This window comes from Melospiza georgiana, chromosome 3 (genome assembly GCF_028018845.1).
Source record: "Melospiza georgiana isolate bMelGeo1 chromosome 3, bMelGeo1.pri, whole genome shotgun sequence".
Classification (NCBI taxonomy): domain Eukaryota; kingdom Metazoa; phylum Chordata; class Aves; order Passeriformes; family Passerellidae; genus Melospiza; species Melospiza georgiana.
Genome location: NC_080432.1, coordinates 104,956,303 through 105,100,481, shown reverse-complemented (window position 1 = coordinate 105,100,481; position 144,179 = coordinate 104,956,303).

Below are 144,179 nucleotides of genomic sequence, written 5' to 3'. Positions count from 1 at the left end.
AACCTGAGAAAGCTAAATCACTCTCTGTTCAGAGGGCACGTGAATACCACAGGGGACAGCTACCGTATGGCCTGCAAGAACCACACCAGGCTCCAGACACCTGCTTAGTACAGAATTTCTGTCTGGGATGGTAGCAAAGTGCCATTGCTTAAAGCAGGAAAAACCAGCTCGGAGTCATGTCACGAGGCTGGGGTGAGTGGGTGGGCAGAGGGAAGGTATGGGAGGCCTGGAAGCAGCATGGAAATCCAGCACCTGGAGGCTGCGGATGCGTGCCAGGAGGTGGTGGTGGAATCCTTTCTGGGAGCCCCTTGCTTTTCCTACTCCATGAATGGGGTGAAAGACCCAACTGTGCTAGACCAACTGGCTACAGCTGGGCAAATTCAAATTCTAATATCTGGATATGGAATTATCTGATGCAGAGGAGAAACAGCTGCCTCAGAGGTGAGCGGCAACCCACTGGCAATTCAGGTATGTACATGATATATAAAAAACTGAGAGATGAGGAGGTAAACACTTAGACAAAAGCCCTCACGAAAAATGTGCACGATCTCCTGAGATTTTACAGTGTTTGTTGTCACTAGACTCATATAATCCACTTCAGTTTCCCCTGAAATCCATGGAAAACCACCAGCTGAGCACAGAGGGGATTGAAATTTGTGTGCAGTAAGAACATTACTTATGGCTGGTTGAAAAGCTACTATGGAAATCTCCACTTTGACCATCCTTTGATATAAACAGCTTTGCTTTTGAAGAACTTTCATAAAAATATTTGTATGAATGCTTGTGAAGTTAAGCCTGTGAGCAAGCATTGGTTAATCTGGAAATCAAATTTACTTCATGAGAAAAATAAATTAGTTCTGGGCAGAAATGGAAGTAGTTTATTTATTAAAAGAGGGATTTTAGGCCATCTGTCAGGAAACTCAAATTAAACAATCTGCTCAATTCCCAGCAAATGTAAATCTGTGAAGCTCTGTGGATTTTGAGTGACCAACAGCACAGCTCAGGTGAACGTGAAAAAATTACAGATAGTTTACTCACAACTGATAGGCTGAAATTTGATCACAGAAATATTTAAAAAAAAATACTCTAAACCAGTTGAAAAAAATTCAGTTAGAAAGTGAGATTTAATCTGCTACATTTTTCAAGCATGTATTTAATTTATCATTATTATATCTGTCTTGCTACAATAACCCAGGATATTTTCCCTGGAAGCCTTTTTTTTTGGTTTTGCTTCTTGAAGATCTGCGACACACAGCAAAGCAGTCCAATTACATGTATAGTCTTGCTAAATATAAACTACCCTATTATAGGGTGGTGCTATTGAGTTCTCTTAAGAAGTCATACTGGCAGAAATCATATTCTCCTCATGAATGGGTCTAGAGAACACAGTAATGCTGGGTTTACAGAGGACTTTCTGCTTTTGATCAGTGTTTTTTAGCATTCTTTCTTCCTAACAAGGGGCACAGCAAGGAGGAGAATATCCAGATTGAAATATTTGAGGATATCTTGATTTATTTTAGGGAGGATGTGCTTGCTGGGAGATAAGTTGCAGCTTTCAGTGCAGGGATGAACACTGGGTTGAAGTTTCCCACCAGGTCTTAAACAAGCACCACTGACCACTGTCCATAGCACACCATGTCCTGGCATGTTTGAAACACAGCTCTGAGTTTCACTGCAGATCACTATTAACGTTTTGAAAAAAAGAAGGTCAGTTTTTTTAACCAAAAATGGTGCACGATGAATTTTCCAATGCTTTATCTAAATTTTGACAGTCCTATATATTACCAGTATCAGCTCTGGAGTCATAACAGCATCCAAAGTCAGCAAAAATACAGAGCTTTTTCTAACATGATAAAGTCTCTCTGTCCGAGCCCTGAAATTAGGACAGCATGTTTGCAATACATGAATAAAAAAAACTTAAAGGGGTCACAATCTGTGAATTCTCAGTGCATTTGTTGTGTTTTTTTTTTTTAATTAGTCTTATATTTGATGCCGTTTGAAATTTGTACATTCCAGAATCTTAAGGTTTGCTTCAAATTGGACTATAAAATAACTGCAGAAAGAGGCAAACAAGAAATGACTGGAGGTGAGAGAGAGAAAAAGGACATGACCTAAATTTCTAATGCCTCCTAATTACCAAAGTTGGAGTAAAAGTTTATTCTGTTATAATTTTGTCCAGCTGTCTCTTCAGTCTCTGGTTCTGTCCTTACAGTCTGTGGTGCTGCTGTTGTCATAGGGAGGTGGCTGACAAACTCCATCTCCAGTAATTCTCCTTCCAGCCACCGTTTGTTTCTTCTGCCTGGATCCCCTGAGCAGGGTCAGGTCAGGTCATGGGGAGGAGGGAGAATCTGGCTGCATGGCTGAGCTGCCCATGTGCTGCTGCTTTCTTTGGGCCTGAATTTGTAGCCACTCCCTCTCGAGAATTCCTCTTGATGGCTGTGGTAGTTTCAAACTTGTGCAGCTGCAAAACCAAGCCCTAAATCAATTCTATGTCTCTCCTTGTCAATATTGTGCTACTGCTTATAACAGCATTGACAGAGAGGTTTATGTATCCATGGCACTTGTGTTTAGGTCGTGAAAAGAAGGAAGGAAATTATTCTAGTGCAGAGGGAGTAGGTTCTGGGAGCAGGGGCACAGAGGGGAAAAATCCCTGCTGAGTTTTTGGCTTTTTCAAGTTTCCAGAAACTCTCAGTACAAGATTTAATGATGAACTGGAATATATGAATCTTCACAGATGATCAACAGCTACAAGTACTTTGGAAGGGATTTCTGAATTCTTTTCCCCCATCAAGTCTTTCATGTAAAATAAAACAGTGCACTGTGGAAATCAAGAACTGAATCCTAAGAAGGAAGCTGTATAGATCAGAGAGAAGAATCTTGTAGAAGCCTTTGACAAGGCAGCTGGTGCTAGAAACACGTACCTCCTAGCACTAGAAAAGGTGGAAAAAAGTCAGCCTGAGTCATGTATGTCAACTCTCAACCTGGGTCTGCATTTCTGTCCTTTTAAAATGTTCCTGCCATAGCTCTGTCAGCATTAATCTTCTCATTTTGAGGATGTTTAAGACAGTGAGGTGCAAGGAAAAACATTACTGAAATAATGCCTCTTTTCTCTGGCATTGTATTTGTTTCATTTAACAAGCAAACAAAATGTACGTAGCTCAGTCTCCCTGTAGAACAACTAGCACAGCTCTCTGGCTCCCAAGGGGCTTAATTACAATATTAGATTACAAACATACAGGGACTCAGATCCTGTATATATTAAATTCTTCCTTTACTCCAAGGCTTAAAAATATGACTCGGAGATGTTGGTGGCAGGTCTTATCCTTTCGAATCAAGAGGCTATGCTTGTCTTCTGTGGGTGGATAATGTCAAATTTCTTTCAGAAAATCCAAGCAGGTGTTGCTCTTTTGTTTTAAGTGTGGCAGGGGAGAGGGGAATGCCAAGGTCTGGCTTAGCCAGGCAGCAGGATGAGGAGCTGAAGTGTCAGAAGCACGGGTCTCAGCTTTGCACTTCCAGGTGTGTCTCCTCCTCCCCATGAGTGGAGGAGGCAGAGGGGCTGCCGTGTCTGAAAAGTCTGTGGGCAGCCTGGGAGGGGACAGCGGGCATGTATTGAGCCACTGTGACGTCTCAACCAAAATACCTGCAGTTGAAATGGTGTCTCTGGCACCAGTTGTTTCCTTGGATCAAAGGATTCGTGTCCATGTCTCCCAGGAGAGGGATTTCTGTTCTCTGAAAACTTGGATCCAAACTAGATATAAACTCGCTGTCTGTAGTTACATTTAATAGATTTCACTGATATTCATTTGTTTTCTAATGAATTTTAGTTTATCCAAGGGTGTCTTCACTGAAAGCAGATCACGTTCTATCACAAGTGGGAGAGAAAAAAGGAAAAGAAAGAAAAAGTCTAATAAGCCTAAGATCCAGCAGCAGTTTCTGTTCCAACAGTGTTAAGCATTCAGACATGTACATTTTTAATCAGCTGCTGATTCTTATTGAAAAATGTACGAATACAACTTTCAAGAGAGGATTACACAACAAGTTTCAACTTGTTTCATTAATTACCTTTCTTTTTCCAAAGGAACAACAGAAAATTGCTGGCAGGAACCTCAGTGAACCATGTCCGTGGGCCATTAAGAATGGATTAAATTTACTTTTATAACCTCATTGATTTAAGACTTCTTATTTCTTTCTTTTCTAAGGCAAGCTGACTTGCTTGAAAATGTTATTCAGGAATTGGTCTTTTCCTGCAGTGAAAGTGCTAAGAAGAAAGAACACATTATTGGATTTATTGTTCTTTAATACTGAAAATAACAAAGGGAAACAAAACTGAGAAAAGATAAGCCCATGTATAATATACCATCAGGCACAACACCTCTAGTTATGCTTTTGTCTGGTGATGAATAAATTCTACTGTCACTTGCTTTGACCATTATCATGAGAATTTAATTAAGAGACGGTGGTCAAAATGAACTCTGTCATCAGATTATAGCGCCCCACAGCAGGACTTCTGGTGAGGCATTAGAGAAATGTTGACTTCATTATTCTACCTTATTTCAAACATGTGGAAAATATTTTCCACTTGCAGTGTTAGTTGCATTAAGATTTCTGTTACCCTACTCAAGGCAAAGGCACAAGCCAGTGTGTGTCTCCTTGAAGGGGTTAACAGAATAGCAGCTCCACTCACATGTTTAAGAAAGTAATGTACATCTACCACCCCATCATGGTTTTCCATACATTTCCAATGTTTAGTTGGAATGCATGATATAATTTGGAGGCAAAACACTACGGTTAATATTTTTGTCCAACAATTAATTTAATTACTGACTCAAATACAACCCTTTTACCTAAAATCCTAAAACCTAAAATCATACATAGTTGTACTGTTATCTTGGTGATGCTCCAGAGCATCAAAGCATGCAAGCATGAATCTTGTATTACATACGTGCATTGTCTTCTGTAAAAAGTGGATTATTTGCCTTATAGATCTGAGCTCATGCTTACATATTTTTCAGGATGACAGCTAATTCCAGGGACATTTCTGAGTTTCTCTATTTGTTTATCATTGTATCTGAAAGCATATTCCAATGCAAATAGAAAAATTTTCCAAATTTTAATGGTGTTGGTGGGATTCTGCAGCCTAGCACAGGGTGTATGGTTGCATCTACTGGAGCAACTGAATAACCTTTGTTCTTATATATTCAAAGTTCAGAAAAAATCCTTTGAAACACCTTGGTCACACAGATTTAGAACAATCTTTTCAGTTGGAGGCGCGATGATGTCCAAATATGTCTTTTTGGCATGACATTGAAAATGGTGGCTCTTAACATTAGCTCTCCTTAAGGTTTCATCGTCCACTGGTGGTCTTTTTTAGGGGTAGGAGAGTTTTGGCCCATGTTAAAAAAGTGCTTTTGCAGAGTGGTGCAATATAATCACAAAATGTGACAATAATTTACAGTTCGAAAAATGCATGACATTAACTGAAACAACAGAATTTAAGATTGCAATATTAGTAGTGTGGGAATATAAAACATAGTAAATTTATTTTGTGGAAATGATTATGTAGTGGAATGGATATTTCATTTTTAGGACAGAAGACAAACAACAATCCAATTGTAGTTTTCCATTTTGGCATTTTAATAATCTTGACACAATTTTTAAGACAGACGATGAAACACTATTAATCAAATACACAAAAAAAATTCATTAGAAAAATTACATTATAAATGAACTGAGGGTGAAAATTACATTCACACGTACAATATAGGAAAAAGGCAATATGACAAACTGTACTGTTGAATAAATAATTCTGTGACGGGGAAGGGTTTTGTTTAGAAATGAAAACTGCAATAGAATTTAACCTGTTTGCTTCCAGTCTTTTCTGAAAGCAGATTTACCTATTCTTCTTTGTTTCTATATCCAGCTACTTTCTGGAATTGCTGAGGCACATGGAACATAAGGCCATAAGTACTGCCTGCTCAGACAACACTGAAGATCAATCTATCCTTCAACACTGGCTCCATCAAGGAAAGAGAATAAAATCTGGGACAAGACTAAGTAACATCCACCATCTACTCTTTCCATTCCTTTTGTTCCCCCTTTCTCTTACTACACAACAATGTCAGTGAGCAATCAGTGGGCCAGATGTGACCATGAGAAATAATGAATCATGATTCCCCAGTCAAGTGCCTTCCTTCTCTCTGTGACTGCATTACACTCCTCCTCTACCCCAAATTGTTTTTTAATTTTGGACGCACCTTAGTTCTTATCCAGTGGCAGCTGCATATTTTTAATGAAGGTCCTTTTATGTTATCCAAGGGGTTTTATCAACGTTTTTCTCTTGGCTCCTTCAAAGATGTCTGATTCGATATTATTTTCTTCTAGAAGTTGAAGACTGAATAGATCTAACGAGCTGCTATTATTTCTTGATTTGTAATTATTTTTTACTGGTTTACCTAGCTTATCTGGCTGGCTCATATTTTCCAGGATCATGCCTGAAGTTTTTTAAAGAATGTTGTCACTGTTGCTGCTTTTATTCTTCTAGTGATTTAAGCTATAGGTTACACGCTGTGGTTACTAGTTCATCAGTTCCATGTACAAGGTTCTTTTCCTGAATTTTTGGATAAATTCTGCCTGATATCTTGGTTTGATACCATTTACTTCATTACTCTGCTCTGAAGTCTCTTTTTTTAGATCATTGGTTCTTTTCCTTTATCTTTCATAGTGCTACCTGCAAAGCCTTGGCCTAATACAATTTCTTGCTTTATATAGTGTGCCCTATTCCATTTAGCCTTCAGAGAATTGGTCCCTCACAATATGAAATTATTCCATTATTTGCAGTGTGAGTTTTTAACACAGGCTCAGTATGACAGACAAGTTACCCCATGATAATTGACTACTTTATGGAATATCTACAGGTTCTATATTTTCAACAGCTTATGATTACATTTTTGGGTCAAACACATTAAAAAGTAACAAGAAGACAATATAGCTTGGGGAAAATTGACAACTTTATTTTCCATTTAGTAAATAATTTTCCTACTAATATTCAGACATATCCTCCTGGATGGATCCATATTTTGGTACTCAATTTCACAAGTGCATTTTAACCAGCTTTCTCAGTAAAACTCATCTTTTTCAACAGAATATTGCTTTAACTTGAATATCAAAAAGCTTGAAACTAAGGAAAGAGAATATATTAAACCCAAATGGACTAATTATACACAGCTGTAAGTATTTCAAAGCATTAAAATCTTTTATAGTTTTGGATTTGTATTGACAGAAAGAGACACAAGGGGAAAAAAATTCAGAAGTCTTAGTTGTACTTCCCTCAAATTTTGCAGCTGGGGTTTTTGTATCAAAATGTGTTGTGTTCCAGACTGGGACATGTGGGAAGGCCTGTGTTCTCTGCATGCCTGATTCTCCAAAAGAACCTTATTGTCATATTATTGAAAAGTTAAAAAGGAAACAGGAAAAAGAACAAACTCAATAAATGTAACGCCAACTGCAATAATGATGTGTTACTTTTGGCTAGTGTGGTTATGTGGTTACACATATTTCAGTTGTCTCTGATTCATTGTATTGCCTTGCCTTCTTTTTCTTTTAGGAATATGTAACAGATCATGCTCCATTTTAAATCATAGTTATATGGTCTGAAATACCACTGGATTAGAAAATAAGCTTGTGTGAATCAATAGAACATGGACTTTCTCTGATTTATGCACATTGGGGATAACACTCAATGTGTTGAATATGGTGATGAGTTAGTGTAAACAGAAATAATACTGTGATTTTTCTCTATGAGACTTAATTCACAGGACCTAAGCTGGTATTTTCTTGCAGAATGTATTCTTGGAAGGAAAAAAGCTTCTTTATTTTCTTATTTCCATCTACATGCAGCTCCCCTTCTTGCACAAGCGAGGTGGCCCATAATGGGAAAAGACTTTGTAGGCATCTTTCCCCTTCCTAGCACAGCAATTTGTGATGTAATATAATACAATTCCCATCAGTTCCCCATACAGGTCAGATACTTAGGTCTGCTCCTTCCTTTTTCAGTGAGTGAAATGATTGGTTTGTTTTCTTTGTAAAAATGTTCTTTTGGCTTTGACCTAGATGTCAGTTGCTCTTTCAAAGACGTGGCCTTGAAAGTATTTTAATGTAGCCCTTATAGTAGGCACCTCATGACAGGATAATCATAGGAATGATATTGATCTAGTTCCATGAATTAATGTTTCAATATTTATAATTTTTTGTGTAGGAATATCAAAGATTAAGCGTGAGAAACTGAAATGCTTAACTAAGAGATTATATGCTCCTTAGGATGTATGTAATCCTAAATACATTTGCATTGTTTTACAACTGGCTCTGAAGGCTCTAATCTGTCTCGCAGTCAGTCTTCCAAAAAAATTGAGGAAATATAATTAATAAGATAGTAAACATCATATGTGACATTCAGCTCAAAGCTGGATTTTGGTTATTCTTTTTAAATTTTTACATGTCATTTCTAATTTTATCAAGGTAATTCCTTTAGTAAGTTTTAATGGTGAAGATCAGAAGTGGAATGTGGGCCTTGAATTTCTATATCTCTTCGTAATTCTTTGAATGTATCCTGCAGTAGTTTCTGCTAGACTCAGCTGTGGTTAATAAGAAACTGTGCACAAATGAACAATTATGCTTTGTCACTTCAGCTTGACAGTGAAGATCAGCTGGCCATCAGATGATATTGCCAAAAGAAAGATGAATTTCCACCTTTGGGCTGTGTTTAAGAGACTGTACCTTTTGGAATGCTATTTTGTTTTGAAATATATATTTACAGCTATGTGTTACAGTACAATCACCTTAAACTTGGTGTAATGGAATTTATCCCTGACCCTAATGGAATAAACCCATGGTTGCAGAAATGGTATAGCATGCCTTTTTTTTTTTTTTTTTTTTCAGTGCTTACAACAGCCAAATGTTTGCAATGTAAGTTAAAGCCACCTTGCACCTGCTCATAATATGTCAAATGGATAAGCTGCTCATCAGCCACAATGCAACAGGAAAGGCTATTTGTGGACAATAGGGTTTATGACTGCATCCAGTGCCTCAGATGAGTCTTTTTGTGGTGGTTCTGGTTACATGTTTTTGATTTCTGTCCTCTGAGTTCTTTTTCGGGTGAGATAAGACAGACTGAAATCCATCTTCAGTCTTAACACCAGATGAAGTTTTTTCTGGCTCTCTTTCTTTAGTCAATGAGGTAATCCTCTTATTGTGGTTACAAGTATGCTTCAAGCCTCTTAGGAGTAGAAACAAAATATGATATCAATCTAAAAAATCTGTCCCATAAAGTTAAGACTTTTTTGGTTCTCTGCGCAACTCCGGTGAACATACAACAAAAGTTTAAAAGCACAATAATGCCCACTTGGGAAGACTCAGCTCCGGACAGAGTGCTGGAGACATTTAAGACATCATCATCTTGAGCAGAAAGCTTTCTGAAATCATCCAATGGGGAACTCAGGTACTGATGATACAGTCAAATCTGGATCAAGTATCTCAGTGAGGGCTGTGGGGAGGTGCTGGCACCTCCTGGGGACCTGCCAGCCCCAAAACAACAGGCATCCTTTTTCCATTTAGAAACTTGATTCCTGGGCTAGGAGTAGTTGGAAACAGAAATAAAGACGTGGGGAAAGCTTTGGGAGATTCATCAAGAAGAGTGACACTGACCTTTTTCAGATATGTGCATCTGTGACATTCTCCCACAGCCGCTTTGAACTCAACACTCTTGGAAAGCAGAGAGATTTCAGACATCTCAAACATTAGACAACTACATCACTGCTAACAGGGTGTAGAAGAATTCACTCTTTTTATCTCTAGAAATTATGCCTTTTCCTCAAGCTGAATTATTAAGAAGGTGGTTCTGACTACCTTCAAGACTGACTGGGCTAAAAAGACACAATGCAGCAACTTACCTTCCAAGGCTGGAAAGGTAAATTAGATCCTAGTTAAGAATTTAAGGCTTTTAATGTATTTTATTTTAGGCAGTTTTGAAATATAGGACTAAAAGAGTAATGGGAAAAAAGATCAGAAATCCACATGCCTTCTCAAAAGAAATGTCTGCAACCACTGATTTCAACAGTATTTCTCTCTATTTATCAGACATCTGATCTTCAGAGGGCACCAGCTTTTACAGGAACAACCCTGATAGTACTCTGCCTACAAAATAATGACTTGAGACATGGGGAGTCCCACCAGGCAAAGAAATCTGAATCCCACCAGGCAAAGAAAATGTTTTTCCTGTACGGGTATTCTAATTGCCAAGCTAAAATATTAAGTTGTTTCACATCCACCAATCTCCTCCTCCAGAAGTCCTACTGCAAAAACAAAGAAGAGTTCCTCACCGAATTTTAGGGTCTGCCCCTATCGGATGATGTCCCACTCATGCAGAAGGAGGCCTGGTCTTTGAACAGTGACTGGCTAAGGAGGTAAGTTGTAAGTTGCTCACACTTTGGTAGATCTGAGCATGGGCGTGAGCTAAGAACTCGCTCTCAAAGGGAAGGAGTGCTATCAAGTGTATGCATCTAAAGGGCTGGCATAGTTAGTAGAATCACTGCCTAAGAACAACTTTTTATAACAGTGGTTTGAGATTCAGATCACTAAATACTGCCCAAGTCCTGCTTTTGGGTATTTCCTTTATAATCTAGCACTTTGTTGTAAATGTCAGATCCAATAAGTTCCAAATATATATATATATATATATATATATATATATATATATATATATATCAAGAAAGGCATATAGCTAGTGGATAACATAGAGGAGATTCTAGCAGACTGTAGTATTGATAAAAGATCAGGGTCTATAGCACAGTTTCTAATACATGTACAATTACTTAAATCTACACGTAGCTCTGATGATGCAGGACATCACTTATAATTGGAAAGGTGGGATCATTGTTGTATAAAGTGGGATTATTATTGCATTCATTCGAAGGCATGAACACCTGAACAACAGATTAATGTCTGCTCTTTCCAAGAGTCTGCTTTACCCAGCCTAGGCTACAGGAGCTAAAAGACAAACCTGGGGTGTAAGGCACAAAGGTGGATGACATGGTGGCAGATGTATATGTAGGAGCAATTGAAAAGCAAAATTGCATTTGAAAAGAAATAAAAGGAGGACATGATTCAATAAGAAGGAATCCGACCACTTGACAAGTTTAGCTCTGATTTATCCAGGAGAAATTTGTTTTTTTTTTTTTTTTTTTTTTTTTTTGTGATGGATGTAGATATACTTTAGTGTTTAAATCTTTGGTCTGAGGCTATTTATAACCATGCCAGTTTTACATTCCTTGACAGGTGAATCAGGTCTATAGTCTCAGTGAGACTTTAATAGACAGAAATCAAAACAAAGCAACTTTATTTTAATGTGCTTTTGCACCTGCAGTGGAAACACCAGGCAGAGACATGTCGGTAGCTTTTGAAGTTAATGAGTCAGTGTGAACAGCAGCAGCTTGAGAGAGGTTGAAAAGACCATTTCTCATTTGGACACCCTACAGGTCATCATGTGTGATTGATCCAACACCAAAGATTGATGAAAAGTTAGATATGGATATTTGGGCATGATCTCTCTCATATCTGACCTTTAGAAAGTGTCAAGTATTATTTTTATCCATCTGTATTTGGTGATACTCATTTAAGGTACTTTTCAGGTGTTATTAGTACTGGTGATTCTTTGGAGGTCAGTTTTTCAGTTTCAAATATCAAGCAGTTTATTTCTGATTTTCACTAAGTGATAGGCATTAACATTTCTATAGGATTTATTGTTTCTATGGATCAATGGAAATAAGTTTCTGTCCTGGTTCCTGGGAAAGGAGGTGGAGTTTTTAGTGCTGTTTGGGTGTGGCCAAGTTGTTTGTTCCATACCATGTACATCATTGCTGGGGAGTGGGACTCATCTGGAAACAAGGAGTGCCAGAACTGGAAATTCTCAATTTTCAGAATACCAGGTGGCGTAGGTACAGGAATGGCTGCCAGATTGCCTTTGTCTGGAGACCATGGGCTGTCAGCTTCAGGAAATGTTTGTTTTTGTTCCCACTGGTGAATACCCTTCTGTTGGTAAAACACCTTCTCTTTTGTATGCTTTTACTATTAATATTCCTGTCATTATTTTGTGTGTTTCATTCCACTGCTCTGTGCTTTTAGGAAATTGTTTCAATTCATAATCTCTCAGTTATTGTCCCTCCATAACTGAAAGGGACAGGGGAAGGGGAGTGGTTTAATTGGAGCTTAATTTCCCTGCTGGTCTTAAAACCAGAATAGTCCCTTAAGAATCTGACTTCAGAATCTGTTCAAAGCACAGGATTATTCTACTTAACCTTGTAAAATTTATTTTGTGCACTGGTTAGATATAAAGAAGCAGTTATTGTAAACTAATTTATTAATTCATGCATTCATACATTCATTAAAAAAAAAAAAAACCAAACAAATTTTACATTTCTGGACCCTAATTCTGTGGATCATGACATGTTTTAAATATAATTTCACATCCAAATGAATACCTTGAAATCTAGATTTTTTTTAAGTCTGCAAAAAATTAAGTTTAAAAAATGTTGTAGAGAAAAATAAATAACCCACTCATTATTAATAAGCATACCATTACTCATATAGAAAATTAGCAGGCTCATACCATGTCAGTAACTGTATAGGTAGCTCAGCACCTGTCTCTGGCAGTGGACTCCAGCTGTGCAAGTGGAAGGTAAAGAAAACTACTGAATAATTCTCTCCTAAACGTCAGTTATTTTTGATTCTGTGAATTTCCTGAGCTATATGTGGGTTTTGGGGCTTCAGTGACCATCAGTGAATGTCTTTTCCATCTGTTTCTTCAGACTGTCCTTAGCTGTCCATAAACTTTGCACCCACAGCATCCTTTGGCAAAGAGTTCTTATGGCCAGGTGTCTGGTGTCAGACATTCTTTTCTCCTTGAATCTCACTTTTTCTTTTCTTTCCTATCCTGTATTTTTTTTTCTATGGCAAAACAGAAGGAATAATCAAGCCCTATCCACCCTGCCTATGTCATCTTAATTTCTGAGAGTTCTATCCATCGCCCACCTCTCCAGCTCTCTCTTTTCCAGACTAAATCCAGTTTACTTAGTCATTCCTACTCCTAGAAGGTATTCTATTAATTTAGCAGAGCTGAAAGGTATGAGGACCATAATTAGTTGCAAAAAGAGTGCTAACACACTTTGGATTAACAACAGTGATTGGGGTATGGGAAGATAATTGAGTGAAAAACAGTTTAGGAGACAATGACAAGTGTGTCCCTGTTAGCTACATTTTCAACTCAAATTGTGTCAGAATTTGCCTCTGACACTGGTTTAATGAGGGATTCTTCCCAATATTACCCTGTTTGAAAGAGTATTTTCTTTATATTTAAAAGAGAGAAGAGGGATGCTGCTTTATTTGGCTTTTTATCAGCAGTTTTGATATTTTAAAGATATGTTGAGTAATTAGAACAATACTATATCTAAGTAGTAAAAACATATATTTCATTTATTTTTCTTTCAAGTACTGTAAACATTGAACAGTGAAAATGAGAAGAACAGAAATTAAAATAATATTCTTTTTGTGACTAAAAGATGGAAGAGTATTATACTCTTTTTGCTGTTTATCCAGTTCTTTCCTAGGAGAGATCCAATTGCCTGTGGTTTTGCCTATGATTTCAAAAATAGTAGAAACAAGAGCTGGTCTGATGCCAAATAGAAATGACTATGGTACTGAGTTAACATTCGGATTTGCAGAAATCCCCTGCCTAAATCTGGGATGTCAGTCCAGATTTAAGGTTTTGTCTTATTAAAAATAAACTGGTTTAAACAAGAGTTTATATCAAGCTTCTATTTCAGTTTAATGCAAGAGGGATTCATTCCAGCTGACATTTAACTCAATGTTTATAGATATTTATAATGCACGGGGAAGTATAGTTGGATTTGACCATATTCCTTTCTCAGAGGAAGTAAATGAATAATTTTTAAGATTAACTGTTTCTAAAGAATCTAGCTTTGATTTATGTGAACAGATTACTCTCTAAATTGTCTGTAATGATCCCTGCTATGTCACTCTACTGATGGATCATTTCTTTACAAACTGAAATGATGCTGCTTAAATTGCATGGCAGTGCTGATAAGACATAAGGTATTTGTCCCGTTCCCTGATTACACAAATATGCACAGACTTCCAGTCTCAATGCCTTCTAACCTTACATTTAAATGTGGGTTTTGAAATTACTCTGAAATCCATTTTCCATGAGCACGAAATGCAATCACTTGCATATTGTCAAAAATAAATCCAAAGGGAACATGAACATAAATAAAGCTAAATTGATCTTAAAAATGGCACTAGAAAATCTCAGGTATTATTTTCTCAGGTTTTAGTTAAAGATGTTAAGGGATTTTATGTAAATATTATTGGAAGGTGATATCCTCTCTTTTTGCAATGTAGACACACTGCTCATTGTGTCCTAATCCAGCTGCTGAGGTGTTCAGTATTTCTGTGGCAATTTCTTTATGGGAAAATACATATATTTCACTTTTATGTCCCTAAAGATTAACACCTGCTCAAAATTAAGTTACAGGTAGAACTGTCCTATGCTTTCATAAAAAAAATTGTATTTGTATATTGCTCACTTCACACAGAAGTGAAAAAAACCCCTAGATTCAGGCTTCTAGAGATTTGTGAAGTTTTTATCATCTGACAAGAGTGCTTTTTGTGCTTACTGACACATTGTTTTGAAGGTAAAGTTGACACAGAAGCAGTTGACCTCCTCCAACATCTTTCCCTTCTAAATTATAAATTCACCTCTTCCTTCTCAGTTCAGTGTGTTACTTCTAACTTTTTATCTGTGAAAAGCACAAATATTCCTGCACTTTGTGGTGAGTCCTTGGGTGATTGAGAGGGTGCTTCCTGGCACTCTCCTGTTTTCTGACTGTGGGCTGGAGACCACAACCCACTTTTGGAAAGTTATGTTTCCTCCACTGTGTTCTTGAATGGAGACTATTTTTATTCTTTTGCACTGATTAATTCACTCAGGAACCGATGATATTCCAAATATTAGGTTTAGCAGAAGCCATGCACTGGAGCCAGTGATGTGGAAGTGAGACACTCATATATTTTAAAACACAGGCAGAGCTGGCTCCAGCAATCTGTTAAGGAGATGGTGAGGGGCCAGAGGCAACTGTGAGGAGACAGAGATTGCAATTTGTTTGGGAAGGAGCAAAGGGATAGAAGGAAACCCTGCTTGAAAACTGGAAATGAATGTGCTTTGAGTGTCCAGGAGGAGTTCTTTCTGAGGGACTTCCTTGGCCTGGCATTCCATGCAGGATCTGCACTTCCACTAAAACCTCTGTGGCTACAAAGCATTTTTGGGGCAGGGGGGCATGACAGTGACAGCAGAGGGTGTCTGTGCAGAAACAGAGTCATGGAGAAGGGACACTGGGTACCATGCAGTAACTGTGCAGCCCCCAGGTGCAGCCATGGCAAACCCAACCTGCCTTGTTGTCTCGGGGTGTCCAGAGGATGTCTTGTGTATTATTTGTGTCCTATGACTCTGGGTTTCTGTCCAGCGACCCCAGGAAAGAATTGACTGGCTGATCCAGGGCAAATGAATAATGCAGTTTGGGAAAGCCTGTAATTACACCTTGGGTGCTTAATTTAGGGGCAAGCAAGATGGTCTGAGAGACAGCAAGCCCATCTTATCCCTTAGCAGTTTGAATGACTTTACTATGGCTCCCACTTAAAATCAGTGGTGAACCATACATCTGCTCTTTGATAAAAGCTGTTCATTCCCTGAATCTCCAGTAGAACCAGCTTCCTAAATACTTTACATAAACTCTAGTGACTGTCTCACAGCACTGGAATTCTAGGGTTCCTCCATGCTAATGAGTTTCTTAGTCTCATATTGCTTCTCTTGTACCACGATGTATTCAAAAGCTCCCTAATAAATACAGCTGAAATCTGTCAAGCCATAGCTCCTGCATCTTAAAACATAAGAAACTTGACTTAGAAGGCATGGGCATTTGCTAACTTTTAGAGAGAAGGACACAGCTCTGGAGAGATTAAAAAAATGCAAACATGATTCAAAATTGCAAACAGAAAAATGAAATAACATGTTCTTACAATGACCATGATATGTTGCTTCTCTCACTGGTTAATGATTTGATATTTTTATTGGAATTCATCCAATTTTCTAAAGAAGCTGCTGAAAATGTCTTTTTGAAAAGTTTTGCGGTGTGCTTGCTGTTGAGGGGTGTAATGTTTCCAACCACACAAACTCAAGACAAGTGTTGAGAAAAATGAAAAAAAAAATCCCACCAGCATCTATTCAGCTTGAGATTTCTTTGGCAAAATATCCACATAATTCCTTCTGACAGTACTTAAGGCATCTGCAAGAAGCTTAGAAATGCGACTAAAAGGAAATCCTTTTCTGGAGCTGGATCTGGATGTTCAGTGTGATTTCTTATGATATTATTTTCATAAGGCACTTAACACGTTTGTGCAACAGAGCTGAAAAACATAGCAGGGAGATTTTTTTTCCCTGTTGTATTTACAAAACATATCCAATTCATTTGTTCCATTAAGAACTAAAGAGCTCAGGAACTGGTTGCAGTATTTTTTGTTGAGTAAAATGAGTTTTTTTTTATGAAGGTCTGCAGAGATGCTGTATGGAGGTGCTAAAAAACTTCCTTGTATTGATTACAAGCTTAGCATGCTTCTTTATTGTTTCCAAAAAAAGGATTTGGATCATCATGGGGTTTTTTTGGGTTTTTTAGCTCTTGTGGCAGGAATACACTCCATGTCTTCCATATATAGATTTAGAAATGACGTATTGAAAAATCCATTTACAATCATTATGACTACTATTACATTTAATGATAATAATGCAAAGAGAATTAGCCTTCACACATCTCAATGCAGCATTAGGGTAACATAAATGTCCAGACACATTCAATGACAATAAAGTCAAGTGTGAAAATGAATCAGCACCATTCAATGCAGCTTCTGATAAATTTTTTTGTGTCAACAATGTTTCCATAAAAATAATTTTTAGTCTTCAAGCATTTTTCCTGCATAGAAATCACAGAAACTGTGTGCAGTATGCCTTGATGTTTTATATCCATGAGTTTCCACAGGTAATTACCACACCTTTTATATTAGCAATAAGTGAAATGTCCTCTTTCCAAAATTTAAAAACCTGAAATGAGGACAAATAATATGATACAGACTTGAAAACAAGGGGATCAGTCAAAAAAAAAAAAAATAAAAATCCATTAGTCAGCTATTTACAAAAGCTCATTTGTGCCCTTCTCTGTTGTTGCAAGTACATCTTCAGCCTTTTCCAAGCTCTCCCACTTCCCAAGCAGATGTTTTTTAGCAGCCCTGGAAGGTGCCCAGATTCAGGCTATTTTGGAATGAGGGAAGGAGTAAGCTCTCAGTCCTGGAGCGCTCACAGAGAAGGCTCTGCCAGACACAACTTCCTTTGTGCAGAGAGGATCCATCTCCAGCACCCTGCTGACCATTGCTGAGAAATCTGACACGGCAAGAGGATTCCCCCCTGGAGAAAGCCAACACTGGCAATTTAAGGCTTTGTGTGTTTTAATCAACTTCTTTAAACAAACCGCACTAAGTAAATCTGTGTTTCTGAGTACACATGTGGGGTGATTAATAGTAGATTTATTTGCAATATAGGGTATCTCTAACCTATGCTTGACACAAATGTGTTGTAAACACTTATGGGCCAAATAATTTCCAAATTCCTCATTTGTTGTGGAAGAGTTTGGTTATATATATTCCACATGTTTCCTTCTTCTTCTTCTTATTTTTTTTTTAACAGTAGAAAGAAAAATTTCCTTCGAGGAAGATGATTGAACCAACCCCCCTCCCTCCTATTTGATTATTTCTTGGGAAAGGTTCAGCATATTTTTCACTCTTTGATTTTATGAGGTGGATATAGCAGAGAATGGGCTCAGTGAACACAGTTTTTGCTTATGAGCCTTGGTTCCAAATTATTTTGTCATGGTTACAAATATCTCTATAAAAATAATTTTTCTTTGCTGCATTGAAGAAAATAGATAAAAGTTTGGTTAAGTTGATGCATGCTCAAGTAATTTGTTATATTTCCAAACTTGCAAAACAAAAGCAGAAGACAAAGGTGGCCTGAAACACTCTGAAGTATTGCCAGCTTTCTTTCCCTTTTATAGATCACCAAGTATTTGCAAGTAATTTAAGGAAGAAGAATAAATCATATAATTTCTACTTAGCTCTAGGTCACTTATTCTGTTTTACAACAGACTTTGGGAAATTCTTTTGATTGAATGCCATTAAGGTAATTTGGGCAGGAAACCATAGTCTCTGCCAGTGGAACAAATAAAGTATTTTATTAGAAAAACTGAGATCTGTTTAGTGTATTTCTAATTGATATTTCCAGATCTTTCCATATACACTGTGCCTATTTTATTAGAGGTTGCCTGTGGAAAAGAATACTTCACATCCAGAAAGGCGAACGAACTGGGCCATTTCAGGATACCTTATAATCTTTTTTGTCAAACTTTCTTGGCATTATCACCAGAGCAATAAAAATCTGCTAATGCAAAAGGGAAAAGTTGACGTGTGGGATAAGAGCCTTCCAATCCAAACACAAAATTAATTAAAAACATGCAAGATAGTCGAGAACTAGATAGTAAACACTTGGCTTCAGAAGGTAGAAATTATCTATTTTGCTTTTTAATTACCAGCGATAGCAAGAAAAAAATTATGAAACAACTTTTATTTTTCATCTTTTTCTTCTCCCTCCCTCCCTCCCTCCCCACTCACCCCAGTTTATGATATATTTTCAGGATAGCTGGACCATGAGCTCTACTGACTGGAAACCCTAAAGGAAGTTTAAATGTAAGGAATATTTTTTGTTTCTTTAGACTTTGCTTGTTTTTGTTGCAAGGCTCTAAAGCTAAGGCTCTAAAAACACTCTACCAATGTAAAAATTGGCCAGAATAGATACTTTCTATAGGTACTTTCTATATAAAAATCCATTAGGATTTTGAGTTAGCATAGATTGCATTGTGGCACAGAACTGCCATGTTCTTAAATGTCTACAGCAACATTAATTTCTGTCTGAATGTAGTTTTGGCTATTTTTAGGAAATCTTGGAGCTCAGTATTTTAAGGCAACGTTTATACCGGTGATTTCATACAGAAATGCTGGTCAGGAGATCACAGCCACTCAAAACAGTCTCCACAGCATACATTGTGAAATTGTCAAGAAAGTACTTTCCTGTAATTTATATTAAAATCATATCTGAGTGAAACAGAAATGAAGCACAAATACTTGTGTTGGTTTAATTAGCTTTCAGAGTGCTTTAAAGTAAACTTGAAATTACATCAGAGTAAGGTAAACATATTTCTTTTATCATCCTGATAAAATCATACCATGGTCACCTGAAAAAATCCATAAAGTACCTTGTTGTAAAGCCAGAGAGCTCTCTGCTGTAGTATAGTAAATAATATTCTAAAAATCAAAATCACCTGAGATGAAGGTTGCTGTGTCCTGTTCATACAAGTCTGGCTTCTTTTTTATTTTTTTTTCCAAATGGAATTACCTTTTGGCTATTCCTTGTAACATGAGTTTTAAGTTCTGTAAGCCAACGGGAGTAAAAATCAAAATAAAGCAAATTCAGCTCTTTCAGTAGCTGTACTTCTTGAACCTCAGCCTGAAACATTCCTCATTTGTACAAGATTCAGTTAATTCGTGTGCAGGAAGTTTTATACTCTTATCAGAAGTGTGGGAGGAAGTACAAACTGATAAAAAGTGCTTTTTCTGCCCTTGAAAAAACCAGACGTTGCTGATGGATGATTTACTGAGGCAAATAAAAATACTACTTTGTAAGGGATCCCAGCATGCAGTGTAAAGTATCACAGCGAAGAGGGCCCAGCTCTTTTCAAAGCTGCAGGCTGGATGCTAATTCTGGCAGTCCCTCGCTGGTCCTGTGAGAGTGAGTCATGCATTGCCTGCAGATACAGCAGCAGCAGCAGCAGCAGCAGCACGTGGGGCTGGGAGCCCCCCGGCCCCCAGCGCAGCTCCCTGCCCTTGGTGCACCCCAAGAGCAAGGCAGGACCCCGCTCTTCCTCATTTCTTGTTAAAAGGTGCGTTCCCCTTCCTTCTCAGCACTGCTAGAACCAGCTTAGTAATGAAAAGAAGTTGTGCAAATTGAGGCAAATAGGTATTTCTGTACAAAGAAAGTAGCATAAATATTTTGCGCAGGAATCACACACCCACTTAAATCTAGTGAATAAGGTTGCACTGTGTACTGTAGAATTATGGTTTAGTGTTATGACTCATTGCAGGATAGTAGCAGATGTTCATGAAGCTCAGCACAAAAAAAATAGGAAAAAATGTCCCCATACATTCTTAATTTTCTCCCCACATCATTACAGAGATGCAAGACACCTCTCTCTAACACTTTGAATGAGTCACTCCATACAATATGAATAAGTGCAGAAAAATACAAGATTACATGAGAATCAAGTATGCAGGGAGAGTCAAGAGTTTAGAGACTTTCTCCTGGGAACCAAAGATTTATGCTTTAGATAAACAACTTTATCCAATGCTAGGATGGATACAACTGCTCAACTGCTACAATTTTCTGGACATGTGAAAAAGAATATAGAAGTTCATGTTGATGCACCATGTTTGTGCCTGTAAACATAGCATTAGTAAGATGCTGCTAGACTCATCCTGATAAACAGATCTGTTGAAGGATGTGGGATACATCAGAGTTGGGGAAAAGGCTAAAAAGTAGTCAAGAATCTGGAAGAAAACCCCTTTTGCTGTGAAGCTTTAAGTGGTTTAAAGTGGTTCTTCTTGGTATAATCAAAAAAGATACTGAAAGGCAAAGCAATCACTCTACCAAATCACTGACAGGTAGAAAACAAACCTGACATCTGTTCAGTCTTGTTTGCAAAACCTTCCAGGATCTTGTGGCTGAAAGCTGACCTTTGACCAGTTTACCCTAAGAATTTCCTATTCATAAGGGTAGGAAAACCTCAAAACAACTTTCAGGGGTGATGGTGGAAGGACATTGTTTTGATTATTTAAAACTAAATTTGATCTCTCTAAGCATTGGTTTAATACACTGTATTAAATAGTATCTGAATTATATTGTCTGAATAACTTTGATGGATTTTGTGGTTTGGGGTTTTTTTTTTTTTGAGAGACAACTTGTAGCCATTTTCCTTTCCTTTTCTCAGGCTCAGCTTCACTTACCATTCCTGATTCCTATAATGTCTTTTTCCTCAGCAGTGCAGAGGGTTGGGGAATAAGATGTGTTGTCAGTCCATAAGCAGCTCCCCTCTGCTGCTCCTTGCTCCACACACCTCCACACTCCTCCCACCCTTGCTGAACTGTGAGACTCTCACAGGTTCACCATTCTTACCAGAAAACTTCTTCCTGTGTGGGCTCTTTCCACAGGCCACAGCTCCCACCTGAGCCTGATCCTGTGGTGGGTCTCCACAGGTAGCAACTTCCTTCAAGTGTGCAGCCACCTGCTCCTCATGGCATCTGCCATGGGTTGCTTTTTGGATATCTGGTCTGCTGTGGACTTCCATGGGTTTCAGGGGAACAATCTGCATCACTTCATCACAATCTGCCCTTGTTGAGTTGGAGAGCCCTTGTGGTCCAGACCCTGAAGCACCCCCCCTCCCTCCTTTCCCATGGACCTTGCTGTCTTCAGGGCTGTTTCTCCCACATCTTTCCTCACCCTTCTCTGCCAAGCAGTATTTTCCCAGAAAGAACACTTACCCCAGGTCACCACCACGAGGGTTTCTGGGCCCGGCTGTGTCCTGTGGAGGATCTGCTGGAGCTGACTGGAACAGGCTGTGCCCAGCATGGGGCAGACACAGCCTCTCCTGGATCACTGAACTCAGTACAAGGATAACTAACTGCAGTGCAATCACCTGTGACACAGAGGAGGTCAGTGTAAGTCCTTTATTTGTTTCTTCTGGCATTAAACTCCATGAAAAAGTATTTTGAAATGGTTTCATGGTCACCAGGGCACAAGTGCTGAAAGAATGGAATCAAGTAGCATGAAGTTTTCACACCACATCACTAAAAATATGTGACAGCATGCAATTAATTTTATATAAGCTAGTGAGAGATGGCAGCTAGATGCCTACTTTATTTGCTACCAGTTTATGTTGCATTCAAAAAGAGGCCTTGGAGACAAAGGACTCTTTTTCATGTTGCCAGCATGTGAGATCAGGCTGCTAAGGGTGAAATCATATCGTGGTAGCTCAGGTGTGCAAATTTGATAGCACTGTTACTTTCAAGTCACCTGCAATGTACAGGTACAGCTCCACAGTGCCATGCCCTATTGCCTCTGCAACAGGCACATAATGCAGTGTGCATTCAATTATAGATGAATTTTTGTATCCAATAAATAAAACTGCTTACATTATATTGTATATCATTGTAACTCACAAAGAAATCTGATCAAACTCTCCAAAAAGCCCCTTGACATCCTAAACAAGTCCAAAGAAAAAAATGTCTCCAAACTCCAATAAACCAAGATAGAGGAATACTTTGAAAAAAACCACTCTGACAATAAAAATGTATTTGTGTGTATATCAGTCTTCCCTAACATGAATCGAGCAATACAGATTTATGGCTGCAGATAAGCTCATTCCTAAAGCTTAATTCACTAGCAAAATAATTTCACTGAGCTGAAACAGTCATCAACCTCTGCAGGTTTGAGTTTATGATGTGTAACTCAAGGGGGCACACGTGCTCCCTGAGGCAGTGAAGAAGTGAGTTGAAATCCAACACTGAACAGCTACACAGCTCCAAAAATCTCCAGCTTTTACTGTTGCAAGAACTCCAACTTAACTGTCCAGGACAACAAACCTTTGAGCATTCAAAGAATGAAATTAATAATGAGTATATAGCAGTCATATTGTATTGGTTGAATATTGTACTGGAGGTCAAAAGTATATAAAATAAGTGCAACAAAACCAAAAAAGTTGAAAAAATATTGGTGATTGACTCTTTGGTCAACATCTACCTGATCTCCTAGCACAGGTTATCAGCAATGCTTCCTGCCCCGTGGTCCTCTGGACTGGCAGACTCATGCTCACATCTTCATGGCAATGTAGCTACAAAGTAGTTTCTTTCAGTATTGTTTTTATTTTATTTTCTAATTGATTTTATATTTATTTGTGCACCTCAGTTTGCATGTTAATATTTTGTCAGAAATAATTATTTCAGACATGCAGACCACTGCAGAAAAATATGCATTTCAGATGATGGTCTTCAAAGGTAGGTTCACCAAGAAGACATTCCAGCCAAGGAATGACTGTTTCTCTCCCTTGATTTTAGAGGGAGTCTAAATAAAGACCTCTGTCATGAACACTTGAATCCTGGAGATGTCTAATGGCAGGTCAGTATCTGCATCCTAGACAACACATTGGAGAGCCTGGAGTTGAGAGCAGAGAGAATTTAAAGTCTTGGAGTAGGTGATCCTTGAACCAACTTTTTTTGGGCCTGTCTTCCCTCCAGGGCTTTATCCCATGGTACTTGACCAAGCAGATCCTTGAAAAGGCCGAAGTCTGCTCTACTGAAATTCAGGGTAGTGAGCTTGTAGTGTACCCTCCTCACCGCCCTTGATCTTGAGTTCCAACATTCCATAGCTGCTGTCCTAAAACTTCATATTTGCCACCAGCTCCTCCTCATGGGCAAGAACAAGGTCCAGCATAGCACATCTCCTCGTTGGCTCCTCTATCGCTTGGAGAAGAAATTATCTTCAGCATATTCCAGGAACCTCCTGGATTGCTTATGCCTTCATCTTCTTTGTCTTTCTAGTCAGGTAGCTTGTGTCAGACCCCTGCTACAACATCCCCTATCCCTGCCCTCCCTTTCATCCTCACCCATAAGCTCTTTGGCATCTCCTCATCCATCCCACACCAAACATCATGTGCTCTGGCTGGTCACTGACAGAGAGATTGCCAATGCCCTCATCACCTCTGCTTGTCCTTCCTAAAGAGCCTGTGTCCTTCCATCCCAACACTCCAGTCACAGCATTCATCCCACTATGTCTCCATGATGGCACTAAGATCATAGCCCTGCTGGCTTGGTCATACCTTTGACTCCTCTTGCTTATTTCCCATTCTCTGTTTGCATAGAGGCATTTAAATTGGGCCCCCAATGAGGCTGACTTCCTGGCTGGAATGGCAGGAATTCCTTTGGGCTGCTCTGCATGTGCTTCTGCTGACCTGTGATCCCTCTCCAGGCTCTGAGCATTGTCTATTGCTGACACAGGCATCAAACTGGTAGGAGTGGGATGGGCTGAGGTTTCCCTCCCCTGGCAATTTTAAATTAAAGCCCTCTCTACCAGCTTGGCAAACCTATGGCCTATGGGAGTGCCACAGATGCTTCACTCTGGATTCTGAGGCTCTGCAGTGTCCCTTTCCACTGGGACAGATCCACACCAGGGTGCATGTGCACCAAGCCAACAGAGCAGGTGTCTGTTTCGGCACAAGTTGTGAGTTTTGAGGATCTTGGAAAGTTAGGGTCCAGGTCCTATCCTTGAAAAAGGCACTGCAAAATAAGAATGAGATTCTTGTCATCTCAGTGTTATTTTTTACTTTCTGAGAAGCTCTTTTAAAAAGTATATAATAAATCATTGAACAGTTCATTGTCAGCCTCAGTCTGAACAAGTAGCAGAAGTTAATAATAGAAGTGTCTAAAATTAAAGAGAACAAGTTGATTGAAGGCATCAAAAAGCAAAATCAAATATGGATCTCTTTTATTTTGCTTTGTTTATTAATTGCTCCTTCTCCCAAGTACGCAGGGGCAAAAGACTGTTAATTTTTTTTTTTTGTGTCTTTCTTTTTTATCTTCCTCTTTTTTTTTTTTTTTTTAAAGCACAGCCCTGGATTTCAGACTGTTTCACAGGGTGTATAAGCTGGGCAGCAGCTGCAACAGTCAGACTTTTGCTTGAAAAAAGGGACAGAAGCTTGAAAAATTTAACATTTAGCAAATGTCAAAATGTGTTCTAGGCCAGGTTCTCACTTGGTGTGCTGGAGGTTAGAGTCTGACGTCAATGGAATGGTTCTCATTTCCAACAGGTGCACTCCCAGCCCGCTAGAGCTGTGTTTGCACCATATACACCACAGGGGAAACAAAGGAACACTGAGAGAGCTTTATCTATTTGCCTAAAGTAAAAAAGCTGTTTTCTTACGGGTGAGTGCTATAAACTTGCTGGTTGAGTGCATGTGCTCAAATAAAAGGCTACATTGTCTTCCCTGCTCAGTATAGTCTGTTGGATTTTCAGAGCTGGTTTGCTGTTTACCACAAACACAGAGGGCTTTGTGCTCACTCTGACCTTTGGATAAGAATTCATCCTTTGAAGTGTTCATGATTTCTCTAGACTTGACTAAAACACATTTTTAATTTGTGGTCTGGCCAAAATTCTTCCTTCAGGAATTGCTTGATGGTCACAATATGGGCCCTTCACTTCAAGAAAGACATTGAGATGCTGAGGCATGTCCAGAAAAAGACAACAAATCTAGTGAAGGGTCTAGAGACTAAATCCTGTGAGAGGCTGAGGGACATGGGGTTTAGCCTGGAGAAAAGGCAGCTCAGGGGAGGATTTATTACTGTCTAGAACTACCAGTAGGGAGGAGTCAACCGACCTCTTCTCCCAGGCAATCCATAGCAGGACAGGAGGAACTGGCCTCAAGCTGCACCAGAGGAGGTTCAGGTTGGACGTCAGGAAGCATTTGTTTGCTGAAAGGATGGTTAAGCATCGGAATGGGCTGCCCAGGGAGATGGCGTACTCACCACCCCTAGAGGTGTCCAGGGAGTGACTGGATGTGGCACTGGGTGCTGTGGTTCAGCTGACATGATGGTGTTCAGTCAAAGGTTGGACTTGATGATCTTGGAGGTCTCTTTCAACATTAATGACTCTATCATTCTACGTCTCCTTGGGAAATTTTATGTTTTTAAATGAATGAAGAAAACTTACATATCCATATGTTTACTTCTTAAGACACCCCCAAGGTCATCCTACTGCATCCTGCTGTAACTGTGGCAGTGTGAGGCTCAAAGTGGCTGAAGTGATTTCCTTTTCCTCTCAAGAAGACCTATATTGGAGAAGATTAAATTCAATGAAATGGCTCAAGTGATCCAGGAAGCTTTCAGATGACAAATCTATGGAAGTGAAATTGCCTCTCTGTATCTTTCTGTAATGACTTTTGTGTCTCTCTTCACCCTCCTCTGCCTCATAAAATAGTTACTGAAGTACTCCTGCCACTGTCAAAGTCCACTGTGCTTTCACTTATGAAGATCATCTCTGATACCCTCTTATCCTTCAGCTCTTGCTGTAGGATACTTAATTGGGAGGAGCTTTCCACTGCCTTGAGGGCAGAGAGATCCTGCTGAGATACCTCAACAAATTACAGAAATGGGCAATCACGAACCATATGAAGTGATATCATATGAGATGCAGTTTTCTAGAACACTGATCTTCATCAGGATGAGCTTTATAAGTAACTCTTTGAATTTGCTCCTTCATTTTTGAAAGCAGCATCTTGTTACTGTGGTCACGTGTGCCAGAGCAATGAAGAGTTAAATAACAGACATTGTCAGAGCATTACTTTCAACATTATGGCAATGGTTTACATCCTCTAAAATTCCTATAGTTATATGTGAGACAATTCATTATTGCTTTCCAATGCTTGCCTACAGATTTAAGGCCTCTCTCTCATATCTTGGTGCAGTGTGGTGCTTTAGCCTGCCTTGTTCCAACTGCTTATTTGGTATCTTTTACAGAGATAGAAAGCCATCTTTCACCCAAAATCTTTCCAGTAGTAATACATTCCTTGCTCTACTGATTTATACTGTTTGGATCTTCCTAGTACTTAGATAAACAAAACCTTTGATTTCAGATGTCTTAAATGATTGGTTGCTGCTTCTACCATCAGGTGAATGACCAGGAAAGAGAAAGAAACCATCCTTGTTGGTTCAAGGAAGCCTTTAAGAAGACTTAGAACAGCCTAAATCTCTTTGGGGTCAAAGGGCAAGTAGCAGCAACAAGAAAAGTATGCATATGTGTTTCAAACAGTTGTGTTTGTTCTTCAGACTTTTAAACCTCTAAAAATATCCTGTCTGATAAGATTTCTGTATTCACCAAATTTTCAGTTTGCAACTGCTTGCTGCTGGATTAAAAATCTGCGAGAAATTGCAGACTTTCAGTACACTATCTTTGTACATCCTACACTCTATCCTGTCTTTGGCTGGGATAAAGGTAATTTTCTGTGTTTTGGATTTAGGATGAGAATAATTTTGTTTATACACTGATATTTTACTTGTGGCTGAGCAGTATTTACACTAAACCAAGGCCTTTTCATCTTCTCATGCTGCCCTGTAGCAAGGAGGCTGGTGGGCCACAAGAACCTGTGAGGGAACACAGGCAAGACAACTGACTCAAACTGGCTAAAGAGATATCCCATGTCATAAAATGTCATGCTCAACAAAAATGCTGGGGGGAGTTGACTGGGGGATGGTGGATTGCTGGTAGGTCAGTGAGTGATGAGCAACTGCATTGTGCACCTCTTACTTTATATATTCTTTCATCATTATTCCTATTTACCTTTCTTTTCTGTCCTATTAAATCATCTTTATCTCAACCCACAAGTTTTACAATTTTTTTTTCCAATTTTATTTCCTATCTCACAGCAGGGCAGTAAGGTGTTTATCCTGCTACATTAAACCACAAGAATCCTTTACGTGGCCCTGTATGGGGCTTGCAGCATTGAGATAATGACAAATGTGAGCAGAACATGTTGAAACAAATTTGTTACAAGCATTCATTGTATTAATTTAATAGTCATTGGTCACAATGATGATTTATTTACTCTCAGAGTTGGTACATTTGTTCTCAGGGTTTTGTATGCAACACCTTGCTTGCTGTATGTGTTTCCTGTTGTGCTGGAGGTTGGGTTAAGGCTATAATTTTGCTGCAAATTTTGTGTAATACTGGCTTATGATAAGATAAAATTACTCGATGTGAGACTAATCTGGTATTTCTACTGAGTATTGATGTCATCTCCATATTTCAAGAACTATCTATAAGAACTAATAACAATTACACATTTTACCATTTCTCCTCAAAGAAGGACCCTCCAGGCTAGCTCTTGGGAATGTTGAATATCCTTGGGATGTTCAACCAGCATGTTCCTATTACTATGCCTCCTGAATGTGTTGCATATCTTGCTCAAGGTTAAACACCTCTTCAGAACACCACCCAAATATCTGCCCTGAGGCTGGATAGCTATGAATGGCAGGATGTGTGGGATGGAATGGAAAAATACCAAGGACAGTGGGCACCTCTGGTGTTTTGGAACTTTATCCATTAACAAGTCCAGAATCCTGAAAAACTACTAAAATATTTGGAAAAAGTATGCTGTGAGCCTGTGAATTCCAGAGGGACACAAATCACTGGAACACCATGTGCTGGAGCCTGGTCCATGTCTTTTGAGCCATGTGCATTGTCCTCAGAGGGAGGAGAAGGTCTGTGCATCTGAGGACCAAACAACAGACACCACAGCTCATCCAACCCCTGCACTGCAGCCAAACCCAAGAACCAACTCGTGGTGGTATCAGTCACTCCTGAACACAAGAAGAAATATTGGAAGTCAGATCATTTAGAGAGGGAACGAATTCCTGCTAGGAGTAGGAAGGAGGAAGAACTGGACAAAGCAGACTACTCCAAAGCACAGCCATTACCAGAGGAGGACAGGCAGAATTCATAAATGAGGCAGTAACAACTCAATCCCTATTCCTGAGGGAGCTACAGGATATGCAAAAAGCTTCTGGCTATCATCCCAGGTGAACACATTGTCACCTAGTTTCTCTGATGCCAGAATTGGAACAGCTGGGATCACTTCCTTGGAATGGGGGCATTGACAAGAAAATTGGAAAAGGGACACAAGTCCTCAGCCCCTGAAGAAGATTCTTTTCAGGCATGGAGGAAGTGAATCCCTTCATGAAGATGCTATATGTCACGCAGACAACTGGATGAATATGAAGGGAGATTTTCAGTACCTGAAGGAATTAGCAGTGCTAATTTGATTTATAATGACCTGGACTATGAAAAGTTACCCAAAGATCCAGATGAAGGCAAGTCTGCATGATCCATATAGTGAAAGTTTGTATAGAGCACATCACCAGCGTATGCCAACTCCTTCATTTGTGGTAATGACTTGGAAAGATGATGAAGGAAAAATGGTGGCTGAAATGGCTAACCAACTCTGTCAATAGAGAGGAAGTCTCTCTTCACCCTATGGGCCTGGCATCATGGCTGCAGAAAAACTCTAACGGGAAATTCAGCAAATCAAAAAGGATATGTTCTACTCCTCACCTGTAGGCAGCAGTACCTCAGGTATTAGAAATAAGAGTTCCTCTCTTCAAGAGGGAGGATATAAATCATGGGGCAAATGCAGTTTGCCTGGGGTTCCACAAAGGGGGCACTAGGAAATGATATTGAAAATCTACCTCAGCCCTAGAGGTATAGGTGTCTGAACTGAAAGGAAAAAAAAAGGTTACAAAAAGAGAAACCCTTTTGTGCAAAATTTCCAGGAAAATTGCTGCTTCAGTTTCCAGTGGGGAGGTTCCAAAGAGGGTAGAAAGGCTGATCTTAGTTCTGATATTAATAAAGATACTTTTTATTTGTGTTTACAAGAAGGGAATAACAAATACTGTATCAAGGACTAGAGGGGCCCCACCTTCAGCCAGGTGGGACAATATAGTTCATTGGACTGTGTGGATCCCGTTGGCCTGGCACATTAGATCCACAGGCTCTAGCAGACACTGGTGTGGTGCCATCAGGGCCAAAAGAGGCAGAACCCATCTGGGTTCTGTGACAGGAAGGATTTGGCTTTATCATCATCTAGGTTCGTATTCATGAAAATATGAAGTAGTATTGACTCCTGAGGACCAGTCTCACAACGACAAAACTGATCTGTGTGGTGTCAGACCCAGTGTGTGGTTCCATGGCTTTTGCATAGATGTTTTTATCTCCTGAGCTATGTTGTTACAATCATTGGAGGAACTTAATCTGTGATTCCGTACATAAGATCTGAATCCTCTTTTAATTTACAATTACAAAATAGAATATGCTTGGCCGTTCCAAGCTTCCTTGAGCTTGGGGATCTGGTTAAAATTTGGTTAGAATTTATTTTTGTCAGTGAAAATGCAAAGTTTTTAATGCAACCAAATCCAGTATAAGGGAATAATTTTAAAATATCATTTTCCCCATCTAGACCACATATTTCTTCTGACTACTTGGGCACATCCAGAAGTTTTTCCAGAGTCTAGGGCTACTTATTCCAGTAAGCTATTTTTCCACTTTACAATATTAATAAAAAAAGATTTTCTTTTATACAAATCTTCACACATTAGCAAAGTGCATTTTTTAATATATATAAAATCCTTCTGGAATCTCTCAGAAATTATATACACTACAAGTGATGCTAGATATACTTTTGAATCTATAATGGATACATTGCACTTACATATTAGACATCTCTTCCTCTCAACACAAGACTGGTTTCCACATCCTTCAAAGGCACTGAAATGTTGTTTTGGGGCAATTCTATTTTTCCCTGCTGACAAGATCTGTTGACACACTAGTACTCACATTTGAGACTGTTACTTTTTCTTTTTTTTTTCTTTTAAATAAGAAACAGACATTCTGGGAGAATTTTATGGCACATTTTCTGTTTATTTCAACAAATGGAAAATGATTATAAATTTTATTGTTTCTTAATGAGCTTCAGTGGGTATAATAAATGACACGACTAAGAAAATCCATTCCTATACTCTTCAGCTGCCAGCAGCCTAACACATTCATCAATTGACCCCTTTTAATCTACAAGGAACCATTTTCTGCCTTGCTTCAGCCTCTTGCCAGTCTCAGACAACCACAGTAACTTATTTCATCCACATCTTTTAGTTTTAGGACCTTTTCCCAGCCTACTGGGGATGGGAATGGAGGAGAGCAGACTATGTTTTGCTTGTGCCTTTTCACAAAACAGTAAAATCAAAGCTCATTATCCCACCATTTCTCATGTGTGAACAGCTGATTCTTTTTTTGACACAATGTTGTCCAGGCTTATCACTGGATGGATCATGACATTTGTTTACAATCACAACAATATTGCCTTTTTCTAGGTAGGAGTGAGTGTTGCCTGTGGAAAGAGTTTTTATGCTGGAGTATGTGACCCTTTTCCCCCAGTATTTTAATTTCCAGCCAAAAACTCTGTCATGCTCTTTTCCTAATGTGATAATATGCTTCTAGACTGCCAAAAAGATTTTGAATATTTCTAGGTTGATTAATTCCTAATTTTTATTCTTACAAAATTTTATTTTTACATTTTTTGATTTACTGAAATCTGTCACCTTACCCTAGCTATGTGGCAACTTGCCATAGGAATTAACAACTCATTACATTGCTTTCTTTTTTTGACTTCATATTTCCAGTTTTCATATTTTTATATCTATGTGGGAGGTTGATGCAATGGCTGATGTGCTTCTAAATGAGAAATCACCTCTCATCAACTACATCAATAGAGTACATTTTGTTGAATTATGCTAGGAGCTTTATGGTGATGAAGATCAAAATGAAGTGTCTCTTGAGAAAGAGAGAAAAAGCACAAGAAAAAGCACAAATCTTTGAAAAAGTCCTCAGCTTGTTTCTAAGTATTTTTCCGAAATGTTGAATCTGTTTTACCTGCTCCACTCTTCCCCAGCAAATGTAACGCACAATCAGCAAGCTATTCTAGTGTTTGGACTAAACTTATTGTACATCAAGGGACAGACACACTCAGCTGGTCTGAACTCCACTGAAGATGGAGCTAGAGTAAAGGCAATTCCAATTGCATTGCGTTTTATGCAAATGATCTCGGAAGCTTAGCATTCCTGGGCTTGTCCTGTGCTTGGATAAGAGACCATCTGGAAGTCCCAGATAAAGTAGGCACAAGCCAAGACGTCGTGGCTGAACACTAGACCACAGAAAGTGAATGAGTGAGAAGGCAACATTCTCCCCCTCATCACTGGTGGATGAGTCAGAGAGCTAAAGTTACCAGCACTATTTTCATTCCATCAGTGAGAAATGTCTCAGGCTTATACAGTAACTTGAAAACATTAAAATAAGTGAGGTTATATGAAACTTTAGCTTCACAGAGACCTTTAACCAGGGTTAAACAATCCTCCTCTCTATGATGCCTACACTTCTGGAAAATTATACAAATGTATCAAAACTTGTATTTCTATATTGGGAATGAACATAGGGTACAGAAACAGCTGTTGTTGCTGCTCTTACCTATCAGGCAAGTCCTGTGTGGTATGACTGGCATGACAGCTCTTTTTAATGCACCTCTCATTTATTCAGAAGTGAAGAGCTTATTTTGGCCCCCATTTCAGCAGAGAAAGTGAAAACTTTTCTGAAAGAAACCTCCCGCAACCATTCAGTGAACAATATGATGTGGGACATAGCCCTGTGCAGTACAGTAACCAGCATTTTTCAAAAGAGAAGCTTTATGTGAAATATTCAGTATTGTAAGGAGGGTTCCTGCTTCTTTGTTTGAGGTGAACTGGATTGTGTGGATCACTGAGAGGATGTAGCAAGGATGGGGAAAGGGAGCATGTAGAAAAAACACACCTAGAAAAAAAGAGAGGCTAAACTACTAACTTTTCCTTTTAGGCTAAGTTGTCAATTCTCTTTTTTCAATGCAATAGCACTGTAACCTGACAATATGTATACCATTGTTGTGGTTTAAGCCTAGATGGAAGAGATCATCAGTTACAACACAGGAGGACTTAAGTGCATTTAAAATTTGTGAAGCTGAAATTAATATTTGGTCTGATTATAACGAAGATTAAAGATATTCTTATGTCATACTAGAAGATGTGCAACTTTTAAAACAACGGGTTTAATCCCATAAAAGCAGAAGAATGAAGTCAAAATGAAAAACTACGGTAAATATTTTCCTCACTACTTCTCACCATCTAAATTCTGAATATGGACGCTGTTCCAGCTTTGTGTTGCAGAATTTCTCTTCACTGAGTAGCTCTTTTCACTCTTTCATTCTCTCCTCCTTTTCTGGCAGTGAAGCACATTCTTTTCCCCTGTAATGTAATTATACACAAACTCACAAACTTAGCCATATTGCCATGATCTAGCATCACCCACAATCTGGCAGATGCCACTGACTGAAAACACAGCTCTACTTTAAAGTAAGTCATACAGATGCACTGTTTCTATATTTAAAAACACAGTTTCCATGGCATGACAGCACTGTCTGTACATACAGAGGACTGACACTAAAGCTTCTTTGTGTGGTGATTCTTTCTTCATCTCTCAGAAGCAACATTAATTCAGAATTAAAAATGTGCAAGGATTCTTATTTAAAAATTCTGAATTTTTAATAATTTTGAAGTTACAGTAATTTTTACTTTAATATCATTGCCACTTAGGTTGCCTGATTCAGAATTTGTGGTTTTAATTTGAAACAGCTATTGACTCTGTTCACTTGGGAAGCAGGGTCAGTATTATACTTGGAGATCCTCATACTCACTGAATTCATCTTTTCATTCCCATACTTTTTGTACATATAAGCACAGTACACAGACAGAATCCTCTGTCTGATACAGTGGGTTTACTGTAGTCCAGTGACAGCTATTGCAACTCCAATGAAGTTGTTTGGATTATAATGTCTAAGAATAATGTCACAGAGCATGAGCTTGAGACCTTGCAAACATCAAAATGCAACTAGCTTTACCTAATATGAATTACAAACTAGTCACAGGAGAGACAAACAATTATATTTTAATTACTTGAATTCCTTTTTTTTTTCCTTTACCGTAGAAATAATTTAAAACTCTGCCTTACAAATAAGTTTAAAAATGTGTGCTGCAACCTCACTATTTTAAAGTAATTTATCAAAGTTGTAAAAACAGAAAATACAGACCCATCAGTGCCTAACACTTTGCAAAGGCAGAAAGCTGGATGTCAGCATTTGAATCTAAAATTTCATGTAAGTTATAGTTCAGATAGCTGTTGCAAAGAAGAAATTTTCACTGTCACCATTGTTGTCTGAGATACGTAATTTATATCTTTGCCCCATTTGTAGAGAAGCATTAGTTATGGAAAATGGAAGGCTGCATCAGTGTTGTAAATGAGCTATCCAGTCTTTCAGTTACTTAACTCAAAGGTTTAAGCATAAAGTAATCTTAGATTAAAAAGTAAGTATTCATACTCTACAAAAGCAAATCACAGTATTTAAATATTAAAGAAAAAAAATATGAGGAAAAGGAGAGACAGTCTTTTCAAACACATTTTTTCAAATTTGTCTAGGCAGAGTTTCTTGGAAAGAAATTTTTGAAAATTCTTCCTTGAATGGGATTCTAAAAGCACTGTCAATGATGATGATTGTTTATAGGTGAGGGAGTATTTTCATTTAAGGACTGATGACTCTTTCTTGTTTTGAATCACAGCTCATCACACTACTTTGTAAATAAGCAAATGTCATATTAATAACTTATTTTCCTCAAACCAAATACTTCAATCAGGGTTTCACATAAAGTTTTTATTCAAGGGTTTTTTTTTTAAACAACCAGAATAATCAAGTTCAAGAATCTTACATCTGAACCAGATCACCCTTTTTTCCTTTCTGCTTATAAAACTTAGTCTCTCATACAGCCATAAAGGGGATAGATGGTTTTAGAAGAAAAGTTCTTACACTCATTCCAGTAGCTCATCCAATAATTAAATCTAACCTTTCAACATTGTTTTTTTTTTTTTGTTTTGACATCCCACCAATGGCTTTCCAAAAGCTCTGGGACACTGTAATCTCTACTGGAAAGTCACTTCCTCATGGAAATATTCTTTCGTTTCCTTTGTTCTCTTCTCTCCTTGATGAGCTGGTTGCTGCTTGTCCCTAGAAATTAATGGGATGGGCTGTAGTGAGTGTTGTAAAGTCAGGGATGTGAGTCAAGAGAGAGACAGAGATGCTTGTTCAGAGTCATTCATCCAGTTACTTCACTGAAAGAGGGAAACTAATTTCTCATTGAAGAAAAATGTTTGCCTTTTAACTTAATTGCTCTTACACTCACACCGTAAAGTGAATGCTACTGGGAACACAGAGAACTGGGATGAAACACCACAGTTACTGTGAGAGTAATTCTAGAAATTCCTTCTCTATTGCTGTAAGTCATTAAAAGAAAAAACATTTTGTGTTCTTGGCTCTGTCAAAATATTGGGAAGCCATAAGAGCTAAGTTTTGATTCTGCTTGATAACTAGACAGGAGCAGGAGGGAATACTTTCCACCCTCTTGCCATGAATGACAAGCAACATATGTCCTGTAGAAAAGACTCTGCAGTATTGGATCATCTAAAAGTTAGCATATTATATATTGTACTGAATACACAAGAATATATAGTACACTCATAAACTCCAGCTTTTTCAACATGTTGTCGTATTTTTTTTTAACCAACACAAGCAGGTCTGAATTATCTCTATTTACTTTTATTTATATTCTCATCCTGGATGAGGAGATCGAGTATACCCTTAGTAAATGCATGGATGACACCAATTTGGGTGAGACAGTCAATTTCTTGGAGAGCAGGAAGGCTCTGCTGAGGGATCTGCATGGGCTGGAGAGATGGACAGAGACCAGTGGTATGAGGTTCAACAAGGCCAAGTGCTGGGTCCCACACTTTGACTACAGCAGGTCCATGCAGCACTGCTGTAGCAAGAAGTAGGGGGGAAGAGTTCCTGGAGCTCTGCCTGGTGGAAAAGGCCTGGGGGATGCTGGTCAGCAGCTGAATGTGAGCCAGTGTATGCCCAGGTGACCAAGAAAACCAATGTCATCCAGGTTTGTATCAAGAATGGTGTGGCCAGCAGGACCAGGGCAGTGATTTTGCCCCTGCACTCAGCACTGCTGAGGCCACACCTTGGGTGCTGTGTCCATTTCTGGGCCCCTCACTATAAGGACATTGAGGTGCTGGAGTGAGTCCAGAGAAGGGGAAAGGAGATGTTGAAGGGTCTGGAGCACAAGTCCTGTGAGGAGCAGCTGACGAAGCTGAGGATGTTTGGCCTGGAGAAAAGGAGCCTCAAGGGTGACCTTACTGCTCTCCACAATTTACCTGAAAGGAAGTTTTAGCCAGCTGGGGGTCAGTTTCTTCTCCCAGATAAGCTGTGACAGGATGAGAGAACACAGCCTCAAGCTGCATCTCAGGAGGTTCAGGCTTGACATCAGGAGAATTGCTTCACAGAAAGGGTTGTTAAACATTGGAATGGGCTGCCTAGGAAGCTGGTGCAGTCACCATCCCTGGAGGTGACTTTAACAGTTCTTTAACACTATTGGACATGGCCCTCAGTCATGGCCTAGTTACATGGTGGTGGTTGTTCAAGGGTTGGAATGCAATGATCTCAGAGGTCTTTTCCAACCAAACTGATTCTGTGTTTCTCTAGTTTTCCATTTGCTTCTGGATAAAATTCAAGATAATAACACTATCTGAAGTCCCAGACCTACACTGCTTACTTTTGGAGGGTTTTGTTGTGGTGGGGTATTTTTAGGACACTGTGCTATTTCCTGAGGGCATCAAACCACATTCACATACTTCATACAGTGGTGACATCACAAACTGTAATTACAGTCAATTTCCAAACTCTCTACAATTTTATTGTCTCTTCCTTGTTACACACTATTTAGGTCCAAGGTAAGAATTCAAAGACTCATTACCTCTCTGATATGCTGTGAATGTTTTAGCATAATTAGCAACTAAAAAATCAGCTCTCTGCTCGGAGGACTGATACACCAGCAGAGTCAATACATGACGGAATAGATTTGTAATAGTGCTGCAAAACCTTTTCTGTTTCTGTTAAATATTTAAGATGCTTATGCTGTCAAATATATTTAGAAGAAAAGCTGCTAGGGTAGTAAATACAGAGCAAATCCTTCAAGGACAAAGGACCATTGTTGCTGGTAGACTGATGCAAGATGGGATTTTGGCTGTGGAAGCCACTAGATGTGACTGTTTTAAACTAATACTGTAGAGAAAGGGTGTCATTACTGCTACGACACCTGTTGTATCATAACTGTCCTGGGACTGGAAGATATTCTGTGTTTTATTCAATGCCTACGTTTGAATATGTATTTGTAAATATATTTGTATACATGTGATGGCACATTGACACCTACTTACCTATCCATCCATCTGTGGATAAAACTCTTAAAACATAATCATACAAGTCAAGAAAAAGGAAGAAGGAGATAAAAAAGGAAGCTAGATTGATTAATCTAGTGTCAGAGTTTAAGAATTAATTACAAAGTCCTGCCACATTAAAAATGCTTTGGGGAAGATTTATGGCATTTACTTTTAAAGACTGGAGTATTATTAACTGTAAAGGCAAAGGAAAGGTTATCACTGACAGTAATAGTGCTTTTACAGAGTCAGAAGATTAAAGTTCCATTTCTCCTACAAGAAATCCATTCTTCTTTGGGAAATAAAACGAGAACACACAGGGCTATGCTGTTGAGCACAACCAATCATGCTTTATTCAGCCCCTGGATGAAGGAAATTTTGGAAGAGATGAAGCTGGTGTCCAAGAATGCAAAGGTGGCACAGAAATTTGCTGTGAATTGAAATGTGTTCTCTGACACAGGAACCTGATATACTCTGCAGGTCCTTTGCTTGGAAGTGCTGGGAGGAGCTGGGACCCCAATTTTGGGATTTATTTGCTGCCAGAAAATGGGCAAAGCAAGACCTGATTTTCACACATTGGATGAGAATGACAGTCAAGGTGACTGATGCTGAGTGGAAGCTATGTGGGAATGTGGGAGGAGACTGTCGGTATGAGACGTGGCATGGGAACAGATATTATTTCAAAGACTTACTAGAAAATGGCTTGGCAGAGAACATAAAGGCAAGATTGGGAGAAAGGTTTGGTAACATAAAAGGACCCGGTCTGATAGTGTTATGGAAAACAAAGAGAAGGAAGAGATGCAGTGAAAAGCAGGTCTCTGTAGAGGTTGAGGCCTTTGTATTTGAAGCATAGGAAGTAGAAAATAAATGGTTGCAAATTATAGGAATTTGAAAGTAGGCACTTATCTTCAGCAAATAATCTTTAGCGTTTTGGCCTTACTCCTTCTGTTAGGCAAGATTGTCTTGGTGGCACTTACTTGATTAGATAGTCTTATGAGCAGCTGTAAAAACCAAGTGACGTCTGTTTCTGAGAAACCTTTCTTCCCTGATTTGCAGGTCGATATTCCCTAATCTTGTGTGTCCTGTGTGGACAATTTCATCTATTGCAGGTGCACCTGCTCCAGCAGGGATCAAGGCCCTCCAGTCAGTGGCTTGTGTCTGACCTCAGCCATGTGACATTTGGCTTCAGCCTTTTAGTACTGACGGGCCCTGGCTAAAGTGACCACATCTGACCACACATCAGACTCAGTGAGGGATGAATGGAGACTCATCAGAGGGGCTCTGCTGAGTCTGTCCTGCTCAGAGCACAGGATCTGCAGGGGTTCTGCAGCTGGAGCCTCTCCCCTTGGGCGGGATTGCTGCCCAAGGTAACCCCTGGAGCCTGAGATCTCTGTGTGATTGGGTGTATGATTGCACAATCTGGGTTATCCCTCTAAAACAGCAAGAATTCTTAATTCACTCATGTCCTACCAATTCCATTTGACACCACAAATCGACATTCAATTGCACATAGAGTTTTATTTGCTTTAATTGGTTTATGTGGTTTAACTGGTTTAGAAAGAAAGCCTAATTTGAATATATTATATCTCTCAATTTTGTAAGCTTGGCATCAACTTGCACGTCAATGCAGAAAGAACTATATATTTGGAAAGTGTGAAAACGTGCAATAAGCAGTGCAGGAAGTGCGTTCTGCATTCAACATCTGAAAATCAACAAATATCACTGTCATCATCCAAGCTTGGATCCAAAAAAATTAAGGGAAAGACATAAATCTGAAGAAAATAAGGGAAAAGAGACTTCACATTGCATATTTGCTTACCCATTCTTTCAGCCTTAACACTCGTTAATCAGTAAGACAAGATTACCAATATGAGAGCAGATATAAAAACATTTATATACAAACTACCCTCCCTCCTCCACCCTTATAAGTACTGGGGAAAATACAATAATCATATTTCTTTGTCTAATGAGACAGACACATGGCCTATTTTGGTTTTGCTGCAAGTACTCCTGATGTTTTGTTCCTAGCTCTTAGGAACTACAACTAAAATGTTCCAAAACTAATTGGCCTTTGCCTTTAAGTTTGGATGAGCAGTTTTTTGCCCACACAATTTCACTCGGCAAAACCATTACACAGTTGCAAAAACAATAACAGCATTAAAACTGTAACCTCAAATTAGGTCTACTGGGAACTGATCATGTTTAACAGTCAGGTGAAAAATAAAATGCCAAATAAATACAACAAACTATTTAGAAAATCTCTCAGAAAATATCAATAAAAACCTTTCATATCAGACAAAGGAAAATACCACACACTATGTTTGAAGCTGCAGGAAAATTAATATGAATTGTTTCCTTATCATTCTAGAGTAGTCAAATTTTATCCCATTAGTGATCTGAAAAGAAAAGGAATAAGATGCAGGCATATATAAGACACTGCTATGAAAGCATTGAATAAAATTTGTAATGAAACCTTTGCAGGTTTGGGGTTGCAGGCAAAAGGTTTGGCCTTTGAAGGACAAATTCATTAGAGTCAGTGAGTAACCAAGATCAAGAAACAGGTCTGTCTTGATAAGGACAAGATACTGCAAAAGAAGAAATAGTTAATCCCTTCTTGCTTCTCAAGGAGAGTCACAAATTGGACTGCTCTATCTGATAAGGTTTTCTGGACAGAAAAAGACAGTAAAACTGCATACACATGAAGAAAGATGCCCTTTCATACAGTTATGTATCTGGCTACATTGATTTTTCTTGTTTTGAAAGAAAATAGCAGCCCAAAGTAGTTCTTGAATAGTCCCTGGTGATTTGCACTCCCAGTACCTGATTTGGGTGAACTTTGGTTTTGACATCAATTGATTGTAAACAATTCATTGTAGACTTACCTGTTTATGGAGTAGTCTCATCATGAAGGTCTGACATGTCTTCAGCTTTATTCTGCCCATTCAACATTTATGTCTCTGTGTATCAATTCCACTGGACCTTTTTAATCTAAGATAAAATCCAGTTTTGCCATGTACATCCAAACTAGTCCCACTAAGTTCTTCCTTTGATGTGATGCCAAGCAAGGGTTTAAAATGACAATTAAAACTCCCCTAGTATAAAATACTTTGTTGGCCCTGTCTTTCATTTATATTTACAGATGATGTGGATATATTAAAGCCAGTTCATTAACTGGCATTTATTCACTAGAAGTTTAATGCATAAAGGTAGGTGTTTTTAGTATTTGCATGTTGACTGCCTGTGTTATTGAAAGTACTCAGCTTTGGGATTAATAAACTTTTTGGGACATCCCCAAAAGGAGGCCTGAAAATGATTCTATGATACAAAACTGTGATATAAAATGCAAACATGAACACAAACACAGAATTAGTTTATTTAAATGTCTTCTTATTTTAAGATATTTAGAAAACTGAGCAACTATGTAATAAATAAATCTAGATAGGAAATGTGCAGAGCCTTTGCCATGTACCAATTTTATCTATGGCAAATTTTTCTGCTTCTTTCATTTGGGGCTGATTTGCTTCAATGGAAAGATCATCATATACAGCCAGCAGACAGGGAAATGCAGCATTTACATTACAATTAATAAGGTTCTTAGAGAATGCAGGCTTTCTAAATTCAGCTAATATAACTTTATTGTGTCAAATCAACTTCACTATGGAATGGAATGTCATAAAATGCCCTGCCTTAAAGCAATTCCTCAATATATAAATTGTATTGACGTATCAATTAGAGAAGTCAAACCCATACATGTTACTCTTTAATATACTGGCCTCATTTTAATGATTTTAATTTCTTTTTCTTCCCCAGACTTGAGTTGCTGTGACTTGCTTTTTTCTATAACAGTTCACTGCTCATTTGGGGTGCAGTGAATCTGTGTGGATCTGACAGAGCAAGTACAGTCCTCTCAAACAGCAGCTGAATTTTGCATTGTCCTTCTCCCTCAGACAGTGGAGTGGCTGCTGTTCCCCTTGGAAATCCTCTTCCACCATCCTCATGAGGAATGTAAGGATGTCTTTGATCCAGCATTATTAGTGGTGGATGCCCCTTGCCTTTGAGGGAAGTGCCACTCCTCCTGACTGTTCCATGACATACTTGCCCTGGAATCCCAGCCTTCCTCTGCTCATGTATTCTTTTTACTCCACCTCCTTCCATCCCCTTTGATAAAATGATAGTCCCATGTATTGGCAGGCAGCTCTCTGGCTGGCTGGCAGGACCAGTGGCCCCTTCCAGTTAACTCTGAAGTTCAGCAGAACAAATAACTCCTGACTACCACATACACCAAAATCATTATAAGGAAAATGTCATAACCTCACAGGCTTTCATGTGGCAGGTTTGCCATTTTGATCACATTGCCATGTGATCACAAGGCACCCTCTGACTGGCTGCTTGTTTCCTTTGGGCATGAAAGTGCTGTTACATAACATTTACCTTTACATTTTCTCCCTCTGTTTATAGAAATATGAATAAAAATATTATGAGTACAAATATGAATAAATATTGGTTTAAATTTTTTTTTATATTAATATATCAAAATATAAATATAAATATTTAAACATCAAATATATATGCACAAGTGTTTAGGTATATATTGTACCAGACACTCTTTATTTAGAGCAAAGGAAACTGTGCAAGCTTGGGTTCCACCATTTTACAAGACTACTGAATCAGCCCTAGCTTCTTTAGAGTGGACAGAGTCCACAGAGGTGTGGGACCATGAGCAAGTCACAACAGGCATACAGTTAGTCTCTTTCTGACAGATCAGCTGCTGTTCTCGGGAGCCAGGTAGCTGAAGGACAAGCTGACCTGTCTGGCACAACGGGCCTGGCCAGCTCTGACTGCAGGTTTGAGTCTGGAAGGAGAGAAGAGCTCAGTAGTATGGCCCCAGAACCCAGGGAAAACCCATCCCATCTGGCTGTGGTGTTCCTCAAGGCAGAGCAGCATCCATGGGTGTCTTTGGCAGCACAAGAGGATCAGCTGTCATGGCCTAGGAAAGCAAAGAGATTGGTGGCCAATATTGGCAGTGATGCCATGAAGGCATTCAGGACAAAGGGAGCCTTTCCTTGTCCAGGCTGAACAGTGACTATCCTCTTCTCACATCTAAGATGTTTCAGTACATTATCTCTTGGCCCTGTGCTAGACTTGCTCCAGTAAGTCCATATTTTTCTTGCACTGGGGTGCACAAAACTGGATGCAGCAGTCAACATGTGGTCTCACTAGGGATTAGGAGACAGGAGGGATAAACCAGATGGTAATGTTCTTCCTAATGCAGCCCAGGATACCCTTGACTGAAGAAGATATTAATTATATTTACAAGAAATATGACCTAGTGATGAAGTGAAATTGGAACAAGCTGCCAGACTGATGAAGGACATAGTTAGAATTCACAATGATTTTCACCAGTTGGAGAAATTATCTGAAGAATATTGGGATTAAAAGCTACAAGTATGAAGGAAAGGATCCATGGTTAGGGGGAAAAAAGTGTAGAAAGAGCTACAAAAGACCTGTGAAAGAGAAAATAGTGCTTATAGGAAATGACAAACTGAACAAAGTTAACAATATCATGTGCTTACAAAAAGAGACAGCTGTCATCCTGAGATATATGAAAAAAACCAAGAGATGTATAAAAAGAAGTTTCAATTACACAAAAGATAAAATTATCTTACCATTCTTCTCAGATTTTAGAGGTCAGAGGAGAGAATGCCTTTTTTATTCACCATAGCTGGAAAAGATGAGGACTTAGAGAGACCAAAGGAGAACCTCCAGAAATCAGTGTGAAGAGCTTACTCCTGTCAAGGCTGGCTTGAACTTCTGGATTGTATTCTGAGTTCACTGACAAGAGAAAAACCAACCCATCACTTTTTCCTGCCTTCCTCTTGCAAGACCTTCCTCCCATCCCAATGAAAAAGTCTATTGGTCTTGGGAAGTATAGAAATAAAACCAGAAATAATGACCTGTGAACCTGGCATAAAGCAACTAGATAGTTTAAGAAATATGATGGAAGAGAGAAATAATGGCAGTCTTCAAGATTATAAATCTCTTACAGAGACTGTGGGATCTGTTCTTTGGATTGCTGTTGGACAGGATGAGGAGATTAAATTGCAGTAGGAAAATTCAACTTGAATATTATAGAAACTTTCCAGATATGTACAGGTCTGATTAGCACTGGCTTTCATGGTTTGGGGTGTTGGGGAGGTTCTTGTCACCAAAGGTTTTTAAGAGATGTTTTGATATATATTTGTGAGAGCTTACATGGGACAGAGGATCCTGGTTGTGTCAGAGAAATATCTTTTCTCTCCAAACTTTTCCTTCCCAATGTTATTTTCTGTAACTCTCTCACAACTTAATAAAACAGAAATGCTTCAAGGGTTTTATTTTGGAAAGTGTAGAGTTTGTGATGGGCAGATTGATTTGTGAGATCAAAACAATGCTCAACATTCAAATCAAATTCAAAATAAGAGATACTTTAGAATGCAAGGCCTCTTTCTTTCTTTCTCTTGTTCTCTCTTTCTCTCTTTCTTTTCCCTCTTTCTCTTTCTCTTTTTTTTTGTTTTACTTGAGCAACTAATGACATTTCTTTCACTTTTGGCTAGTACAAAAGAAGAGAAATATGCTCCTACAGACACAATTTCCTATGCCAGCTCCTCTGGATTTTGAGTTTACAAGGATTATATTATGTCAGCAAACTGAGACACATGTTAAGAAGTTACATTAATCATATATAAAAAGAAATTTTCATTGAGACCTGCTAACTCAATAAAAAACCTTACTGAAATATGTATAAGGACATTCATTTTAGCATAGGAAGCACAGAAAGTATAGTCAACACAGAAAAATTTATTCAAGAAAATTTCCTTAGCCAGAGCTTCTGTTTCAAAGGTGGAGTGATCTTTCCTAAACCAGTCTGGAATGGCTGGATGAGAATGCCAGGTCTGCTGGGGAAGATGAAGATCAGTTTTTGGCCAGTTGCAAGTCTCCTGAGGTTTACTTTGGAGTTCCTATTACCACAAAAAAAGGGTAAAACAACACATCTTTTCCTTTCATAAGTAATTCCTGCAGATAAGGGTAAAGGATTTTGTACATTCATGAAGGCTGGAGATTTTACAACCCATTCTATAGCTTCCTAATGGCAATATTAGCTAAGGGAACCCGATACTTCAATATTATCAACCTGGATGAGTTTCGGGTCTTAGAGAGGGATCCCGAGAGGCAACATAGGTACCTCCGGTTAAGGTTTAGCAAAGCAAAAAAATTGGTTTTCTTTGTCTGTATAAAGTGAAATAAATCGTACCACTTCCTCACTCTTCTCATATGGTCAGTGAGAGATATAATTTCCTCCAGAGATGAGCTACAGATTTTAACGAGCAGCATAGAAAGCCACTAACTAAAGCAGAGCTTGGGAGTTCTAAGCCCTTGCTCTCTCTTCAGAGGAAAGTTTGAGTAATGTGCTCCCTGGGGAGACAGAATAATTTCTTGCAACTGCCCTTGCTTCTGGGCCCTGAACTCCTGCGTGTGGACTGGCTGGGCTGTGACACCACACCAGGCTGAGCTCCCCTCCTAAGGGCTGGCTCCAGATGGTAGGGAGCCACTGCCTGGACTCTGGAATGGAACTACAGCGCACTTCTAAATGACCGTGATGTTCAGGTAACCTCTCAAAGCCCTCCTGAAAAGATGAGGGAGTAAAAATGCACCTGAAAAGATGAGGGAGGAAAAATACGCCTCGCATTTCTTTCCCACAGACAAGTGCAACAAGTGTTCTTTAAAATGATCAACAACAACCACAGCAAAATTCTCAGTTTGTTGTTACTGTAGCAGGATGTGAATTTGTTTAATGAACACTTAAGCAGAGAGAATGGAAAGATCTTGATGTGTCTGCTGTTAGGGGCTGTTTTTCCAGGTATTTAGTAGCAGAACAGATGACTCTCTAATCCCATGTGAGACATTATTTATGCTTATACTTGGAACCTGGCCCATCAATTAAAACTGGAATTAGATATGACTGAATCTCACACTGATTATATTTTACTGACTGAAAGGGTATCTGGATACTGCAACTTTGTTACTTAATCTTACTGCAATTCAAGCCAATAAAGACAAGTGCTAAAAATGTAAACTAGTTTCCATGTTTTAAAGAAATAGTGTTATAAACATTATGAAATAAAAGCCAGAGTTAATAGTATTTTTTCAATAGTTAATGTTTAATTGTTTATCAGCCGCAGAAAGTGCTATCCTTTCTTTCATGTCTCAAAAGTTAAAAGATTTTATAACTGACCTTCCATTAATCTACTAACGTTGTACTGTCTCACAGAAGCAAGCTGTTTTGTCTAAATTTGTCTTATTCCAGCAGATGATAATGTAAGATAAGACAGTTGGTTATACAAGAATCCTGTTTTTAAAAATTCTGCTAAATAGAGCCAACTGTTTTTGAGGTCAAGATGCAAGAAGAATCTATTTGTACTTTTCCATTTATCAGTCTGTTACAGTGATTTCCACAAGCAATAGTGTATGCTAATAGGACATGAAAAATAAATGCAAGATAATTAAGATTGCATAATAATGTTTTCTACCTAAATTCTAAATTAAACAATTCCTGAATTTGCTCTGTTCTCCGCAGATGTTCCCTCTGATTTAAATATGATGGCTGGAAGCATAGAAGACAGCATGAAGCAAGCATGTAAACTAGCCTAGTGCTAAGATAACTAGTTCTTGCTCCAGTTTTGGAGATGATGAGATCCATAGAAAGATCATATGCTGCAGATGTTCTCCAGAGTTGTGGATCTGGAATTACAGGACATACAGGCAGTTCAGATGCCTCATAGTTGTTGTGTAGCCATGGTCAGGATTTTCTGCTATATTTTACAGTTTTTAAAGATATTTATTTATTTATAAGAATTGCCTTGAAAACTTTAGAGTGTAGGTTGATCATTCCATGATCAGAATGAAATAATGCTGTTCCATCTGGCTGTTTCAGCTTTTTGGGAGGGCTAAGAAAAACCTTAGGAATCAAAATTACCAAATTGTGAGCAGAACAATAAAAAGTAAAATACAGGGGAGAAGGAACTGAATCCGCCACTAGCTGAGGACAAAAGAGAGCACAACCACCTGAGCTGACCTTAAGAGCACATATCAGTAGATATGCAAAGGGTTAACTGGAAATTCATGTAGTGATAATGAAATTATATCTACAACACTCCTCTAATGCTAGGAAAAACTCAAGCTACAGGTATATAATTTCTCAATTAAAGAGTTGAAGAAGCAATCCCTCTTCAGTTCTGTTTTTAAAGGAGAAATATCCTAAGAGGAGATTTGCATAAAACTAGGGTTTTGAAGCCTGTCTGATATACCAACCTAAGGGGCCTCTGGAATCAAGATTCCTTTTTGATTAGACTTGAGAAGTGCTGGCTGAAAAGAAATCTTTTTGATGGGGCACTGTTTTAGATGCAGTTCACTCTTCAGAACTGTTGCTTAACACTCAGTGTTGTAGGGTAAACTTGGGAAAATGCAATTTGGCCAGTTCAAACTGGGGCATTTCTCTACATTTCTCAAGTATGGCATTTCTCTTCTCTTCAAATATGTACTAGGTAGAGGAAAATTCACCCACCTTCCCATTAACTGTTGGTCAGATTCCTTAGTGCAAGAAGGTTTCTTTCTGTTTTATTGTCCTGAGTGGGCATGCAAAGTTGAAAGCACTCCACAGTGATCATTATATCAGTAGTGACCTCATTAACAGATAAAAATGAAATAGACATGAAAATTGAAGTGTGTGGGATTTCCTGCCATTTTCTCACTTTGTTAAGGTGAGTTTCGTTCCGGTTGCTCTGGGCAGCCATAATAAGCATGTGTTCATATCTGGTACCTTTGACTTTCTTGGCTGGGCTATGTAATTTTCTAATTAATTCTCTGTTCTTCTTTATATTTCCAAACAAACTCAATGTTCAGGATGAATTGCCAGATTTCAGTGCTATTACTGTTCTTTCTGGCCATTGTAGATGTTCCTGTACCTGACACACGTAGATTGGTTTCCTTAGGCAGAATTCACTGAGACAAAGAAACAGATTTTCATGGATCCCCAGAGGTTGGCAACATGCATATAAATCTTCATACTTAATTACTGCATTGTGCTATGATGATAGAATTAAGCCTTCTTTACAAAAGATTTTTTCCCCCATGGTTTTAATTAGCGCCTAGATTATCTAAAGGAAAAATATTAAGCAAGAAGAGGCCTTTATGGTATACTGTATAATTTTACTGAGAACTGAATTAATTTAAGCATAATTAGTGACAGCTGAAAACCATGCAAAACACTGTTTACTCGAATCTCATTGTGGGTAAAAATAAGTTTTTTTGCAGGAGATTTCCTTTTCCTATAGCCTGTAAGGCCTGGAATACTAGTAATTTTTTTCAATAATACTACAGTACTTTGAAACTTGGTTTCAAAAACTGTAGATTGATGGTAAATTTGTATAGCTGTCCACCTTTCCAAAAACCCCCTGGTTTTGATAGCAATTTGGAAGATTAAACTAGTTTCGTTGCACGAGACAATAGCTAACTAATATGAAATTTCTACGCACCTATACTTAAAGCTCCTCAGTCTTTCCTTAAATTATCTTGATTTGTCTTTGAAACTTAGCAATGCAGATGAGAGTGATACAAGCAGATGTTAGCTCATTCAGTGGAAACTAAATGCAAAGAAGTTGAAATTGTTCTTACAGATGCAATTTGTTTAAACTTTTGCAACTTTTCTAATAAACTGAATGATTAAGATTCATGTTTTCTGAATCTAGACTGATTCACTCAGCCATGTTGTGTGGGAAGAGAATTGTCTGCAACAACACATTGTGGAGGAATAACCTTTTATTGTATTACTCCATTCAGTAGTGGTTTGTGAAAATTACCTGGTATAATAAAATGGAAAAAACATGAGAACAGAGGAGAAAGTTCAGCAAAGACATTTCCACTCAAAAGTTTCCAGCTTTTGGTGTCCAGTCAGAGCAATGCAGAACTGGAGTTGGGTCTTAAGGTCCCCTTGCATTTTATCTGACAGAGTGATCCTCAGAAACCTTCTCTCCAATAAATTTCTAGGCTATATTGAGGTGAAATGCAGAGGAAAAGGGTGATTTTTGGCCACCTCACACTGAGCCACACAGGAGAGCTGGATGGGGACTAGACACAGGTCTTCAGTCTGAATGCTCAGCTCTGAACCGTCCTTTGGAATGCAATGCCAAAGGAAAGGGATGATTATGCTGAATGTCACACAGGTCTATGTTATGAAAATTTAAGGTCTAATTCCCTGCTTGAAGGACAGTTTTGAAGTTGTGTCTGCCATGTTAGAGGGGAACAGACACACTGAACTTTGGGTCTTTGCTAACTTCATTGTTTTCAGAGACTGGTAATTTTGCTTTGTAGTATCTTGGGATGTGGACCAAATATGACCTCCCACCAGTTGAAAAAACCCTTGTCTTCCCAATATCTGTGTAACTTCCATGCATTTATTTACAGAAATTTAGGCATTTAAAGGCTTTAGTGATTAGGCAGCTGGCCTGAAACTGTCAATGACACTGAACTGAAAGACTTGGACAGATTTGGCCTAAGTCTGAGGTGGTTTGTTTGAACTCTTTTCCTACTTAGTTTTCAAAATTTCTCTCACAGTTCATTGCAAAAGAAGAAGCTTTTTGTAAAAAGCCAACCCAACCCAAAGCAAACAAACCTCAAACAAAATGTCAGGCTTGATTAGCTTTCTACTTCAGGATTATTCTATAAACCTAACACATTATTGTGTGCTATTTTCCCCCCTCTGATTCAAAAAGACATGTCAGAAACTTAGGAAATAACAAGCTCACAGAGATTTTGTTGTCAAGGAACACATAAAACTCAGAGTGAGATACAATTGTCATTTCCTAGAGCAACTTTTGTCACAATTAGTCAAACAGAGAAAGTGGAAGATTAAAATACAAGATTAAAGAAAATATTTGAACAGTTCTAGTACATGTCAAAGTTATTCTTACAATTAAATAGAAAAAGAAATAACATCATGGTTTAATCAAAACAAAAACATCAGCAGATCTATAGGTTGTAGTGTTATGGGGCTCCTTCTGTTAGAATCAGAAAATATGCTGAGTTGGAAGGCACCCACAAAGATCATCAGTCCAGCTCCTGGCCCTGCACAGGACCATGCCCAAGAGTCACACCAGGTGCCTGAGAGCATTGTCCAAATGCTTCTTGAACTCTGTCAGGCTTGCTGCTGTGACCCCTTCTCTGGGGAGCTGTCCCAGTGCCCAAGCACCCTCTAGGTGAAGAATCTTTCTCTAGTATCCAATCTAAACCTCCTGACACAGCTTCAGGCCATTCCCTTGGTCCTGTCACTGTCACCACAGAGCAGAGATCAGTGCCTGCCCTTTCTTGTCCCCTCACAAGGAAGCTGTAACTGCAGTGAGGTCTCCCCTCAGTCTCCTCCAGGCTGAACAGACCCAGTGCCCTCAGCTGCTCCTCACACAGCTTCCCCTCAAGGCCCTTCCCCATCTTTGTTGCCCTCCTTGGACACTCTCTGATAGTTTAATGTCTTTCTTACATTGTGGTGCCCAGAGCTGCCCCCAGCACTGGAGGTGAGGCTGCCCCAGAGCAGAGCAGAGCAGGACAATCCCCTCCCTTGCCCAGCTGGTGATGCTGGGCCTGATGCCCCCAGGACAGGGTTGGCCCTCCTGGCTGCCAGGGCACTGCTGGCTCATGTTCAACTTGCCACGGACCAAATCCCTTTCCCTGGCACTGCTTTCCAGGGAAAGCTGTTCCCAGTCTGTCTGTACATCCAGGGTTGCCCTTCCCCAGGTGCAGAATCCAGCATTTTCCCTAATGGAGCTACATGTGGTTGGTGGTTGCCCAGCCTATAATTTGTCAAGGTCTCTGCAGGGCCTCCCTGCCCTGGAGGGAGTCAGCAGCTCCTCCCAGTTCTGTATCACCTGTGAATTTGCGCAGTATCTCTCTCAGTCCTGCCTCCAAGTCATTTATGTGGATGTTGAAGAAAACAAGGCTGAGTAGCCCTGTGGAACAACCCCAGTAAATGACAGGTGACCAGTCTGATGTCACCCCATTCCCTATCACCCTTTATGTCCAACTCATGGGCCAGTTGCTCACCCATCCCATGATTTGTTTATCTAGCTGTGTGCTGGACATTTTGTCCAGAAGGATCCTGTGAGAAAAGGGATCAAAAGCTGTGCTGAAATCCAAAAAGATTTTGTCAACTGGCTTCCCTTGGTCAGCTAGGTGGGTTACCTTGTCATCAAAGGAAATCAGATTTGATAAGCAAGACTTTCCCCTCATGAAGCCTGCAGGCTGTGACCAACGACACCAAAGTTGTTTTTCCCAGAATAATCTTCTCCACAACTTTACCAGGTACAGAAGTGACACTGACACACCTGTGGTTTCCAGAGGTCTCCTTCCTGTCCTTCTTGAAAACTGGGACAATGTTAATCAGTAGCTGGAACCTCTCTGGATTTCCAGGACTGCTCAAAAATCATCATGGGAGGCTTTGGGATGACACCAGTCAGCTCTTTGATGATTCCCATCAGTCCCCATAGCTTTGTAGGGACCCAGCTGGAGCAGCAGATCCCACACGGTTTTGGGGTTGACTGGGAGTGGATCATTCTCACAGTCATGAGTCTTCAGATCAGGGCACTGAGACACCCTTGTTAAAGACAGAGGCAAATAATGTGTCAAACACTGTGTCATTTCTTTTTTCCTGTTTGTGAAGTGACCATCCTCACCCTGTGTTATTTTTACGCTTCCTATTGCCATTAATATAATTGAAAAAAATTTTATTGTCCCCCATGTTTCTGGCCAGCTTGAACTCCAGCTTTGGCCACATCAATTTTCTCCCTTCAGAGGCAGGCAGCAGCTCTGTATTCTTCCCATGTCACCTGACATTATTTGTGCTGGGTGTACACCTTCCTTTTTTTTCTTTTATTTCCATGAGAAGTGTCCTGTTCAGCTAAGCCAGCCTTCTGCATTTCCTGATTGACTTCCAATAGTTGGGAATTTTCTGTTCCTGTGCCCATAAGGGGAGATGTTTGAAAAGTGACCAGCTCTGCAAAACATTTTCTCAGAGGCCTTTACTTGCTAACTCTCTGAGAAACCTGAAGTCTCCTTTCCTCTTGTTCAGAGTTGAGGTTTTTCTCTCAGTTTTTCTCCTGCCAACAGAGATTTTGAACTTAGCTGCTCCGTGGTTGCTGTGCCCAGGATGGCCACCGCTCTCCACTTTGCTCATGAGATCCCCTCTGTTGACAAGCAGCAGATCAAGTCGAGATGAAGTAGGTCAAGTCAAGATACTCTTATTTTTTGTGCAAATTCACAAATCCAAATTATGTCTAATACTACTCAGCACAGGACTGATTTATTTGTGCCTAATCTGAGAGCCATACTCACATTAGACATTTTCAGATACCCAGATTGAGATACTTTTCTATGGGTTTCAGTGTAGTAAAAGTCAAGGGAACGATTTCTGTCAAACAAGTTTTGGATCTGTTTCCTCCTGGCAGGATACTTGTTATGCAAGACAGTGCTGTTGTTCCTGCTGTCTTTAATGTGGCAGATTTCTCTTAAACAGATGAAAAGGCCCAGAAATTTAAAAATTTACTTGCATAAATGCAGTTGAAATTGGTACAAAAATCTTATGCTATGACTGACAAATGCCCGATAAAAAGAATACATCATGCAAGACTAAAAATAGATTTCAGCTGGTGGCACTCTGGTGACAGTAGTGTCTTGGTGCTCCATTGTAGCCAGCATTATTCTTGGAGTTTGAAAATGGCTTTGTGAAATTATGGGATTTATGTTTAAAACAGTTTCCTGGTATTTGAATATTGAGTAACACAAGTAAACACAAACATTGCTTATTTAATAAGAAATAGATACTGGATGTGAAGTTCAAGATAAATGAATAATGCACCTTCATAAGTTAATTAAACTTAGATGTAAATGAACGTGGATGCACTCATTTGAATAGAGTAAAAGCTGGGGAGTATTTTAGCCTTTTAAATACCTAACCATTACAGAACTGTCATTACTGTAGGAATTTTTAAATACATAAGCTGCAGAAAAGAACTGGGCAAAACCACTAGCTCTGAGAGATTTATGTCAAGGATTTTTTTTCCATTTTTAAAATTTTTTGTTTCCTTGCTTGTTTTTCTTCTTCTTTCTTCCCAGTGGGATTTTCCTAGAAAAAAAGAAGAATCAGAAAACTTGAAATGAGTTATTTGCAGTCATTTAGGTAGCGTTAATCAACATTCACATTCACAGGTATACATCTGATATTGTGATCACAGAACTTTGATATTTTTAATCAGTTTTCATAAACTGTATCCTAAACCAGACACAAATATAAAACCATTTGCAGCTTTTATGCTTTAGCCCATGTTATTGTCTCATAAAAATCTGTGGATAAATATTTTGCTCGTTCTCTTTTACTGGGTTTCAAAATATTTTTGTTTGTCTACTCACCCTAGGTTTGGATTGTAATCCATGTAATCCATGTAAAGGCTGCCTTTTCTGTCTATGCTGATGTCAAAAGCCAGAAATTCAAGTAAAACCTTCTGTCAAAATCACCAAGTTTCACCTAATCTTGTGAAAAATCCAGAGATTTTGCATGGTGTCCATTCAAAACCACAAATCAGGACAGCTTTCCTCAGTACTATGTTTCATAATACAAGAATGCTTGTGAAGTTCAGAAAAACTTTCGAAGAACTTGGGCTAAGTTTTGGATTTTAACAGAATTAAAAACCAGATGTTTTATACGATTTGGAGTTTTACACTGAAAGTTATGCCCAGCTCTTATTCATGGCTAAATAAGACAACATTCACTAAGACAACAGTATTTTATAAAGAATTTTTTCCTATTTCTCTTAACAAGGTGGACTTTGAAGAATCTTTATGAGAAAATTGATTTTTCTGAGCCCCTAAAACAAAGAAAAAATAACAGAGATTGACTGGTCTCATGGACTCTCAGTTTTATGACACCCTGAATGCATAGTATGTTGAAAGACAAATAGAAGATTGCAGTGGAGATATGTCCTGGTATCCAGTAGACTGCAGAAGACTTTCTAGCCTCCTACCTAACTCCAGACTGACCACATTCCATTGCACCTTCTACTTTTTTTGTAATCTGAGTTGCTCATTTTCTCTCCTTTCAAATGTGTGATTTATAAATACTATTGCCACATTCAGCTTATGTAACTCTGCATGTGGCTGCCTAAATAGAACAAAAGACAATTTCTATGTAGCTGGCACATATTCTTTGAACATTGCTAAGGTCTTACTACACCAATCATTCACAGGCAAATGTTGGCACTACTAACTCATAACACCTCCCACAATACAAACTGCAACATGGTGAGTTCCTTAATATATCCTGTGGATTGTGTTGTGCTAAGGGAAACACTCCAGAAAATATTTTTCCAGAGGCATGTATCACATTGTTGAAGCAGAGCTCACTTCTCCTTGAATGTTTGTAGGGTGGAATGGGTTGAGAGTTTCTCTATTTCATATGTGGGCTGAGGTACTCTAGATAGAAAAATGCAAACCTCACTTATAGTTACTTTGAAGTTCAGTTTTCACATGTTGCCATTTATTTTTGTCCAGTCTCCTCCAGAATTTGCCATCTAAGCTCTGAAAATCTGCTTCCTACAATAACAATCCAAAGAACAAAATTAGGGGAAAAAGAAAGACCTGTAGAGGCAGCAATGTTTCAGTGATAGAGCAAGAGACTTTAAGGTCACATTCTTGAAGATGAGCATGGGTTGTAGATATGCATCAGAAGAATGTTTCACAGAGCTTTTAAAATGTAATAGGCAGACTACAAAGGGAAAGGATGTGGGAAGAAAATAGAAAGTTCTCGAGAGTTTTAGAGAAGGTATAACTTAACTCCCTGAAACTGAGTTAGATAAGACTATATCCAAAATTATTCTGACACCTTGAGATTCTAGATAACTAAAAGAAATTTTAAAAAGAATTAAAGAACAACATGAAGCTCAAAGAAACTACAGCAGCCTGCTAATCCATACCTTTTAAGACACCAGAAACAAGCATATACCTAAGAGGAAAAATACAGGTTTAGTTGGAAACAGAAGGCAGTGGAACTTAGAAATGCTTATCAGGTGGCAAATAGCTCCTTGTTTTCAACCCAGCATATGAAATTTAAATGACAAAATAAGTAATAAGAGTTAAAGGAACACCAATCCTGAAACACTTTGATCAGTTCCTTTAGCATTTAACATTTGCAGACTTGTACTTAAATGCCAGACAACATTTAGGTAAGTCTCATTTTGAATATACTGATCCTTCCAGTGCAAAGACAGATAAAAATAAGAAGTTGACCCATGGAAAAAGTAAAGGCAAAAGATATTTTACAGCATTGCCCAAGTAACTTTAATAGTTATGAAAGGTATACAGAACATCTATGATCTCATAGTAAAAATATATGTTTTTAACACTGGGCAATAGAGTTACATAATAAACATCTGCCAGCCAAGCTCTGTCTACCAGACACTTATGCCAGCCCTTTCAGGAGAGAAAGTGTAAAAAAAACCTGAAACCCAACCCCAAAAAATCAAAAAGAAAACAAAATTATGCCATTAATACAAGGAGTTCAAGATAGAAGCCCTTCATAGAAAATCTCTATTAAACAAATACATAAGCTTACCTAACTGGCTTTGCTAAAAAAAGAGATTTTTTTCAGCTGATCTGAAAGAAAAATAACTACTTGGCAACCTTTTAAAATATAGCTTATGGCTAAATGTCCTCACAGTTAAAGGCAAACAGAAAGAAGCTTTTGGTAACAGCTGCAGCTCTACTTTCCAGTGATGTGACCGACTCTTCTAAAATACTTTGTTTGTCTTTTTCTAAAGCTACATTTTAAAAATATAATCTTGGAAATCCAGTGATTTCAATACTGGTCTTAAACTATAGACAATATATGTATTTTGTCCTTAGAGCAGTTCCCATAGGATGAAGGTATTTTTCCAAAATAAAAGTTGTGGAGGGAGTTGTTTGATTTTTTTCCTTGTTTTGGGGTTTTTGTTTGTTTGTTTTGCTTTGTTGTTTGGTTTTTGTTTGTTTGTTTGTTTGTTTTCAGAAAGCAAGTTTTTCTCTGTGAAGGAAGAAATGGGAAAAACAGGTATTGCTTTAAAAAACTTAATTTTGTGTTTTGTGTAACTTATGTGATATTGTAGTGTCTGCTTTTCTGTTCACATGGATTTTCCTCCTTTTTTTCATAATACATTAGCTTATTTGATTTATGATTTTGAGTCTTTTTCCTTTAAGTGTTTAGGGATGCCTAAGCTTTAAAGGCAAGGTACCAACGACTACAAGCAAGCAAGATACCAACATGAAAGAAATGAAGAATGTAGTCATTATGAAACTGTTGCTGCTGTTGTAAAGTCTGTTTTATACAAATTAATTTTTAAAAAATAGAGTATTATTGAGATTTATTATTTAGTGATCATAAGCTTGATGTAAGTTGCTCATGTCTCTATGGGTTCTGTTGAGTTTTAATGAACTTTGGCATTGGAGGTGCAGATTTTATAATTTTAAATCTATTTGCAAATTTGTGTAGGAATTTGACAAACAATCTTTGAAGGGAGTTGGAGTGCAGGCTCAGAGAGATTCTGAAGAATTTACTGTTTCTTATTCTAACAGTTCAGTTGTTGCAACAGCTGTTTAAAATACAAACTCAGCTACTAGAGCTTAATTATGGCAATGGTAGGCTTAATTTGTTATGGGTAAGAGTCTGAGGGAAGGCCAACAAGGCAGATGTCATGGGGCAAGCCTGTTCTAGACCCCCCAAGTAGGATTAAGAGGTAGATTCTACAATTAGCTGGGAGATGTCTCACAATTGTGATGACATTCAAAATCATCTACTCCATAACCTTCTCCTTCAAGGTCGCACTGGCTGGGCTTGCTTTTAGAGACTAGTCTTGCTGCTCACGACTTCTCCTAGAACAGCATGGGTTTATGAAAGGCAGATCCTGCTTGACCAACTTGATCTTCTACTTTGACAAAGTTAAAGGGTTAGTGGATGAGGAAAGGGCTGTGGATGTTGTCCACCTGGACTTTAATAAAGCCTTCGACCCCATTTCTCATAGCATTCTGCTGGAAAAACTGTCTTTCCATGGTTTGGGTAGGTGGTAGCTTAGTGGTGGCCTTGGCAGTGCTGGGTTAATGGTTGGACTTCATGATCTTAAAGGTCTTTTCCAATAGAAAATTATTCTGTGATCCCATTCTTTTTGCCTGAGTGGATCTGACTTCTCAGTTAGAGTATGGCTCAGAATCAAGCCAGACTAAACGTGTGTACCTGCTGTCTTCACCTTGTGTAATTAGGGAAGTGCTTTCTGGGTCAGGGGTTGGAAGCCAGGTGTCACACCTCCCTGGCAATGCCCCAGCCTTCAGGCTAACAGCCAGATGGGGCTTATGGACTGATCCCTATAGAAAGTGGATCAATTCCAGTATTGAACCTCATGTAAGGACATTTACTCATGAAAATGAGAATCTTGGGTTCATTCTCCTCAAAACCATTCATTTGACTTAAATGTCCCTTCCATTCTTTCATGTAAATCATTGTATTTTGTGTAAAATTCTGAGGTATTAATTGAATAAAAAACCCAAATAAAAATTTGGCAAGCTCAGTACTGAAGAGATGGGATACCAGAGCTCAGACACAAGGCAGGTTGATAGCAATAGCAAATAACAAGAGAACCACAGTCCAGAATTTCAAGGAGTTTTAAGGCTTTTACATCATTATGTGTTCATTTCAGGGGATGGGGAGGCGGGGGAAATCAAAGCATTTAAAACAGAAGACTAGAAACAAAGAACTTCAGAGAAGTGAGGCTCTTTTCAGCTGTTCAAACTACAAGCCTGCCATACTTCCTCTTTTACAAATACCAATATCAGCTCTCTCATTTAGGAGAGTGAAAAGTGTGTGGTGTAACTAATCATTTCGCGATCCATTCCTGGTATCAATTGACCCTCATGACCACGGAAACATCTTGGCACCTTTCACAGCTGTGGTGTTTGTGTGAGACCAAGAACTTATGGTTACACCTGCTCTGAGCTCAGTGACTGAAAGCACTGGGAGCAAGTTCCTCCCTGCTGTGGCTCTGGCCGGGTTATGTGCTGCAGCTAACATTGCTGACATGGCTGTGCAAGCAGCCTGTATCACCTGGTGTTTTGTTAAAAAAGAAAATGCTGTTTCTATTATACATGTATATTTCTGTAACTAGACAAGGTTTCATTATGAGTCTAATAATTTTTAATTGGTTTTTTTTCCCCTCCTCTAGCCTGTCTCAGTGATTACTTTTGTGAGTAAAAAGGAGTCCTACCAGCTAATGTATTGGTCACAAATATAAATATTTCTAGGAATTGAATAAGAGATTGGGTAAGAAGTGGCTAAAAATATGATGATTGTACTACAGGACTGCTTCCAGCCTTCTACAACAAATCTGCATTGCAACAACTAGTTTTAGATTGGGTCAGGAAGACTTCAGGGAAATACAAGGTGACAGTTTGCTTAAGTTGAAGGGCTATACTCTTACTGTTCATCAAATCTTCAGTGATATAGGAGAGGCTTTCAGGCAGCTCTTCTTGCTTGCTCTCCTTGCTCCCCCAGCTCCCAGGCTGCCAAAGAAACAGCAACCCAGGACCCCAGGGCTACTTGAGAGGGTGACTTCATGCAGGCTGCTCTGACTTCAAATTTTCCCAAGTCCTCTTTTTTCTCATGCGGTCCCACAGCTTTTCCCTTAAAACTGGGACAAATTTAATTGCTTGTTTCACCAAAAATTTCAGAAATCTGGGACTATGCTCCGAATCAGAGTATTTGGAGATATCAAAAACCTCGGTTGATGAGAGACATTATAAGTGCACAAGTTGCTTGTGTTTCTGACCTCCAGACAGTCATTTAGGGATCTACTTCCAAGACTACTCCAACTTCATAACTTCAAATGAAGTTATGGGAAGCTCAAGGCGTTTAAATATCAGGCTCAAAGTAGAATAGCCCATCTTGAAAATTGCTTTGATTTGCTCAGAATCCCATTAATTTTTAGCAGTGCTGAAACAAGTTTAAGATAGGATGTGGAATAAGTATTTATTATACATTTGGAAAAATGTTCCACACAGCTTTTGCATTTAAGAAATACTTCAGCAAATCTTTTGGGATACACTGGAGAATCAGATAGTAGAAGGTTTAAGTGGTGTGATCACCTTTTCTTGCAGGTATTAGGAAGAAATCCAGACTAAAGGACTGACGATATTCCCCAGCAAGTCTCTTGTTACAAGGCATGTAGAAATTGGCTCACCCTAGAATCTGGTAGATGTTAAAATTAGGTAATTATCCAAGAAGTTTTAACAATTGCTCTTACACAATGATTCACTTAACTGTGTCTTGTGAGCCCCCAAAGACTCAAAAGTGACCGAAGGGATTTAATGTGATTGCTAGTAGTCAGCAGCTCAGCTCCTCTGGCAGAGAAGGCCTCAAAAACAGCTGAAGGGATTGCATTAGGAAGAGAAAATCTGCTGTTAAGTGCTTGTAATGGCTCGGTCCCTCCAGGGCTGGAAGTGGCTGCTTGCACCTGCGGCCAGAATGTGCAGCTGCTCCTGCACCCAGCCTGGGGAGCTGAACTGCTGCTGGATGAGCTCTGCATGAGGACAGATGTGCCTGAACAGAGCTGGTTTTGACACAGTTCAGAAATGCTAGAGGTCCTAATTTGGACCTTTCGGTAGCTCTGGCTGTGGGTTCCTAGATTCTCTGTCCAGTCTGGAAATCAGTAATTCCCAAAGTAAATAGTTGTGAGCGGGCTTTTCAGCTAGCTGGAAATGCACCTTCAGTAGGGCAACCTTGTAGTGGTACTGCTCTGAAAGTGAGATTGCCAGAAGCTTGCAGCTTGCCTCCTTAGCTGGTGGCAGCAGTCCTTGGAGCTGAGAGCTCACGCAGTTGGGATTTATTTTCTGCTATCTTTTTAGATTTGGGTTAAACACTTTTTTTTTTTTTTTTTTTTTTTTTTATACCCCATCCAAATTACTACTCTTTCAAAAAGCTTAACTGCCTTCTCAGCAGTTCTCAGGGAAGTCTTCTGCCTGGATGCCCTTCACATAAAATGACATTGCCCTGCAGATGCTTGAGGTGAAATTTTCTGAATGATATGTTTATCTGTGCACAAACAGGGGCTCCCTGCCCCCAGCCCCTGCCTTCAGTATGTATTAACTTTAATTTTAGCCTGAGAGAAAAAGGCAGTCTGGTGCTTCCCCAGAGAGCACGTGTCTGTTTTTCTGCTTTCCAACAGTTTGCAGTGAAGAGTATCTGGATATCTTCATTTCTGTTCTAGTTCTCTTTCCCAGCTGCTTGTGTTTGATGACAACAGTACTTTCAGAAGTAGAGGTGCAATTCACAAGAAGTTAAACCACAGCAGTTTTATAGATACACATAAAAACACAGTGTTTTTTTGATTGACTAAAAAAGAAATGAGACCGTTTTCATCATCTGAGCTAAAAACCATAGTAAATGGTCCTGTGAGGATGTAAAAAAATTGAAAAACTCTATCTGTTTCTTAAGTTCTATTTTTGCTAGAAAGATAAGTTGAAGTAAATGAAATAAATGTCAAGGGATTTTTTTGGTTGAATTATTTCTCATTCATTTACTGCCTCAAATTAGCTAATTTAAATAGGATTGGCAAGAGTGGAGATTTCATTCTGCTTCAATACTCAAGGTCCTCATGCAGTACTTGCATTAATTTTTGGTGTACCCTGTAGAAAAGAAATTCTGCCAAGAGGGCAGAAACTAAAGGGTTGAACTCACTTGTCAGGAGAAATATTTTTCTTTCAGACAGAGTGGTTTCTCCTGCCTGAGCAGAAGGGTCCATACAAAAGAGTTATGAAAATGATGACCAGTGCAGAGAGAGCAGAAAAACAGCTCTTGGTACTGGGAGCTGGAACTTGGAATTTGAATGATGAGATTTTGTCTTCCAAAGTCTGGAGGAATGAGGCTGTATACATTCATGGTAAAGTCATGTCAGTAAGTCACTGCTTCCATTAGAGCTTGCAGGGCCCTCTGAAGTCAGCTGGACATTCAGATTAACATGAAATATTAAGATGGAACATTGCATGGAGTCAGCAACCACCAGGGCAACAAAGAGATACTTAGAGACAAGGAGCCGAGCCAGCCCTGCCAGTGCAGGCCCTGCTTGCTTCAGGCCCTGGGAACGTCAGTGACCAACAACAGGAGTCAGAAAGGTCTCTCACTTCATGAGACTGGCTTTTGGATAAAGCCCAGTTCTCTTTAAAGACAAGGACAGCTTTGTAATCTACTTTACATAGGCTTTCAATTGTATGTGATAAGTAAAAGATAAACTTGAAACAATAATCATGAGTTGAGTTAGTTATCTTACCTTGATTTTGTGCAGGAAAGGAACGGATATTTAGGAGTAATGTCATGTGGTCTTCGTGTCTCCCGGAAGTATCAAACTGTTTATTGCCTCTTTGTCTTTGTTCTGGTTCAGTGATCTCCAATATGCTTCATTTTACAAATTAAAGCCTCTGTTGTGTGCATTATTGCAAGAAAACCATTTATTCCAAGGTGTAATTTCTGAACTTTTAAGTTTCCAAATAATAACAATCCCAGCACAGTCTCTAGTCACAAATTGAGAAATCATTTTCATTGACACATTTTGGCTTCACAGTAAGGCTGTTCAGCTTTTCAAAGGGAGCTGTTTCTGGCACTGACTGTTGTTTAAGGAAGTTACTCTTTGTGGAGGTTGTTGATGTGACTTGGCTGATTTTCTGTGAATTCAAAGCTGACTTGTTTAACAGATATTTTACTTCTGAATACTGGATTTTGAATGTCAATATAGTACCAAATGAACTATTTTTAAAAAGATCCACAGTAGGTGCTAGCCCATTTGAAATTATTTTTATTATTTGCATGTTAACATCTGCTGTATGTGAAACTACAGTTACTGATAAACCACAGGACTGCATGATAAATGTGACATCAGTCTTTAAGTGGCACTACATCCTTCTTAATTCTTCAAACTAACTTCACACTGTGCACACTTAGGTGCTTTAAAGAGGTCTGATGGCACATACACAAGGGAACTATCTCAATTTTACACAGTGGTTGTCACTGCCCATCTGGATGGAGGTGGAGAGATTACATCTCTAACCGTGGACTGCTGGTTATACAGTGGTTTTGAACAACCATATTCACAGGAAAAAGGGGAGCTATTTGTGGTCAGGAACCAAGCATAGTCACTTCAGTAACTTTATGAGCAGTGTGCTGTGGTAACTCACTATCTAAGAGGTGAGTGGTGGATGGGTATGCAGGTGCCATCATGAAGTCATAAGGCAGTCACTAACAAGCTGTCATGAAGCCAGCTCTGGGCATGGCTGCTGAAAAGGAAATCACAATGTCCTTTTGATGGTTTTCTGGCTTTCGGGATTGCTTTAGTCACCTGCAGAGCAGAAAAGTCTGTGAAAAAGATCATAGAAGTGTATATTGTATATTATCAAGTTTACTGATATTCCTGCTCTGGAGCTAAAGAATGAGTCAAGAAAACGAAACACCAATCCAGCCTAAAATATTCAGTGTCAATGAAAAACTGAAAGGCTCAGTGGACAAGAAGAAATTGTCCACTTCTTGCTGGGACAGAGGCTTGATATGGAGCAGCAGCTTACCAAGTTACCAAGTTGGATAATTCTTGCACTCCCACTGGTATATTTACTGAAGTGCTTGATAAGTGAACAATGTGGGAAGTGTCTAAGGTTTCATCTCAATGTTGTTAATTGTGTAGTGAAACCCACCCTGAGAAATAATCAATCAGAACATTTATGTATTGATTAAATGCTTTTCAAAAGGTGCAGGGAAAACTCTGTGGTGAGTTTTCCTCATCAGCAAGAGCCTTACATCAGAGATCCTGGTCAAACATCCAGTTTGAGAAGACTGCAGGCTCCTTTTGTGTTAGGCACAGAGTAAAGAGCCTTGGATTCTAAACCAGCCTACTCCTTGGTCTGAGGGGAGAAAAACCATCCCATTATTAGGTCTCTGCTCCAGAGCTCATGTGAGAAGAAAATGTCCAGGTCTAACCAGTTGCATCCCATCCCCTGTTTGATAATCCATCAGGGCAATGCTGGATAAATAGAGAGTGCTGATTCCTGCTCTGCAGGTGGGCTGTAGGAAATGAATCATTCTCAAATGTGGAAAGACTAAATGTCAGTTAACAGCCATAAGAAGCTGGAAAGGAAAATGAGTGTGTGCTGCTGAAACTACTGGTATGATGCTATTAAGAAATGAAAAGCAGGAATAACCTACTATGATGCTGCATGCCATGTCTATGGATAAGCTGTTGTAGTAGATGGTGGTGTGACAGTTCCAACTGTATGGGAAAAGATAAAATATTTGCCATGCTTCCCAGGCTGGTACAGGAGCAAAATCTCCATTTCCATGAGATTGACAAGAGAAGAACTGAAGGAGAGTGAACTGCCACAGGTGTGTGTGCACTGCTCAGAGCACAGTGGAACGCTGGTGGCATCGGTGAGAAGGCTGACCAGGAGCAGTGGGAATGCTGGTGGGCTCAACAAGGAGAGTTAAAGAGGTGCACAAATGTCATCTCCTCCCTTGCACCTGCTTAGCAACCCAGCATGGCCCCATGAGGAGAGAATCAATCCTTTTAAAAAGCCAAACTAGCTTTCCTCCATGCAAGTATTTCTTACTCCAATCTATGCTGAGCCAATGACAACATTTTCTTTTTTTTGTGATCAAAAACATTATTTTTCCTATGTAAACGCAAGAATAGCAAATCATGGGGAAAGAAATCTCTTTAAACAACAAAGCAGAGATTCCTGCACTGAGCACTCTGAATTGTCTGCCTTAGGGCAACATACAAAAAATGCTTCTGACAGGAAGAAATGAGATCAAAATGTGAACTTTTTTCTAGTTAAATATTTATATATTTTCCTCATACTTTATTTTAAATTTCTACAAGAAAAACGCCCTGCCTTGCAGGATGCTCTACGTTGCAGTAATTAAACTCAGTTAAAATATTTTTTCATATTTGTAACTGATTTTAGTGAGGTGCTGCTGGAAGACATTAATCCAGTTTAGACCTGCTTAACTATTTTTGCCTGACACTTTCTATTTCAACCTAGCAATTATCTTTTTTTACATTATTGTACCTTTCCACTGTAATTTTTTTTTAATACCTACACTATCTTTTAGCGCATGCGTGAGCTGGATACTCTGGTGTAAAGCACTGTATAGAAATTATGCTAGCCTCTAGAAACATTTGCATCACTTCAAGTTCCTTCATGTGAGCCAAACTGAACTGCTTCATTTGAGCTTTCAAAACTCAGGCTTCAAGCCTGTGTCTGGTGTTGGTCTTGCCTGGTTGTTTCTGTTTTCTGCCTCCTTCTTCAGGAACTCCAAGCATAGCTAATACTCAACCACAGTGTTATAAAAGACATCTGAGCAAGCTGCCCTGCCAGAAACACACAAGTTGTTGACAACATGGAGCTCAGCATGGGCTAGTTAACCTTCTAAAGTAACAACAGTCAAATTTCTCTGATTGTTACATATTTCCTCTTTGCCTACTGACGGGGAATTCAGTATGGAACCAATTCTAATAAAATGTAGATTGTTTGTAAAATAGTTTTCAAAGGGAATAGAAGACTAATCACAAATAAAAATAAGGCATATGTGGTCAGGGTTGTCAAAATAATATCCAGACCACTGCTGAAGCTTTAACACAACCAAAGATCATGTGGCACAGAAGGAGGCACAATTGCTTAGGGCAGAATTTTCCCACCCTAACTTAAGTGTCTTTAAAGGTGGATACCAGAGTCTAAGTAGCATGTGAGTAAATACTGAACAAATAGAAAGAAGCAGGTTCTTCCTGGTAGTAATTCAGGTAATCCTGAGCTCAAGATGGTATGATGACTTTACCTCTGGAAGTGACTGTTTTCCCCTCGAACACAGGGGATGATTTAGCTATGTAATCTTTAGGCAGCAAAAGTGGAAAAGGTGAGAAAAATAGATGCTGCTATGAGAAAGGAATATTTGATATTGTGTTACCTGGAGCTTTTCTGGTAATCATTGTAGGGTCCTACTCAAGCAGGTGTTTATGGTTTTGAGAACATTCTGACAATACATGAGAAAGTGTGCTACAAGTGTGGCCAGTCTGCTACCCTTTTAAAATGTGTATTACTGCAGTGAAAATGTGCAGCAGAAAGAATATTAACACACTGAAACCAGAGTGCTGATTTCAGAGCACCTAGCATTTCAGTTGCTGCTGGATGTACTATGCCCCATTAAGAGCTCTCCCCGTAATGTACAAGTTGCCTGCAATAGAAATGGATTAATTTAACAATGGGCAAAACTGGAAAAAACTCTATGAGGTCAACAAACTTTGTGGAGCTTTAGGAGGACTTCAGGGTATTTACATACTTGATGCCCTTTGATTTAAATGAATGCACGTGTCGCATAATATCTCTGGCTTCACAAAACCAGGTCTTGACTTTCAGTGAAAGTCAAACATCAAGGTGCTTTCTAAAATAACTCAGGTATTTTTAATTTAGGTGGTATTTACATTTTAAACTAAAAATTTAAACTGCTCTGATCCAAGAAAAGGTTACAGATGTCCCCTCTGGATATGACCACCAGCAAGGATGAGATAAAAAAGGGGCATAGGATGTGAGTCTCTGGATTCTGTTGTTTGGAGTACCTGCTTCTCCCCTTCTCCAGTGTGACAAATAGCACAGTACATCTGCTCATGATGAAATTAGGTGTGCAGATCCTGTGGTACAAGTCAGGTCTTCACCTCACTTGGAGCAAGGCTGATACTTTTATGGCATGCTTTAGGACCTTGATGATAGCATTCTGGGGGAGGAGAGGAGCAAAAAATCACTGGGCATTTTTTATGTCTCTTCTTTATTTAAAGTTTTTCAAACCTTAAAAAGAAATTAACCTAGGAAATGCCAAATTTGGAGTATAATAGTGTTTCTTTAAATTCTTATGATTGAAAAAAGAATACTTCAGTCTTTATTAAAAAAATTCATGACAATAGACAGCTAGACAAGGATAGAAGTTTCACTGCTAACTCTTTGATTATTCCACTCAGCAAATATGCAAATACCTTGTCTGTTCCTTTGTATCTGGTAAGTCTTGTGTCTAAAAGAGAAAAGAAATTAATTTTGGGCAGCTTAAGAAAACATCTCAGTGATTTTTAGTTGTCATACGGAGGATCCATAACTTCTTCCTGAGTAATTTTAATGCAATTGCCTAGATGTGATGAATCTTCACCACCACTTGTCAATTGTGCTCTGCACAGGCTGGCTTTAACCACTTTTATTCTTTGCAGGTACTTTTTTTTCCCTCAGGAAATATGTACCCTTACAGTTCCAAAATAAAAGATACTGCAGCTGTTATGCATACTTATCTCTTATCACCTGTTACTTCTATGGAAAATGTTAACTCTGGCACCTTTTCAGCAAGGAAGTAATTTCATGCTAACGAGCCTTGCTTGCTTCAACAGCTATCTTTAATATGTCAATTAGTCTCAGAAATGATGTAAGCATATGTGGTTACAAAGGTATTTCTTTAATATTTTTTTTCCTTGGCAAATTTATCATCATTAAATTATGTTCTATTTCAGAAATCCCTTTGTTTTCCTGAATACATACTGATAAAAGATATATGATTTTAGATATTCTTTAACACAGGTGGTAGAAATGCTGATCTTGTGGGTAGTGTAGGGCAGTTGCAGAAAATTTAAATACTTCCCTCATAGAGTCCCTGCTGCAATACTAAAAGTCACTGAGCTGTGCTAATTTACATCACATCTTGACAGTGTGTGTACTGCTTTTTAATCCTGAGTAACGTAAAAATCCTCAATTTAGGGTTTCTTTTTTCAAAACATATAAGGCACTTCATCAGTAACTAGAATTGCTGTGTGATTGAGCAGGGCAGAGTAACACTGACCAGTCTGAGTAACCAGAACCTGACTATAGCCATCCCTTGAATGGTACCTGGGATCTGGGAGAATTTTGTGTCTGGCTCTCCACTCAGCAATCCAGGACCTAATTCTGCCAAGCCTCTTCATCCATCTGGCAGAAGAACCTGAAAGAGGAAGCAAGAGCAAGGGGTTATGTAGGAGACAGCCCTACCATTTTCAATTCTAAGAACAAACTAGTAGATCTCATGTTAATTTTATTTGGAAAAATATAATAATAAATTATAAAACCCCCAGATTTAGAAAGAAACTCACTCATAATTTGAAATTATAGGTTTTGTAAAATAAAAGAGATTTTTCTGTCACCATTAAACAAGAAATATTCTTTTTCTTTTACAAATGGTGTCATTGTGTGCTAATGCATTTTTTAACATTTCTGATTCATCCTTTCTCAGAGCATATCCTGGTAATATATCACACTCAGAGAGAGATTAATCTAACTGGCAAACAGTTACTGCATTCACTCTTCCTGTGGGCCATCACTTGTCCTGAGGATAATAATTTGTATCAAATCATTCTGCCTTGGTAACACAGGAGGTTTTAGTTCTCATTCCCAACTTACATTTTCGAAGATAATTTAATATGCATTCTATAAAGTTAAAGGTCATATATTTCATTGTTGGAAATACTTCAGTTGAACAGAGCTAGCCAGTAGGAAAGATCTCATCTCAAAAGGATATTATTTCCCCAAACTATGCATTTCTCAAAAGGATGTTATGATTGTTGTTGTTTACAGAGTTAAAATAGGTCAAAATATTTTTTAATCTATTTTTCTTTTTAATCTTTTGGAGTTGCCAAAATAGTTGGATTTGACAGATCTCTCCACCTGATTCTACTTATTGGTCTACTCTGCAATGTATTTGCAGTCTCTGAGAGATTTCTTTTTGTTACAATAAATCAAGAACAAATTCTTTGTTGGAAGTGGATGAAGTTATGACAGATAGGGACAATGAAGGAAAGAATCTCATGGAGATTTCTCCATTCTTCACCTACAGGTTGGATAATGTAAGCTAATTTTACTCCTTTAACAAAGGAAAATAGCACAATTGCACATAACTCTTCCTTTTAATACCTACTGATGTCAGTGGGATGGACCACACTGCACTTGGAAAAGAAATTAATTCCAGCAGTTAAGGAGTTGAAGCACACATGCTGTCTCAAACTAGTTTTTTTCTACTATCTTTTGGTGGCCAGTATCCACATATTCAAAGGAACGTTGAACAGGAGAGTATAATGAATAATTAGCTTCTAATGTAATTTCTGTCTTGCTTCAGTTCTAGTTGAGAGAGAAGATCTGTGGGAGGATTCAAATATCAATGTCAATGTAGTCAGCATACTTCCAAGATGTAAGTTTTGAAAAGCCCCAATGAAATGCCACCTAGTTATTGATGCAGGTGAGATACCAATGCCTCACAGTGGCTAGTGTTCAAATTCTTAAGACACTTGAAGAGTTTTGGATAAGCTTTTTAAAATGCCTTTACTGCAGATAAAGTTAAGCTCACCTCAGCCCAAACTCATTTTGAGGGATCCCTTCAAAGAGGGATTTCTCCATCTCTTTTTCTCTGTTTTCTGTAGTGAAACACAAGTTTTCACCATTTCAAATGGTGGCTGGGTTTCTGGTGTTTTATTTCTTGCTTTAGTAAATTATTCTTTTTCACGTAAGTGTGCAGTCTTTCTAGATGACAACTTTGAAGCCTGTGGCCCTGTGAAGGAAATCTAAAACTAACCTGAAAATAGCTGCAGGGAATACATGCTAAAAATCAATTTGATCCTGGCAAAAAGAGCAGATCAGATAATTTAGTATCTTTTCAACTCTGAGTTCTATTATCCAGTACTGGCTCAGTTGGTCTGCTGTCAGATTCCTCTGTCATGTGTATGTTGGAGAGAAAAGAGAATAAAGAAAATGGATGCTTGCTTTGCATCAAATTTTCACAAGATGACTGTCAGTGTTGAATAAGGTTTGGCATTTCTATCTGATAGACAAACAGTTTCTCAAAAATTTGACTGAGTTTTTTTTTTTATGTTAGTGACTTTCAGAAAGTTTCTAGATCCACTCTTTCACATTAAAACAGCAAGAAAATTAAATGAAAAGAGAGGAAGATTTTGGGTTTCAAAAATAAGGTTGTTTTGGTTGTGGTTTTGTTTGTGGTTTTGTTGGTTTATTTGTTTTGATTTTGTTTTTAATGGTAATACTCCTTTTAAGTCAATGTACAAGCCCCACAGCATCCTTCATCACCCCAGAAATATACTTGCCTTGGAGTGTTCATTCAGAAATTTCCTCCACATTCACATTTTGTGAAGCCACATATCAAAATACATTTTTTCATTATTTCAACCTTTGCATCACCATTTCTCTGTTTTGTTCTTTCTTCATTATTTTCCCAAGAAAGTGAAAAGAGAAATAGCATAAAGACACAGCTTTGAAAAACCTGTCTCTAAGAAATCATTGTAAATTAGTTCCTATACTCCAAGCATTAGGCAGAAAATCTGAGGGAGGTCACACTGGATTGTTATTAGCCCTGTCATCCTTTTTCAAAGTTTTCACACATTGCTAGAAAAGGCACTGTAGTATTTGGTATTCTAGGATTAAATTAGAAACCAATTAGATCAATTAGAAACCAATCCTTAGAAACATATTTTTCAATCTGTTCTGTACTATTCAGCTTTAATTCTCTTTGTTTGATTATAGATTTCTTAATTTCTTTTTACAAAAGTCCTAGTTATTAATTGAGCAAATTACAATAACCCATTTTTTCAATATCGATGTGTTAGCAACACACAATATGCCAAGAGAATTTGAAACACTGCTGGAAACCAGGTGTCAGTTTTGGGGGTAGAATTCAGAACAGTTTGGAAGTTCTCTAAACCTGAAAATCTTTGACAGCATGTACAGGATGGAGGCACATGTGAGGGGAGATACTTACTGGATTTAGGTTTGTGTCAGGTCCTTAATGCCTTTATTAGATCTACTCCAGTGCCCCTGTTGCCTCCAGCCTATAGCTACTGGCAAAGCAAAGACTGGAAGAGGTGCTGCAAAGTTAAAGTTAACACTTATTTGTGAGACAACACTGGTCATGGATTATTACAAACAACAATCTAGTTAAGAGTTTCCTCAGGCTATTTTACTGGATCTTTTCCTGTTGCAATTGCATTGCATGTGCAGTGATGTAACTTCATCTTTGTTATAGAAAGCATGAACCAGAGTTGTCAACCAAACGTTATAGAGCTTTAATAGGAGCAATATGTCAAAAACATCTTTCTGCAACATGGTAAACTTTGTAACCTTCATTTTTTCATATAACTTTTCATTTTATTTCTGGTTTCAAGATTTTTTAAAATTACCAGCATATGTTCATTTATCTCTATAAGTATATAAAACTCTCAAAGCCATATGTTTTTCTCTAGAAAGTTGGCAGAACACTATGCTATGTATACACAGGCCAAAAAAAAGAGGCTACTGTTATTGACTATCCTATATACTTTTCTCTCTAATGATGCCATTTCTGACAGATAAAATGTGAAAATATCATCTAGAATAGACTGTGCCCACTCTTGTTTTTTACACTACGTTGATATACCTAGGAGAAACACAAAATGCCTACATCGTGGACTTGTGAAAAAGATTAGTATACTGCCAAAGGATGACATTGTAATGAAGTATAAACAGATAAAATAAACAGTTATCTTTTGAATTCATAGAGATCTTTTTGTGGCAATTAAAAGTAACAAGATGTTGAGACAGGGGTGTAGGTGGAAGATGAAAAGATGGCCTTGTAGAAAATGAAGCATTCAAATATGCCATGTAGTGCTTGTCACAAATCGTTCCCAGAGAATATCAGGGATTGTGAAATGTGACTGCATCTGAGCAAGCATAATTCAATCCAGTACTTCATAACTCCTTGTTCATCTCTTACTTTTCCTTGTTCTTTGAAAATATTCCAAGCTATTGATGTAAAGGAGATATTTTTCAAAGTCACTCTCCCTCTAAAGCTTCAGCTCAGTGAAGTATCTGGTAAAGCTCAGCCTTTCTTTTTCTCTGTGACCAATCAGCTGGAACCCAGCAGTCTGGCTGTATTAGCAGTCTATGACAACATTCTTCCTTATTTTAGTAATTCAGTATGATAAAGGGAGATGCTTTGACTGAGTTTTCAAATATATAAAAAATTACTTATTAAATCAAAATTTTGCTGAACTGTGACTGTGGAAGGTATGGCTGCTACCCCAGAATCAAGGGGCTGTGCTTATTCTGTAGAAGCAGTGATGTACATAGATCTGGGTTCCCCTTGGAACAAAATGGCAAAGGGCGATTCACATTTTCATGTATGGACAAACTACATTAGATGTACAGAATCGTGCATCTTATATTCTGTAATCCCAGATTGTCTGGGTGTTTGATTTCTTATTTCTGTGGGTTCCCTCATTATTCTCCATATCCCTGCTGCTTTTTCAGACAGGTGTCAGCAATGTGCATGCAGCACTAGGTAGAAAATCTCAGTGACCCCCTGCTCAGCCTGACACTGATCTCTGGGGGTAGTATTTTATAGAGCAGCACAGGAACTGCCAGGATACAACCACCCATGGATGCAACCTGGTACTGTCACCATGTCCCTTTCTGGGCAGCAGGGAACATGTGCTTTCCCTAAAGCATCTGGTTCCCAAGTACATGGGAACATTGTACATTTCAGCAGTTTGAAGGCAAAATGGTGGTATGGACTTACTGAGTCTTCACTGACACTGTGGCATGGTATGTCATCTATGCACACAATATGTGACTATTAGGAACCAACTCCTATTTTTAAAAGCCTTTGTTTCCTACAAAAGGCAGTGCAGTGAATATTTCCTGAAAACATTTGTTCCTTAGGATCCTGGTCAGATTTGAGTCCCCATGTTTACTGTCCGTGTGCTGCACACTACCCCTGGATTTTCCTGTGTCAGGACCCTGTTCTTTCCATATCAACATGGAGACAGAGATGAACTTTACTTTTGTGAGAGAGATATTGAATGATACAGCTTAAATAGCATTAATGGTCTCTCGGTGTTGAGTTTGGCCATTCACTGGGTTTGGTTAGTGATGCTGGCTGTAGCTCTCTGGGAATCCCAGATCATGCCATCATGTTTCCCCTCTTTTAGTGGCTCAGGTGCCACTGTCCAAGGGTGTCAGCAAGCAGGGAAATGAGACTTTTTTGTCTTCAGCATTATATCAAGCATAATGGTGCCCACAGCCTATGTTGTTACTAGAAAATAAGGACAGAAAAAGAAATAAATGCTTCAAATAGACACAAATAACTTCAGAAGCTGCTTGCTTCCAAAAATTGACCAAAAATAGTACATTGTGATACCATGGATAACACCACAGAATTGAGTTCTAAAAGTGAAGAACTTACAAAAATAGTGAATTTCAACTAATTTTGCTAAGAGTTAGTCTACATTCAAGAGAACTTGTCATACATGAGTGACAGGGGCAAGAACTTTTTTAGAGTCTTTTCTTAGATTGCTTGTGTATTTTTTATAAACACTTCATTTCATGGACTTTATTCTAGGCCTTGTACAGTTCCATGGAAATTATTGACTCATAAATCAAACTTGGCACAGAAACAGCTATGCTAAAATAACTCATCATTTGAATCTCAGCACACTAATATATTTAAACTCATGCTTTACTTGAAGTGAGGCAGCACAATATTTAGATGCTATAATGTTGTAAGGGAGCTTGCTGTTCACAGTGCTGACAGGAAGGAAAAGGTCATTGGTCTCTCACTGTACTCTGGCAGGCAAACTAAAATATGAATTTTAAAAAGCCCTTGCAGAATGAAATGCTCCTGTCATTTTACCATGTAGAATTTGAGTTTGGGGAAAGGAAAGTTAAAAAAATGCAACTAAATCTTTGGACATACAATTATTTTCAGAAATAATATGAGTGTGTGGCAGACATTGAATTTTACTGATTTGAATCTGCACATGACTGGCAGTGTTGGGTTATGAGAGCTGCTTGTCATGGCACATCATAGCAGGACAAGTAGAAAGTACACTCTAAAATAAAACCATGAACAAACAATGGAAAACAGACTAGGTTTAGATTCCTAAGGTATTTCAATGTCCAGATTTTCAGAGCATCCATTCATCAGCAGCTGAACTCTGGAAAATCCCAGAATCTGCTTTAGTATCTCATCCTTGGAGTTGTCTAAGCATCTAAGCTTCTCCTGCTTTGCACAGAAGGAGTTAGATTAAACTCAGTGCCTAAACCTCAGTTGATGTGGCAGATATGATGAGACAAGCTACCTCCCTCATGTACCTCTTGCTTGCACCCTTGAAACCTGTTTAGCAGGTCAAGTCTTGCATGAAGCTGGACTATGAAAAACTAGGAGAATTTCTTGGGCTATCAGCCTACTGCTTTTCAAGACTCCTAAACTCCGTGGGTGCTGACAGCTTGTTTCAAAAGTGCACCAGTAGTGTCCAGACATAATGTAACTCATCTCTTGAATTTCTCATGACAGCCATAACAACCAGAGAATATACTCATAATCATGGAGTTCTATTTATTCATTACATTAAAAGAATAATTTTTTCCAGTAAGAAAAATTATCTAAATATAACTGGATTTAATGAAATATTTTTTTCCCCTAGTAGAAACTTACCCTCAGATCATTCTCAGCCAATATTTTCTCTTGGATTTCTTCTACTGGCCCAAAGCTTGGTGAAAAGAGACAAAAGATATTTTAGATGGAGATAAAATACAGTAAGTATAAATTTATATGTAAATCAGTTATTGAATTTTACTTGATACAGTGAAAAAAGTGCTCGTTGAAAGTAGGAAAGAAAATGAAAATCACCAGACATCAAACCCTCAATGTTCTCTCATTGTTGAAGAAGTTAAAATACAACTATCATTTCTAACTGAGAGATAGGAAGGAAAAATATGAGCAAGCATTGCCAAGTACTTTGATTTACTTTCTATTTTCAAGACCAGCTAGTGTATTTTTTCTTGAAATTTCGAAGGTAAATTTCTCATTGCACTCCAGATGGCAGATTTTTAGTCCAATATTCTTTCTTCTTCACCCACACAGAAGTCTTCCCAGCTTTTCTTGTTTCCAAAGTTAGCATACTGAGATCAAAATTTATCAAGTATTTGTAAAAGGTGACAAACCCCCAAAGCTGGAAACATGGTGTCTGTCTTTTTCAGTGGCATCAGTTCAATGGCAACAAACTTCACCTTAGTCAGAACAAAGAAGAATAAAGTGCAGACCATTTTATATACCAGGGTACCAGCACAATTAACAAGGACAATTTGAGGTTTGTCCAGTTGTTGGTCTGTGCTTTACCTGCATGACTGAAGTCTCAGGGGCTGAGCTTAGAAGGCCAGTCTTTTTTTTTTCCTTGGTACCTCTTCCTCTCCCATTTCAATTTCAGCCAGAAAATTTTCCTCATGAAAAAATAGCTTTTGTTTGTTTGTTTGTTTTATGGCAGCTCTAAAATATGAACTCTGAATTGTCAGAGTTACAACAGTGATGTTGTATCATGGCATCTGAGTAATATGAACATAGGTATATGCAGACTTCATAAAATTTGGAGTATTTCTACAAGCACATAGAAATATGTGCATAAAAGATAGAGATATTTTCTCTTTTATCAAAACTCATCCACATGCTTAGCAGTTTTCTGCTAACCAGGGACCCAGACATTTCAATGTTATGAGTATTTACAGTATCCCTGTAAATGACTAATTGCTCATTAGACATTGAAAAACCACAATTCCCAAAGACCTAAAATCAAGAAGAATTTATTTTCTGTTTGTTTTCACCATTCCCAATTCTTTTTTCAATAAGCCAGTAATAAGGCAGAGAGCAGCTGAAAAGCTTAGGCAGTTTTGTCTTGTCACCCACAAATAAAGCCCAAGCCCCTTTCAAAGCACTTTGCATGGATACACAGTGGTTTTTCCTGCCATACTCTCACTAGTCCCCAGCTTACCTCTGTAGCAGTATGATGAAATTGTAGCTGAGTACTGATGGATAACACTATCTTATAAAACTTTCCTGTTCCATGGGGGTGATGATACCACAAAAGGTTTTTGCACCTGGTTATTTTGCACCTAAAAGTCTAATTAATGTAAAAATAAAAAAAATCCTGACAGGCACAGGAAAAGTTAAAAAAAAAATTTAAAAAAAAGAAAAGAAAAAAACACCATTGGGTTTGACAGGAGCTATCAAACAAATATTTGAACAAATATTTTAGTAATTTTCCAAGACAACAATTTCCTCTTGGTTTCTGTTGTACATTATCGATTAGAGCCTACACACTTTCTTTCTCCTTCCTTGTTCTTTCTATCTGCTCTTTGGATGTTCAGTCTCATAGGAGGATAAGATTTTATAATGCATTAGCTGACATTTGAAACAAGCTGAATAACACAGAAGCAGCCAAGAATTGTAGTGAACTAGAAAGAGATCAGCAGGTAAAATGATTTATATATTGCCTCCATTTATGATTAATATTTTTCTTTCTTACTTAAGTCTGATCAGATAGACTTATTTTCTGTAACAGAAAACTAGGAACAAATGTGGGGTTTATTTATTTACTAATCATTCAAGAAATTGTGTATTTGCTGTTCAGGTTTTTTCCTATGATCTAATAAAAAGAACTTTAGAATTAACAATAACTGCAATTACTAACTGTTTATGTAAAATCAGAATTAATTTCACACAGATGTCTGAAAATATGCATATATTTCAAGCATCTATTTGTTTTGGTTTACATATTGGCCTGTTTCACCATGACATGCTAAGATGATCCTTGTGAGAAACAAATTATTATCTTCAAGAATTTTCCATACTTTTAGAACAGATTTTACCACTTAAGATTTTCAAGAAGGCTCTGTATGAAACCATGTGCTGTGCAGTGCACACATATATACACATACACACAGAGTTTTGGCAAGGCCTAAGCTTTATCCCAGCAGAGAGATCAGACCTCTTTTGAGGGCCTGAGTTTCACAGACTGTTATTGAGGAGAGTTAAAAGAGCTTGAAGCTGGTCCAGAAGCATGAGCTCTTTCCTTCCCTGGGGTATGGGTTCCTTCCATGAACTAAAAATTTAAAACCTGCCCTTCCATTTGGGCTCCAGAAGATTTAGCTGATTTCTGAGGAGTCATGCCTGAGGAAACACCTTTTTGTCAAATAACTTTGACTGTTTGGATGCTCACCAGGCAGGATCCTTGACTGTGTGCAGCTTCAGGTGTTCTGCTGCTGCAGACACCAGGGTGATGTACTGGGGCAGTCTCCGTGACACTCTGCTTCCTTCCTACTGAACAGCAGTGGTGTTCCAAGGGATGCTTGAATCCTGGTGCTAAGAGGATTTCTATCCTCATGGTTTGGGCAGGAAGGTGGGAGAATTTATGCTTGAAAATTTTATGGTGTTTTAAGTTAGTCATAAGGAACAGACTCTCAGTAACTTTGAGGCAAGTACTCTCCTTTCTTTGTATCTTTTTTGCTTCTGCCCCTTCTAGCCTGGTTATTTCAGCAATCGTGATAAAACGAAGGCCTTGCTTCAATAGAAAGTGGGAGAATGTGCCCATCCAGAATATCTGACTATGTAACATTTGAAGAACATTTGGGCCCTGGTTGTCCAATGCAGGGATGGACAGAGCGCTGAGAGCCCATGGTTGCAATGTCCTGGTAGGGACCTTTGACAAAAGGCGCTTGCTCCCTGCCATGCGGGAGTTTGTAATTAACATCACCGTCACCGACTGCAAATGAACTCAGCCCTCATCCTGGATGATGGGGACAATCATCTTCCTATACCAGGGGCTTTTAAACTGTTTTGTATTGAAGTTTCGACATTCACAGCAATTTTAATAGCAACCTGAAAACATTTTAAATTACCAAATATTTGGCCAGTGTTGAAGAATTAACAGGCTGGCTGATAGGAGAAGACCTTGGCATCAAAGGAGTGACTGAACATCAGATAATATGGTTGCTTTCCCTAACTACTGCAGGATTATGATTTAATTTGTTTTGTCATTTTCATTACAACATTGTCTCTGTATGCTTTTGTAATTGCCATAGGTTTGAGGCAGTGTTGTTTCATGTTTATCAAAGGTCAGAGTACTATGTCTTCTGAAGACCTCTACAGATATTTTTCTTCTGTTAAGCTGTAGTTTTAATTCACTGCAGCATCCACAATCTCCCACTGAAACTTTTGTCAGCATCTTGAAAGTGTAAAAAGATCTCTTGTGGCATTCACAGATACTGTTTTGTCAGCGCTGACTGATTCTTGGAGCAATGTTTTGCTGATATTATCAACTGTTAAAGAAATGTAACCTCAGAGGATGCTTCAGAATTTTGTTCATAGTAGTCATAGAAGATGATCTGAACTGATTTGTAAAGCAGTACGAAAAACAGAGGATACAATATCACTGACAACAAGCTGGCCACTTCAGTATCTTCTTCAGTGGCAAGATAAGGTACTAGTAAAATACCTATTGTAGTAGATTTTTAAATGTATATTTTAGCTCCTGAGTAGATTCTGTAAAAAAAAGGCTTGTGGGAGGATGCTAGGTGACATTCAAACATGATTTTGTAAAGTATCTTCTATGGCTGGTACCTTATTTAGGAACTAAAATAAAAAATAATATCCCTATCCAGATCATATCACACAGACTTTCTTAGTCACTAGGAACTTGCATTTCTTTCCCACAGGTTGTTGGAGCCGTCTCTGTCCACAGCAAGAGGCTGATCTCTAAACTTCCCCACAGTCTTCAGATTTACAAGTCTGAATTTGTGGTTCATATGGGTTTAGTGAAGTGAAATGAGCCCTCATGGTGCTTGAACTCCATCCTACATGCTTCTTTTCAGCACCTTGAAGTTCCCTGCTTCTCAGAGAAGAAAAAGAAAAGTCTGGCAAGGTAATCATTGACAGGTGAATAAAAAGAACTCACTGAGGAACTTGATTAGTTTCCCACTAATTATCATACTAAAATTATAGTTAAAATTTATCCTCCTGTCATTAGTCAACTGCTGAATATTTGGCTCAGGTTTGGCTGTTTTGCCTGAAGATAAAAACATCAGGTAATAAGTGATTGCGATAAGTGATGATGCAGTCCAAAGTACATTGTGAGGAGTGATGTTAGGAAAGAAATGTGATTACCAAACCACAGGAAATCAGTACAAATGGTGAGCTATTGCCTAAGCTGTTATAGAAATCTGTAAAATCTGATGGTAAGGGAACTGATTGAAATGTTATCAAATGCAAGAGGGGAAAAGGAAGAAGCTTGCATTGTTATTGCATAATGTTCCTATATTAAAAACTATGAGGAATAAATCAGACAAAATACAGTTTTATTAAAAGGAGATAAGGTGTTTTCTTAGTCTCTTATCATTCAACCATTCCCATCGAATTATTCTTTTAGTTGTTCAAAAAATCAGTGCTGCTGCAGCTCATTTTTCCTATACCAACAAGTGTGCGAACAGCTTCCTGCACCACATCTGTCAGATTCAATCAGGTTTTAATATATATCTAAAGCATTCATGAAAATAAATGGAAACAATTAAAATTTAATTGTTGAAATAATTGAAATAAATTAAATTGCTTTTGTTTCAGCATTCCCTATTATTTCCAGTGGTGCTAACTTGGGTGCTATTTATTCCTATATCCTTGGAAGCCTTTGATATTATTCTGTTTTGCAACTCTTCATCATCAGTGGCCTAGTGCCCAGTAGAGTTTTTAACCCTGAATCAAACATTTAGCTTTTCATTATTGGTGAGAACACTTTAGCAATAGACTCCCTGGGCAGGAATCACTTAAATCATCTTGCAATGAAATCACCAGGGCAGACATGAAAGCTTAGTGCAGCTTAGACAGCTGTGACAGAGCCCTGATGCCTGTGGAGCGTGCAGAACCTTTCCTTCTTGCTTCCAAATTACCCTGTTTACTCATTAACTGCAGATCAGAAGGGAGGGACAGATACCACTCTTATAATGTCATTAATTCAGACAAACTAAAAGTGGATCTGAACTTTTTTTCATCTTCAAGAGAGATTGTGATTGAGGGTGAGTCATCTCATGCTTAACAATCAAAGAAAAACATAAATTCATTTCTATGACAACTTTCAATGCAATACCAGGGTTTCTTTCGCAGTGTCTAGTTGCTGAGTCCTTGGAGAATTATACATCCTGCATCTGAAGAATACATTTTATTAGAGTATGATAAGCAGCTCATGTGCTAAACTTGCAGACTGACACTTTACCTTTCCTTCTTCTTTTTCACCTCTGCTGAGACATCCATAGTGAGAAATGTTTCTTTTGCCATTGATGTGCTAATGCAACTCTAGATATAAATTTTAAGTAGCACTGTGTCAGACTAGAACAATTATAACTGAGAAACCAGAGGAATTCCTTCATATTGCTTTGGCCTTGGCTGCTCTCTTGGTTATTTTTTGCAGTGGCAGTGAGGAGACAGGGCCAAGACCCAAATGGTACTGATATCATCTTGTGCCATTGTCAGGACTGGGGGAAAAGGGACTCTTCCCCACTTCTGGGAAGGAACAGTGTTCCTTTCTGGTCCTGGGAAATCGTGGTGGGCAGAGGGTAGATTCATAACTGTTTTCATTGTCCCAGGCATGGTGGCATTTTGCATGTAAATCACCCTCTCTGGTGACACTTCTGCCACTGGTATTTTTGCTATTTGTTTTCTTACCTCATTGCTGTTTCCAGTAAACTGTTCTTATCTCAACCCATGATCTCTGCCTTTTGTCTCACTCTGGTTTTTTTTTGTTTTTTTTTTTTTTTGGTGGGAGTACTAAATTGAGGAATACCCATGACAGCACCACACCCACCAAGAGATCATCTGTGCCAAATGTTTCACCTGCATTTTCAAATATAGGCAACTTAAAAGTCAGTAGTTTGCTTTTATTAGGTATCTGTCACTGATTCCTAGGAAGAAATGAGATTTCAGTAAACCAGATTGTGCAAACACTTTGATTATCCCTGAAAATGCTAGATGCTGTCCCATCTGGCTTCTTCCAGCCTAGTGAAGAAATATTATTTATTAAGAGAATGCACAGACCCAAATTTCTAGACTTTTTAAACAGATTATAAACTCTCCCTAAGTTTTTTACATTAAAACATGAAACTTCTTTCCAAATAACTGGTTCCTGCATAATAGGCAAAAGTGGTTCACTGAAGAATATAAATAACCTAAATCTCAGCATATTAAACAATTGCAAGGGTTATGAATCTGTCTCTTAAAGAGGAGCAATCCTCAAAAACAACTGATCATGTCTACGTGTCTAGTATTCTCATTCTGCCTTTGTGGTAGAGTATTTTTTTGAGCTTCCTGTTTCAGTGAACTTTCCCACCTGCAAAATTATTTGCTGTAATATTTACAGGACTTCAAAAGGTGTTTTCCAGAAAAAGTGAACCCAAGTTATATTTCTCTTAGTAAAAGAGCAGGACAAAGGCTTTCCTCTGGCATATGCTCACTCAGCTGAGACGTCTTAGCCCCCAACACCACATGTTGAATCTGAGATAGTAATTTATTGACAGTCTTTAACACATGTTCCCAACCAAGCACTGTCTGTGGTCCTGCTAAATCTCTTGGACCAAAACCATGCCAGGCAGTTTGGGAACAGTTAAACAAGGTACAGGTGCCAGACCTCAGGCTGATTCCTTCTTCTGCTTAGTTTGCTAGCATAGGCACAGTCTATACCTTTATTTTACTTGCTTTTATTACAAATCTTACCAAATAACAACAGGAAATGTTGTTCTTTTTTCTCTTAAATCTAATTGCGTTAAATTTTAACATTAGGTTTCCAGAGAAACCTTGCATTTTTTATGTAAAGAAAAGTTTTTCTAATAATATTAAAAACCCAGAAATTTTTCTGCGTTCCTCAGCTATGCTATACTGAGGTTAGAAATGATAGTGTCAGGAACAGTAGTAATGAAGCAATTTCTGTGGTGCTTAAAAAATAATTTGCTTTTAATAAAATGGATTAGTTTTCACATAAATGTTAGAAGTGGAATTAATTCACATAAATCCAACCAATCATTGATAGTTTAACTGTGACAGAGATTTATATAAAATATAAGTACAGTTCATATATAAGTGCATTTGACAATAATGGGAAAACAGGAGTTGTGCAGCAGAGAATTAAAGAATAAAAGGTGTTCAAGAGAAACATGGTGAATTGAAAAGAGAAGGTCAATTTTAATGCTAAAAGAATTGAATTTCAGATAGCTTTGCTGAAGTTTGGATGAGGTAGAGGACAATAAAGAAATCATGGCTGCATTTCCCTTTTTAGAAAAAAGTTAAAAGAACATTTAATTTAGTTTTCCTAGTGCAGTTGAAGGGGTAGAGTCTATGATATTCTGACCCTCTAAAAAGTGAAATTTCTAAAGGCTTTTCAATTTTCCCCCCTGTTTTTTCTTCTTTCTTTCCTTTTTTTTTCCCCTTTGGACAATGAACATTGTGAAAAGCTATTTTATATGTTAGAGTCTCCAGTCACCATGACAACATCTATACTGTGGGACTCAGGAATTCTCCCAGTTTCTGGTACCATGTATCTCAGCTGTATTTTATTCCTTTGTCAAGGTGAAAAATGGGCATTCGTATCTGCCCAAGGCCAGAGATTACTTGGCTTAAGAACAGAGAAAACCCAGACATATGGGCCAAAAAGCAGACAAGTCTGAAAGGCACTTCACTGCAGGCCAGCTCTCCTGATGCACACACAAAACTCCTCACTGAAGGAAAAGTGAGATTCGAAAGAAAGATAATTATGCTAGTATCTGGTAAAAATATATTAAAGTCAATGGTATTATTTGCATTTTATTTTATTGAAAACAAAAATGTAGGTAGGATTCTCAGTATTTCATAGTACACAAGGGTCTTTTGTCCGTTAAATATTGCAATTTGCACAGATACAATAAATAATTTTCATCTCATGCTTCACGTGCTTTTAGACACAAACAGAAAATTGAAATATCTTTATTTGCAGAAGAGAAAAGAACACCTACATTCTTACCATGTTTACAGGAAGGTTTTGGTTTTTTAAAAAAGAAATTCAGCAGAAGGTATTAGATATTACAATCAGCTTTACCTTTTATTCTGCACTCTCACAATACAATTTCCAAGTGGGTACTTCAGAATATGTTAGAGTGGCATTTGTGTAACAATTCAGCATTCTTTTTAGGAGAGGAAATGGAAGAATGTGAAAGAAACAAATTTTCAACCCTTTCAAAACTCCTATTTCACACAGCTGACTGCTCACTTCATTTTTCTTATGCAAGTATGAGACCTAAATGCCTGCAAAAACTGTACCTAGATGCCAGTGGAGCACCAAGAAACAAATCAATGAAGGTGCAAGGTCAGAGGCACTGTGTATAATTTTCAGAAAGTTTCTGTCTTGGAATTTGTATGTCACCTGTTCACACAACACTACTTCTCATTAAAAGTTAATCCTTTCATAAATGTCTCTGAGTAATTTTTTGGGTTAATTCACTTGGCTTTTACTTTTTCTGTTGCATCTTCACAGGTAACAGCTTTTTTCCCAGCTGTTTCTCTTCTAAGATATTTTAATTTTGATTTCTGGTTTTATCTTTCTTGGTCATTTGGGTTTTTAGAAGGTTCTTCCAATAATTCTAGAACAATTGGAAAGCATTTGCAATTCATGAAATGGTCAAACAACACATCATGGATTGCAAGTTTTATCCAAAATCAAAAAATGCTTTTCTAATGTCTAAACTGTCCTCAGCCAAGAAGTGAAACTTTTCCTCTAAATCCTGGAGATCTTTTCAAGCTGCTACTTATATTAATCCCTGATGCATTCTAAGTGGTTAGACAGACAGACAGATATACATTGCAGTGTTTCCTATCCTATCTTCTCTTGTGAATCTATTAATGTCACATAAGAAGATCATAAATTTGGGGGGAAAATTGGGTTGGTTACTTGAAGTGAGTGACTGAAGTAACAATGTTGAGAGCAACAGATGCACTCGGTCAAAAGTAATTCTGATTGTCTCTCCTCTGTACAGCTCCAGCTGCAGGTTGGTTCTGCTGGCACTGTGAAACATTTTGGTTTGACAAGCTAGATCTGCAATCAGAGAAGGATTAACCCAGATGTACAGGTAGGTGTTCTGGAGAGCTTCAGTCATGGTTTATGACTCTCATTGAAAGGCTTATGGGTACAGACATTTTCCATTACCTCAAAGAAAAATCTGCTTGTGGAACTAAGAAAACTTGAGACATGTGGCAGTCCATAGATTTGCGGAGCCACCAGCAAAAGATGCACATTTATTCGAAATAAATGAAACAACTAATTGTAGGGCAGAAAGCAGTGTAGCTCTTGGGTAAGATATGGAGGACAATATGGTATGGGTATAAGGAGAGGTGCATGAAGCAGAGTAAAAAGCAACTAGAACAATTAGTTTAATAAGTATCTACTGTCCATCTTATCAAAAGGATATATTCCCAGAGCTTATGAAAGATTTAAATGCCACTCCTTCTTACAATGGTTGGACCCCAAAGGATACACATTTTTGTGTGCCTAGCACTAGGGGCTGTATGAAAATCACAAAGGTCTCTTCAGTGCTTTAATGAAGCCCTCCACCAAGTAAGGGTTTTGCAGAGGCTTCAAGGCCAGATTAATAATGAAAATTGCAAATATTATGTAATATGGAATTTTTTCTATAAGCTTATAATTTGTGGAATGATTTCTCTTTTCTTTAATTCATATAGGTCTGAAGCTGCAGTTCTTAGGCAAGGGAGCCTCTCAAATGTGGAGTTTAAAAGAGTTTTGTCTGTCTAGCTTCTGTCTTTCTACAAAAAAAATTATTAGCTGGGACATCAAATTTGCTTGTCTTGGAGTTAACATACCTCCCTGATCAAGTCTTCAACTCAGATGGTCAGAGAGCATGGGTTTAGAAAGGACTAGAGTGTCCACTCTGGTTTTTATCGTAACCAGCACTTAAGGACTTCAGGTTTTTGTCCTGGATATCTTTTATCACTATCAATAATTCCTTGAACTTTAAATGTCTTACCATTTTTGTGTATGCCTGAACAGCATCCTAAGCATGCTCTTTTCCACATATTTTTTCTTTGTTGCTATTTAAGACATAGCTGTGCTGAGTGATCCCTGTCACAGAAAAGACTGAAATTTCTTCTTTTGCACATTAAATATACTTATGTCTCTGACAATCCACCGTTACTGCCTAGAGGCAACTATCCTTCCTATTTCTATTCCTAAATGCTGTCCTACTTGTGAGTTGGGACAACATTTAGTTAAATCCTTTATATACCTGCAATGGAAGAACAATCCTTTATGTAGCTTACACTGCTTATGGAGAACATAAAATAACAAGGGAAGGAGAATTTATATTTGAAAGGTGTGTTCTTGATCTAATGACCAGGAAGGTTTGGCCTGTTACCTGGTGCACTTTCTGGTCAGCAAAGAAGGCAGGGCTGGGCCCACCTGGGTTTTTTCCAGGCATGGTGGCTGAGGGAAATCACAAGGCAAACCCAGGATGCATATAATATTTTACTATTGTTTGGTTGCCTTATGACTTGGGCCAGAAAAACAGTGCACCAGCTACTTTTCTCCTAATCTATTGGCCTTATATTTAAGCAGCAGTGAGCTAACTGGGAGAACAGTTAGAAAGACAGCAGGAGAAGGTGAGAAGGGCAAAAGCACTGGGGTTGCTATGAAGTGTCTGTGAAGGGAGAAGCAGTAGGAGAAAGGAAGGGCTTGCTAGCGTGAGGGAGCTTAGTCTGCAGCCAGCAATATAATGACACATCATTATTTTTTTGTCCTTGCTGCTGAACCTGCTGATATCACTTTCAGCTCCTGCTGTTTGAAAATGTATCATCAAAACCCAGGGAAAAAAAAAAAACAAAACAAAACAGGATTTTGACCAAAATTATTATTTTTTCCAGATACCTTCATTGTTTTTTTGAAGAAAACATTGGAGAGTCACTGAGAGTCTCCCTGCTGTTAGCTCCCATTTCTTTGGGCCACCCTCACGGCTTCCTACGCTCTTGCTCTTCCATGGACCACACAGTTAGTTAATGAGAGGGAGAGGCTAAAAAACTCTGCCTGAGGAGGCTGGTCCCTCCAGAGTGCACAGTAAAAGTAACAACTATGAGAGTTCTTGCAATCTGGTGAAAGAGAAAAATTAAAAAAAAAAAGACTCGACTGTTCAGATTTTTAACATAAATTTTGATAAGAGTATGGATGTTAAAAATGTTGTTCACAGGGCACAACATCATCCTGTCTTTTGGTCAGAAACAGGAAAGTAAAAAGCTCCTTCAAAGTAGGAGATTGGTATTAGGGCTGCTGAACTACTGTCCACAAATTGCTCTGTTTTAATTCATGATCAAAGGTGAACAAAAGCCAAAAGTGAGCAGCAACAAATCTTTTCAGTATATATTGAGGATAGGGTGTTTTTAGTCTTTGATTGCATATATGTATAATGAATATTAAAGCTGAGCTGTGTTATGATGGCTCTGTTTCAAGCACTCATGTGTAGAGGGCATTTTTCTGCCTATAAATAGTTAATTCTCCATATGAACTATGGATTAATCTGTCAAAACTGTAACATAAGGGTATGGTTTTTTTGCATGGAGAATCTCTTTGGTGATCCAGAAGTGACACATATGATAACTAGATTATGCTGAGGATGCACTGATCCTTTGGCACAGCACTGTACACAGGAGTATCCTCAGGTACTTTACTAAGCTGCAGTTGCTGATTTTAATTTGATTGATGCAACTCTGTGGCAGAAGAATATGTCCAAACTTGGGGTCAAGGACCTGACCCTGCATCTTTTGAGAGAGCTTGCACAGCACCACTGGCAAATGTAGTCTTTGACCCAGGTAGAGCAGGTAGAGCATCCATTCTTTAGCACATTTCTAATACAAAAGTACAGAGGCACATCATGCAATTGTGTCAGAACACAAACCTCCAGCAGCCACCTTGTCCCAAGGTTCTAAACACTTCAAAGACTGAACAGGACCAATTCTCTTGTCTGGGTGTATATCCAATTTTTTTTAGTAGCTAACTGTTTTAAGTAAGACTTTAAAAGATGTCTTTCAGCTCATTTACTTTAGTGGAGTTACTCTAAGCTTATGGTTGTGTGATTAGTCAAAATCAGGTCCTACATAAGCAGCTATTCAGACCATAAGACTTGGAAAGATACTGTCAGAAGAAGAACTTGCCAGAATGCTGCAGCAGTCCCTAATGCAATGCATCTCCTTCACAGATGTGACAGTTGCAGCCAATGGGCCTGCTGTCATGATTGAAACCATATAAATATTTCCCAAAGACTGAAAAGCAAAAAAAAGAAAAAAAGAAAAGAGTGAATATAAAAACTAAAGATCATGCAAATTTTTATTCACACAGACACATGAGCTTATGTAAAGTTCAAATTGTATCTTGGGTTTGCATTGCCAGGTTTTGATCACGGGGGGATACAGGCATGGCTTCTGTGAGAAGCTGCCAAAATATTTCCCCATGTCCAACAGAGCCAATGCCCCATGGCTCCAGGACGGGCCCACACCTGGCCAAGGCTGAGCCCATCAGGAACAGGGGCAGCACCTCTGGGATAACAGATCTGGGAAGGAAGAGAAAAAACTCTGTGCAACTTCAGTCAAAGAGAGAAGTGAGAATATGTGAGGAACATCCCTGAAGACGCCCAAGTCAGTGGAGAAGGAGAGGGAGGAGGTGTTCCAGGCACTAGAGCAGAGATTCCCTGCAGCCCATGGAGGGCCATTCTGGGGCAGAGATCCACCTGCAGCCCTCAGAGGAACCCACACCAGAGCGGGTGCAGATGGTGGAGGCTGCGATCCCATGGGAAGACCATGCTGGAGGAGACTCCCTGCGGACCTGTGAAGAGAAATCCCACCCTGAAGCAGGTTTGCTGGCAGGACTTGTGACCCTGTGGGGGCCTGTGGGAAGGACCCCAGTTGTACAAGTTCAGAAGGACTGTCTCCCAAGGAAACGACCCCACTCTGGAGCAGGTGAAGAGTGGGAGCAGCCCTCCTTGTTAGGAGTCATGGGCAGTTACGAGGTGGGGAAATTGGGAGTACTCTTGAGCCTAGGAAGAAGGGATGGGTGAGGCAGAAGGTACTTTAAAGGTTTTGTTTTGTTTCTCATATACCCCACTCTGATTAGATTGGTTGTAAATTCAAACTAATTTCCCCGAGCTGAGTCTGTTTTGCCCATGACAGAAATTGATGAGTGATCTCTTCCTGCCCTTATCTCATCGACCCATGACCCTTTTGTTATATTTAATCTCCTCTGCCCAGCTGAAGAGGGAGGGATAGAGAAGCTTTGGTGGGAACCTGGCATTCAGCCAGGATCAACCTGCCACAAATGTGCACAGTTTTCTACCTTAATATTGAACATGTACATTAGGCTCAGATTTAGATTTAACCACTATTATAAGATAAATTGTCAACAATCAGGTAAAAAGAGTCTACTTCCACTCTGTAGGTGTGCAGCTCAGAGGTCTTGTACATACTTACTTATTTTTTCCTTATCATAGTATGAAAGCAAGCAGAAGAAATATGATATTTCAGGAGCTGAGACTTGGGTGAAAATTGGCCAGTAATTATAAACGAGATTTTCAGCTGAAATGATGATACATTTCCTCAGGACTGAAACACAGTGACATTATGGTATTAGAGAAAATTGTTCTAGAAAATCATGCTTCAAACTATATATGGATTAACTGCAGGTTTAAGTTATTGTTGCTGACATTGGAGAATTTAGGATGAAAATACTGCTGGTTTAAAACCTGAAAGAAACAAAGGATATGTTATACCTAAATGGACTAATTTTCACCTAATAAAAGAAATGTGTAACTACTCTCTTCACTGAATTTACATTTTATTTGCACTTCAGAGGCTTTGAACTCCCTGTGGAGAAGCACATCTGGGAAGCGTCTTGCATAGAAGGTTAGACAAATGAAGATGCTTTAATGTTTTATGGCAGTCATGTTAAGGAAAATACTTTCATTAGTTCTACAGACAGATTATACATTTTAGGGCTGTTTTGTTTTATATTTTGAAGTATCATAGTTCATTACTTCCTCGAAAAAAGTTCTGAAAATGCAGATTAAATGCCTCAGATGAAACAGTACAAACGATACAATTTGTAACAGTGGAGAAGATTATGACTATGTCCTCAGGTAAAATGCCTTGTGAATTTATATTTCCCATGGAATTCCTTTCACTGTTCCAGGATAATATTGCTCTATTTGCATTACAGTCTGTGCTGTATGTGGAAAGTATGAAATAGGAGTTCTTTCCACCTGCACCACAAACTAGACATTTTGCTGCTTCTGTTCCTTACAGAATAATCCCCTGCCCCCATCTTTTTTAAAAAATTCAATTTGTTGCGACACAAAAATCTATTAAGTACATTAGCCTTTGATAAAGTTGATCTCTCAAGTAATCCCTTTTGCAAAAGTGCATTTTCAACCATTTTAACCTTCTGTTTATTTAGAAAATCAGACATTTTGAACAGCCACTGCACATTCTTGAATCCTGCTGTGCTAAATATGTGGATAAGAGAATTAACATACATGGTTGTTAAGAAAACTAAAACTGTTTAGGAATTTTTTTCAAAAGATGGCAGTATGTCATTTCAAGCATAGAAGTTTGGAGGTTTGGACTCCTGTTGGCTTTTACAGCAACAGACAGCACTTAAGGCAAAGGTTAACGAAGGCCAGAGGAAAAGGACCATGAGGATGTCATCAGGTTGTAGAAGACAGGACAGGTTTGAGATCCTGATCTTGATATTGAACTGTGGGCGTCTGTATGAAGATCTCTATGTTCTCATTAGTCAGTGTTCTCATGTTCTCATTAGTCAGTGAAGCTCTGCTCTGTACAGGCAGGTGCTAGCCAGGCAGGAAGCCACCAGGTGCCAGCTTCAGAGTGAATTGAATTACTTTGAGGCACTTAAGGAAAAAAAAATACTTTATTCCTCCATTATCTCTATTATTTTCTTTTTCTTTCTAAGGCTTTAGGAGTCTGTTATGTACAGGTCACAAGTTGACATGGGAAAGCTCTATCTATATTAGAATACTGCATTTATCTTTGATTTTTTTTCTGATACTGACGTATGAAATGACCTTGTTTGTCTTGTATTGAACAATCCTATCCTGCCAAATACAATGGATACATCTAGAGTGATACTGTGAGTTGTTTCTGGTGTCTTCTAGCTGACAAACTATGCCCAGGAATTACTTGTGAAACTGCTAATTAGATTAGGCCAAAACTGTACAGGGACAACTAAGTACAGACTTAAGATCCAGTGATGGGGAAGACTCCCTGGTGCTTTTTAATTTCCTAGCATGAAGAGGACTACTAAGTGTGAGCATTCAGAAAAGCACTAATTTCCAATCTGAGCCATCTTCCTGTCCGTTTTGGGAGCCAATGACCACTCTGCAATACTGTTATCACAGCTTCTATCCATTCTGTATATTCAGTGGTCTTCTCTGGTCCATGTTTCCTAGTGAGCAGAAAATAAGTCAGCCTTTGAATGTCATCAAGTATGCAGTGCAAACAAAGTTTTTGGTTGCATCTCCAGCTGACTGGGAACAGTTTAACCCACTGAGGCTGAAGGTTAATGCCTCTATGGCTGTTCATTAGTCATGGTCTGCAAATGGTCTGGCCATGAATCTGTTACTGGACTCTGACCAAAGGCCTCCTAGGGTAACACAGATGTTTTTTGTCCTCTGTGATCAAACCAGGCTATAGAAAAGACTCACCACATCATGTTCTTCTTGTCAGTGGCAGAAGGAAAGTTTGTGGTAGCCAAGTTTGAGACCTTTGATTTCCCGTCCCCATTGTCAGCCCCCCAAAGATTTTAAAATTATAGAGGTGGAAAGCCAACAAGGCATTGTGAATCAATTAAACATAAACATAAACATATTTCATAAACATATTCCAAAACCTAAAATAATTTTAGAAAGTGGGAATTCTTGACACAGATTAAAATATTGCTTTCTTAGCTTGAAATAATCCTTGTCATACCAAAGCTGCAGTAACTGTTAGAGCTATGTACAGAGACCATTTGTCAAGCTGATTTTTCTCAATCTCATCACAATCCCACATGAAGAGAAGTTCAGGCACCTTGTTCACATTGCAAGAACATAACCTTCATAGCACTAATGCAAGTTACATTTGCTTTACCTAAAATCAGTTGTTCCCAAGCTTTGTTGCACCTAAAGCAACAAACCGATTTATGCACCTTATAAATGTCTTAAATCTTTGGGGTGCGTATACTAAGAGAATGAAAGTTTTTAAAATGTGGATCTTGTTTCCAAAAGATTCTGTGACTGTCAAAATGGTCAATGTTTTCAAAAAAGATATAATCTGGACAGATAGCCATTGATGGATAGTAAACATGATGCTCCAGATAAAGTTTTGGCTCATAAGGTTCTGAACCAGATTCAGTATCTGGATTTTAGTACTTGTGCCAGTGAAATGGTCAAAAGGTGTTTTGGTGTTCCCAGCAAAAACTACTGGGCTCTGTTTAAGTCAGCCTTCAGACTGTGGATATATGACCATGCTTACCTTATTCCCTAAACAAAACAGCATTGTCTTTATCCACAGACCCCTTTTCCTCACACTTTTAACAGTTCAGTAGCCCCACTAGCCTACAACAAAATTCTATGAAATCAGTATGTATTTGTGTTTTACAATATATCAGAACATATTCATTCGTAGTATAGAGATAGGAGGCAAATGTTATTTGGAAGAATTCTGAGTCACATGTGAATGCTTCAAGTTGCTCAACTTGAGACAGACTAAGCAGCAGTTTTTTAAAAATAGCTTTGATGACTTGAAAGCTCAGGAAGTTAATACTGTTCAGCTCACTCCACTTGGGAGCAAAGTTTCCATGGTGTACCTCGAAGTCTTACACACACCATTTGCTCTTGCTGCCATCATCCAATGAATGCTTCTAAAGTACAGCATGTTCTGGGGATAACAGCAGCTGCTGCTGGGGGGAGCTCCTCCAAGGTCTCTGTGTGAGCTATACATGATCTCTCTGCCAGAGCCCTGAGGAAGAGCTGGTAATTTCTTTATTTCTGTAGCCTTCTAGCAAGGCTAATGAAATGTCCATTTTTCAAAAACATATCCATATTTCTTGAAAACATCACTCACAATCTTTGTTGTAATTTCATATAATGTGATCAGCTGGAGACTTCAAGAGCTCTTCTGGCTTAACCCCAGGGTTATGTTATTCCACTGCTAATTATGAAAAGCCAAAACAAATATGTAAACTGAATAGCTTTTGTCATTGATTTCATTATTGTAATCCCTACTCCAGTTGCTCTGATAAAATAATGAATCATCAACAACTTACTGTAAAAGAATATGTTCTTTCATCACCAACATGATTTTCATGGCAAGAACCCTATTCATTCTGAATTGTGAGTATAATCTTCTGCACATTTTTATGATTACATGCTTTTTTTCAGAAGTTTTTGTGTTGAATCTTAACAGCAGTGAAGAAGTAATGTAATGAAGAAAGGCTGGAGATGTAATGAAGAAGGGCTAGAGATGTTTTCAAACCCCAGATTTTTATAGTATATTTGTAACTGATACCATTGTTTTTGTGGAGAGAATGTATGGATTTACCAATTGCTGCTTTTGTCATCGGTGGGGAAGAGGGAGATTGCAATTTCTGGTGAGATATCTCATAGATGGAAGTGCCACATGTAAAAGTCCCTCTTGCATGTTTTGTATAGCTTGTATAATTTATCTCAATGTAAACCAATGCACAAGAAAGTCTCACAGGTTTTTGTGTAAGGTCACAATCTTTTTTACATGACTTCCTCCTTTTCTGCAGTGTTACTAACTTATATTCTAAAATATATTTGAGATATTTAGGCATTTAAGGCATAATAGTGCTCAAGGAGCCATAAGAACATTGTAGGCAGAAGTCACTGCTGAGAGACAAACTTGGTCGATAGAGCCCTTAGAATATTTTGAAAATGCAAGTTTTACCTCTGTTGTTCACTGTGATTCTAATCACTTGTCACTTGTTTTGAAACATGAGGTGAAATAGATCTGCATGTCACTGCAGTCACCTACATCTAAATGGTCAGAAAAACAGGTGCGATTCAGGTACTTTTTATTTATTTTTGATCTCTACTCTAAGATTCCATTAATTAAGTCTTAAAAATTATACAAGCCTTTTCTAAATTGTAAAGAGAAATAAGAGTGACTAGGACAGATTTAGTTGACTAAAACTTTCATGCTTACATTCCACCACACTTTTGAACTATGCCATCATCTTCAGCAGCCCTTTGAAAATTTCATCAGACAAATATTATGAAAAAACATCATAATTCAGACGTAAAGGACCAGGCCAAGTTTAGAAGGGAAGTCACTAACATGAATGAAAAGGAAAGGTTAAACCAAATATCCTGAGCAATGAATCTGCTGACAATCCCACCACTCTGAAGTGGGATTGTGAGATATTCTGTTCAAACTAAAAACAACTGAGGGCTAGGCACTGCAGTAAGTGCAAATTAAAGAATGTGAGAAGCTGTTTCATCTAACATCCAAGTCCAAAACCATGAGTTTAACATCGGGTTGGTCAAACACTTGAATTTTCATTTCATAGGGACATGGTGATTTTTCAGTGGTGGGAAAGGAAGGTATGTAAAATAATTTAAAATATATTCCAGTCACACACAGAGCTTTCAGAGAAGAAATTTGTACAAAGGTTTTCAGTAGTATTTTATCACCTGACACAGGATATTATTTTCAAGAATATGGTGCTCATGATTTTTGGTCCTCAACCTTCAAAACAATTATAACACAAAACTTGGGCAAATGAGTTTAAATTCTAAAATGCCTATAGCTACAAAATCTGCTGAATAGAATAAAAAAGAATCTCCAGTTTAAGTACCACTAACTCAGTTCTCTTACAGACATTGGTCATGTTTGACCATGGAAGTATTGACACTACAGAAAAAATATTATGAATGCACAGGTCATGGCAAATTACAACACACACACACAAATGTGCTATCTTATGATTCACTGACTACAGTAGAAGTCTTAGTCTACAAGAATGTACTGCAACTCTTTCATGAATTCCATTTCCTCCCATGGAGGAAAACAACATTATTGCAGCACCTACTTGTAGTGTGCCACAGTTGCATATATCCTCTAGTCATTAGCAAGCAATACATTTTATATTGCTTACAATAATCTTCTCTCATTTCAGCCAACTTTGTTCCAACACAGGAAAAGAACTGTCTACAAGTCTGATCTAATTTGTCAGGTTTGTGCATGGTTATGTGGGAAAATCCGGATTTTGTGGAAAAATATGTCTGTAGAATCCTATGGCTGTTCAGGGAAAAAAGGGTCCTGGATTGTCATCAAAAGGTTAGATTAAGCGCAAGACAGTAGTAAACTGACTCAGATTTTGTAGATGTGTCAAGGTCCTGCCCTAAATGGGTTTACCAGAGCATGAGATCAGTTCTTTGAGGCTTACCTGCATTGATGTGAAATCCAAGACCCCTGATAGTTGCTGTTCTGAAATACACTGCCTCCCTCTCCTCCTATGCCCATACACCCCTATGGAACTTAAACCAGGTAAAAGTGCCCAGTCAGCAAGCTACAAGAATTAGACACTGTAACACAGAGCAGATTGATCCCCAAGGACTTTTACTAGCCTTCACTAAATCTGAGCTACCATTGTTGGGACTAGTAGAGAATTCCAAAATCTTGAGACAAGCCAATAAACCATCAATTGTGTTTCCTGTTTGCTTGCTTTCCTCCATCCAACTGCTATTGTCTTTTTGAGGTCCAAACTGTGCCTGCTCTTCATCAAATTTTTAAAGTCATAATAAAATCTGATTATATTTAGCAGATAGAAAACCATTTGCATGCAGAATAACATAGTGAAAATCTGCACTAATTTCCCACTGTTCCCATCCTGCTGACCTTTTAGTTGCCTGGAGAAGAAGCCCAGAAAAAGCTCCTTGGATTAGCTCTTAATGGAATCCAGAAGAAAAAAATATCATGTTTTGTATTACTTGTTCTGTATCATTAAGATAATTAGATAAAAAAAATCCCATCAGAGGATAAGGAAACAGCATTTCTGTACTGAAGAATTAGGAACTATAAAAATTAATTGCATACTTCTTTACAAATATAGATGCTGTTTTTCAAATTTTCTTTCCCACACAAGCTGTAGCCACAGAACCACTGAACTAAAACTTGTGAAAGGCTGGGGCATGTCCAAGGAGCACATCTGAATCTAGGAACTTGGAAGCCTTCATTATATTCATAATTCATATAGGTCAAAGGCTGCACCCAGTGTGCACATGAGCCCAAGTGGTTGAACTCCACAATATAAACAAAATTGAGGCTTTCCATTTGGAGGCTTCCTGAAGCTCCTATAAGTGAAGATAGTCAGGGATAGAAAAGACACCTCTAGGACATGGAATGAGGAAGAGGTGGAGAATTATGTGTAGTCAGGTGTGGAAGGAATGAGGAGCAGCAGAGGGTCCCTAGACACCTGTGAAAAAGTCAGGTAACCTGAGACTGCTGCTCCATTTCTATCTTGTTTTCTCCTAGAATCTGATTCTGGGATACATAAGCCAACTAGATATCAGTGCCTATTAAAGTCATGGTAACATAATAATTTGTATTAGAAGAGATGTCTGGAAGTCATCTGATCCAAAGCCCATTAAAAGCAGGGCCAACTTCCAAGTTAGGCACAGGTCGATGGTAAACCAGCCTGCTCAGAGACAAATCCAGATCACTTTTTTGGAGACTCCCCAATCCATCCTCACAACACTAGAAGCTCAGCTGCCTCCTCGACTCTGGCCCTCCCAGCTCTGAGTACCTTTCTCGTACACACACCTCCTACTTCAGAGCTGAATAACTTCCTGCTAATTGGTGTTGCTGTTGCAGAGCTGAATATTCTGTGTGACCACTGCCCAACTCTTCACATAACAGCATCACAGAATGGTTTATGTTGGAAGGGGCATTGAAGATCACTTTGTTCCAACTCCTGTGCCATGAGCTGGGACACTTTTCACTAAACCAGGTTGTTCAAAACTCCATCCAATCCAGCCTTGAACACTTCCAGGCAAGGAGCATCTACATCTTTTGGGCATCCTGTTCCAGTCCCTCACCATCCTTAGAGTATGGAATTTCTTTCTTATAGCTGACATAAAACTAACCTCTTTCAGCCTGGACCTACTGCCCTTTGTCCTACCACTGCATGTCCTTGGTGAAAAATACTGCAATTGTCTAAAAATCGTCTAGGTAAAAAAAAAAAGTAGAATAAAAGATTTGCATTTCTTATATCAGCATTGAAAAATTCAGAGAAACAGAAGGTGCCAGTTTAAAACAGATATGTTTGAGGGAACTGTCTGATTTCTACAAATGCTACTACCTAATTATGCTAATTAACATCTGCCCTTGTAATGAAAATTATATTCTAAGGAATAACAATTTTTCAATCAATATTACAAAACTGAGCTGACAGCTAAAGATAAGAGGTTGCTGTGCCATGGGGAAAACACATTCTTATTAATGCATTGGGACTAGGAAGAGACCAGGCTGAAAATTTTTATGATTTATATATAACTCTTAATTTATTTGAGTGAAAATATTGAAAAACTAGCTTACCGTAGTACCTGGTAGACAGAGAAGGTAGAGTTTTTGCTTGTGTCTGAATACATACCTAATGCTAAAGGAGACTTTTGTTTTAGATGTTTTTCTACTTTCCAAAAATAAGAGAAGTCTTCAAATCCAATAAAAACCATTCTGCAGTAAACAGGTTTTGTAAAAATATTGCTTTTTTTCATTTATTTTTAAAAGTAAGTATTTGAAACTAGAGACCTAATAATCTCCCTAGACTGAATATATTTATTGAATCAGTAGCCTGAACACTTCCAGGCCAAAGTGCACTCATCTGTTACTCAATACAGAATTCAACTCCTCTGACCCAGATGTCAAAAAGAGAAATCAATAAAACTTGCACTACTCGAAACAGACAAATCATGAACAGGAGAATCATTCTCTGCCTGTTTAATAATAAGTCTCTTAAATATCTGAGAAGAAGGAAATACTGCATGAGTAATAGAAGTTTAAAAGAATTTCCTGGCTACTGTTTATACAACAAATATAAAAATAATAAGTTATATTTTAACAAGCAATATGTGAGACAGCCTGACATATGGTGATGATGTTAAAGCCTGGACCTCCAATCCCAGAGTTGTGGTAGGGAAGCCCTGAAACTGGAGTGTCTTTTTTATTCTTCCAACTCCAATAATTTGCTTCTAAAGTTCATATAGTGATTGCTTGCATGAGTAGAAGTCTCCAAAGGCCTTACTTTCTATGATCCAGTCTCACAATGTCTTTTGCAGGCTTGGTGTGGAAATTTGCAACACCCTGTTCTTCCATGGTTTCATTGCTAACAATGTGGTTTACTGATGAACAGCTGTAAGCGTCTGACAATTTGGAGAAGGGTTGTGCGTGCCACTTGCTCTGAATAAAGGCTATCTCTGTGCTGCCTGCTTTTTTGCTGACTGTATATCTTTGTAAAATAAACTGATGACAACTTTAGAGAGTGGTGCTTCTGGAAAGTCTGTAGCAGTTGACAGGTTGGATGGGCAGTGCTGCATTTCTTTTTCAGAAAGTATAATTTGCAGGAAATGGCCTAAAATTTCCAAAGTGACTAGAGAGATTTTGAGTGGTGCTTTTTTATCCTTTCTTTTATTAATGTCTTTTTCTTTTACATTGTTTTTTCCTTCTTTCTCTGTATCTCTTTTTCTTTCTTTTTTTTTTTTTTTTTTTCTCTCTCTGGACTATGAAATTTAAAATTGTCTTTGTTCTTAGAAAGGAACAATTTAGCCAGTGCTGGAACAAAAATCTGTTAATCTTTAAAATTATGTGCTCACAAATTCATGCTGCACATTTTACCACATTTTACTTTTTTTATACAAGGTCAAAAATCTCATAAGTGTCAAAACAGACTTATTGATACGCTCACAACATTAATTCATTGGAGCAACATGAGTCCATCCCATGACCAGCAGTCCTCCCCAAACTGCTGCAGTGTGGGTCACTCTTCCACAGGCTGTGGTCCTTCCAGGACAGGCTGCTCCTATGTGTGCTCCCTTCTCCACAACCCTCCCATGGCATAACAGCCTCCTCTCAGGCATCCACCCGCTCCATTGTGGGGCTCCTCCCTGGGCTGCAGGGGGATCTCTGCATCCCCATGGCCCTGCCTGGGCTGCAGGGGGATCTCTGCACCCCCATGGCCCTCCCTGGGCTGCAGGGGGATCTCTGCACTCCCATGGCCCTGCATGGGCTGCAGGGGGATCTCTGCATCCCCATGGCCCTGCCTGGGCTGCAGGGGCCCAGCTGCCTCTGCCTCACCCTGGGCTGCACCAGGGCCTGCAGGGGAGTCCCAGTTCCAGTGCCTGGGGCACCTCCTGCTGCTCCTCCTCCTCTACTTGTTCCTCTTTCATGTTTTTACCCCAGTCTTCCCCGGTGCAATACAACTGTGCAATACAACTTTTATTTTTGCAATTACAACTGTGCAATAACTTTTTTTTTCTTCTTAAATCTGTTAACACAAAGGCATTACCACCATTTCTAATTGGCCCAGCCTTAACCAGTGCCGCATCCACCTTAGGAACTGCCAGGGATTGGCTCTGCTGAACATGCTGGAAACTTCCAGCAGCTTCTCACAGAAGCTGCCTCTACCAAAACTTGGCCATGCAAACCCAATACACCACTTTGTTCTCATGTGATTATAACCTAACAAATATGACACGATATTTTATAATGTACTGTAGTAATAAAAAAAATCTGAAAAATAGAATTATATGTAATTGCATAATACAATAAATATAGAATAATATTAGAACATAATGTTTTATCATGCAACATGATGCGTATATATATGTGTGTTTGTGTGTGTGTGTGTGTGTGTGTATGTATGTATATATGTACAAAAATATGGCTGTGTAATACCTTTGAAGTCCTTAGCATTACTGGACACACAGGCCATAATGGTAAGCTGAACATTTCAGTTCAAGCATCCTGAGGCCAGCAATGCAGCTTGATGTAATTTATACTATTAAATTTCTCTCCATCCAGAGCGGGTGGTCATGCTCAGATATGATCCTTGGCACATGCTTGCTTCTGAGACGTGCCTAGGAGTAGTTTGGAAGATCCTTGATTGCCCAACATAACCATTCTAGCGACCGTTGTTATTAGTTACAGATGTGCCAATAAAGTTGAAAAATCAGACAACTTCTCTCCCTTACTCCATGTTTTAGACAAGATTTAACCAATTCTCCTGGCAGATTTGCAGAGAAATGCCACCCTGCTTTAACTATTGCACCTCATAGAATTTCCATTTTAAAGAGTAGACCAATACTCCTACTCATGATTAAATAACATGCTGAATGAATATGTTATAAAACAGCACAGAGTGTAGCTGATTTTAACCTTTTTCTTTAATCTACTTTTAAAAGACTGCTCTTACTCAAATGTTGATGCTAGGAGAAAGAAGCTTCTGCTGGAATGCCATGTTTTATATCCCCATTATCATCCTCATCACAATCTTGACTATGATATTTGTCACATTCGTCATGACCTACAATTATTTATGTTTTGTGCTGCCATGCTGTTTAAAGAATCATGTTATTGAGAACATTGTAGTTGTGTTTAGGTAGCATACCTGAAATTTCAGGTCTCAAAGAGTTCTCTTCTAAAGCTGTGGGAAGAAATAATAGTCAGAGATAAAGAAAATGGCAGTAGAAAGAAGAAAATTGTGATAAGCAGCTTTAATGAATGTCAGTCGCAGCACACCAGCTGCTAGAATTTTGAGTGTTTAGCCAAAGGGCTGATACTTCAACTACTTATTTTCCTGTATAAACCTAATGAACTGAGCATCCACAGGGTCAGGACCCCTGCTTGCATTTTGTTACAGCTGTCTGGGGAGCTATGAATTCCATGGTGTTCATGTTCTTAGCAAATTTCCGTGACTTTCAACATGTTGAGGTATTTGTGGATGGCTGGACGTGAAAGTAATCAGCTGTGCTAAATTCACTGAGAACCCCTGAGTGCTGCCAATTCAAACTTTAGGCTGAACAGACAGTTGATAGAAGTAATTCAGCCAAAAAAATTCTGTGGTAATATTGTTCAGACTGTAGTTCTCTTCATTTGTTAAGTATTGACCTCCTTTGTTTCTGGTGCCAGAGAAAACCACTAAACCTAACTTTCATTGGAAGTGCAAGAAGAATGAAGGAATGTGAAATTCATTTGGATTTCTTAAGTCTTTCTTCAATAAGATAACTATCATGCTACTCTTCTTGCTAGCATGTTTGTTGTAAAATAAGATTTTAAGGTTCTCTTCACAGGGTAGGTAGACAAAACAATTCCTTTTCCAGCTTGAGCCCAAGGACAACCATTACAAGTTTCAGGCCTAGAGGTATAAACAACAGGAAAATGAAGAAGAGCAAACAAGGAGGATGGGACTTCATAACCTGAAGTTATAATTGGACAATTAACTCCAATATGCAAATGGACCAAAACTTATAAAAACATGAGATTCGTGACAGGTCATCCATTTTGTGACCATTCAGGATCCAGCTTGGGTGTAGCCCTGGCCAGGCTCTTGTACTGCCCAAGGGGTGTCCTTTAAGGCCTTTAATAAATACCTACTTTATTCCTTTATCTCTGCTTAGTCTCTGTTCCAGGTCAGCCTCTCAAGGCATCAAGTCATCCTAAGTATTAGCAAAAAGCAGTACCTCTGCTGTTTTCTGTTTGTTAGTCTTTATGCCTGGAAGAATGATTTGCATGTGATCCTTTGCAGCCCTGAAGTATTTCTTAGGATCAGGCTAGATTCAGTTTGGCAACGGTCAGAAAAAAGTCCTGTATTTTGGCTCTGAAAAAAGACCCTGGATCATTTTTTAATACTCTGCTAACTCTAAAGATACAATGACAAAGGGAAGCACGTAAGGTAAGATTTATGCCAGCTAATTTTAGTTGTTTTAAAATTTTACCCTAAAATCTAAAGCAGTTGCTCCCTTTATAGTGATCAACAGGCACTTTCAATGGACATTTATTCAGGCATCTATTAAGTACTTATTTTTAGAATAAATTGATCTGATTTGATATCCAGAGGTACCTATTTCATTGTAGGACTATAAAGGGACTCAAAGCACATTTAGGATTTATCTGGGATTTAGAGCCAACTTTATTTATGCTTGGGCAGATGTATCCTTCTGTCAACCAGCCAGAATGCTTTTGTATCTCATGGATCAATATCTGAGAAATAAATCAATTGAAACCATAGGAAAGGTTTCTTATTCTTGTGAAAAAATAGGCATAATGGTTCTGGAAAATATCCTTGCCATCTTATGGATGTGTTTTCACTCTCCTGAGTTTTAATTTTATATATAGTCAGATGAAGTCATCAGCATTAAAAGCTCTTTTTTTATGATCAAACCTTATTCAAAATCTTTTCCTTCTCAAAATACCTCATTCTCAACATTAAGTGAGAGCTGCAATTTTTTTCTAGCTCTTCAGAGATACCTGAAGCTTAAGTGAACTTCTGGACTAAGGACCATCAAGACACAAAACATCAAAGCAGAAAGTGATGTTACGGCTCTCTCCCCAGAGCTCACTTGGTTCCCTCCAATTTTGTCCATTTAAACTGAAAATCAGATTAGCAATCTAAAGCACTGGTTTTTAATGCTGTGCTCCAGTTTACCCTGTGCCTGGAGAAATGGCATGGATAGGAAGTTACTCTTAGCTTACTGTAAAACTGGGCCCCTCACTCCTTGGCACAACACAGTTCTTTCAGTCTGACAGCCAGGGCAAGTCTTCATTTAGTGGTGTACACAAAACAAATTCTTCTAAGATGCAGATAATGTCAGAGACACATAACATTAATCATGCTGGATGATCAAAACTGACCTGATATAGAATTTGGTTTCTACAGATTTCTGAACATTAGGATAAAACCAGAATTAGGTGTCTAAATTGGAATTCTCCCATTATATTTTTCAATTATTTTGTTCTTCTTCAGTACACTTTGTATCCTATCTCTCCTAAAAACAATTGACCAAATCCATATTTTGGAGATTAGTTTTACAGTTTTCCGCAGCTGTTATTGGCAAGAATTGAAAACAACAAGTAGATAACCTGGAAGGTGTTCAGAAGTGCTGCAAAGAACCTTGTGCCTTGTATTTATGTCCTAATAACTCTGTTTTTTGAAGCGGTGAGAATCATATGGACCTTTAAAGCTGGGATTAGGAGGCACGGTCAGGTTGTCAGGGAAGCTGTGGTCCTTTTACCTTCCTCAAGCACAGAATATGTTTCATGGCCTGGGGTTATTGAAGCCTGTTCCCTGCACAGGTAAGCCCAGACTGATTTTAGTGTCTTCTGTTTTGGGTTTGTGATTCACTGTTTAGGCCCATAACATTTCAAATTTCTTGTTTACAGTCAGAGAGTTTGGTACTTTTGACCTTCCCTATGTGGAACTGAAAGCAGCTTTACAGCTAAAACAAACTTGTAGTAATGGACAAAAAAAAAATGTCAACAGTTTAGCAAATTTACTTGCAAAGGAATGTGAACCACATTCCACAGGGGCTCTGTAAAATTTTTAACTAGTTGTATCCTTACCTTGTAAGTGCACAGTAAACAGCTGCAGTGTAAATAAGACTTGGGATAGGTTTCCTTCCAGTCTATGCATTGCCAGAGGTGATATTTGTGCTTTCATATCCCGACAAGTGGATAACTGGTTTTAGAGACTAGACTTCCATAAAGGAGCAGGCATCACTGTGAGCTGTGAAACACTGGGATCATGTTAATGTAATCACAACTTAATGGGGAGAAGTCTTTAATATTAGCAACGATGTACAAGAAAGAGAGTTGGTCGAGTGCTGCCAGTAACTGAAAGTATGGAAAGAGGCAGAAGTAGGCTTTTGACATAAACACATTTGATACATAAACTATTGAAAAAAGTAAAATATTGCTAAGGAGAGAGGTAAGGAAGCTGACTGAATGTAAAACATCCAAACTTTTTTAAAGCAAAGCAATAACATATATAAGAAAGTGAAAAATGTGTATGAAACTGAAATTTTTTAATAATAATGCTTTTAAGAACTGTAGTCATCCTGCTTTTAATGTTCCTTATGATTAATGAATTACATTAAAATAGGTAAATACATCTACTTCTTACATGCAACAGCTATATATATATATCAGATTTAGTCCAGATTTGCAACACATCATAGACTCAGGGTTTTTTTTCAGAATGAATTGCATTTACCATTGCAGATTACATACTGAAACAAGGTGTTGGTATCAGAAAACACACCAAAGGTGCTTGTGGAGCAGAGGCTGAGCATCCACTGTATGTATTCCATGCCCTTCTTGTGGTTCACTGCTGCTGAGCAGCCCCTTCATAGAGAGTGGGTTGCAAGGTTGGTTGCTGTGGGGAGTGGTTTCCACCTCTCTGATCTGTCATAGATAAAGCAGGATCAGCCAAAGGAAGGTTTGCCCAAGGTTGCTAGGGCAGGCAGCCTTGTGGGAAATAGCTATCATTGGTAGTTCATTATTTCTCAGCATTTGGCTGGAGAGCAATGGATGTGAGTTGGGTTTGCATTACAATTCTACAGTCAGCCTTAAACAATGCACTCTTCAATGAATTTCTTTTGGCAACTTCATGTTTTTAGTTCCCCCACATAGTATCACCAAGAGGGATGATGCACTAACCTTGTTTATATCTGTGTGAGTAAACTTATTGGCTGCTCAGGAGCTGGCTGCTCTTCTGAGGTGGGAACAAGGAATTGAAGGAGTAAAAAAAGAGTAAGGAAAGGGCTAAAAATACATAATGGGAGAAGCAAGAAGGAAATTGCAGTAGAAAATAACCCCAAACAAGAAGATATTCTTGTAAAACCTGGTTTTTAAACTTATATTTTAATGACAATGTGAGGTTCACTACATGGAATTCTTTGAAATAGGACAGATGCTTAGATCAAAAGTATTCTTATTTTGTAAAAGAACTTGCAACTATCTGTTCACTGTAGATACACAAAGAATGAATCTTCTGTTGCTGAGCTGGAGCCAAACTTTAATATCTGGGGTGGAATTTATATCTAATCTCTCTGGGTCTGTCTGGCTCACATACTGAGCTACTGGCCCAGGTAATTTAATATTCTGAAGGGGAAGCACACATGACACAAGCAAAGAAGACTTTGTTCTGATTTAACCTCAGATTATAATGCTATCATTACACAGATCTGTAAAGATGTCATGCTTGGAAAACTGCATATATTCAGGAGAGTTCTGAGTTTTTTTAAAAATGTCTGTCAATAACTTTCATCTTTTCCCTAAGAACCCTCTGATTTCCTAAATTGTATAATTTTCCACTGCAGGTTTTAACTCATGTACCATATATTAGTTTTGTCCTAAGCTGGGAAATATTAGAAAATTATGGTAAAATCATTTTTGATGATTATGATTACTTCACAGCAGCTGCTTTTCTTAGGCTTTTGTCCTTAGCTACTTCTTTATCTGTTTTGGCCTTCCTTGTTAATAGTTATTCCTGTCTTCTGAGAGTAAAATTGTGAGGAAAATAAAATGAATAGTGATTTTATGTATTTTTTGGCTTATTAATTTTTATTTGATGAAAAGTTTGTACTGCTTTGATGAAAATATTTTTGCACATCATTTTCAGTTGCACCAGTACAGCTGCATTATTTTTTCTTTTTTTACCACCATATTTTGAACACAGGATATTTGTCTCTTGGCTCTATTTTCATGTTATGTAAATGAGAAGATTTTATTTTCTTTTGAAAAACACAGGGACTGAGCACAACCCTGCAAAACCAGCAAGAATGTATCTCACCATCTAAGTACTCCCACTGAAATTTTAATACACTTTTAAAGTCTGGTCTTTCACTGGGAATTTATCTGGAAGTGAGAGCATTAAATGTTTTCTTAAGTCTGTTAAAATGCATTGGATGCATTATCTCAGAAATATAGTAAGCAGCTCATGTTGCATTTTAGTTTTGTCAGAGTTTAGTTGGCCTTTGGAATACCTTGTTATGAAATGGGAAAGATTACAGGACAATATAAACCTTAAAACCACTGGACAGTCAAAACAGCTTCCCATTTGTGTTTTAGGAAGTTTCAGAATATCCAACCCTATGTAAAAAAATCTCATTGACTCATATGGAGTCTATCAATAGATTATACCAAATTTGCTCTGGATTATATGTCAGCAGAAGGAATTAAAGTTGATGAGAAGTAGTGTATATATTTATGGGATTTATGTGAGTTTTGTGCAAGTTTGTCACAAAAGGTTATACAGGAACTCTTAACTAACTTTATGTGGATTGGAAGCTATTAGATTAAGTAAACCATCTAGCAGTCATACTTTTAAAGTTATTTTCTGACTGACAGTCACAATGCTGGTACAAGTTTTATATACACAGTAAGCAAAACCGGTAGCATTACATGTGGCTATAAAATCTTCTTGGCATCCATAATTGTAAAAAAACTTGGGCAACTCAGCTGAAGTGACTAAAAGAATGCACTGGTAACAACTGAAAACCAGACACTGCACTTAAAAAAAAAGGAGCTTTGAGTAAAAAGTTGCTATTGCAAAATACTTAGAGCTGTTTATAATTCCCTGACCTATAAACTGACAATAATAAATGACACACAAAGGATTTTTCTCTTATTCCTATAGTTTCTGGCAAACAAATAGCTATAATGACTTTTCCAGGACTATGTCTTTAAAAAAAATCTTGTTAAATAGTATTTACACTACAGCTGGAGTTCCTCTGTGTAAATGTCTTACTGTTTAAACAGCCTAATGCTCAATTCAGTTGTGAATCACACTGAGAATTAGAAGAGGGAAAGAAAATTTTAATGAAATCCTGATATTTAAAGGATTAGAAACCAGCTCTTGCTGGGATTGCAAGAGAGTACAGAGCTTCAGCATATAAATTCACAAACCTTTTCTCATAAGTTTCCTGCTGACAGAAGACAACTGCATACTGTAATTAGACTAACAAAAGAAGGGAAAAAAGAACCTCAAAAAAACCAAACTGGAAAGAAAAAGGAATTATACTTGGCTTTGTCATTTCTGAAGCTGAAGGGCAGGGGACCAGGGCAGGACAGTAAAAATATCCTTTTGTACATCTGCAGGGTTATTTAAAAAAAACACAAACAGAAACATCTGACAGCAAGGTTCCCAGACTCCATCTATATCATGGAAAACCTCTCATAGTATCTGAGAATCTACAAAATTATTTCAGTTACCCAGAAGCTATCTGTGATGGATACACTTGACTCCAGGCTGTACTTTGTTTCAGGGTCGCTAAGAAGCAACAGAGAACTCATACCCTGTTTTGAACCTGCAGGCTGGAATATTCCTTACCTGAGACTGAGATCCTTCCTTGCTCAAGGTGGAGACACCCCTTACTTGTGACAGATCCTCACTGACTGATAACACGCTGAATTAATACTGAACAACCATTATTAACCCATGTAAGTACTCAATATTATTACCAACATTGTATAGCTAATCCATTAGGCATAAACCATTGTCTAAATCAGAGATTAAGACTGGATCTAGCCACACCTAGGCTCCATCTAGAGTTTTGGGATGAAGCGTGTCCTCTCTGGACCTCATGAATCAAGGAGAGGGTCTTCCTTACCCCTTGTGCCTCCAGGCTCTCTGTGGATCATTCCAAAATGTTTTACATTCCATCAAATTTATTGAACTCTCTTAAATTACTATTTCACTTGAATAAAACCTGTTACTGCCTCTCTCTTTTGAGTGATGTGCATTCCACTCATCCACGACACCAGCTGAACTGAGCAGCTACACCACAAGCCATAGGAAGCTATGAAATCCTTTCCCAGGACTGTGAGAGATTCAATTTGGCTAGCTGGAGACTCTGAAGGTAGAAAGAAGTCTCACAAGAAAACTAGCTGGATCAGCTTAAACGGCAGCTGTAAACATTTGATATTGCAAAAAGCCCCCAGATATTTTCTTTTATTTCCGTCATGTCCAACTTTTCATTCTCAACTCCACTTTCCCAAAGGATTTCAAGACAAATTCTCTGCTTTGCTCTACTCTCTATAAAAGGAAGTAATTATGTGTTGCACATCATCTCTGAGGATTTCCTGTGGAGGCATGGTGGGTGACCAGAATTAGCACAACCGACTCCTATTCCTGTTTGTGCAGTCTCTCATGCTCTAGTAGATCCAAGGGGGACAGAGGAATGGCTGGAAAATTATGTTCTCTGTTTATCCCCAGATGGCATCTGGTTCCAATGGACCCATTGCCAGCTGTCACAAAGTTAATTTGAAACATATTTCATTTTAATTTGGATAAATAAATCTGTAATTATGTTGAAAAAGCATAATTTATTGAGGACAACTCAGTGAACTTACACATAAAATTAAGTATTATGATTGTTAGCAATTTCTGAATTAAAGATACTATTGAAAAATTATGTCAACCCGATTCAAGTGGGGGAAAAGATGAAGAACATGTTTTTTAGGATATGAGTTTATAATCTGTCCCTTCAAAACTACAACATTTTATCATTCATTAGATTTTTCATCTTGATTTTCTTAGTGTCCTATACCACCCTTCATGCTGAAGTTCTAGCATGGACTTTTTGCCAGTCTAGAACAGGAGAGTTTCAAAAACCCCATGAAGAAATTTGGATATCCAAACTAAATTTTTCCCCTTTATCTGTTGGGTGGAGGGCTGCCTTGTGGATTGTTGTTTCTCCCCAGCCTGTTTTGTATGGGTGTATAACTGGAACACTTTTCTAGATAGGTATTCTAAGATTTCCTAACAAATACTGAGATATTTCAGCTCCTGATAAGTCTAATTCTCCTTTGCTCCAAGAAATCCCTGTAGTTTGTCTGGAATGACTGATTTGCTAATTTCCTACTGCAAAGGCAATTCCCTTAGAGAGCTGCAAAGTTCTTGGAGTTCTTTCTACCAAGACTAAATGTAATGTGAGTGTGGCACTTCCAGTCATAGAAGGATCAGTTTTGTGATATGTGTGTGAGGATTAGAGGATGAGTTTTATTTTCATAGTCTCTCTGTTATTTAGGAGCACAGGGCATAGGCAGACATGGTATGGGAGAAGACATACAAGTGGTTTATGAGTTCAGTGTGTTAATTTAAATTCCCATTTCAAACATTTGCTATATCCACATGTTATTTATCAAACAATTTGGGGTAGCTAAGGATGTCAGTCCATGAATTCCCATTCCAATCTCTTCAAGTACTTCTGATTAAAATTCAAGGTTATCTATAGAGTGTTTCCTGGCATCAGCTATAACTGGGAAATCTGTCAGTGCCGTGCTGTGCAATACTTAGAAACAAATTTTTTTGCTGGTCGTCTCAAAGTGAATTCCTTATCTTGTTAAGACTTGCTCTACATCTTCTGCTTTAGATTACATTACTGACAATGCAAGTTGTTCCAAAACACATAATTCACAAAATCCTGGTCATGCTGTGAGTACTTTAAACATGACTAAATGGTAAAAGACTTAGTCCATTGGAGGTGCTTTGTTTGTATTGTCCTGTGAGATTTCAATCCTACTTGAAAAAGCAGAAAATAGTATTTTTTTAAAAAAATCTAGTTGTTTAGATTTCTAACTGGTTCATTAAATGCCATTATATGGCTCAGGATGAGAATTGTAGATCTCTGAAAAAAGTTTCTTTAAGAGAAAATATATGAAGCCCTAATCTTCTTGTAGATTTTAATAAGAACATTTCCACTAAAGGTAGGAAGAAAGAGAAAACATCTCTATTCCTGAAGATGAGTTTCAGGTCACTAGCATGAAAACGTATGGCACAGCAGGAGTTTAGAAACAGACTTGGCACAGTGCAAGAAAGTTTATACTCCTGTGTACTTGCTGTTTTTTGATGGCTCTAATGTTGAGAGTGTGATGTTTTTTGTTTTAGAAAAACCTTGGCTTTGTGTTGAGGTAAAATGCATACGTATGCACATCTATTTCATCAACCAGACTTTTTGTCCAGTTCCAGTGAGAAGACCATAATATGACACTGGAGAAAATGGACAACTTCTATCCAGAATTGCTCAATTTTGATCATAACAGACATACTTTTATTTAGTCCATTCAAAGCAAAGCAGAATGCCAGGACTGAACAGCAGAAAAAAGCTTCCAGTCACTGAAGTATTGCTTTTCTTAATTTTTTTTAAGAGTGTCTCAGAACTGGTTTCATCAAAGCATTTCAAATTAAATTTATACAGTACTTTTTGAAACTAATGTTTTTTATTAAAAAAATAATTAAGTAGAAACTTTTCATGTTCTTGGACGAGTATGGAAGATTTTGGGGCAGTTAAGGTTTCTAATTTCCTTCATAACTTTTTTATGGATTTTCTATTTTAAAATGGTTTTTAAAGACCCAGGTTGTTTTGCATGAGAAATTTTCTTGCACTATATTCCCTAGGTATTTATGATATGAATTATTACATAACTGAAAGCTAAATTTGCAAATCATCTGCTTGGCCTGATGAAGACATCAATATTCCCCAGTGCCAGAGGAAAAGTGGAGCGTGCACCTTACGTGCAGTCCCAGAGAGCCCTCCACGCTGCTCCTTCTGCTGATGGGAATCTGGCATCCGCTCCTCCTGCACCTGCTGCTTTGCTGTTGCTCAGGGACAAATTGTTGCTCTCGCATCATCTGCTTCTGATCAGCTTTCAACATCTGCCAAAATCCCAAGGACACATGCAAGACTCTCTGTAGCAGAATGGGAGCAAATACATTTTCTTCCCCATGAAAACTGTGCCCGTGCACAAGAACTATCAAGTACCATGCTCCGTGTTACCATAAGCAGATCCTTCTTGAGGGACCTTTGGTATCAGATTTGGACTGGCATCAAGGCCTTGTTCACTGGAGCTTTTCCATTGATCCTGATGGCTTCTGAATGAGGCCCCATCAAAGACACTGGCAGAAGTTCAAACAGTCTCTGATGAATAACAACGGCATTCCCAAGCAGCTGCCACTGTTCACGTGCAGTCTTGTCTGACTCAGGAAACCAGCCTGTGGAAAAGAAGCAAGGTAAGAAGTGGAAAAGCACAGGGTGATTAAAGCAGCATTAATGTAACTAAAATTTAAAAACTACCAACAAATTGTTTGATGAAAACTAAGTAAACTAAGTCTAGTTGCCATAGTGACTTTATTTTATTTTATTTTATTTTATTTTATTTTATTTTATTTTATTTCATCTCATTTTGTTTCATTTTGTTTCATTTTATTTTATTTTATTTTATTTTATTTTATTTTATTTTATTTTATTTTGTTTCATTTTGTTTCATTTTATTTTATTATTTTTTTAATTTTTAAATTTTATTTTATTCTTTTAGGTATTACTGTTTTCTATAAGGGTATAGGTAGAAACTCTAACTTAGTACTGCCCCTCAGCCCTGCCACTTCAAAAAATACATGCACCATCCTTGTGCTGATGGTAGAAAATGAAATAACTCTTCTGGTAGCAATATGTGTTTTCTCTGTGTTCTAGAGACATGAGTATCTTTCTTTGAACCAGCCTGTTAGAGAAGTAGTGGAAAAGCAGCTTTGAGGGAACCTATTAGCATGCTGAATGACATAAATCTTTCTGGAAGTCAGACTTTAAGTGCTCTGCACAGTGATACAGACATCTGTCACTGGGTTATTTTAAGGGAAAATGCTAAGTAGGTTCCTGTTAGGTCCACCTTTACTCTACTAGAGGACAAACCAGAGAAAAGTGTGCTAAAACCTTAATGTTTTCACCTATCAACCTTTCGTAGAATATTTTTCTCCGAGCTTTTTTTCCATTATGATTAAAACCCCTCCCAAAAAGCAGTACAGAATATTTTCCACAAGATTTGCTAGAGAAAATAAATCATTCTTTGTAATGCACACCACAGACATTGTCATGCTATGAGTGACTGCACATTCACTTGCATTCCATGAAATTATAGTGGGATTTTCAAAGGAGACATTCAGGGTAAACCCAGTCTCCCTTCCAAATTATTGAAACCAAGATTAATATCTGGGCACCTGAAAGGAAGAGGGAATAATTATCAGTTTGGCATATCCATAATAAAGGATGTTCTGTGTTTAATTAGGGAACCTGTGCTCTACTCACTGCTTGCTTAAGGTGAGATCTGTTCAGACTTTTAAGGCAGAGAAGGCTCCTAGGAACAGTATGGCTTGAATTTCTTTTAACTGATTGCTTATAGCACACAGTTTTGAACTTAAAATAAATGGAGTCTAATGCATATCTTTGCTCTCAGTATACTCCAACAGGTCTCGATAAAATAAATAACCATGAGATTCTTTTCACATTTGTGTGTGTCTGTCTCTGTGTGTGTATACACATTTTATGTATTTTATCTACATCAAAAATTGTTATGGGCAAGTAAGTGACTCAAATTCTAAGGGTTCCAGTCCCTTCCATGAAAAGTCTAATGTGTTTTACAGAAATCAGAAGTGTGATGATGTACATTTAACCAGTATGACTAATATGGTACATGGCAACAGAGAAATAATAATAAAGTTTTACTTGAGAAAGTAACTTTATGCTTTATTTCAGGGGGTCCCTTTGTCCCCTTTGTCCCTCTGTATGATCCCACCAGCAGGGGGGACACGCAACAGTTGTAGCAACACCCAGGACAGGAGCTAGGAAAAATGCTTGCCAGTACATAAACTGCAAGAAAACTTTGGAAGAGGGCTGACATGTCCTCTTGGTGCACGTGGCAGGAATCCAGCTTGCATGTGAAACAATGCTCTGAAAAACTACCTTACACAATAGCTTGTAAGTTTTATTCACACAAATATGAAATATTTCCTGTTTCTTATCTGGTCTTCAATACATTACATGGTTACAGGCAGAACAATAGATTGCCTGGATGATGGTTGACAGAAAACAATGAACAAATGAAATATCTGACATTAAACTATGACAGAACTGAACATGGATATCTGGAATTGTAGAACTTTAGCAGTTCTCTCCTTCTACACAAAATCATTTCTCTCTTCTATTTGCAGGATTTCTGAATTTTCAAGAGATCAGCTCCAGAAAACCAGCATCTCATAGATGGGAACAGCTCTATATACCTCCACAAGCATATTCTCACTTGCTCCCCCTTTTACTCGTATGCACAGATGTAGACTGGCACAAGGGGCAGTTTTACAGGAGGTGAGATGTTACAGCACCCCTTCACACAGAGCCAAGTCTTGATACATTCCAACAAATAATCCCATCTAGCTTTTATTTCTTCTCACTTCCCACCTTTGCAGGGAAGTGTTGTCGTGCATAATGTCACCAGACACTGCCTTCAAATGTCCTTTGACATTTTTAAATTACGCTGAAATCCCTTAGCAGATATGTTACAGTCTTTAAAGTAGTTATTGGGAAGGATACACAAGGCCTTTTTTGTGCTCAGCAATATCCTTATTTCTGGCTGGCCTGAAGACCAGTGCTGTGGAAAGGAACATCAGGCAAGAAGGTTTGAAAACAGCAAGGAGGAACACAGCGTTCCAAGTCCGAATATCTCCAAAAATACTTCCAAAGCAGCTTAGCATGAGTGAGAGTTAAAAGAATGAGCAAAGAGGAGAGGGACTGGCTAAAGGACTGAGTTTTTCCAGACAGGGAAGTATAACTCGCATTTGTTTGTTTTTCAGAGAAAAATCCCGCACTGTATCTGAACGCCAGACTCCCTTATAAAGGGACCCACATAAATCACTCTCCTCCTCTCTCCCTGTCTCTGCACAGTGAACCCTGCCCAGAGCGACAGACTGCTCCTATTCTGCTCCTGTAAGGGCCTCTGAGCTCCCTCTCTGCTGTTTGTCTGCAGTGATTCATCCCAGGATGGGAACCAGGAAAAGCAGGCTAAACTGTCTCTCCTGCTAGGAGGGAGGGGAAAAAAGGGACCCACGTGTTCCTGAAGTATCTGAGTGTCTGGTTCTCTCTGAAAGGGAGAAATAACTGCAGGGCTGGATTTCAGAAGACCACAAGATTTTAAAGACCAGGGATGTTTTCAATAAACACTGAGGATGTTTGGCTCATAACCTGGTTCAGATTATGCATCTCAGTCTGCACACTGCGGAAATGTGTCTCCACAACACATGTCAGCAACCTGAGCATTCAGTTGCACTGACTTTCTCAGTGCTGGAACAACACGGAATCTGCTGCTCTCACTCCTTGCTGCTGGCACCCATGACTGTCATTTGCCTTAAGGCACCAGACTAGGAGGGAGGCTGAGGGGAGGGGGAAGAGGCAGCCAAAGAGTTCACCTTGATGCATGTGCTCCTGGGCCTTCAATGACTTCTCAGAGCAGATTCTCCCATCTATTTCCCTGTCTCTGCTCCCCTGTCTTCCTTTACCTAGGCTGGAGCATTACTGTTCTTTAAGTGTAAACTTGTATTTTTTGGCTTACTCCTTTAGTTCCTGCTCTTCTCTGGAAAAGTTTTACTTCCTTTAAGATAAGACTGAAGTCTTATCATTATAACTATAGTGGGCTTCAGATAAAATGAAAGTAAAACAAAATAAAACCTTTTTTCATTATTTTCTTTGATCTGTCTGCACCATACCTTCTTCCAAGTTTAGGACTCACTTTCCTTGGTGGGACACAGCTTCTTGTGAAGGATTTGCTGAGAAATCATGTGCTGAGAAATCATTGTACAAAAGCTGCCTCTGCTGTGTCAAAGTCTGGAGTTTTAAACCTGTCAGATAACTATCTAACAAGGTTTTGATAAACAGTGGTCCCTGATGGCAGAAATTGCCATGAAAGCCATTCAGAGGCTTTGCAAGAAAATTGCACAGATGTATATTAGTAGCTTATCTACCAAAGCTAACAGTAAATACAAAAATAACAACAAAGGTCTTCTACAGAGATGAATAAACACTTGGCTGTTAGAAGGGAGTTCAATTTGAAAAAGAAATTTTTAATTCTATGAGATAATGCCAGATAATATCACCCACTGGGTAGCCCTGTTAATCTCAGACGGACAAAGATTAAATTTTCTACTACGTGAGATAGGCCTAACTGTATTTTTGCTTTTAAAAACATCTTAAGCAAAAGGTACAATAAAAAGGAGTTCTCTTAACTTCAAACTATTGAACTGTTTTTTTGGCATGTGACAGAGGTAAAAAGATATTCTAGTTTCAAATATAAGCGCAGTAGAACTGGGGCTTTACCTGCAGCAATTATTTGGATATCAGTAAAGCAACTAGCAACAATAGTCAGCAGTTACATAAGAAATAAATTTTTTTTTAGATTAGAATGAATGCAAGGTTAAGATGATTTTCAGGATGATGAGGACACCTTCCCCCCATACACATTAAATTTGATTTCCTTCAGTGCCATTACCTGGCACTGAAGGTGCAGAGCCTCAATGCACCATCTCTTTTCGTGTGAAGAGAGAGAATTAGAGCACACAGCCAGGCAGCCACAACTTGGAGACAGCCCCCCTGCTACCCACACCGTGGGCTGAGCACAGATACACCACTGTCTGGCATGCTGCAGGAGAAAGGGAGCACACATAGTGGCTTTCAGAAGCGCAAGGTTAACCTGATATGCTCAGCTGTGGAACTTACAAAATGATTCAGAAGGAGATGCCAGTTGCACTACAGAGAATCTGGAGTTCCTTCACTTTTACAGTGAGGGAACTGTGTGCAAGCTTGGCAGGGCACTGTGCTTTCCAGTGCAGGAGCAGGGGAGCTCTAAGCCTATGTTTGAAGATAATCACTCTATAGAGACTGGAAATTGCTAATTAGTGCAATATATAAGTTAATGACTTTTTTTTTGCTGCAGCTTCAAGATATCAATAAATGTGCAGAAGGCCATTTCCCATTCCTTTCTGTGTTACTGTTAATTTCGTAGCCACGAATTTCAGACAACTTTCTTTCTTTTTTTTCCTAATTTGTTATCACTCCCTCAATACCCATCTCATGGTGACCCACAACCCCTGCAACTTCCACAGGACTGATTAAAAGGCAGGAGTGTGGTTTGCTAAAAATAATGAGGAGCTCTACACAGAAGTCAGGATCATTATTACTGAGGGCTAGCTAGCAGAGTCTGCCAACTTTTGGTTTATGAAAACATAACATACAGCTTATACACACCACTGTAAGTGCTCTGTATCTAGTAAATCCTGTTAATGTCTGTGGGTCTGTACTGTTTAAATTCATTAGCTCCTTAAACTGCAATTCACACAAATTCCAAGGACTATTCTTCCCATCTGCTGCCAGGGGAGATATTCAGGACACATTTTGCACTGTGTTGCTTTATGACATGACAGGTGGGCTTTCAAACCTTGTAAAGATATTCCAGAATTAACAGCTATCTCAGGAAAAAAAAAAATCTGTCAGAGTCTGACTATAACTTGGGGGAAGCATGTATTGATTTACAACATTACTTTGTACTGCTGACAAGCACTACAAATTAATGTTCTAAATCAATAAAATATGATTATATAGTAGATCCCCAGGCATAATCCATGTTTCACCTGAGATCTTTACTTCCCAAAGAGGAAGAAAGCTGGTTTTGATTGCAGTATGGGCAGTTAGGACACTTTTCTATTGCTCAGTGTAGAAGAGCAGGGGAAAAGTGATGGAAGCTAGCTTTGGGGATCTTCTCCTGAGGAGATGGTATGCGAGGGAGAAAAGGATAAATTCACTCCATTCCCTGCATGTGAAAAGGGCCCAGCACACAGCAAGGGATTGCCACCACCAGGGAGTGGATCTGCAATCTCCTGTGGTGATCCCTGAGCAGCAGTAGCTCAGGATGTGTGAAGGTTTTGCACCGTGAATTTCAGGCCAGAAAAGGGAGTTGGAGGTTGATCCTCATGGGAAAGCAGATCCTCACACTGTCCTACACAAAGACAAAGCTAGGGCTGCTTATTATGGCAATGTAAGTATTATAGCTCAGGTTGCGTAGATCCAGCTTATCAGTTGTCATGAAAACTGTCCTGGGACTGGCCCATTAGGGATAGGAGGAGTCAAGACTTGTCACCATTTGCTATGGTTCATCCTTTTTGTGCTTTTGGCTGAGTCATGAGAAGGGCCCTGGGGAAATCTAGGTTCCATCTATAACTCTGTGCCCCCCAAGCTGTGCTAAAGAACCTGCTGTTGCTTCAACAGCCCTGGAAAAGGACTGCTGAGGGGTTTGTGTGTGTGCTGGGGTAGGCAGGGCATAACCCATGTAAAAGGTCAAGATCTGACTCCCTGCGTGGGTGAACAAAGTCAGAAATAATATTTGGAGCTCTCAAGACTCACCTCTCTGTCTTTGTTCTGTGTTTCAATCCACACAGAATTCTCAGAAACCTGAGAGGGCACTGTCTCTTCAGAAATAATGCTGCAACAGAGAGAGAGAACATCTTGCATGGGACCTTGGCGTGGAAGAGACAGCAAATGGAGCAAGCTTGATATGGAATGTAAAAGGTTTTTAAGCCAAGTCCATAATAACTTGTGCATGTAAAGTTGGGGGTCATCCTGCCAGAATAAGGAAATAAAAATGCCCCATGGGTCAGTGGAAATGTCCATCAGTGCTGGCAGTGGCCATGGAGGCAGCCAGGCAGGAGACCATGTGAGCCCCACTCTGCTGTCCATCCCACTGGCACCTCCCCAGCAGTCACAGCATCTTTAGAGAGAATGCCAGAGTTCAGGAGGTCAGATCTTTGGGATCAGACCTGGCAGACCACCAGTGCTAGAGTGGGGTGTTTGCTCACTTATTGAGACTCAGTTTGCAAACACCTCTGCAGAGTGCGTACCTTGAGGTGTCCCCTCATGCAAAAACCAGCTAGGAAGATAAATCTCAGACCTTGCCTACCCTGGTTTGGAGACAGGTGGTGGCTGGGTTGCTTTTCCTGTTCATTGGCATGAGTTAAGGGACTGCAGGAATGAAGGAAAATGAAATGCAGTTAATTATGTACTATTGCCACTGCTGCTTCAGGTTTGTGATACTTCTTGGTGATATTGAAATAATAGCTAGTGAGAAATTCTTTGACAAACTGTTTTGGGTTTTTTTTTTTTTTGACATCGAGGTTTCCTTGAGACAAAGATTTGAACTCGAAGCAAAAATGTCTTTTTGAATATGTCTCTAAGACTCTTTCCACATCTTCTACTTACCTCAAACTTTCTTCCATAGGAAAGCAAAATTTTACTGAATTTTGCTATGAGGCATACCTATATGAAAGGAAGTCTGCTGTTAGCTTTTGGACTGGGACTAAGATGAACTAGGAAAGTAGCTGAGAGCCAAAATAAAGACATATTTTATGTTAAGTCAGTTCTGAATGTCAATTGACTCACGAAAATGAATGAGTGCCCATATGCCAGACTACTCTCTGAGAAAAAGATATGCAACTTTTTAATGCAGAATTAGAAAAAATACTTGTTAATTATCTAATAGATGATTAATAAATGCCTGAAACAAAATTTTAAAAATACCAAAGCAACATAATTTCTGGTTTTTGAATGAGATTTAAATATTTCTGATTTAAGAAAAAAAGTACCTTAAAAAGCAAATATTATAAAATTAAATACAGTTTTCTATTCAGGAATTTACTGTTCCTATCCCCTGTTTAAGTCTGGAACATTTCATCTTCAATAAATATTTCTATTCGTACATGGTCTTCTGGAACAGTCCCAGTTTAAGTGAAAAGACCAACTTCTTCTAGATTGCCACCTCATTTATACAAGGCTGGCTGGAAAAAGTAAACTGAATGAGTTTGGCCTCGTTTTTCTAATCCTTAATTTATGCAGCAATACACATTTACATATTAGTTCAAGAGGGCTTTTTCAGGACTAGTCTCTGAAGAAAGGAAGTACAGGTCTGAACATTTTTGCTTTGCCAATTTCCTTAAAAAGAGAAAAAAAGGGAGCAGAAGTGCTCAGAAAATTTCTGCAAATTCCATCCAGGTGTCATGAACTCAGATAACCCCTTTAAGGACTTTTAAAGAACTAACTTTAAGATAAAAATTATCTGTTGCCTCTTTGGTTTTCCTAGATGTTAGAAAGTGAAATCATTATTTTTAATATTTTCTGGAAAACAGAGAGGTATGACTAGGAAAGTTGAATGAGGGGAGTTGGGATTTTCAAGCCTAGGAAGTGAATGGCACTTGTGTTTCTTCTTAATTTTTGCCCTTTTTAAAATAAAAAGAATTAACATAAGGGACAGGAAAAGTTACAGTGATGATACTTGAGAATAGACAAGATGAAACTTGGGCTTGAAGGGCAGATGTCAGTGGCACAAAATCCAAGTGGAAGGTGGGTGCTGATGGAATTTCTCAGGGAGTGATCTGGGGCCAATGAGTGTTTAAATGCACCCTTGGTAATTTACTTTACAAATAAAATCCATGTGAATTTAACTGTCAGTATAGTGCAGGGCAGGGTTGCAACTCAGAGGAACCTCATCAAGCTGGAGAAATGGGCTGACAGGAACCTCATGAAGAATAGTGTAAGAGTAACCCGTGCCTGGCAGCTGAGGGAGGACATCCTTCCCTTCTGGTCAGCACTGCTGGGGTTCACATGGAGTTCTGGGTCCAGGTCTGGGATCCACAGTGCAGGAGAGACAAGGACACCCACAGGGAGGTACTTCAGGGAAGATCCACCCTGAAGGTGGAACACTGGAGCACATGATGCATGAGGAAACACTGAAAAAAGTTGTTAGTTGTTCAGCCTGGAGAGAAGGGGTTCAGGGAAGGCTCCATTGCAGCCTTCCACTGGCTGAATGGAAGGTACAGAGAAGCCAGAGCCAGGCTGCTCTTGGAGTTACAAAGCAAAAGGACGAGGGACACCGGACCTGAGTAGAAGCAAACAAACTTTAGACTTTGCATAAGGAAAGTTTATTTGCTGTGAAGGTTATCAAACACTGTAAGATGAAGTCTGAAGATATGTGGGTCATCTTCACCCCTGCAGGCATTCAGAACTCAACTGGATGCTGCTCTGAGCAATTTCCTGAAATTTCACACTTGTCCTAGCTTTGAATAAGGGTTTGGACAAGAAAACCTTCAGATATCCCTTTCAATGTGCATTATTCTTTGATTGTATGTTATCTTGTTATTCATGATGACTATATATGAAAAAAACAGATTACATTACATATAAAAATTTTACCAGCTGGAAAATCTTACAAGACAGGAAAGAAAGATGGGGTTCAGAAGAAATGTACATAATATGTCCTCAGTGAATACACAGAATTTTGTACCATACATGAGAGAGAAAGAGGGATACAATGTTGAGCAATATCAGGGACTGGATCTGTGCACATATGAGGATGCTTTGTCCAAGTGGTAAGCAGGAGAGGGTGTGGGCCAGGTGAATGTTCCTATGGGCTGAATTCAGTCCATCATTCCCTGCATGCCGTTTAGGCTATTTTGCAGATGATATACCACCATGATATGAAAATACAGTTCTGGATTATTTTTAGTCTAGGCATAATCACAGAATGTGCCACAAACCTTGTAAATCTCATTTGTGGATTGAACCGCTTGTGATTTTTCCACGCTTGTTCTGATGCTTCTTATGTTTTACATTTGTCCTTTACATAATAGGGAGCCTTCATCAAATGCTGATGTAATTACCATTAGAAGCATAAACAATTTCTGAAACAAAGTCAAAGGTCTCATTTTTTCTAAGCAGTTGCTAGGGAAAGAAATTATTTGAAGCTTTGAAACATATTTTCCAATTTCCTTGGTCTGTAGTTTTCATGAAGTATGCAAATGTTAAACACGTACAAATTAATTCTCTGATGGCCTGTCTTAGCAGAGAGCAAATCTGTCAAAGCTTTTGTGGAGAGATAGTCTGCATAAAAGCTATTAACAGTAATTAAAGGTCTCTCCTTCTTTTATACAGTGTTTGTCTCCAGCTGTCTAAATGATATAAGCAAATTCATTCATCCCTCTCTTCCCCTTCCCCTTCCCCTTCCCCTTCCCCTTCCCCTTCCCCTTCCCCTTCCCCTTCCCCTTCCCCTTCCCCTTCCCCTTCCCCTTCCCCTTCCCCTTCCCCTTCCCCTTCCCCTTCCCCTTCCCCTCCTCACCCCTTAGCTTGTCTGGCTTATGGCCAAGTTGTCTCTTAACAAATGAAAAAATCTAGTTTTCACTGATTCTTCACAATTTTTGGCAAAAGGATGCTGTTCTGGTCTCTACACCAGGGTGCAGGCCTAGTCCTTTGGCTTGGGTATATAATTGGGAATGTGAAACTGAAATGAATAAAAATAAATGAATTGTCTTTTAAGAGTAAAATAACCTGTTCTTAAAATCTGCTTTGTCCTCCCTCCACTTCTTTTTCATTACTGAAAAAGAAAAAAAATAAAAGGAGAGGAGAGGAGAGGAGAGGAGAGGAGAGGAGAGGAGAGGAGAGGAGAGGAGAGGAGAGGAGAGGAGAGGAGAGGAGAGGAGAGGAGAGGAGAGGAGAGGAGAGGAGAGGAGAGGAGAGGAGAGGAGAGGAGAGGAGAGGAGAGGAGAGGAGAGGAGAGGAGAGGAGAGGAGAGGAGAGGAGAGGAGAGGAGAGGAGAGGAGAGGAGAGGAGAGGAGAGGAGAGGAGAGGAGAGGAGAGGAGAGGAGAGGAGAGGAGAGGAGAGGAGAGGAGAGGAGAGGAGAGGAGAGGAGAGGAGAGGAGAGGAGAGGAGAGGAGAGGAGAGGAGAGAGGAGAGGAGAGGAGAGGAGAGGAGAGAAGAGAAGAGAAGAGAAGAGAAGAGAAGAGAAGAGAAGAGAAGAGAAGAGAAGAGAAGAGAAGAGAAGAGAAGAGAAGAGAAGAGAAGAGAAGAGAAGAGAAGAGAAGAGAAGAGAAGAGAAGAACAGTTTTTTGATAGTTGTTCTCACCTAAGCTCATCATCCTGTCTTTTTTAATCAGCTCATGCAGTATGCTGAAGGGATGGTGCTGATCAGGCAGTACTGTGACTTCAGATTGCAGTTCACTCTGGGCAGATCTTTGAGAAAAGAGGCATTTCTGGAAATGTGAATCTTTACAGCAAGCAGAGACGGGGCAGGGGCACAGAGTTCATATCCAGACGTGCATCACAATGTGAGTGCCGACCCAGTCAAAGCTCACAAAAAGATCTGTCAGCTGGAAAAGCTGCTCTCAGGGTCTGGTAAAATGCTCACAAAAAACCAAAGATGCTTTGAACACTGCCAGTGCATCACTTGCTGCTTTTTTAAATTGAGATAAATTTGGAATCAGGGTCACAGATAAACTCTATGAGCACAGAGTCAGCACTGGCAGGAATAAGTGGAAAGTGCTGCTGTTATACATTACAGAGATTTATTCCTCCTGAAAATTTTATTTAGCTGGATGTTTACTATTGCAGATCATGTGAATACTCAGAAAACTGAGTGCCAGTTAGATGGTTCGGCTTTTCAAATTTTATTTCAGAACATCATCAGAATCAGAAAGTCTAATATTCAAAATGTAGTTTTCTGATGAGGTTAAGAATGGAATAAAGAGGCTGAATTTTTATTTCATAATCTATTAAGATTATTTTTGTTTATTAAATTTGCTTATAAACTAGGTAGTTTGAAAATTTTGCATATTACTGTCATTTCTAGGTTTTGGCTTTGTCCTTCCTTATATATACTACACTTTCTGAGATGAAAGAAGTGAAGAAGAACAAATCTTTAAGGTAAAATACCCAATTCCATTATAAAAAAAAATAAATTGAAAATAGTGCAAATATTTTTACAAAAGTTTTGGAAAACTGAAAATTTTTATTCAAAATGAAATACATTAAAGAAAATTAGTTGGATCAGAGAAATATAAATAGCATTTATCCAAGTTATAATAATTATTGTTTCTTATATTTTATATATATATATATATATATATATATATATATATATATATATATATATATATATATGTGCGTGTGTGTATTTTTATGCATATGTGTATGTGTAGGTGTGTATATGTATACATAATAATAGTTTGTATGGTATTCAATTTTGTATTTGCACATAGAGTCAGAAGAAGGGTAATGAAAAATCAGTCCAGCCTAAATGATTAGATGCTTGCAGTTGTAACTCAATCTGGGAACAAAATTAATTGCTTAGAATTAATTAATGGTTGACTTTTAAGAACCAGTAAGGTCAGCTTTGGTGTAACCTGAAGGATTATCCTTTGACCTTTTATCTTGTGACTAACAAGATGCTTGTTCCCAATTTCTAATCCATCCTTTTGTACTTTTAAAATATTGGGGCTACATTATCAGGTGTCCACTTTGAAGTGTGCATAGTCCTGCCCAGAAAGTGAAAAATTATGAGTGACTCCAAGAAAAATCCTCTTCCCTCAGCAATTACAAAAGATCATCATGACTGCTAGCATGAATACATACAGGAACATTTTGCAGTAGAAATTTTCTTACAATTGTTCTTATACAAGAATGTAGTAAAAGAGATTTCTGACTTACCAGCCTTAGGTAACTCCTTAAATAACATCAGTTAATAGGTAAGCATGAGGGATGTCTGGATTAAATTGTGATTAAATTTTCCATTTATGGTTTCAGAGTTAACATATATATATGTTGCAACTTTATTTTCCTTAAGGCAATGAAACTGCCCATTGCAGACATGATAGGAAAACTCCCAAATTTCTTGCCCAGGAAAAACCTTTGAGAATAACAGAAATTAGTAATGAAAAATATTAATTGTACCTGTTTCCTGTCCCAACAAGAATATTTTCTAATGTTTTTCAAGTTTAATTGGATATGTCCCAGGCACTGAAATTTCCCCTTCTGCCCGCAGAGGATTCTTCTATTGTCTAACAGATTTCATTATCAGGATGTTTTACCTGTTCTAAACTCCCTGTCTTTGTTTCACCCCATTTCTCCTATTAAACATTATTTCCAGACACATCTGCAAAAAGGTGTTCAGTGCGCAAGTGATTAAGCATGAGGGGAGCCATAAATACCAATAATAGACAGTAAAATCTATCCTACTACTTTCTCGTTTTCTGAGGTGCTTTTAGTCCTAACACTTAATTGCAGCTGACATTTGGAGAGAGCCACATTTTAAACCTCAGGCAGGTAGGGAGCAGTCGGATTAACAGTTCATTACCAAATCCTTCATGTTGGCATAAATCCAATAAGATATGCTAAGGAGTTGTTATGAATTCTTAAAACCCTTTCTCCCTGGATAATTATATACAATCATTGGAACATCACTGCTGGCATTCTCAATAGCTCACAATTATGTCAAAGTGAAACTGTCTGATATTTGTCAACATTTTTCTCTTTCATCTTTTAATTTCTCTTCATTTTGTTTTTTCTCATAAATATTTGGTGTGATGGAAGCCACATAATTAGTGCTGAAAGCAACAGTTTAAAATGAAGTGTAGTTCTATTATTAACATAAGCATATGTTTCAAATGGATAATAACTTACTGCATATTATTTTATCATGTTTCTTTATGGAACTTGAATCCTGAAAAAAGATGACTTGTATAATGTCTTATGAAGACCATTTTAAATTTATTTTTGCCTCATTAGTGATTTTCAGAACATGTATCATTCTGTCTTACACTGCAATTAGATTCTGATGTTTATTTTTATTTTAGAGTCTAGAAAGGAAAGGATTCTGTATAATAATCTTGACTCTTTTTATATAGACTAATGCAAATTAAGGATTTTTTGATGTCAGAGATAAGTAACTGTCCTTGATTTAAAAAAAAACATAAATCGTGTGAACTTTCAAAAATATTTTTTTCAGTACTTTAAGTGTATTTTCTGTCTTGAAGATCTGTGAAAGAAAGGAAATTAATTTATCCATTCTGATTTATTTCAGTTTGAAGATAGTTCATCCATCATCATGTTAGGAATTTTGGAAAGTACTTCATACCATTTTACTTTTAGGGAGGCAAATAGAAGTACATGTTGAATGATCTGCTAAAGAACATGCTAATTACTCCATCATTTATGCAATTTGCTCTGTCATGTGAAATTAGGCTCAGGCAATCAACTTCAAGAATTTTACCCACACGTATTTTAAACAGAAATATAACCTGAATATTAATAACAAAAAATAAAATCATAGAGAAAGGTATATTTTAAATTCAAATTTGTACTACAAAACATTTTTTATTAATTTTACTGAAAATTCAAAGTATTAATTACCTCCTCATATCAAATTTTCTTGCCTCTGCTACCCAGGCCAATTATTCACACAAATTGATTTCAAAAATGTTGTGAGTGATCATCTAGATGTCCAACTATGACAAGATAAAACTACAAATCAGGATAAGGAAATTTGACCTTGATTTTTCTCAAGGAACATGTGGTAAAAACTTGAAGGAAAATCATAGGAAATAAGAGACTCAGAGAAACTGTACTAGGCTAGTTTTTCCCTTTTTAATGTCTGAGCCATAGGTCCTGCTTTAGGCATAATTCCTAGGAAAACCAGACTGCTGTAATATTCATAACTGCCTGCAACAGATGTTGAATGCACTTTTCTCCTCTCCCATTCCTACGGATGGAATGTGCATGCTTATGCTCCAGCATACTTGCAAAGGGAGCAGACAGATCTGTCAGGAGACTCTCACTAAGGAGCATCACAGAAAACTTCTCTTTTCCTGTACAGACAAAGGCCCCAAGAAGTGGAAGGACTTAATCATGTGTGCATTAATCATGTGCTATTCTCTAACACAAACACGCTCCTGAAGGGGAGCGTGCTCATATCTAAGGTGATAATATTTAAAATAAGGAAGCAGAATCTGTAGGTAAAAAGCTCATATCTAAGGTGATAATATTTAAAATAAGGAAGGAGAATCTGTAGGTAAAAATATCTGCCAGCTTCAGAGTAACAGCACATATTTCTACTCTAAAAGTTCTTTATTGCAAAAGAAACGTAGAGGTTATAGGGGCATTTCATCTCAGTATTTTTAATTCCTTAAATCCTCTAGGATTACTCCTAGAGGAATAATCCTTACATGATTTCTTCAAGTAATATGAGGAGACACAGACCTGTGCAAAGAGGGATTCCTGACCCCATCTCAGTCATCTGTCTAGGGCATCACCTTGGGATGAGATAAAATATTTTCTTTTTTTTACACTGTCTGTAAAAAAGAATCTGCTGACCACACAAGATTTCAGTCATCAACTTTTAGACAAGAAATTGATTCCATCCATTATTTTCTCTTTCCCTGAGAATCTGGCTTTGAAGCATCTGGGTGCCTGAATCTTCTCCCACTGCCCGGCACATCCTGTGTCTCCAGATGCTTCATTAAGCCACAAGAGAGTTGATGTACACTTTTCAAATTATCTTCAACACAGGCTGCTTTATTCATCCTTGCTAAACTTATCACCAAGTTCCAGGTCACACTGTCAGATACACCACACAGCAAAGACACCTCCTAAAGCATCAGGTGAAGAACAGGGGAATGGATTACGTGGTAAATCCTGATCTAATGAAAGGTGTCCCTGCCCATGGCAGAGGGGTTGGAAACAGATGATTTTTAAAGTCCCTTCCAATCCAAACCATTCTATGATTCAGTTCTATGATTCTATGAGTCATTCATCTTGTGGTAAAGTTTTGTGGCAAAAAAGTAAATCTGCCTGTAAAAGACCAGGTGCTTTCCTAGGTCCCAGGAAAGAAAAGTTAAGGAATTTTAGAGAAGCTATGTACTGTCCCAAATCTCCATGTCTTCAGCTTCAGATGCTGTAATTAGCCTGTGTGCATGGCAACATGTGCATGGTAATTGCACCCACTCAAAAAAGCCCAGAGCAAGAACATTTCTCAAAAACATGACTGCAGCACAACAGGTGTGAGTGTGAAGCACATGGACACACGCTGCCTCCCTGCGTGAGAGCACACCCACCGAACAGCTCTGGTGGGAGGAACATGATTTTGGCAGCAATTCAACTATCTGAAAAACCCTTCTCTGAAGCACTGGGCTTTCTCCAGAGATTTGAAAGATAGGGCAAAGGCACCTTTGCTGCTGTCTTTGGGCTTTGGCAAAAAAATCCTTTTATCTACTGTCAGAAATCAAATCCTTAATGATAATTTTAAGCAAAAATCACCGAAACACTTTTTGCCCATCTAAATAGCAACTGTTCAAAGAGAGGAGTGGCTGTAGTCTCAAGAATGGGTCAAGTACAAAATAGACAATCCTTTACTGATATAAAGCCAAAGAGGAATTTACCCACAGTGTTGCAATTAAATATTTATTTGTGTATGCAAATGTGCACCAAGTTCAACTATTAGCCTATAACTTCCAGGTCCACCAGTAAACCATGTCTTTAAGTGCCAAATTCACGTCTTTTAGATACCTACAGGTATGGTGGTACCACCACTTCCCTGGGCAGCCTATTCCAATGATTGACAATCCTTTCAGTGAAAGTTTTTTTCCTAATAGTCAATCTAAGCCTCCCCTGATGCAACTTGAGATCATTTTGTCTGGTCCTTTCACCTGTTGCTTGGGAGAAAGGATTGACCCTCACCCGGCAGTACTGACATGGATGCATTTCTGAACTTTCACAGCCATCCAATTTTAGGGCACCACTACAAGCTGTGAGACAACTTTACACAGTGGTGCACCCATTCAAACACAGGAAGACATACCAATGATTATGAGATGGCTTAAAAGAATAGATGGAATATATTGGATTAAGAAAGAAAGTGGATAAAGTAAGAAAGTGAAATTTAGACCTAGACTGCAGCATAGAACAGATGCATAGGTTGAATAACTAGAATTCAATATGTAGGGCTAGTACCTTAATGCACACATCAATTTCTGCCTCAGAAAGGGAAGGGACAAACTGCATTAAAACTACCAGATCACCTTTTGATCAATTATCGTAGAGAACTGCAAACAAATCAAATTCCAAGCAAGTAATTTTTTTTTCCAAACAGTCATGTTATGCAAATTCTCCTGTGAACCATGGATTACTATTGAGATTCCAGGCAAAAGCTGTCTGTGATGTCTGCATAACAGAGTCCGCATCAAACGTCAGGATAAAAATCTGCAGCGATAAAATACTGAGCTGGGACTGCCATGCAGGGACAGATGGCAAGATAATAGCACAAAAACTGTGCTGAGCTGGTTCTCTGTCTGGAATGGAAGATGTGGACTACTGAGGTTGTAAGTTACACAGTAACCTGAAGATGGGAGTGCTGCTGGGGAGAAAGGCAGGTGTATTCCTGAAAGACACCACAGTGCACTTTCTTGCAAAGAAAAACTGACATCAGAAGTTGTGAGAAACCAACAGAAAATAAAAAGTGTGCAATTCAAGTTGAGGCTTTATCTGAGAACAATGCTGAGCATTAGGTCATGAGCAGAAATGAAAGACATAACTATGTCAACAGGGAGAAGTGCTAAACTCTGGTGACATATTTAATCAACATGTAGAGGATGCTTGCACAGGGTTCTATGAAAGTCTGCATCCTGAGGTGAATATATCATATTTTTGCTTAAGGAGCTTATCAAAAGTCACTTAATCTCTAAATCTAGGTTTTATTGAAATGTAAAATCCTGAACTAGAACAAAAGACCTAACTCAAACTCTGAATAAAAAATACTTGTACTCTGATGACTAAGATAGATCACAATATGAAGTTTAAAAACCAATCGTTCTCACTCCTTTCTGCTGTCTCCTCGAATGAAGGACCTCTTCTTCTACGCTTATTGTCTTCCACATTTATTCTGTGCTTTCCCAGGTTGCAAGCACTGCACACACTGTTTTTTTCCTGAAGAGGCTTTGCTCTTTGTGGAAATCCTCCAGCCTGAGTTCATGAGCAGTCCTTGCATCTCCCATCTCTTGCTCTGCCCTCATCCAGAGATGATCTGCACGATTGGCACAGCCACCAACTCTCTCAAGAATATTTTGGCCAAACATTCACCCACCTCTGGTGATTAGTCAAACCCTTGCATGAGGTGAAGCAGTACCCTGTAAGGCAGAAATAAACGTATTGACCAGAAGAATTTCCATCTCTGTATCAGTTATGCTGGTCTTTCTAGCTCTGCATATTGAGAGAAGGGCTTGATACCACCAGCATTATTGTCTTACATTCCAAAGATGGAATACCAGCAAAAACCAAGTGTTACAAACACGTGAGCCCTTAAATCATTTGAAGTGGGCAACCAGTTTCCTTTGCACTTTTCATGTAAGTGAATGCATCAGTGCAATATCTGTGCAAAAGATTTTGGAAACTCCTTTTTGTCTATGATATGGCCCCGTTAAATGCTGCAGGTTGCTATCTACACCTCTCAGACTTCTGCTTTGCAGGATTAATTTGTGTTTTTTCTCATCCCTCAGCATTTGTCTTCATTCACTGTAGTTACTCTCACAAATTATTTCCTCTGGTGCATATGTGAATATAGGTGTGAGTGAGTGCACCCCTTTCATATCTCAGTTGTCAAAGAGCTCAGTACAGCATTATGAAAATTGAAAGCACTATTAATGAGTTGTATATTAATAGAGTCTCCTTTAAACTCCTTTGTCTTTCACTATAAAGTTTATTTTATGGTTTCCCTATCTCTTGTTGCAGCTGCAGGTAACTTTTGCAAATAGGAAATGACAGATCAGCTGTCAGACAAGAGTCACAAGATTGCCATCCCTAACATTAGTGGTGCAGCAAAATTATTCTGAAATTAGCATGTATGGATGGCATTCAACTGTATTTTCTACCACAGCTGTCTAAAAGTTTATTCGAGATTGAGAAACCAAAAGTGTGCCAGTGTTAGCAATATCTTTAGTAACAACAATTTTAAGCATGCATTGTCTCTCCACTTTCACTGGTTTTATGAGTAACTCATTTTGCTGTTAGGGCAAAAAATGCAAGACTGGTGTTCTGCTAAAAGCACCTTAGCCTGGAATGTCATCAAACATTAGGTGATCTGGACTCCACAGTCTTGTTTTGCAGGATTGAAAAGTCTGAGACGTCTTTCAGAGTCCTGCAGAATCAGAACAGCCCTAAGTCCCCTCTAATTCAATGAAAGCCAATGAGTGCTGTCAACAGCACTAATTGTGCAGCACTCATTGCCACAGGGGAAAAAGTATTGCCAACTTCAGAAGACCGATTCAAATCTTTAAATAATCCCCTTCTTTTTCCTATGGTATAATCAGAATTCTGTGCAGTTGACACACCTGAAGGATGGGATGACATCCAGAGGGACCTGGACAAACTCAAGAGAAGTGGATTCCTGGAAATCTCATGAGATTTAACAAGACCCAGTGCAAGGTGCTGCACCTGGGTCAGGACAACTGGCAGTATTGGGGGATTTGTGAGGGATCTATTCATCCCCCAGAGGTCAGGTTGCATGGAGCTCTGAGCAGCCTGATCTAATGAAAGGTGTCCCTGCCCATAGCAGAGGGGCTGGAAACAGATGATCTTTAAAGTCCCTTCCAATCCAAACCATTCTATGATTCAGTTCTATGATTCTATGAGTCATTCATCTTGTGTTAATTTTCTGCTTACTGGTGAAGTCATGCTCTTCCTGCTGTGTTCTTTTTTCCTAAAGTCATTCAGTGGTCAAGTCTTCCAATCTGTGCCATTTTTCACATCATTTTCCTCTTTCTGAATTTGCTTTGTGGGCACTGCTCCCATATTTGTTGCAGCTCTTATGCCACTGAAATGATTCATCATCACCAGCTGGCCCTCTTTGAAGGGGCAGAGCACCAGAGAGTGAGAGCTAGCTGATCAAATAATGTGGAATCAAATTTTTTAGATGTTCCCAGCTTCCTGGCTGTCCTAGAGAGTTAAAGGCACTGCACATCCACTCAGGGCTTCCCTGTGCTTGGGATCATAGCTTTGTTTCTGGGATTCCCACTCATACAGGACCTGGGTGGCACAGACAAGCAGAGGGAGCTTGCTTCAAAAATGAGTAAAGAAAAGGGCACTGGGAGAAGGATGGTGGGTAATATTTTGTAGAGAGTAATGAATATTGTTTGCTCTGTTCAGTTTTTGGGAAGGCTGTTTTTTTGGGGTTTTTTTTGTTTTTTTTTTTTTTTTTTTTGAAAAGGGAGAGTAAAAGGAGAAGTTCTATATGGCAGGTTTTTAATGAGGCAAAACAGAGACTAGGACTTCTAGTCTAGAAATTCTCAGAAAAGTAGCAGAAAATAAGAAAGGATATTTAAAATGAATTAGTAAAATTCTCTTAATTCCTTGCATAAAATACTTTTCAGAGTTAAAAATCTCTCACGACAATTCAGTTTCCATCAATTATTTTCCAACCTGGAATAAACGAAATTGAGATAACTGGGGAAGCACACACACAGAAGTTTTACCCATTTTATCTAGCTCTTTAAATCATACATTTAGTTAAGCAGGCTTGTTGATGCTCTAGAGAGCTCCTTTAAGAAAGTCTTGAACAAGAAGAAAGAAAGTAGATATACTTAACTATCACAGCTCTAATTCCCCTACAGACAATTCAGAATAAAGATTACATCTGAGGCTGAAAAAACCAATGAAAGGTATTTAGATACTGCATTATCTTATGGATTTAAAAAAATGTCTGAATATGGTTATAACTCTGCTAAGAAATGCTTGAAGTACAAAAAAGATTAGAAATAGTCAAAGGAAATACACAGCCTAAGTTTCCAACAACAAAGATAATTTCTGTCGCAGTGGTGCTTTGATGCCTTTCATATTTATTGTTTATCAGGTTTAGTCATTTGGTGTTGATTTGGCATGACTTTCAAAGCATGCACATGCAGTGCCTTCTAATTTTGTCCACCTGAGTAGATAAAACTGCATCAGAATTACTCTTGCTTTAATTATTCAAGGATTGTGTGCAAATTAATAGCATGTGATGCATGTCATCCTAATAAAGAAAATACCTTGAATTTCTGATTCTTGGGTTTCGTATCTGAAATTGAGTGCTGGATGCTTTCAGAGAAATGTTCACAATGACTCCATAACAATTCTGCAATTGATGAATATGACAACAAAAATATCAAATCCAGAGAAGAATTATTTGATATATAAGTATCCTGTGAACATATCTACTTGCTGAATTCAGTTATTTAATGCAAATTACTTGATATTCATATGCACCAAATGTGGGAAAGGAAGAACACATGAAGTCATAAAAACTGTATAAAAGTTCATTATTAGATATGAAAAGACATTAAAAATTAAACTTCCAGTAAGTCTTAGGCAAAGCCTTTAACAGCAAGATTATTAAACAGCATCCAGGGAAGTGAAAAGAAAACTAGACCTTTGAGGCATCTAAAACTGGACAAGACACAGGAATTTTAATTGATTGGCTTAGGTCTGTATTAGAAATATGGAGATCTAGAATATGTCATCAATTACAAGATTATGCAGTTCATGCAGACATGTGCCACAAATACCTTCACTTGTGATGCGGGTGTACATTTTCTCAACATAGATAATTTCTTTGGGATACAATTATCCCAAATTACACTGGGAATGAAATAAAGCATTGTGTGGGAAAGTGAGCTACTGAAATCCATGCTGAAAATGGACATGGGAGTGATAGATTTGTTTTGCTGGGCACCTGGTGTCCAGTCTGGGTCAACCCATTGGAATAGACCACTTCTATAGGACTCACTGGGTGAATATTTCCATTCTTTATTACTACTTCATTGCATATTGTGACTCTAAGGCTCTAGTGTTCACAGAATATGGTAACCCAGAGCAAAAGTTACCAAATACATTTCCTTTGCTTTCTTAATGAAAAATATTATATAGAATCACAGAATATTAATTCCCTTCTTCTGGTCTCTTTCCTTTTCTTTTCCTCAACTCTAGACAAGCTGGAGAATGACAGTTCTCAGTTGCTGAGAACTTCTAGCAAAAACCAGAAATTTTTCTAGCCTAATGCTAAAAATCTTAACACAAAGAGAAATCTTATTGGCCAGATGTTTGGGCAGATATCCTTCCTGTTAGACAGTTTACCAGAAAAAATTGAAGTGAAAATTTGATGGCAAAAAACACAGTACTTTTTTGATAACAGAAAAAGAATTTCTGCTTTTGGTATTTATCTGGATATAGAATAACTGCATGTATATAGGAACTCTCTCTTCCCTTGAATTCTTGGCCACAGTTTTATCAGGATGAAGAAATAAGCTCCAATAGTACATTTGATAGTAAGGGTATATGCAGCATTTTATACTGAATACTGCAAAAACAAAAAGTGAGGAACCATGTCTCCATGAGTCTGTAAACCTGCAAAAATAGGTTTTTATGTTGCTGTTGCACTTGAGAATGTTCAAAGTCCCTTAATCTTCCACTTATATTATTGCCTCTAGATTTCTGATTCTGCAAAACACTTCAATTAATTCTAGACTCTGGAAAGGAATAATGAAAATGGCATATAAACATAATGAAGAACTAGAAAATTTGTAATTATTTTGGATAAAGAAACCAGATAAACAAAGTGATCATAACATCATATTCTGATTATATGTTTAAATGAGCAACATTTTTAAATCAACAATGCATAAATACAATATGAGTCACATATGAATAACTCAGCATCCCAAGGGTTGCTTTCTTGGAACATTGCATTAATTATTGAAACATTACTTAGAAATTATAACCTAAGAGAAAGTTAAACCCTAAGAATCTTAACAGAAGAAATAAGCAAATGTTAAACAGTGTCATAAAGTGACAAATATCAGTGTTGGTGAAATTAAAATTAGTAAGAAAGAGAATTGAAAAGTTAAAAATATTAAAAATTCGGCCAGATTTATTAGTGGCCCCTAGATCCTTACTGATGCTTATGGTATAAATCTTACTGCTAAAAGAAGCTGATAAGAAGCTGGGAAAGCCAATTTCCATTTGCTTCTAACTAATATATACATTAAGAGTAATGGCTGAAATTAATATACCAGAGCCTGATTACTAGCTTGAGTCTTTGAAGAGCAGGAATCTGTTGAAAATATCAAGTAAAAATGATAAACAATATTCTAAATATAATATGCCACAAAGGGGAGAAAAAAATGTGTTTTCTACTGTGAAAGATTTTTTTTTTCTGATATACATCTACCCACAAAAAACAAAAAAAACCCCAATCCTAAACAAACCCACCAACCAACCAAGAACTTCAAACCAACACTTATATTTGGAAAAATTGAAAAATTATGCAATTTGCCTTCTAGGTAAAACAATGCTAAGCAACTCAGTTCTCCATAGGCTCTGTCTGTATTAAACAGTTTGAAATAATTACAGCATCTGAATGTGTTTCAGTCTAAAAACAATGGCTTTTTCTTACACTGGATGCTGAAAACTCATTCTAGTGTCAGAATTGAGATCAAGCTGAGTCTCTTGTCAGTGCTTTTGATTTTTCCAAAGTGTTCATTTGGCACAAAGCACAAAGATGTGGGTGAGCTTTGAGAATGAAATACAGAAGGTGGCAGAGTAGATTACGGGATGGCTGGAGTTGGTAGGGAACAGCTGATGATCTGAAGGACATACTCAGAGTGAGATGCTAATAGCAGCACATGGTAGCAAAAGAGGTGAAAGTATCATCCTTGAAAGGAGACAAGAAAAGCAGACTTTCAGTAAACGTAATCAATCATTTGTATTTGCTTGTCAGGGACACTGTCTGCTTCAATTCATGCCTGTGGGCTTGAGGTGAGGTCATGATCCACGAGCATTCCATTAAGCAAAGTTTCAGTTCACTGTTGCCTCAGAAGTTGCATCACATTGTTTCCCCTCCCCTGGTGCAGCTAATCAGCTCAAGTTCCCAGTGCCATGGTGCTCTTTGGACAAGGCTGTGGTGGGAGCAAAACCAGCTCACCTCATCCATGGCAGCAGAAACAAAAGCAGCAATGCTCAGGAGGACAAAATATTCTTGTTAAAGGGATTGACGATTTTCTGGTTAAAGAATGAAGTACTGTGCAGTCAGAATTATTGCCTTGCTGATGGCAGCAGGCAATGCTGCAGGAGAAAAGGCGACATCTTGATCGTGAGAAGGAAGAGAACAAAGCCCTCGATGCTGGAAGTCTGCAGCATAGCAATACCACTGAATAAAATCCTTTCCATTTATTTACTGACCTGACAATGTCTCAAAGGCTGGTGTTTCTTCCCTTGCTGCTTAGCACATCTCCAGTTCATGTAGCCTGTTTCATGACCTCGTTATAGTACCTCTGCATAATGTATTGCTATTCTACCCACCCCTTTTGGAGTTTACAATTCTATTTTGTGCATGTTAAACAACATGTCCATATGAGGCTTTCTGAAAGGTGATGTGTTCCAAATTCTCACTGTGCTTCCATCCACCCAAGAAGTCTTCTTTATTAGCATGAAAGTTTTCTGCTGAACTGTTTCCTTAGCATTCCCTATTTTGCTCCAGCAAGACCATCAGCATCTGTTCTCTCTCTTAGTGTGGTTCTTATATAAATGGTTGATGATATCCCTGGTTAACATTATTTAATAGAGAAAGAAAAATGAGTGTATGTGAAAGAATATGGTCTAATGTATCCTGCCATTTGAAACAGCTGGCAGTCCTTGCTGGCAAGTTCCTAATTCTCTGCTCTAATTCTGTTATTGGCTCTATATCCTCATTCTCCAGATAAGATTTTCCCATGGTGGAGTTCTACATAATCAGTCATACCAAGAGTTATATTCTTACTCTTCACAAAGCACAGTATGGTTTAAAAGCAAAAGTGGTGTGCTGAATATAGACCGCAAGCACGGGAGATATAAAAAGCAACACCTTCAGAAGAAGCTACTGCAGGTCTGGTTTGGATCTTCCCTGGTGGTAATGAAAGACCACCAATTCCACCAGGAAAAAAAAAATTCCTCCTAAATACCATTCCAAATGCAGTATATTAAAACCAATATTCTTTCTGTGATACCCAAAACTCTAAATTTTTCCCAGATCCATAAACCCCAGCCATGGTAGAATTTATTATTAACAAAACAAACTAAATCCTTCTGCTTCCTGTTTTATATTCTAAACATGCACTTTTCCCTTTAGAGAAGGTATTTCTGAGATCAAAACCACACTATATATTCTCTGCTAGAAACATCCAAAACCTCTTACCAGATCTTCTACACTACGAAGTTCTCAGATCATTAATTCATAATTTATTGTAATTAATTTATTGGCATTCAATCTGTTAAGAATAGCACAAAACAAAGCTAAGGATTCATGTTTAAGTCTTCTGATGATCTTCTTTACCAACATGAAAATAACAATAAATATGTTACAAAGAGCTGGATTTCAGACTTTTTAAACAGAACAGCAGACAAAAGCCTTTTTTTCATACCACTCATAAGAGAAAGTAATTAGAACACCATTTCAGTTGTGTTCACATTCTAACCACAAATTAGGAAAAGCTATCTACAGTCTGACATTCCTAAACAAGTAGCTGCACAGAGTGCCAGCTAAACATAAGGAATGTGTGAGATGGAGAGAGAGATGGCAAATACTTTTCTTAGGAGCAGGTTTGTAGATTCTGTATCTAAAAGAAGAGTTCCTTGCAGTCCATTTTATTCTAATTTCTTGACATGTCTTCATGCAGAAGTATCAAATGCTGATTTGAACCATGCATGCAAGTGCCAGCAACACAAAGCTGGAGTTTTTACAAAAAGCTGTTGGTGGATGACAGTACTGAGAGAAACAGGTGCTCATTGTCATCCGTAGCACTGCTTCCTTCTCTTTGCTTGTTACACAGCCATTCAAGTTGTTGTTTTCTTTATGAAGCATAATTTGCTGCCCCCTCTAGTTTCCATACCTTGGTGTTTGAAATAACACATGAAATTGATAACATGTGAAAGTTTTTTTCAAGATTTTCACTGCAGAGAATTGTAGAGCAGGAGAAGATTCAAAGTTCAGCAGATAAAGTTCTGCAGCCTCATTCTTTTTTGGTTCATATCTGGGGATGATTTTCCATCTTTACAAAGCATATAAGGTTTTAAGAGGTCATAAAAGTGGGTTTTTTTACATTCACTTCACAAGTGTAAAAATTATCCTAGCCGAAAACCAGAGAAGATCAGAAGAGTAGGAATTTTAATATTATTTTCCTTTACCAATTGAAATAATTATCCATAACCATATCCATAATCCATAACTATATTTATAGGGAAAAAAATCATTGCATTGCTCACTGTCTAATCCAAGGGAGTGAAAACAGTAGCTTGCAGTCCTTCCAAGTGATATCTCAGAGATGCATGAAAGTGATTCATAAGGAAGACATTTAACTATAGGGATAACATATTGAGACTATAACTCAATGTGATTAGAGGAGTAGAAGCTGAGCACAATGTATCTTCTGCTTGGCAAACAAAGGATATGTCCAAAAACAGTCTTGCTTTCAGAAGTGAAAAATCCATTACCAGACTTTTAATGACATCACTTCTGAGGTACTTCCCTGGAAAGGTACTCCTAAACATTTGAAATCTTGACAAAATCCTGTAACATCTACTCTGAATACATTTCCTCTTGAAAACATTTTTGGCAAATTGGCTTGTTGAAAATTGGGAAATTACCTATTTTCCAGGAATAATGGCCAACCACTGACTCTAGTCTCAGCAATCAGTGCCAAGCATTTTTACGTTTCTTTGTAAATCAAAAAATCCAGGAAACAAAAGACACCTTTAACAGATAACACTGACATTTTAAGCCAGCAACCAGATGTGACTTTAAGGTTAAGGAGTCTATGAATTCCCAATATCAGCTTTATCTCCTGATACTTCCATTTGTACAGCACAGTAAAAACTGATGGATGAAACGAGATCTCCTTAACATGCCTACCAGAAAACAAAACAAAACAAAACAAAACAAACAAAACATCACAAGTTGCACAATACATGAAAAAAATGAAGCATGTACAGAACCCTCTCTCCTACACAGACTAAGCAACTAGTTTTCTTGGAAAACCAATTATTCTGATCTGCTGTTTAGTTTTTCTCATCTGTACCACTTATTAGTTCCATGTCATTAATCATTGGATTGTACCTTCATATTGCCAAATTTTCAAAATATTTAGTTCTTATCTAGACAGTAGGAAAGTCAGCTTTCAGCATTCAGTATCAAGTGTCAAACAGGAAAATAATGGTGAGTTTTTTAAACCTCTGAGAACTCTGAGAATTTTCATTTTTATATATGCACTTCAAAGGATAAGGTCATTATTTACTTTTATTTTAATTTGTCAAACTTTATCACTCCAGATTTTGAAAGCTTCCAGTCAGTGGTTTTCTCTGATGCTGGTTATATCTTCTCTCTCAAATTCATAAAAAATTAAATGTATCTACAGTCTGATGTAGCAGATGAAGTGTATGCCTCATGCACTCAGACTTCACTTTGCCGAGCATTTGGTTAGCATTTCAGGATGAATTTTCCTTTGGGTGCCACTGCCACATGAAAATGCAGAGTAGTCTAGACACAAAACTTATTGAGGAGAGACAAACTGGGGCTACAGGATCTCTTCTTTCACATTTTTATCTGTGAATCTGTCCAGCTTTTCCACATTGTGGTAGAGACTGATGTGTTTCTTATTTACACAGCATGGTCTGAACCTGAATTAAGTCTACTTTAGTAAATACGTGTGAATCCCATTCTCTAGCCCTGAGAGCAACACAGTCTGCTTCTTGCCCAAACAGATAAAAATATCTCTCCTTCCAGTGTCTTCCAAACTTCCTACAGGAGACCCCACTGGCCTGTTTTATCCCCCATATCAAGCCAAGGTATTGTTTAAAAGTGCAGTCATCGTTATGGGCTGACACTCTGCCCAGCCGTTCCACAATATGGAAAACAGCAAGCCAGCAACTGAGCTTGGTCAGCCTTACACTACAGACACCATCAATACACAGGCTGGCAATGGTGTGAACTTCCTATATATTTGGTGGGTAAAAATTCCGTTTAGGTTTCAATTGGGAAATTTTTCCATTTTTGAGAAAAATCACATTATTCAGGAATTAATATTCCCTGCACTCTTTAAACCTGCAACAGTTTGCATTCTTCTATAGTGTAGTTGACAAGTAATTTTTTATCATTCTGGATATTATTTTTTGCCATAGTTACAGACAGGAGGGATGCTGTCTTCTCCAGTATCTTTTTGGGTTTTTTTCAAATGGGAACCACCCTTTGAAACATCTTTCTTTTTAGTTATGGTCATGCTCAGCTTATTCTGGTCCAACAGGCAAACAAATGATGCTTTCTTTTGAAGAGATGATGGAATTGGTAGCTACCCAACAACAGGGTGTGCCTGCACTGAATATATTCAGGAAAAGGCACAGAAATAGCCTGCAATTAAAAAGTACACTTAGAAATAAAACACCCTGACCATGATTCCCTTTGGATTCCTCTCATGACTTTATGAAAAATGAAAAAAATTATTGCAGAAGAGCTACTACATCAAAACAAAATCATGAATAGAGTTAAAAGCTATAAACAGCCAGTAAATGAAAATGGAAACATCAGCAGTTTGGAACATGTAACATTCCTCAGAGGGTTTGTAATGTGGGAAGAAAAAAAGCATTACAGAACATAAAAATATCCCCAGTTTGTGTGGAAGTGTCTGGGTTTTACATTCAGTGATTTAACAGTAGGTGCAATGTTCCATATTGGTGTTAATATTTATCAAGCTGTTGATCCTGCAAGTTTAAGAAAGAATTAGGTTCAGAAATCCACCCCAAAAATATTATACATTACATTGATGAGGAGAGAGATTTTTATATAAATCAGAAGAACAAATACTACTCTGTTTGTGCGAGCTGTTGCATTCAGTATGATTATTTTTGTGTGAAATTATGAGATGAAAGCTTCCTAAATGTCTATCATATTTACTCCGCATGCATTGGGTGCTCTCATATTGTCATTGTGTTTAAATCTTGCATAAGTCCAACCCCAACTGATCTATGCAGACATGATTTGCTAATTCCTCAAATTGGTTTACTTTTGCTCTTTTCATTGCTAAAGCTGCTGCAGCTTAATTTTCCTTGGCCATCTTAAAATGAAACCATAGGGTTATAGATGTTGATTGTCTCACCAGTTGAGGGAGGAGCCCACGGTGGGGGTTTTATGGGGATCCCCATTGAGCTCCCAAGGGACAGAGATGTGCTGGAAGCTTGTGCATGGCACTGGTAGCCCACATTCCATTGGCATGGTCCATATTCCACTCCATGGCATTCCAATGGAGTTCCATTCGAGTTCCATTGCAATGGCAGTTCCATTCTCATGGCACTGAGCATGAAGACATCACCTAAAATCAGCAGAGAGAGCTCATACATTGTAAGAATCAGAATATACTATTAATACCAACTCAGCTTTGTCAAATATCTCTCTCAGTCCTCATGCAGCATAAATTGAATTGATCTTTCTCCTTCAGTGGCAAGATCTAAACCTCTTCTCAAGCAGTATGCTTGTTACATTGTTGACTGTTCCTGTCAAGGAAAGTCTATCCCACCAATGGGAAATATGCAAAGGAGAAATATTTTTATAATGTTTTGCTGCTCACAGTGCTCACATGTTCCACTTTTAAGGGTCCAGAATTGCTACTGCTACTGAGCATGACTTGAGAAGGTAGTGCCAACCACACACACATGAAGAGTAAGATTTGAAGATAAATAATGATAAATTGTCAAGTATTGACTTAGTCCTAGCCAGTTTCAAATGGAATTAAATCTTTCAAGATATCCTCTTTCCACAGTGGGCTTCTCATTAGACTGGTGAAATTAAAAACTAATTAGAAGCAGCAAGTTAGATTCTACCCAAATTCAATCTGTATTTGCAAGTTGAATGAACTGTCAATTTAGAAAACAAAATGCTACAGGATGAGGAGAATAGAGTATTGAAAAAGTCAGACAATTGAGTGATGTGAAATAACAGGCACTGTGCTTATGTGAATTCTGCTGAGTCCTTATTCATTAAAGAAAATTAGAATGCCATCGTCATCTTTGGCCAAGTTTTAACACCTGTCACAGAACTGTAAAAATCAATTCCAAACTAATTGACACTCTGGAGAGAAGAGGCTGGCAGCCAGTTTTCCAATATGAGGGAGCAGAAGGACAGAAGAACAACTGTAGGTCAGAGATGGCAAAACTATTTCTTGTGCAGTGCCTGAGCAGGAGAAAAAGTTTTAAATTGCAGTGACAAAGTCTACTGTTTAAGATGAATCTTGTCTTCATGGCCATAAAATATTTCTCCACCGTGAGCAGTGAATGTGGTTTAAAATGTCATCAATCATTCCCTTTGCTATTCTTTTTCCTATCTGCCTTTACTCTTTAAGTTGTTTAAGGAGAGTTGTACTAAATGCACATCTAAAAGGCCTTGCCATAAACAAATCTGTAATCTGTACATTTGAATAGCTCCCTCTGTGGCAAGAAACTGAATCAAGGAATCTGGCTTCAGTGACATGAAAGAAAAAGAATATCATGTCTTCACCAGTATTCTCCTAGTGATTGTCTCACTGGTCTTTGTGTTGCATCCAAATTATTTCTTCAAATAACTGCATACACAATCAAATACTGAAAAACCTTAATGAGAAAAACAATCATCAAAGAATGAAAATGTTATTGGAAGAAAATCTGAAAACAATAAACATTTAGGTAAAAACCTTGAGGATGAAATAGTAAAGTAATGTAGTTCTGTACCAGTGTTAAAGCAGTCTCATCTCAATCTAATCCAATTACAAAGATGCTAAAGTTAAATCTAAACTCCTGGAAAAACAATCTCTGAAGATAGCAAGTAAGGAAGGTGTTTTTCATGGTTCCTAGCTAGAAATATTTCAATTAGGTAATTGAAATAGGTAATATATCAATTACCTATTTTGTTCTCTTTTCACAGAGAAATCAAACCAACTCTGTAGGAAAGCTGATAAAAAAGCTGCGAATGGAATGGAAAAGCTGCAATGGAAAAACCACTCAGTGTTAACCTGTCTCTGCTCCCTGTAGTGTTTACCTTCCATTTCAATGGGGATAGAGGTATTAAGTGCTATGGATAAATCCAATCCTGAAGCTTCAGATTGTCAATTCTATGTTTTGAATTAAAGAAACAAGAACCTTAATGTGCACCTTTATTTTTCTTACAAGCTTCAGCTGGTTTTTTATTTCAGGTTAATTTACCTTGCTTTTCTTAAACCTCTGACAAGATTTCAATTATACACTCGATTATGCTAGACTTCTTTTGTGAAGAGTTGAGTTATTCAGAAGTTTATCTGCATAATAAAAGTCATAGTTGACTTTATTTCACAGCCTTACCCAGTGCAGCTTTAAATATTGCTGATTCAAAATTATTCAGTTCCATACCAATAGTTGACGGTAGCTTCATTCACATTCAAAGGCAAGTGAAAAAGTAGGACAGTGTTTAATATTGCCACATATCACTGTGAGAAGACAGTTCAGATGAATTCATCTCCCTGACCTCGATGACAGCTACCAGGAAACAGTTCGGTGAGCAACCAAAGCCTGAGAGACACACAGACTAGTCAAGGAAGTCTCCAGAAGAAAATCACATGATCCTAAACTTGATTTTTACCTCCTCCTAAACTTACTGTTGTGTGTTCCTTTTCATGTGGGCGGTGGAGGGGGAAAGGATAGCCTTTCATACTTTTGTGGATATTTAAGTGGTATTCCCCTTCTATAATTCTTTGTCAGCTTTTTGTAAATCTGAGTGGAAAATTAAAACCTAGATGACAGTATAGGATTTCCTTTTTTTATCTTCCACTGGTACCCACTAAACATTAACAACTGAATATATCTTTGACCTATAGCATATAAAATAGATTTGTTCATCAGAACAATGAAGCAACACTGGCACACAGCTACTGAACTACGTAGTGTTTACTGAAAGTAGGACTATTACTTAGATGCTGGCAATAAAGTAAAACAATAAGGAACATTTATGCAGTCTATGAAATGGTTTTATAATGACATTTAGGGAGAATAAAATTTTTAAAAAGCACTACCAGATCTCCATTAGTGTCTTACTGAAAATCCTGAACAGTTTGTCTCTCTGCCAGGAATTTAGGACCTTTATTGAATGCACTTGGCTTCATTACAGTGCAATGAGGTTTTTCAACTGTCAGCTGAAACAACATGTGTATTTACCTTATAAAACAGATATAAGAGATAGATTTTTCTATTAAAGGCACCTTTTCAGTGAAATAAACTATCCCTTATTTCTTGAACTGAAGATAACATAAAAGAGTCACTAGCACATCTCCATAAAAAGTACTGCTGTTCCACACAAGGATTATCCAATAGCATAATTATAGACTGTGCTGTTTACAACAGTGGTAATTTCAATTGTCCAACACTTTCCATTTTATACTATTTATACTATTATAAATAATAAAATAAGATTACTTTTTTTTACTTTTTTCCCTCTGATTATAACTGCTTTTATTCTCATGTTTCAAAGATTTCCCAGAAATGGAAAACGCTGCTATCAATTTTGGAATGTTACCCAAATGTATATCAACTTATTCAAATTGATTTTGTTATGATATTGCTGCAGTATGCAGTATTCTGAAAGTCCAAATATGTTTTAAGCTTTGAAGTCTCCAATATGACACCTATCTGAGCAGCCAGGGAAGTCCTAGCTTCAATTCCATTGCCTACACATGAGCCCAAATATTCCAGGCTGCAGGGTAAACCAAGACCTTTCAAAAGAAAGATGGGGAAGAATCACATCATCCATGGATATAGCACCACAATAATGTTGACAATTTTGACATTTTGCATCGTGGTTCTGGGCTGGAGTCTTCAGGTCATGTTTACTGGAAACACAGCAGAGGTGGAAGGATGCTATTTAAATTCTCATAGAGGAGGCAAACGAACCCTAAATTGAGGTGTCTTGTTTCCTTTTCTGGAAGCACTAGTGCTGCTTCTTCTCATATGTAAAATTACTTCCAATATAAGAAATGGAAGACAGCTGCCAAAATACCAAGGGAATGATGTTATAAGTTTTCTCAGGAACTCTCCTCATGCTTTGAAGCTTGCATTTGGAGAAACTAATTACATTTTTATCTTTATCTGAAGCATAGACTTTACGTACAGAAAGGTCAGTCAAACACCATCATTCACCAGAAGGCTTTGTGCTTTTATAACTTGAAAATTTGCTTCTAAGCTGCCAGTCCAGTTTTTCAATGACTCCTTTGACTCAATGAATATTTTCAGCAGAGGTACAAAAGTGCATGAATAGATTCTTTGCAAATGTCTACTGGATAAATTTCCATGCAAAAAGACACCTTTGTCCACAATTGTTATTATAATTGGAGACAATGAATTTAAAAGGCCTTTTCATGTGTGACCAATTTCATTGATCTTTCCCAACACGAAAAGCATGCTGTTTGCAAAAAGCAGTTTCTAAAACTCATGGTAATAGCAGCCAAGTGAGCAGTGCCACACACATTTGAAAGGTTTTGTTGTGGGGGTAGCTATTTTTAACAAATCTTAATTATTTGATCCTAAACACTTAATAAAACATTGAAATAAATGGAGCCAACAGTATGAAGAAAAGAAATAAATTAAAGAGCATGCCATTCATATCTGGAAAATGTTGGAGCCATTTTTGGAAAGCTTCTGAGGGAGAAAAGTAAAGAAAAATCAGCTCACAGATCACGGCAGACTTAGATGCACTAGGCTAAGTAATCCAATATTCACTGAGCTCATTACTATCCTTATTTCAATTCTATGATGATTTGAAGGAGGTTTATAAACAATTCCAAGATAATTTAATTTCTAAAAAATAACTCTAGCACTCTGTTTACAGTTTCTTTAAAAAAACATTTTTTCTTTGAAAACAAACCAGAAGGTAACTTCAAAATATTGGCAAATGCATTTCATCCAACCAACAGGAATGAAAAGACTGTTTTCAAGAAAAAAAAGATTGCTTTTCATAGGCCTCATGGCAAGTTGATGTGTTTTTTAAGCTCACAAATATCAACTGTCCTCTCCAAAACTTGGAAGAATTATCTCTTTTCAAACACAGGGTTTGGTTTCTGTTATTGAAATAGCACATTTTGGCTGAGGCATAGCCTGGGGGTTCCCAGACCAGGTGTCACCACTGCACTAAGCTCAGTGAGAGAAATAACTCTGAGAAAAAGTAGAAAGGCAAAAATATATTGGTTTTCTCTGTACCACCAGGCTCAGCATACTTTTTGAGTGCTGCTGATAATATGTCATGGTTAGTAATTTCCTTTTTCCTCCATGTCTTTTCACATTGTGAGGCGTGAAGAGCTGACCATCGTGTCTCTGTGCCTGCCCATGCAAGCCTTGAGGGGCTTGTGTGCTGGCTGCTGTTTGGTTTAGAGATTCTACCATGTACAGGAGTGCCTGATCTGGAGGCAGCTCCATCTGCCAGGGGTTCAGCGAGACAGCTCCTCTGAGGCTGACCTGCAGGGTCAAATGCCGACGTGCAAGGTCACCATGATTGACCTTTCTCTTTCAGCCTGTATCTCTACCAGGAAACCAAGCAGAGCCAAGTGTTGTTCTCTGCTCCTGTTGCCTGCCAGCTAGCACAGTCCAGCAATGTATTCATTAAATCATGTGAACCACATAACTCTTCTTATCAACATCCAAACTGCAATTTGGGAACAGTCTTGGAAAGCTGTAAATTTTGAGAATGCTACCCAGAGTACAGCTATGCTGAAGACAATTCAAAAAGTAGATTTAAAGACATTTGCATTACCATACAGAGGCCAGAACCCTGGTGCTGTTACACTCACTAGAAGAGATCCAGTCTCTGTCCACAGAGGGACTTATGCTTGATTTAATATTTTTGTGCCTACTTTGCGTACTAGATATGACTATGAACTTGAGAACAAGATCACACCTGTTCATGGCTGACCCTGTAGACATACCATACTAACCCAAAACATACTGTGGACAAGATCTGTCTATTCATTTGAGTAAGCTTTGCATCAGCACCTCAGAGTGAAATCTGCATGGAATATTACAGTTTTGGGTAAGTGACTTAAAACAAAAAATCCTTTTGTGTATTGAGAGTTTTGGGTAAAAAAAGCAGATCTTCCCTTCTTTGTTGCTCCAGGAGAGCCACAGTAAAAGAAAAGAAAAGAAAAAGAAATAAAAAGTAAAAAAAAAAAACGTAAAAAAAAAAAAAAAGAAGTAAAAAGAAAAAGAAGAAGAAGAAGGAAAAGGAAAAGGAAAAGGAAAAGGAAAAGGAAAAGGAAAAGGAAAAGAGGAAAAGGAAAAGGAAAAGGAAAAGGAAAAGGAAAAGGAAAAGGAAAAGGAAAAGGAAAAGGAAAAGGAAAAGGAAAAGGAAAAGGAAAAGGAAAAGGAAAAGGAAACAGAATGTCTACCTGCCAGCTTCTAACTGACAAAAATCACCTGCTCCAGTGCAGGAACAAAGAGTGTCTCCAGTGATACTACATGTGCCCTCCTGCAGTATTTCTCTACACCCTATGTGTATTGTCTTTTTTCTTTTTACTCTTTTACTTCTCATCAGAAGAAAGTACATACGATGCCTTTCACTTCCTGCCTTCTTGTACCCTAAGAATTCTCCTTTTTTGCTCTGAGCAGTGGTTCTGCAACAGAAGAGTAAGACTCTCTCTGGCCCTGTTCCTAGATTTCTTGTAGTTCTTGTTGCCTTCTCTGCTCAAGTATCTGCCATGAATTAAATCCTTTCCCCAGATTTTGTCCCCACTTTTCAAAAGCATTTCTGGAGAGTGTATCTGTTTTTCTCAAGAATAATTCCTGCAGGCTGAAGTCACAAGTACAACAAACGATCCTGTCTTTCACCTAAGGAATTTAAAAGTCCTTCCAAAGTTACATGAAAATATCAGATATCTCTGCTCTGAAATGTGCTTTAGTTGCCCCTCTAGTTCTTGGCCATAGGTAAAGTAAACCAGTCTCATTTTAAGGCTTAGTTTGTGTTGGGTCACAGTTTACATGAAATTACCTTATCAGTTTTCCAATGACTTTGCTATTACTGGCAATCATGCTTTATTCACTTCTCACCTCTCATCTACCTCA